General features: G+C 36.6%; 16 protein-coding genes across 24 annotated transcripts; 6 read left to right on the top strand and 10 right to left on the bottom strand.

The window, feature by feature from the left end:
• Nucleotides 1-11,181: 11,181 nt before the first annotated feature.
• Nucleotides 11,182-12,045, bottom strand: LOC120269046. Its single transcript, XM_039276334.1, has one exon. The coding sequence runs from the start codon at nt 12,043-12,045 to the stop codon at nt 11,182-11,184; it is 864 nt and encodes a 287-aa protein (XP_039132268.1).
• A 5,264-nt stretch (nt 12,046-17,309) lies between these two features.
• On the top strand, nt 17,310-19,022 carry LOC120268764 (E3 ubiquitin-protein ligase AIRP2-like). Of its 3 annotated transcripts, none has more exons than XM_039276042.1 (5): nt 17,310-17,596; nt 17,740-17,890; nt 18,059-18,125; nt 18,306-18,540; nt 18,692-19,022. In XM_039276042.1, exons 1-5 carry the CDS (start codon nt 17,529-17,531, stop codon nt 18,900-18,902), a joined length of 732 nt encoding a protein of 243 aa, XP_039131976.1. In that variant the 5' UTR covers nt 17,310-17,528; the 3' UTR covers nt 18,903-19,022. The 3 variants fall into 3 exon arrangements, with proteins under 3 accessions (XP_039131976.1, XP_039131977.1, XP_039131975.1); XM_039276043.1 differs by having other exon boundaries at nt 18,339-18,540; XM_039276041.1 differs by having other exon boundaries at nt 18,059-18,540.
• A 3,398-nt stretch (nt 19,023-22,420) lies between these two features.
• LOC120269387 (cytochrome P450 90A1) lies at nt 22,421-25,505 on the top strand. Its single transcript, XM_039276725.1, has 7 exons — nt 22,421-23,304; nt 23,485-23,766; nt 24,215-24,304; nt 24,432-24,510; nt 24,605-24,711; nt 24,819-24,958; nt 25,198-25,505. The coding sequence occupies exons 1-7, from the start codon at nt 22,519-22,521 to the stop codon at nt 25,295-25,297; spliced, it is 1,584 nt and encodes a 527-aa protein (XP_039132659.1). The 5' UTR covers nt 22,421-22,518; the 3' UTR covers nt 25,298-25,505.
• A 2,178-nt stretch (nt 25,506-27,683) lies between these two features.
• Nucleotides 27,684-30,847, top strand: LOC120269160 (protein yippee-like). The gene is made up of 5 exons (XM_039276481.1): nt 27,684-27,968; nt 28,490-28,533; nt 30,182-30,290; nt 30,407-30,462; nt 30,610-30,847. Exons 1-5 carry the CDS (start codon nt 27,873-27,875, stop codon nt 30,692-30,694), a joined length of 390 nt encoding a protein of 129 aa, XP_039132415.1. The 5' UTR covers nt 27,684-27,872; the 3' UTR covers nt 30,695-30,847.
• Nucleotides 30,848-31,410: 563 nt separating this feature from the next.
• Nucleotides 31,411-35,493, bottom strand: LOC120269032 (arginyl-tRNA--protein transferase 2-like). Of its 2 annotated transcripts, none has more exons than XM_039276323.1 (6): nt 35,298-35,493; nt 34,852-34,890; nt 34,277-34,427; nt 33,035-34,201; nt 31,992-32,325; nt 31,411-31,735 (listed from the first exon to the last, which is right to left on the bottom strand). In XM_039276323.1, exons 1-6 carry the CDS (start codon nt 35,434-35,436, stop codon nt 31,610-31,612), a joined length of 1,956 nt encoding a protein of 651 aa, XP_039132257.1. In that variant the 5' UTR covers nt 35,437-35,493; the 3' UTR covers nt 31,411-31,609. The 2 variants fall into 2 exon arrangements, with proteins under 2 accessions (XP_039132257.1, XP_039132258.1); XM_039276324.1 differs by having other exon boundaries at nt 31,597-31,735; nt 32,120-32,325.
• Nucleotides 35,494-36,409: 916 nt separating this feature from the next.
• LOC120269515 (ASC1-like protein 3) lies at nt 36,410-40,843 on the bottom strand. Its single transcript, XM_039276853.1, has 6 exons — nt 40,450-40,843; nt 38,839-39,047; nt 37,591-37,746; nt 36,960-37,145; nt 36,694-36,872; nt 36,410-36,558 (listed from the first exon to the last, which is right to left on the bottom strand). The coding sequence occupies exons 1-6, from the start codon at nt 40,564-40,566 to the stop codon at nt 36,539-36,541; spliced, it is 867 nt and encodes a 288-aa protein (XP_039132787.1). The 5' UTR covers nt 40,567-40,843; the 3' UTR covers nt 36,410-36,538.
• A 2,575-nt stretch (nt 40,844-43,418) lies between these two features.
• On the top strand, nt 43,419-48,845 carry LOC120269433 (mucin-12). Its single transcript, XM_039276766.1, has 5 exons — nt 43,419-43,746; nt 43,842-43,953; nt 44,869-44,983; nt 47,076-48,119; nt 48,239-48,845. The coding sequence occupies exons 1-5, from the start codon at nt 43,608-43,610 to the stop codon at nt 48,500-48,502; spliced, it is 1,674 nt and encodes a 557-aa protein (XP_039132700.1). The 5' UTR covers nt 43,419-43,607; the 3' UTR covers nt 48,503-48,845.
• Nucleotides 48,846-48,984: 139 nt separating this feature from the next.
• Nucleotides 48,985-49,748, bottom strand: LOC120269222 (30S ribosomal protein S31, chloroplastic). The gene is made up of 3 exons (XM_039276566.1): nt 49,543-49,748; nt 49,361-49,425; nt 48,985-49,266 (listed from the first exon to the last, which is right to left on the bottom strand). The coding sequence occupies exons 1-3, from the start codon at nt 49,679-49,681 to the stop codon at nt 49,132-49,134; spliced, it is 339 nt and encodes a 112-aa protein (XP_039132500.1). The 5' UTR covers nt 49,682-49,748; the 3' UTR covers nt 48,985-49,131.
• A 437-nt stretch (nt 49,749-50,185) lies between these two features.
• LOC120268961 (anthranilate synthase alpha subunit 1, chloroplastic-like) lies at nt 50,186-56,097 on the bottom strand. The gene is made up of 11 exons (XM_039276237.1): nt 55,438-56,097; nt 55,167-55,357; nt 54,905-55,094; nt 53,412-53,563; nt 52,793-52,908; nt 52,460-52,706; nt 52,240-52,296; nt 51,888-52,040; nt 51,311-51,391; nt 51,071-51,157; nt 50,186-50,683 (listed from the first exon to the last, which is right to left on the bottom strand). Exons 1-11 carry the CDS (start codon nt 55,610-55,612, stop codon nt 50,363-50,365), a joined length of 1,770 nt encoding a protein of 589 aa, XP_039132171.1. The 5' UTR covers nt 55,613-56,097; the 3' UTR covers nt 50,186-50,362.
• A 4,552-nt stretch (nt 56,098-60,649) lies between these two features.
• On the top strand, nt 60,650-66,842 carry LOC120268999 (nuclear pore complex protein NUP62). Its single transcript, XM_039276280.1, has 9 exons — nt 60,650-62,262; nt 62,909-62,999; nt 63,114-63,195; nt 63,392-63,514; nt 63,956-64,033; nt 64,614-64,717; nt 65,358-65,445; nt 65,539-65,637; nt 66,478-66,842. The coding sequence occupies exons 1-9, from the start codon at nt 60,726-60,728 to the stop codon at nt 66,568-66,570; spliced, it is 2,295 nt and encodes a 764-aa protein (XP_039132214.1). The 5' UTR covers nt 60,650-60,725; the 3' UTR covers nt 66,571-66,842.
• A 1,099-nt stretch (nt 66,843-67,941) lies between these two features.
• Nucleotides 67,942-72,315, bottom strand: LOC120268871 (auxin transporter-like protein 2). Of its 2 annotated transcripts, none has more exons than XM_039276131.1 (8): nt 71,653-72,315; nt 71,011-71,261; nt 70,674-70,859; nt 70,405-70,517; nt 70,091-70,274; nt 69,884-69,981; nt 68,888-69,353; nt 67,942-68,528 (listed from the first exon to the last, which is right to left on the bottom strand). In XM_039276131.1, the coding sequence occupies exons 2-8, from the start codon at nt 71,179-71,181 to the stop codon at nt 68,295-68,297; spliced, it is 1,452 nt and encodes a 483-aa protein (XP_039132065.1). In that variant the 5' UTR covers nt 71,182-71,261; nt 71,653-72,315; the 3' UTR covers nt 67,942-68,294. The 2 variants fall into 2 exon arrangements, with proteins under 2 accessions (XP_039132065.1, XP_039132066.1); XM_039276132.1 differs by having other exon boundaries at nt 71,616-72,315.
• Nucleotides 72,316-78,137: 5,822 nt separating this feature from the next.
• LOC120269368 (syntaxin-31) lies at nt 78,138-85,134 on the bottom strand. Of its 3 annotated transcripts, none has more exons than XM_039276709.1 (7): nt 84,692-85,133; nt 83,981-84,231; nt 83,767-83,903; nt 83,191-83,229; nt 81,894-82,091; nt 81,178-81,267; nt 78,138-78,235 (listed from the first exon to the last, which is right to left on the bottom strand). In XM_039276709.1, the coding sequence occupies exons 1-7, from the start codon at nt 84,918-84,920 to the stop codon at nt 78,220-78,222; spliced, it is 960 nt and encodes a 319-aa protein (XP_039132643.1). In that variant the 5' UTR covers nt 84,921-85,133; the 3' UTR covers nt 78,138-78,219. The 3 variants fall into 3 exon arrangements, with proteins under 3 accessions (XP_039132643.1, XP_039132641.1, XP_039132642.1); XM_039276707.1 differs by lacking the exon at nt 78,138-78,235 and adding an exon at nt 80,703-80,954 and having other exon boundaries at nt 84,692-85,134; XM_039276708.1 differs by lacking the exon at nt 78,138-78,235 and having other exon boundaries at nt 80,703-81,267; nt 84,692-85,131.
• A 537-nt stretch (nt 85,135-85,671) lies between these two features.
• Nucleotides 85,672-90,420, bottom strand: LOC120268374 (cell division control protein 6 homolog). Of its 3 annotated transcripts, none has more exons than XR_005538924.1 (17): nt 90,126-90,419; nt 89,889-90,018; nt 89,298-89,518; nt 89,140-89,214; nt 88,950-89,056; nt 88,423-88,529; nt 88,121-88,180; nt 87,795-87,868; nt 87,588-87,638; nt 87,339-87,388; nt 87,122-87,185; nt 86,782-86,871; nt 86,592-86,657; nt 86,407-86,502; nt 86,239-86,328; nt 85,989-86,151; nt 85,672-85,820 (listed from the first exon to the last, which is right to left on the bottom strand). XR_005538924.1 is itself a non-coding variant. In XM_039275803.1 (16 exons), the coding sequence occupies exons 1-16, from the start codon at nt 90,345-90,347 to the stop codon at nt 85,782-85,784; spliced, it is 1,542 nt and encodes a 513-aa protein (XP_039131737.1). In that variant the 5' UTR covers nt 90,348-90,420; the 3' UTR covers nt 85,672-85,781. The 3 variants fall into 3 exon arrangements, 1 of the variants encoding a protein (XP_039131737.1); XR_005538923.1 differs by having other exon boundaries at nt 85,923-86,151; XM_039275803.1 differs by lacking the exon at nt 85,989-86,151 and having other exon boundaries at nt 90,126-90,420.
• Nucleotides 90,421-97,300: 6,880 nt separating this feature from the next.
• On the top strand, nt 97,301-102,254 carry LOC120268718 (GDP-mannose transporter GONST2-like). The gene is made up of 9 exons (XM_039276008.1): nt 97,301-97,728; nt 97,852-98,052; nt 98,500-98,698; nt 98,996-99,265; nt 100,334-100,432; nt 100,722-100,876; nt 101,172-101,288; nt 101,655-101,752; nt 101,849-102,254. Exons 2-9 carry the CDS (start codon nt 97,862-97,864, stop codon nt 101,890-101,892), a joined length of 1,173 nt encoding a protein of 390 aa, XP_039131942.1. The 5' UTR covers nt 97,301-97,728; nt 97,852-97,861; the 3' UTR covers nt 101,893-102,254.
• Nucleotides 102,255-102,956: 702 nt separating this feature from the next.
• Nucleotides 102,957-104,669, bottom strand: LOC120269047 (transcription factor MYB119-like). The gene is made up of 3 exons (XM_039276335.1): nt 104,188-104,669; nt 103,949-104,075; nt 102,957-103,835 (listed from the first exon to the last, which is right to left on the bottom strand). The coding sequence occupies exons 1-3, from the start codon at nt 104,667-104,669 to the stop codon at nt 102,957-102,959; spliced, it is 1,488 nt and encodes a 495-aa protein (XP_039132269.1).
• Nucleotides 104,670-108,197: 3,528 nt separating this feature from the next.
• Nucleotides 108,198-110,681, bottom strand: LOC120269011. Its single transcript, XM_039276299.1, has 2 exons — nt 108,882-110,681; nt 108,198-108,795 (listed from the first exon to the last, which is right to left on the bottom strand). The coding sequence occupies exons 1-2, from the start codon at nt 110,219-110,221 to the stop codon at nt 108,564-108,566; spliced, it is 1,572 nt and encodes a 523-aa protein (XP_039132233.1). The 5' UTR covers nt 110,222-110,681; the 3' UTR covers nt 108,198-108,563.
• Nucleotides 110,682-111,241: the final 560 nt, after the last annotated feature.

Here is a 111,241-nt window from a genome sequence, read left to right on the forward strand (position 1 = left end):
GGGGTTCTTAGTATCTCAATCCATAGAATGAACCACCTCTTGAAGAGCAATGATGTTATCAAAGGGGCTGCGATTGGAGACAAAACCACATTGCTCACGACCAATAATTTTGGGAAGCACATTCTTAATCCGGTTGGCAAGGATTTTAGCAATAATTTTGTAGCAAACATTACATAGGGAGATAGGTCTAAAAATCGAAATGATGATTGAGGATTAGGTTTTTTGGGCACAAAAGTAATAAAGTCTGGCCCCAAGAATTCGGGATAACAGAGTTATTGAAAAATAAGAAATAGCCTCAAAAAAAGAGTCTCCCTAATTCATTCCGTAATAGCAATAAAAATTCGAATTTAACCCGTCTGCACTGTGGCTCTTACCAGAGGGGAGAGATTTGAGTGCATAGACAACTTCCTTTTTGGAAACCTCCGCAAGCAAAGACTCACCATCATCATGGGAGATAGCTCGAAGGTCATCGGGGAGCTTTGAACTAATTCAAAGACAGAGTTAACTAAAGTTTCAGACTAAAGGTTAGTAAAAAAAATTACTGAAAATATTTTCAATATCCTTGTGCTCAGAGTAATAATTCTCGTCGATATCAGAGATAAAAGAGATGGTATTTTGGTGATTACGACTACGAATAGAATTATGAAAAAAACTAGTGTTCAGATCACCGCATTGAACCCATTACGCGACGAGCTCAGCGAGCCCATTTAGAAGAGTTTTTGACGTCGAAGGGCAAGCAAGTTTATCAGTAAAGAGAAGAAAGGATGTTTACCAAGTCATGGCCATCATGAAAGACAGATGAATCCAAGGCTTCACCTCCTGACTTCCAACTCAACTCTGCTGATACTAGTCTCGATAGAGTTAAGGCCCCTGTGCTTCCAAGAAATAACATTAGACCGAACACGAGAAAGTAAATGCGCAAAAGCATGCATGGGGTTAGAGTGAGGCAAAAAAAGAAGAGCCTCTCTGTCACACCCACCCCTTCTACCGAGGTAAATGTGGACCCATCGCTTAAAAAAATTTCTTTTTAACCGGAAAACCGACACCTCTCGTAAAACCAAATCAGGCTTACAAATTACAATTTACAACTTTACACCAACTGCAGGATTCAAATACATAAATACAACAAATATAATAACTCAAATTTATGGGTACAACCGCTACAAGATCACGATACCAACAAATATAAAGAAAAGTATGGGACCCATCGCAGTCTTGGACTTAACCCCGACTAGCTCTAAACTTGAACAGTGCAATCTAGGGTCTTGCTCCCGCAGCTACAGAGACATCTCAGCTGGTCGATAGTGGCTTAATAATTTCAAATATTCAAATACAGTATATATAAAATATATAAATATCAACTTCTCAAATAATTTTTTTCAACTTTTCCAAAAATACCGTAATTCTAGCAAAATACATTTTTAAAGAACTTTTGAAACATAAATTCATCACAAATCAATATCAAATCAATTTTCTAAGAAAATCCAAATTGTCGGAGAGACTCGCCTCCCTAAGAGCGGCACACTGGGCTTCGCCCTCCTCACAACCCAAAATAACAAGTAATATAAAAACCATTCTCAATTCCACGTACTGAAAAACTCTCCCCACTTAGCCGCGGTCGTGACTAGGCTGGGAGCCGCCAAGGTCTTCATAACCTCGACGTTGGCCCACCGGTCCTGCAGGGCGACCCCGGATCCCGATGATCATCCAATCGTGGCTCTACGCTCCCACCGATCCCGACAAATCAACACTCGTGTCCACCACACCACCTCTAAAGGTCGGCCCGTAGGGGATCCACTCATCGCAGAAGTCGGGCCTTAGCCCGCCGTCACCATCCAAACCAACATGTAAATGTAGCAATAATACAATCTGTATAAATCAAATCACATGATCCTTGTCACACCCACCCCTTCTACCGAGGTAAATGTAGCACCCATCGCTTAAAAATTCCTTTTTAACCGGAAAACCCCGACACCTCTCGTAAAACCAAATCGACTTTCACAAATTACAATTTACAACTTTACACCAACCGCAGGATTCAAATACGTAAATACAACAAATATAATAACTCAAATTTGTGGGTACAACCGCTACAAGATCACGATACCAACAAATATAAAGAAAAGTATGGGACCCACTCGTAGCTTTTGACTTAACCCTCGACTAGCTCTAAACTCGAACAGTGCAATCTAGGGTCTTGCTCCCCGCAGCTACAAAGACATTCACTGGTCTCAGAGCGGCTTAATAATTTCAAATACTCAAATACAAGATATATAAAGTATATAAATATCAACTTTTTTTCAAATAATTTTCCAACTTTTCCAAAATACCGTAATTCTAGCAAAAATACATTTTTTAAAGAACTTTTGAAACATAAATTCATCACAAATCAATATCAAATCAATTTTCTAGGAAAATCCAAATTGCTGTGAGAGACCGCCTCCCTAAGAGCGACAAACTGGGCTCGCCTCATCACAAACCCAAAAATAACAAGTAATATAAAAACCATTCTCAATTCCCACGTACTGAAAAACTCTCCCCACTTAGCCGCCGTCGCGACTAGGTCGGGAGCCGCCAAGGTCTTCATAACCTCGACGCTGGCTCCACCCGGGTCCCCGTGGGCGACTCCCGGATCCCGACGTATCATCCAATCGTGGCTCTACGCTCCCACCCGATCCGACAAATCAACACTCGGTCCACCACGCCACCTCTAAAGGCTCGGCCCTGGGGACCCACTATCGCAGAGTCCGGCCCTAGCCCGCCGTCACCATCCAAAACCAATACGTAAACGTAGCAATAATACAATCTGATAAATCACATCACATGGTCCTTATCCGAGACAAGCATTCACATCACGAAAAATAAACATCATTTCCACAAAAGCCCAATGTCAAAAGTATAACAACGCATAAAACCAAGAAAAATCCAGATCCACGATACCATTCCTATTCCAGAATGAAAAACCAATTCCACAAATATCATGTCTGTAGAAACATTTTTAAAAACGCTCACATGATTTCACAAATCATTCCAAATCAAAGCATATATAACCATCAAAAAAATAAATACATGAATCGAATAATTAAATCACATATACATGTATTTTCACTATTCACAAATATATATAATTATACTAAACCCGATGTATCAATACGATTGTCGTGAACATCAACTGCAAGTAAATATACATATATTTTAACCTTATACTGCAAAATTAAACATGATAAAATGAAATACTTAAATAATTATTTCCAAAAATACTAGTTATTAAACAATTATTTCAAAAATAATAATAATTAATCAATTAAATAATAGCCACTACCAACTCACTCGGTGTCCTTGGGTTCCTTGCTAGACTCGAACTCCTTCCCAAGACCGAACAACACCTAACAAGTTAATAATAATATAAAAAAATAAATAACACATTTAAAACCCAAAATAAAATACTATAAACAATAATAGACTCTATTGGGCCCACTCACTCCAATCTGTTAAAATCCAACCTCGCACAAATCCAACCTGCCTTCAATCGCATTTAAACCAAATCTCAATTTAGATCGAAACACGCCTAAACCAATCGAACCAATCTCAATTCCATCGAACCAAGTTCTCAATTGCACTCGAACCAAGCTTTAATTCCACTGAACCAAACTCAATCAAACTGAACCAGCTTGAACCAACTCAATTCTTATTCAAAAATCCATTGAACCAACTTGGTTCAGTCCAAAACCCTTAACCCAAAAATCAACTGAACCAAACCTCAACTCCATCTCAACTCGATTTGATCAAGCCCAACTCAACCAAATCAACTCAACTCAACCAACCAAATCAATTCAACTTGGTTTGATCAAATCAAATCAATTGGACTAACTCAACCCATTTCAATCCAACAATCATCATTAACACCTTAATCATCATAATCATCAATTTAATTAACTAAACCAAATTTTAATCTCGGTGCTACAGTAACGCTACAGTAAAACCGAAAATCTCATCCTCCATTTTAAACAAAATTCAACTCAAATACAAGATTTTTTTCCAAACAACTTCAAAGATTCATCATCAATCAACAATAAACCATGCTTACCATTCAAAACCAAGCTTTAAACTCATAAAAACAAGCTAAGATTTAGCATGGTTGCTCAAGTTCATTTCAACCAAATATCATGCATTATTTCAACCAAATAAAAACTCTTACCAAGCAAAGCAAACACTCCCTACGAACTTTCTCCCAAGATTCTCCAAGCCTCCAAACTCCTTCAAGTCCTCCCATTTTTCCTTTTCATTTTCATTTTTTTCATTTTTTTAATCTCTCCCTAGTCATCGTAGCTGTATGAATGAGAAGGAGATGAAGAAGCACCATCAACTCTAGATTTTTTTCTCCAACTTATGATTCAGCTGAAATTCAATTTCAGTCCCTAGAAATATAATTTCTTACAAAAGAGTCCCCTGAAAAACTCACAAATAGTCCCTGAATTATGAAATAGTATTCTCAAAAAGGTCCTTTAAAATTATCCAATGGTCCCTGAAGTATAACACAATATTTCAAAAAAAGGTCCCTACCGCCTTACCTTTCAGTCCTTGGTTTCCGAAATATTTTATATCAATCCTTTTTTTCTATTACTCTTTAACCCAAAATCTTTTAAAAAAACTTTTACACTTAAGTCCCTTGTTCTCGTCCACTTGGGGTTTCTCAACAAGATTACTCAGAGAAAAATTCTTACCGCAACCTGTAGTAATACCCCTCAATATATTTTCCAACAGATATCTAAAGGTTCAGGGTATTACAATCCTTCTCTTAAGAAAAATTTCGTCCTCGAAATTTCCTTAGCATGTATAAACTCGATATCATCGAATTTCATTACTTGTTCCAAGACCTGCTCTCTTGTTCCAACTGCTCAACAAGAATAACAATACCGTATTAGGATGTCCAAGTATCTCACGATGATCAAAGTGAAGTTGATTCCTCTTATACGGTGTTATACACTGTGATACAAAGACTCTTTCCGTCAGGTTTCTCCGCTTCCTCACTTCCAAAACTCATACAATAAAAATAATCTTGTATTTTTCCACAATCCGTAAGAAAAAGCAACTTCTTATTCACAAGTAGGAATACATCATACTCGAAATACACGGTAGAATTCAAACATCTCAAGCACACAAACGATAATACAAAACAGATTATTCTACTATTCACAAGTCCTCATACGCTCATCGAACCCTCATCCTTGTCTCACGTTTGCTCGCGGTTCAACCTTTCCCTTGCCCATCGCTCAACCGCCGCACCATAGTTAAGGACCGCACGGGCATCATCATACGCCGCAAACTCCCTCGAAACCCATACCTCCTTCTCACTCGCATACGACTCGCCTAGGTGAAAAACGCTCCACGTAAATATTTTTTTCACTCAAGCAACTATAGAGCTAAAAATCTCGGTATTCATGGTTACCACATAACGAGCTCAGGGACATAAACATCACCATCGCTTGTTCTGGTCACTAGTGCAATAATAGAACGAGAAGATGCTCGAGGCAACAAGAGTAGAGCCAGAGGGTACTTGAGCAAAGAATATTGGTTTCCATCTCTTCTTCCCTCTTCGCTCCTCCTCTCTCCTTCTCTCGCTCCTCCACTTCTCTCCTGCTCTTCTTCCTCTCCTCAAGCTCTTCCAGAAATATCTCTACTCTTTCTCTATTATACCTGAGGAGGTCCTCGCCCCCACTGCCCTCAAACGCCTTGGTTCCATTACTCAAAAAAATCCTTAAGACACTCAAAAATTCCAATCGATGAAAAACTGCAAGTCCCGATCTTCCCTCTATTTAAACACAACTAAACTACACTTAGAGGAGTCAGCCATAATTCATCCAAAGTCCGACAAATCAAACTCGAATCAACGTCACATCATAACACACCTTTTAAGAATCAATGTAAAGGTGATAAAGAAGACCCGGTTACTCACGTGCTAATCTCCATATTCTTAAGCCATGTGACGTCCAAAGTATCTTTCAAATCAAACTCGCAAATCACTCGTGTGCCACCAACAAAGAGAATGCCAAATACCCTTCTTTGGCAACTTTAAGTTTACTTATTTTGGATAAAACCAATTCCAATAATTATCTCAACCAGTGATCATGATCACAAGCATCGCTCACTCGCCTCAAATATCAAAAACCTACTATCGCCTCTCATTCCAAATACGCAACTTAGGTTTTTAAACCAGATCGAGACTCTTAATACTCTATCGGGGCCCTTAACTTTCTCGCTCTAATCCCTACTAAACCTCTAAGTCTAGACACGACTTCTAAAGTTAGTCTCGTATCACAAACCCGCGACCTCTACCAACCGTGGATATCTCAACCCTACACCTCGATACCAAAAAGATGTCACACCCACCCCTTCTACCGAGGTAGAATGTAGCACCCATCGCTTAAAAAAATTCCTTTTAACCTGAAACCCCGACACCTCTCGTAAAACCAAATCGACTTACAAATTACAATTTACAACTTTACACCAATCGTAGGATTCAAATACGTAAATACAACAAATATAATAACTCAAATTTAGGGTACAACCGCTACAAGATCACGATACCAACAAATATAAAGAAAAAGTATGGGACCCATCGCAGTCTTTGGACTTAACCCCCGACTAGCTCTAAACTCTGAACAGTGCAATCTAGGGTCTTGCTCCCCGCAGCTACAAAGACATTCAAACTGGCTCAGAGTGGCTTAATAATTTCAAATACTCAAATACAAAGATATATAAAGTATATAAATACCAACTTTTTTTCAAATAATTTTCCAACTTTTCCAAAAATACCGTAATTCTAGCAAAATACATTTTTAAAGAACTTTTGAAACATAAATTCATCACAAATCAATATCAAATCAATTTTCTAGGAAAATCCAAATTGTCAGGAGAGACTCGCCTCCCTAAGAGCGGCTACAATGGGCTTCGCCCTCATCACAAACCCAAAAATAACAAGTAATATAAAAACCATTCTCAATTCCACTACTGAAAAACTCTCCCCACTTAGCCGTCCCGCGACTAGAGTCGGGAGCCGCCAAGGTCTTCATAACCTCGACGCTGGCCCACCGGTCCCCTGCAGGGGCGACTCCCGGATCCCGATGATCATCCAATCGTGGCTCTACGCCTCCCACCGATCCGGACAAATCAACACTCGTGTCCACCACGCCACCTCTAAAGGTCGGCCCGCTGGGGACCCACTATCGCAGAGTCGGGCCTCAGCCCGTCACCATCCAAAACCAACATGTAAATGTAGCAATAATACAATCAGATAAATCACATCACATGGTCCTTATCCGAGACAAGCATTCACATCACGTAAAAATAAACATCATTTCCACAAAGCCCAATGTCAAAAGTATAACAACGATAAAAACCAAGAAAATCCAGATCCACGATACCATTCCTATTCCGTGAATGAAAACCAATTCCACAAATATCGTTGGTAGAAACATTTTTAAAACGCTCACATGATTTCACAAATCATTCCAAATCAAAGCATATATAACCATCAAAAAAATAAATACATGAATTGAATAATTAAATCACATATACATGTATTTTTCACTATTCACAAATACGTATAATTATACGTAAACCGATGTATCAATACGATTGTCGTGAACATCAACTGCAAGTAAATATACATATATTTTAACCTTATACGCAAATTAAACATGATAAAATGAATACTTAAATAATTATTTCCAAAAATACTAGTTATTAAACAATTATTTCAAAAATAATAATAATTAATCAATTAAATAATAGCCACTACCAACTCACTCCCGTGTCCTTGGGTTCCTCACTAGACTCGAACTCCTTCCCAAGACCGAACAACACCCTAACAAGAATAATAATATAAAAAAATAAATAACACATTTAAACCCAAAAATAAAAATACTATAAACAATAATAGACTCTATCGCCCACTCACTCCAATCTGCTAAAAATCCAACCTCGCACAAATCCAACCTGCCTTCAATCGCATTTAAACCAAACTCAATTTAGATCTAAACACGCCTAAACCAATCTGAACCAATCTCAATTCCATCGAACCAAGCTCAATTGCACTGAACCAAGCTTAATTCCACTGAACCAAACTCAATCAAACTGAACCAGCTTGAACCAACTCAATTCTTTATTCAAAAATCCATTGAACCAACTTGGTTCAGTCCAAAAACCCTTAACCCAAAAATCAACTGAACCAAACCCAACCCATCTCAACTCGATTTCGATCATGCTCCAACTCAACCAAATCAACTCAACTCAACCAACCAAATCAATTCAACTTGGTTTGATCAAATCAAATCAATTGACTAACTCAACCCATTTCAATCCAACAATCATCATTAACACCTTAATCATCATAATCATCAATTTAATTAACTAAACCAAATTTTTAATCTCGTGCCACAAAGAACGCCTACAAAGAAACCGAAAAATCTCATCCTCCATTTTTAAACAAAAATTCAACTCAAATACAAGATTTTTTTCCAAACAACTTCAAGATTCATCATCAATCAACAATAAACCATGCTTTTACCATTCAAAACCAAGTCTAAACTCATAAAAACAAGTCTAAGATTTAAGTATGGTTGCTCAAGTTCATTTCAACCAAATATCATGCATTATTTCAACCAAATAAAACTCTTACCAAGTAAAGTAAAACACTCCTGCGAACTTTCTCCCAAGATTCTCCAAGCCTCCAAACTCCTTCAAGCCTCCCATTTTTCCTTTTTCATTTTTCATTTTTTTCATTTTTTTAATCTCTCCCGAGTTATCAGAAGCGGTATGAATGAGAAGGAGATGAAGAAGACCATCAACTCTAGATTTTTTTCTCCAACTTATGATTCAGCTGAAATTCAATTTCAGTCCCTAGAAATATAATTTCTTACAAAAGAGTCCCTGAAAAAAACTCACAAATAGTCCCTGAATTATGAAATAGTATTCTCAAAAAGGTCCTTTAAAATTATCCAATGGTCCCTGAAGTATAACACAATATTTCAAAAAGGTTCCCTACCGCCTTACCTTTCAGTCCTTGGTTTCCGTAAATATTTTTATATCAATCCTTTTTCTATTACTCTTTAACCCAAAAATCTTTTTAAAAACTTTTTACACTTAAGTCCCTTGTTCGGTCCCACTTGGGGTTTCTCAACAAGATTACTTCGTAGAAAATTCTTATCAGAATCGTAGTAATACCCTGAATATATTTTCCAACAGATATCTAAAGGTTCAGGGTATTACAATCCTTATCCAGGACAAGCATTCACATCACGAAAATAAACATCATTTCCACAAAGCCAATGTCAAAAGTATAACAATGCATAAAACCAAGAAAAATCCAGATCCACGATACCATTCCTATTCCAGAATGAAAACCAATTCCACAAATATTGTTGGTAAAACATTTTAAAATGCTCACATGATTTCACAAATCATTCCAAATCAAAAGCATATATAACCATCAAAAAAATAAATACATGAATTGAATAATTAAATCACATATACATGTATTTTCACTATTCACAAATACGTATAATTATACGAACTTGATGTATCAATACGATTGTCGTGAACATCAACTAAGAAATAAATATACGTGATACCCTCAACATTATACGCCAATTAAACATGATAAAAAGAAATACTTAAACAATTATTTTTCAAAATACTAGCCCATTAAATAATTATTTCAAAATAATAATAATTAATCAATTATTTAAAAATAATAGCCACTACCAACTCACACTCAGTGTCCTTGGGTTCCTCGCTAGACCCTGAACTCCTTCCCCAAGACCGAACAACACCTAACAAGTTAATAATAATATAAAAATAAATAACACATTTAAACCCAAAAATAAAAATACTATAAACAATAATAGACTCTATTGGGTCCACTCACTCCAATCTGTTAAAATCCCGACCTCGACAGTCCAACCTGCCTTCAATTGCATTTAAAACCACCAATTTAGACTTTAAAACACGCCTAAAACCAATCTGAACCAATCTCAATTCCATCGAACCAAGCTCAATCTGCACCGAACCAAGCTTTAATTGCACTGAACCAAACTCAATCAAACTGAACCAGCTTGAACCAACTCAATTTTTATTCAAAATCCATTGAACCAACTTGGTTCAGCCCAAAACCCTTAACCCAAATCAACTGAACCAAACCCAAACCATCTCAACTTGATTTGATCAAGCCCAACTCAACCAAATTAATTCAACTCAACCCAATCAATTCAATCCAACTTGGTTTGATCCAACCAATTCAATTGGACTAACTCAACCCATTTCAATCCAACAATCATCATTAACACCTTAATCATCATCATCAATTTAATTAATCAAACCAAACCCTAATCTCGGTGCTACAGTAATTGCTACAATAATTTCAGCAATCTCATCCCCATTTCAAGCAATTTCCATCACAAATACAAGGTTTTCAACACAAAAATAATTTCACAACAACACCCTCATCAACTCCATCATGATTTCCTCAAAACAAATTCATTATTTCCTCCAAAATCACCCAAAATACATACATGCATACATACATGAAAATACAACACCAAGAAATCTTTACCAAGCAAACAAACACTCCCGTGAACTTTTCTCCCAGATTCTCCAAGCTCCAAACTCCTTCAAGTCCTCCCATTTTCCTTTTTCAATTTCATTTTTTTATTTTTATTTTTTTCTCACTGGGTCATCAGAAGCAAAAATGGTGGAGAAGAAGATTTAACAACACTCAAGCTCTAGATTTTTTTCTCTAACTTAAACTTTCAAATGAAATTCACTTTTAGTCACTCAAAACATAATTTCTTACAAAAACAGCCTCCGAAAAACTCATCAATGGTCCCTCGAATTATGAAATAGTATTCTCAAAAGGTCCTTGAAACTATCCAACGGTCCCTCAAGTATAACACAATATTTCAAAAAGGTCCCCATCGCCTTACCTTTCAGTCCTTGGTTTTCAAAAACATTTCATATCAATCCTTTTTCTATTACTCTTTAACCAAAAATCTTTTATAAACTTTCACACTTAGGTCCTTGTTCTTTCCACTTGGGGTTTCTCCACAAGGTTACTCTGTAGAAAAATTCTTACTGCAACTGTAGTAATACCCTGAATATATTTTTCAACAGGTATCCAAAGGTTCAGGGTATTACACTCTCTAACAGCAGTATGACATCCAAAATAATCAGCCAGTAATTATCGAACCGAAAAACTTTCTTTTTAAAGGGGAAACGAGGAGTAAGTGTAAGAATAAGAGGAGCGTGATCAGAATAAAGCCTCGAGAGATGCTTGATATGATAGGTACTTAGGAGGCCAGCGCCGCAAGGATTGAGCAAGCAGCGGTCTAACCGGGCCCATTTCCTCGAAGCTCCCCTCTGATTATTATACCAAGTGAACCTGGAACCATTAAAATTAACATCTAGAAGGTTATTAAGATTAATGAAATCAGAAAAAATCCGAGCTTTGCGACGGTAGTAGATATGGGAGCCACCCTGAAACTCATTCAAAGAGACAACAGTGTTAAAGTCACCAATGAGTATCCAAGGAATGCTGAAAGAAGCAATACCAGAGAGTTCAAGCCAAACAATGGATTGATCTTGAATACGAGATGGATTATAGATAGTCGATAGAATCCAGGTCTCCAGCTTGGCATTAGTGACAACCAAATACAGAACATACCTGGACTTGACAAGAGGAGTGACTTTTCCCAAGTGCTTTTGCCAAGAGACGATAATCCCTCCTGAGTAGCCATCGGCTTCGATGGCAGCCCACGCCCAATTGCGACCCAACTTGGAGCAGAAAATGTCTAATCGACGATGATCGGCCCGAGTTTCTACCAAGCAGAAGATGAGAGGATTATGATGCTTCATTAAGTACTTGACACGAGTTGATGTATCCCTCCCTGAGATTCCTCTGCAGTTCCAACACACAAACTTAACTTTGTTCTCAATCATATCAAACATGTAAAGGAGAAGAGGACTGAAAAGAAATAGAGCAGCAGACATAGTAAAGATAATGAAGAGAAAACTCCCTTGGGAGATGAACAGAACCCTAGATAGCCTCTGAACCGCAATATAACCTCCCTCTCTTATGCGAAGAAGAGGAGGGATGCGGGTCGCGTCAGACAAGAGACTCCTTGCGAAGTCCGGTCTGGTATTGGTCTAAAGTCATCAAGTCATTCGGTTCCTCCGGGTCACCGTAATCAGACATCACACTGTCTCCATCGTCGTCCTCTGACTCCTCGTCGTCGGATTCTCCCATCAAGTGATCAGAGTTTCCAGACGGAGGAGACGGATTCAGAGCTTCAAAGACCTGTGCGACAATCAGAGAATGAGAAGAGATACTGGGATCAACACTAGGCCTATTATCCTGTCCATCAGTTATACAAAGGATAGGATTAAGGGTCTTATTTTGATAAAGAGGCAAAGACTATTTCTTGGGACTCAGAGAATCATGGGAACTAGGGCCAGGGTCGGGTGTAGTTTTGAGAACGTTGTGCATAGGAACAAGAGAAGTCACATCAGCCGAAGTCTCCACACCAATAGAAGGGGAAGGGGTCAGATCCGTGTCAGCACCGGCCGAGTACGCAGAAGAAGAAGCAGGTCCTCGAGAACGTCTCCCAAAATGACCACCCCTGTCACGAAAGGAGGAAGCGCCACGTGGAGGATGACCATCATCTGTCAGAGTCAGAGTATTGGGAGAGACGTTGGGAGGCATAGTGGGGCTCGCATGCGCCGCACGTGATGGTGGTCTCCCAACACCACCACCGGCAGCACCACCGCGACCACCACCACTCCCCTTCCGACGAGAAACAATCATCCATAGACCAAAGTTAGACTCATCATGGTCGGCACCGGCAGTCTCTGAGGTGGGAAGTGAGCAGTCAGACCTTGCCTCCAAGCCTTCCTTCTGGGGATCCATTGCTGCCCTTACCTCCGACCCTCTCAGTTCACTAAGAACTTGAAAAGGGGGCTGCAAGGAGCGGCTCTGGCCCACAGAAGGCCGACGGCTGCAATGGTTCGAACCATGCCTAACCATTCCGCAAAGGTAGCAAAAAGTGGGAAGTTTTTCATACAGGACAACTACAAACACCCTATGAACATCGTCGCCAATCCAAAATCCTTGTTTGAGGAGTTTAGATAGGTCGATTTCCACACAAATGCGAGCGAATTTTGACCTGGAAAGAGATGAAGTAAAATCATCAATCTTGAGCATACGTCCAAGGGAGGTTGAGATGGACTCGAGAGACTCTCCATCCCAAAATTCAACCGGGAGATTATGTAACTGAACCCAAACTACAGCAGTGGAGAGTTTGGCGAAAGCCGGTTCAAAAAAGGGTTTCCAGGGAGCGAGTTGGAGCGTGGCTCCATTGACTGACCATGGGCCTTCGATCATGAGTTTTTGAGACAAATCAAAAGAGTCACATCTAAAAAGAAGGTAGCCATTTGGAAGATCCGAGATGAAAATTTCACCCAGATCACTCCAGCGAGTCTGAAGCACAGTTTTGATCTGCTCGAAGGGAGGAGGTTTTCCAAAAAATTTGCCGATTAACGAATGTTGAAATCAAAGCCTATCCCTTGCCATTGCATCTCCATAAAAGCGAATGAACTCAGAAGTGGAAGCCTTCAGCTTGCGTAGCACTGGACCGTCAACAAGGGGAGAAGAGTTAGCTGGGCGATTCGTGACAGCAGCTGCGATGTCCGCCCAAGAGGGAGGGGACTGCGGGGGAAGCCCCCCGCTTGCCATGGCAAAGGGGAAGGAAGGAGGGAGACAAGCAGGCAGATGGAGGAACAGAGGAGAGAAGAGGCTCAGATGGAGGAGCAAAGATGAATATTTAGATTAATTTATTATGTTAATCAATATATATATGTTATAATAATTTAAATTTTTAATTTAAATTATTATAATTAATTATTTAAAGTAAAAAATTTAAATTATTATAATTAATTATTTAAAGTAATAATTTTTATTAACATATAATTAATTAATAAAAATAAAAAAATCACTTATAAAAAATAATTTAAATATGATTATTTTTAATAATTATTTATTTAAATTGTTATAATTAAATCTATTAATTAATTATATTAATTTTAAATATTAATTAAATATAAATAGATGGGTAATATAGACATTTCCATGCTAAGGAGAGCCAAACCTCTCATTTTTTCAAGTAGTGCCACTCATCCACTTGTATTAATCCCATTAGCATGAAAAAACACTATTTATGCCTTTCTTGATTACCAAACATGGGTTAAGAATTCATGGGTGCAAATGATTCCCACTCCCAAAGAGACAATCCATGATCCAAATGGGTCCTGAATTAAGAAATATACTAAGCTTGATATGTTTGAAGTGCATGAGAATGAAGAAAGGAACGGTATCCAATCACATGGCACTGTTTAAGTTTTGATGTAACCCATATTTGCAGGTTTTCTTAAATTTATCTGGCATATTTTTTGTCTATTTTTTTTATTCTGATTTAATACAAGTGGTATCTTTGGTGCTGTGAAATTTGAAGTTGCATAAGTAACTTCTGATTTATTGTTTGTTGGTGGCAATTTGTTTTAAACTTTTGGTATCATGTGTTCTTTAGACACAAGTTGGTCATGGAGTCAGTAAAATACATAGGAATCTTATTACTTTGTACTTCTATATGTTAAGGCTTTGTTCTCTGTTTGATTCTGAATAATAAGTCTTTTGATTGTATCTTCTGATATTTTAATTTTAGCTTCTCTATACAGTTTTACTTGATTCTTACTTAAATGTAGGTGTTTTCATACTGTTTTGGTACGACAACAGTATTAAACACATTGCTAAATACTTTTTCCCTCTTCAAATGCAGCCCTGGTTTTGATTTAGAAGAAAAATCCTGGTTTTGGTATTCTCTCCACTGAACTGGTGTCTATTCCCAGCCATCAAGCAAAAATGTATTAGTAATAACTTTTGAACTTAGATGCTAATTTTTTGGTATTCTCTCTACTGAACTAGTTTTTTTATATAGATAATGTGATACAACTACATAAATATAAGTATTGAAATGGTTTTTTCTTCTCATATAAAAATTGAAATCATCTGGTCAAATATGTCCTTAACTATGAATAGTATAGACGATAAGGGCTCAAAGGGTGAAATGGCATTAACAGAAATAGATTTCAAGACCTTGCTGATCTTAACTTTCTCCTTCATCCTTCTTTTGTTCTCAGTGTCTCTCCAGTAACCATGTTTCATTTGGTGAGATCCCTGGGACGTATACAACCCTATGGCCAATGCCAAAAGGCTCATCGTATTGGAGACTTTGAGGCGATGAACCCGCCGGAGAATGAGTGGTCTTCGACCTCCAATCCGAGTCCGTGGATTGTAGGGACAAAGGAGCGGTCACTCCTATAAAGAGACAAGGCGGATGTGGTATTAAAATTTCTTTTAATTTTTCTAGTACATCCTTAACTGATTTTATTTTATGTGTATAGGTTCCTATTGGGCCTTTGCTGTGTTAACTGATGTGGAGGGAGCCCTTAAGATCAGCACGGGCCGCTTGGTTTCTCTGTCTGCACAACAACTTATAGATTGTGACAAGATGAGCCGTGGATGTTGTGGGGGCAATATGATTAATGCATTCAAGTATATTATAAGGAATGATGGCATGACATCAGAAGATAACTATCCCTATATAGGAACTCAGTGTTGCTTCCAGGAAAGGAAAGCAAGGACACACGTAGCATATATCAGTGATTATTAGCATGTGTTTGCAAACGAGGAGGCTTTGCTTAAAGCTGTCAAATATTAAAATAAAGGGGCATTCTAGGGATAAATCATATTAGAGGGACTAAAGGGGCAAACTGACTATATTAGAGGGACTAAATGGGGTATTCTACCATAAAAAAAATCATGGGTAAAAAATTGGGGGAAAAGGACTGCATGAAGATGGCGAGGGAGAGGGATATTGGATTACACTACAGTATTTCCAGTATCGCGAGGTGTGCATCATTCCCTATTGTTTAAAGGTAGTAAATACATTCTTTTTTATTTTATATATGTTGGATATTATAAAATGGTAAGAAATATCTCAAGTCTTTTTTGTATTTGTTTGACCTACAGAACTACCAACTGCAAGGAGGAATTCACTCCAACGTTTCGGTCAGACCTGCTTGTAGGGATATAGGGGACTTAGTGGTGAAGTCGATTGTGTGGAACATATGGCTGGCTAGAAATGATTGCATGTTTAATGCTACTGTTGTGTCTGCACTTACTCTAATCCTAAAGATTGATCGAAGTTTATTATCTTGGATTTCTACAGTTGCTGAGGGTCCTAAAGCAAAATTGGAGGTGCATACTTCCGCTATTAGGTGGAGCTTGGAGTTCCTTGGTACTTCGATGGAGGGCTCAGGGGAAGTGCCGATACCGGAGGGTGGACGTGATTCGCACACTGGCTAGTGGGTAGCGGTTGGGGGGAGTGTTGGAGGCAGTTTTGTTGCCTCGTTTTGCTGTGTTTTGTTGTGTTTCCCTTGTTGTTCCACTTCTTGTGGTTCTTGGTTTTGTTGTTGCTTCCCCTTGCCCTATTTAACGGTTGTGTCTTGGGGGCTATCTGTATCTTTTATTTTTATCTTATTCAAATTGGTTTAAAAAGGTGCTTGAGTGAAGAAAGGTAGAAAGGTTCGTTCTAGGTTAATCAACCCTATATTTGAGTAATATCAGTGAGATAAGTTTGATCTGGTAAAGATCTGGCTGTATATGCTCAAACGGAGCATTTAACGGGCCTGGTCGCCTTCACTAATGAGTCCACAAGCAGTAGGCGGACTATTCCAATGGTCCATTGAGGCCTCATAACGAATTCCAGTATTATAAGAAACAGATTATATTGAAAGTAATGATAAAGATGGCATGTCATGGCATATATCTTTTGATTGCGTTCAGGCCATGGAAACCTTGAAAATGTTTCTGCCTTCTGGCCTCTTCCACCACAGCACAGCTGGACTCTGTTCCGAAACAAGCCATCAGAGTCACCACTTCCGTATATCCCACTAATACTACTATGCAAAATATTTGAAATTTTTAGCTCACCTGACTTGACCCGCCTCATTTAACTTATTGATTATTTTAAAAAAAAATTGGATAACCACTTCAATTAAAACGAGAAAGAACTTATTAATTAATTGATCAGTAAATTATATGGGTGGGATTGGCATTTTATTTATTATTATTATTTTAAATATATATATATATATATATGATATTTTATATTATTTTATTCTTGTATAGCCATGCAATATCCAATAATATCCAAGAAGAAAGTACAATGCGAAGAAGAGAAGTGCAATCAGAGTGGTAGGGATGGATACGGATACTTCAATCGGACTCCTCTCTCTCTCTCTCTCTTCACTTTTTCAGTAATTCGCAAGGAACCCGCGCTTAATTAAAGAAAGGGAAGCCCGAAGAGCAGAGAGATTCAGATTCCAGGAAAAGGAGGGATTTTTATCAGCTTGTCGTGATGCGCAAGAGCAAGTTCAAGACCTCCCTGAAATCTCTGGAGGCCGACATCCGGAGAGCCAACACCCTGTAATCCAATTTGTTCTTTATATATAATTGCTTTTTAAAACTCAAACCTAGCTAGCACATCATCATATGCAGGGAAGAAGAAGAAGAAATTTCAAGGATTTTTGGTAACGAATTGAATTAGGGGATCGGTTTTTGATTTGCAGGGCTTCGGGTTACCCGAGAGAAGAGGATGGTGCATATATTCAAATGAGATTGTCATATAATCTGGTTGCAGGTTTATTCCCTTCCTTTGTGCAAAAGACGGATACTCAACTGACCGGTGCACTTGGTCTGATTAGAGTGCTTATTTACAAGGTCAAACAATCCATCCAATTTTATTATTCCTATTCCTATTCCTATTTCTATTTCTATTTCTATTCCTATTCCTATTCCTATTCCGTTCAGCAGCTAGCTAGCTAGCTAGCTAGAGTGTACAAGCAATGATAGTGTTAATGCTGCGCTGCTGGCCAATTATTGTTGCAGGTGTTTGTTGATGGCAAAACTACAGTGTACGTTCACGAGAGGAAAGCCAGTATCAAGCAATTTTATGGTATGTATGTATGTTTTAGCTACTATTCCATGTCAATGCCAATATCTACACAGTTGTGTAAATATTTGTCGGTTTATTTGGTTCATTATATATATATATATATATATATCTTAAAATTCGCTGTCCAAGTGGGCATTCCTAATCTTAGTTATTACCTCGGTTCCTGCCAAATGGCTAAAGGCATTATCTTCCCCTCTCTAATGCAACTCCAAGGAGGTCTCACTACTTCGGAACAAAGAAAACAGAGGGAAATGTATTTAAAGAAATATAGGAAAGTTGATGAAACAGAGGAAAATAAACTTTCTGAAGTTGATATGAAGCGTGAGAAAGAGTGTGGGATTTGCATGGAGCCAAAAGCTAAGATTGCCTTGCCCACATGCATGCACACAATGTGTATGAAATGCTACCAAGACTGGTATGCTCTTTGCTTTCCTGTGTTTTAAATCATTTTTATGCCATTGCTGGTTCTTTTAATTTTCAAATAAAACGTTCTTATTTTGCAGCCAATTATCATAGAAACATTTTATTATTAAATTTCCTTGACTTTGATTGTTTACATGCTTCAGGCAGTCCCGATCTCGATCTTGCCCATTCTGTCGGATTGACTTACAGATAGTGAGGCCATCTGATCTGTGGATATACATTGACAAGCATGATGCTGTTGACATGGCAATGATCACCAAACAGAACACAAACAGATTGTTTGTGTTTACAGACAAGTTGCCTCTCATTGTTCCTGATCCTATTCTGTTATCACACAATTCTCATGCCAGATGATCATTTTCATAGGGGTTTTTTTTTTTTTTTAATTATATGATTGATTACTTCTTGTGAAGGCTTGATAATGGATGTGTCAAACTATTCAAGCAAGTCAGCTATTTTACGGTGGGCCTCAAATCACTGAATTTGTAATTCTGATACATCAGTTTGCCATTTGATGGTCCTGTGCGCTTGTCATTCTTGAATATCAATGACAACTGCAATTGATTTTTTCAAGAATTGTTTGCAGATTAGTATTCTTGCTCATATGTGTTCACGGAAGTATTGCTTTTTTAATACCTTGACATTGTTCAACATCAAAATATTTGCTATGTTTCATGGTTAATGAACTTCTTTATGTGCTATTCACAAATATTGGTTAGCAGGAAATCCTATCATTTACTGATATCCAATTTTCATTTTTTGATCAGACACATGATTTATTTCGTCATTGATTGAATGGCACATGGAAGTCAACTCGTTCTTTTATTCTGCAGATAATATTGCTTCCGTTGGGATGGGTTATAGTTTGTGTCTATTGGAAAGGTTTATTTAATTCTTTGCTTCTAAACTGATGCTAAGAGGGGAAGCTATTACTTCTACCCTTTATCACCAACCCTTCATCCTCCTGCCATAAATCCTTTCAGAAACTTCAATTATGAGACCATTGGTATTTATTAATCTGTTTTTTGCTTGCATAAATTTATGCCTTACATAAAGGTTTAGTCCTAGCTCGTGTTTGTACTTCTAAATTTTAGTTGTTCCTATCCCTTCTTGGGTTAGTGATTCTGAACTTATTAATGTATGTGCTCAATACAATTCTGAATATGTTTTGCAAAGAAGGATTGCAAATAGGGTGGGAATGTAATATTTATAGGCGTGACTAAGTAGTGTTGGAGGATATTTTGGGTTACTGAAACTCTAGTGAAAAAATAACTGAGGTTTACAATGGCGAAAAAAAATCTTGGGACCACAGCATGGCAGTTAAGGAGGATGCAGGAGTTAACCGCAAAGATATATAAGTAGAGCATACTAACATATGTGATGAGGAGCATGCTATTTGTTCAACAGAAATCATTTAAATGCTGTAGCATGACAATATCGCTACTTCATTAGTTGGTATCATCCTCTCTGCTTCGGTAGTTTTACTGAATTTGAATAATTGACTATGTCTTTGTCAGGATTTATGAGGTGTTGTGGTTGTTGTATGGATGCTTTTGATTTATTTCTGTGTATTTGTGTGGATGAGGGAGGATTTTGAAGTAAAGTAACATGGTTAGGAATGAAGATGGTGATTTTGATTAGAGATTAGAAAAAGTTCACTCGGTAGAGACTCGTCCGACAAAAGATTAGATGGAATCAAAAGGAAAAAAAAACATAAACAGAGAAGACAAGTGAATAGAGAGTTGTGTGTGCATTGCACTGATATAGTTTGGGGAGGTTTGAATCTTTGAGTTAGATCTTGTGCACATTGTGGCATATCTTGCTAGGATCTTCCCATACTATCTTATTTGGGAATTTGGTGTTTGGCTCCAATATGTCAGTGCATGTGACTTCCCTTAAAGACACAGAAAAGAGTGTGCTCTGCTGTATCCTTCACCGACATATTTTTATTTGTGCACAAGTTGTTAGATGTTATGTGATGTGTAGAGGAAAGTTGAAGGGGCCGCATCCCGCATTTGCAAAGGGGAGAGATGAGATCAAGGAGGATATTCATATTGGTATTGCCATGATCCATATGGTGTCAATAGAGGTAGATAGTGAGATGAGCTTGTCCTGGGGTCCTCTTTCCATGAAGATTTGATTGTAGCTAGGGACCGTTTTTGATGTTATTACAATGAAAGTCCATCTCGAGCCCCACACACAACAGCAGCAGCAGCGGCTGGACCATCTCTCATCCATAGCTAGCCACAGTCCATGGAAACACGAGTGCAGCTCAAGAGTTGTCATGAAAGCTGCCCTTCATACCAAGATTTGGTGGGCGATTCTCCTCTGATTTAGCTTTATCTCTCTACCAGCAACACTGCAGCAGCAAGTGTCTAATTATATTATATTTCAGTCAGAAGCTATTCATTCATCTATTGACCATTCACTCATGTACTGCACTTGTGGTGTTATTTTTTATTTTACTTTTTTTTGTTTTTAATGAATCTGCCGTTTGTTTGTTGGTCAAGGGAACTCGATCTTGTTGTACCAGTTATATATATATATATAGTCGGCAGAAGAAGCGTAGAAGCACAATCTAGCTAGCCTACTTTCCAGGGATGAGAGATTAGTGAATTACATTAATGACAAGTGGCCACGTTTGTCTGTCCTTGGTAAAAAAAAAAAAATGTGTCGTTGAATCTGAATAGGTGAGGAGGTTGATCCGGGATGAGGGGGTGAGCACTGGATTGGTTAAACTTGATATGAATGATGCATGTCAAGATGCTGTGCTCTTTGTTTAGGAAAACCGAAAACCATCATTATTAAAACACCAAAGCAAAGGAGCAAAAGGTGGCTGAGAATCTCTGATCACATCCTATTCCACTATTGCTTTTGTGATAAAACTTAAAGTTGTTCTAATGATTGATGAGTTGTTAGGATGTTTTATGAGAGATATCATGTGGGAAAGATGATCCCTTCTCATCTATCATCAGATCTCACCATCTTCTTATAAATTATAATAAAATTAAAATTCTCCTTATATATAATTCAATGTTTTTACATGCAGCCCCCCTGCTTTTCTTCTTGTATGGGGTTCTTCTTCTTCTTTGCATGGGAGAGTGTGCGACGAAATCAATTATGCGTGTGCGTGCATGCGCTTAATCCCGATCCATTTGGACGGACAATGAATCACAATTTATGTATGTGCCGTAACAAGAGACGAGGGATTCGATCGGGACCATCTATCCAGTATCCACTGGGTGATCCACTCAAACTCAAACCCAATTAATTTTTATTTTTAAAAATTCAACCCCTGGATGGAAGGGGAATGAATTATAAATTAAAATATAAACTACACTACTGTAGCCTGTAGGGATGGCTCAATTATTTAAAAATAAAAAATACATTTATAAAATAATTGTACATTGATGATAGTATCCTATATATCATAAACATAATTTAATAAATTTTTCAATATAAAAATCTATAATATATTAGCAAGTCTTTTTAGTAATAAATGATAGATTGGCCAAAAATTTATGATTCGATTACGATGGATTCACTAATTTATTTTTACTAGTTAGTACCCTAAATTTTAATATTCAAACAAGTGTAAGTGTGAGCATGTAAAAAAGTAAAAAGTAAAAACTTGCGAGTATGACCCACTGAACATAGATGGAGAGGAGAGGGGCCCATGAAGACCACCAGCATGGAGCATTCGACCGCATAAGGAAAGGGTATCCACACTCCACAGAGAGACATTCATTCTTTCTCACCTCTGCCTTTAATTTGCTCTTCTAAATCGAAACGCCTTTCCAAGATCAAGATATATATATATATATATATATATATATATATATATACATATACATAGAGATTAATAAATCTAAAACTTCCATATATCTCACTCTCTCATATCAATACATATCATAGGGTGAGGGTGAGGGTGAGGGTGGGGGTGGAGCTCATATTGCCTGGAACCACCGCCATGGCACTCTCCTCTTCTTTTGCTTTCCTTTTCCTATTCTTCACTCATGATCAACATTCTTCCTCTCCCACTGCTCCAGTTGGTTCAATACTGCTTCTTCTCATCCTCCTCTCCATCATCATCATCATACTTTCGTCTTTGATCGCTGTGGCACGCAAGGACAAAGGCCAAGCACTTCCTCCTGGCTTCTTGTGCCTCCCCCTCGTCGGAGAAACGCTCAAGCTGGTGGCCGCTTACAAAACAGAGGATCCAGAACCCTTTATCGACGAGAGAGTCAGCCGCCATGGCAGAGTCTTCACCACCCACGTCTTCGGCGAGCGCACCATCTTCTCCGCCGACCCGGAGTTCAACCGCCAGGTTCTCACTGGGGAAGGCCGCTCCTTCGAGTGCAGCTATCCATCCTCCATCTCCACCCTCCTCGGCCGCCATTCTCTCCTCCTCATGAAGGGACCTCTCCACAAGCGCATGCACTCCCTCATCCTCTGTCGCTTCTCATCCCCCTCCGCACTCCGTGAATCTCTTCTACCGGACATCGACCGCCTGATCCGTCTCACGCTTGATTCCTGGGTTCCTGACGGACAAGAAGCAATCACTGTCCGGCTTCTGGAGCAGGCCAAGAAGATCACCTTCGACCTTACTGTTAAACAGCTTTTGAGCTTCGACCCTGGTGTTTGGACGGAAAGTCTCCGGCGAGAATATCTCCTCGTGATCGAGGGCTTCTTCTCTATTCCTCTGGCTCTTCCTTGTTTCCTCTCCTCTTCCACCACTTATGGCAGGGCTCTCCGGGTAATTAGTAGTAGTAGTAGTAGTAGATGATAATGATGATGAGAGTTAATTAATTGGCTCTCTCTATCTGATCTTCATAAATAAATAAATATATATATATATATATATATATATATATATATATATATATATATATATGTCGATGCTTTTTTCCTTGATCCAATGATGAAATGAATGCAGGCGCGAAACAAGGTAGCAGAGGCACTGAGGGAGGTGCTGAGAAAGAGAAGAGATGAGAAACAGATGAGAGACAGATCAGATGATGAAAGTGATCAGCAGAGACAAAAGAAGAGGGACATGGTGGAGGAGCTCCTTGAAGCCGAAGCTGGTGGCCTCTCCGAAGATGAGATGGTCGACTTCATACTTGCTCTCCTCGTTGCCGGTTACGAGACCACTTCCACCATCATGACTCTTGCTGTCAAGTTCCTCACTGAGAACCCTCCTGCTCTCGCCCTCCTCCTGGTAATTAATACATCTAACTTTATTATTATTATTATTAATCTAAAAGCTCAAAACCCCTCTTTCTTTTGATTCCCTTATCTATTTAAATAATTAATCATAATTAAAATCTGCTTTTATGTTTGACCTGGTCTGTAGTGCCACCATATAACCTTTTCGGTGCAACTCTTTCTCCTCTTTTCTTTTTTCTTGCTTTTCTTTTTTGTTTATACCTTTTTCTTTTGGTGCTGTCTTGGTGATGTTGCCGTGGGATTAGATCCCATCATCCCAACTGGTTTTTATATAATTTAGTGATGGGATAAGAAAAAGAGGAGGGGGGAGTGGGGCTCATTCCCTGTGACCCGCTTTTATTAATATCACTCCCATGTCCCATCTAAAATAATACTAGTTTGTGCAAGGTTTAGACACTAGGTTTTTATACATGTGCTTTCTTGTACTCAATCTCTCACAGGAGGAGCATGATAGCATCAGGGCCAAGAAGCTGCACGAGTCAGAGACACTGGACTGGACCGACTATAAGTCAATGCCTTTCACTCAATGCGTAATGATCATGCATGCAATTTTTAAAACTTAATTCTGTGGGATTTTTTTTTTTAAAAAAAAAAATATATATATATATATATATATAGTAATATTTTTCTCCATCTTTCTGTGTGTGCTTGTTCCAGGTGATCAATGAGACACTTCGTGTGGCTAATATCATTAGCGGAGTATTCAGGCGAGCTGTCACTGATGTCCATTTCAAAGGTCCGTGTGTGTGTGTGTGTCTTTATTTACTTATCTGAACCAGTCAGTGTTACTAACAATACTGAATTGGAATTGACACTTTGTGACTTGGCAGGGTACACAATCCCAAAAGGGTGCATGGTGTTCTCATCATTCAGGGCCGTCCATCTTGATCAAAATCACTACGAGGATGCAAGGACCTTCAACCCGTGGAGATGGCAGGTTGTTTAATCTCTTTAACTCTTAATATGTTAAATTACCATATGACATTTCTTCTTCTAAGTCAAAAGGTTAATTATGCATGCACATGTACATCTCACTGATCTCAGGATAAGGATGTGCCCCTGCAAACGAGTGCTGGTGCTGGTATCTTCACTCCCTTTGGCGGTGGCCCACGACTCTGTCCTGGCTATGAACTTGCCCGTGTTGAGATCTCCGTCTTTCTTCATCACCTACTCACTCGTTTCAGGTATAATCTATGTATCAATTCTTGTTTTATTTTATTTTTTTTTTTATTTGTTCTGTTGCCTTTCTTTCTTGTTGTCCATTGAATATTGATTACAAACTTACTGCATAATTAGAAATTAGGCATCTTATAAGGGTGGATACTTTCTCTGTTTGTTGTGGCCTGTGTATGTTCTATGGTGCCACCCATTCTTGTTGATCCATCTAAATTAACCAATGGCTTAATTGGAAACATCACTGTAGGTGGGAAGCGGCGGAGAAAGACAGGCTGGTTTTCTTCCCAACTACGAGGACTCTCAAAGGTTATCCAATCAACGTACGGCATCGGAGACCTGTCATCTAGCCTATGTTTCTTCTCTCTGTTTATATATATATATATATATATTTTCCCTCATGAGGGAAATAATTTGTTCCTTTTCATATTAAAATAATAACTTAAAGAAAGAAAGAGGGGGGAGGATGATGAGGCGAAGAATGGTTGTATTATTGATAAGATTTTTGTGTACCAACAAAATCTACTAGTTGGATGGTCACGACCCGCAACTAAAATATACGCAGACTCGTGTCCCTTTGTGCCGTATTTACTCTTCTCATTGCCTTTTTGGTAAGGTCCCTGCCAATGATACAAGTAAAGACTAATTAACAAGGTTGTCTTTTTGCACTCAAAGCCTAACCAATGAATCTTCAGCATTTATATCATATAACGTGGCGGGGCATATATTTCCACATCAATAGACATATATATATATATATATATATATCAACATTAATTTATGTTTCACTTACTTCCTACTTTCATAACCTTACTTCCTACTTTACTCTAGCCCCAAAAGAACAGTAAATGACAATGACATTACCGAAGAAGGTAAGTTTATCATTCATTTAATATTTCTCGAATTTTATAGGAATAGGATAAAATAGCAACTTAAGCGAGTGGGAGCCACAGCAAGCAGAGCACGCAAGCACGCAAGCACTAAGCAGTGATCTGATGCGCCCAGTGATCAATTCCATCCATGCATCTCTCGAGGTCGATGTGAAAAGAGCACTCCTTTTTTGGTAATCGGGCTCTGAGTTCTGATTTCTCTGGCACCACGCACGCGTGTGACCCTGAATGGCTCCTGCCCACCTTCACGTGTGCCACCAAAAGAAACTGTATTTTAAGTACACGAGAAACAAGAATGAGGCCACCCGTGCGTGCCCAATATGGAGCCATTAAACATATCACAAAATAATAGTAATAATAATAATATTAATATTAATAGAATATTAAATTATAGTTCTTTTTTTTTTTAAATGTCACTTGTCTAGTCCCATCACATTCACACAATGCATTCCTGGAAGGCTGCAAATCCATTAGCTTCCACACGTGTGTTCACACATCTTCTATACTTCAATCTGACTAATGTTAATTAGGGGTGATGCAAGATGGGTCCATCACTGAGCGGCCCAATCCTTAAACCCAACGTCCAATAGGCTCCTCGGCTTCCGTTTGCTACATGGCACCAAGCCCAAGTAATCAATAATACACTTTATTATATAATAGTTCCGTGGGAATATAAAAGATAATTATGTCGACGCAGGAGTAGTCTTGACCCTCTGTTTTTGGTTTGAGAAGGTCTTTACTATCAGACATTAGTCTTCGCTGACCCGGTCTTTTTCTTATCTAGCTCCCGTTGTTTTTTTCTATTTTTTTTATTTTTTTTCCTCTTCATTTCTGATGAAAGATTGTTGCTTTCTATTTGTATGTCTTTTAGTTTATTCTGTATTTTTTAATAAATAAATTAGTGCCATTTTTATAAAATAAAAAATAAAAAATAATATATGTCGACCAATTAAAACACGTCAATTGGACTAAGACCTGCCACCCATCACCTCTTTTTATCACACCAAACACTCCAAAACCCATATGGTATCACCCACGTTTTATATGACTACATCAAAGCAACCATACCACACATTGGTCAGGTTAGAAGAGATTACTTAATCAATTGAAGATTTATAGTTTCTCTGCTATGACAGCGTACGAATTATACATATTCGGTTTTTTTTATTTCTTTTAAAAAAATATTTCACTCCAAGAAATATCTTTTCTTTGGTTTTTTTGAAAAAAAACTGTTCTACAAATCTTCATATAATATTTCTTTAAAATAACTTATGTCTTTTTAAGTAACGATATTTAGGCCGAATTGATAATCCGAATATAATAAAACAAAAAATTAATTGAATTATTATTTATTTTTTTTTAAAAAAGTGAATAAACCACTGCAATTAAAACAAAAACAACTTACAAATCCCAACCACAAGAAGTGGAACAAAATAGTTACAAACCAACGAAAATTGAATTATTTTTTGTTGAAACATATAAAATTTTTAATTTTTTTTATATAAAAATACAATATTATTATTAAATTCTAATAAAATTACAATAAACGGTTCAAATTTGAAGCAAAACAATTCAATCAGCGTCTTATCTCATTATCAATTGTGCTGTGTCATAACATGCAGCGTTTGAAATTGATATTAAAAAATAAAATTAAAAAAAATATTTATTATTATTATTTTTTTTTTTTAAAAAAAAAAAGGTAAACGTAACTCTATGGAGAGGGCGAGAGCGAGAGCGAGAGAGAGAGAGATGTATCAAAATAAAACAGGGCAAATTTATTTAAAAAATAAATAAATAAAAATGGATTTCGTGCGGTGCGGTGTGTAATAAAGAGAATAAAAGAAAGAAAGAGAGAGAAAAGGTTGCTTTGTTGTCGCGGTTCCCCAAACCCTGAGAAAGTCTCGAGAGTGAAGAAAGGAACTGCTGCTGGTCATCTCCTCTCGAAGATCTCCCTCTCTAATCTCATATTACATAGCTTTTGGATCGGAGGAGATCAAGAGAGCAGCAAGATCAAAATCGAGATCGTGAGAGGAAGATGGGGAGGCTCTTTCTCGTGAATCTGGAGGGCAAGATGTATAGCTGCAAGCACTGCTCCACCCATCTCGCTCTACCTGAAGACATCATTTCTAGGGTATTACACTCCTTTCTCTCTCTTTTATCTACTTGTAGATCTCATCATTATCATTCTCAGTAATCTCATACCATTTCGATCTCTCAAATCTTTGGCCCCTTTCCCCTTTAAGATTTCAAAAAAATGTTTTTTTTTTAAAAAAAAAAATTTATAAAAATTATGATCATTGACCTTCTTGTTGCCGTCATATACATCATAATTTTTGTTGCATAATCTCTGTAAGTTAGCCATTCGGTGAACTGGATTTTTGATGTATTCGCCCGATGTTTACTATGAATCAAGATTCGCATCATCAATTGTCCTTTGTTTTATGTCACTGAATTCACACCTGCATTATTCATTTACATTTGTGGTTTCTTGTTTGTAAAATTTTTGTGATCATGCAATTCCAACTTACAAATACCTTACCATATGCTCTCTGTTTAAAGAAAACACTCTGGTGGAATTCTTGATACATATTAAATTTGTTTGGGGTATAATTATATTAACCATTTTTGCCTTCTTTTTGTTCTTGTATCCAGTCCTTCCATTGCAAGCATGGGAAGGCTTATCTCTTCAATAAGGTGTAAGTTACTTGATCCTTTTTGCTGTCTCTATGGTTTGTTTCCCACAATGTTCTTCCATTTTGTTTGATTTCCATTTTCTTAGCTGCAATTTAGGGGTAAAAAGATTTGCAGGTGTTCTAGTTTCTTCATTTTGAGTTTAAAGTCCAAGAGTGGAAATTTAGTGACATACACAATGTGTATATTAGCTCATGCATGTTTAGATGTGATCACCATGCAGCGGTAGGTTATTATTATATCACGGTATGCACATTTTTCAAGTTACTAAGTTTATGTGATTTATGGTCGACAAATTAGATCAGTCAATATTTCCTTCTGTAGAATGCTAACTGTGTTGCGTCAATAATTTGTAGTGTTTCAAATGTTTGAAAAATCACTGAAACACCTGTCTGTTAACCTGAGTGAAGTGTCACTTATGTGTGTTTTGGTGCTTATAAAAAATTTCCCTTTTTTTGTTGGAATTCTAATGTGATGAAACAAATTTGTCTTTGCTCAACAAGCAAACTCTCATCTTGTTTGTTGCATCGTAGTTATCTGTATTGGAGCTTTGAACCAAAAATTTTGGGTTAAGTTGAGATACTAAAGAAGGATGGAGGAACTATTGTGAGCTCATGACATGCTGTTCAACAACATACAATGTGAATGATCTCATCATTTCTTTTGAAGGGGAAGATGTAGAATTTTATAAATAAAGAGGTCATGAGTGAGGCTTTAAGGAGTGAGGATGAATATCAGAAAAACTATCAGGCTTAGTGCTAGCTCCATTCAGGTTTATTATAGATGTTTGCATGAAGTAGTTATACAGTGTGTAGATGAGTAAAATTTTGAACGCCAATTACTTGTTTTATGATTAGTTAAAATACTTTGATCACTATCTATTGAAACAAAAGAGCGGTATAAAATGCTGAACTGATTCTTTTGGGGGTCAAAACTCACTTCGGCTACAGCACTATTGAAGAAAGTGATTTAATATTGAATAAGATGGGGTAGATGTTTTTAGAGATTGATTTTTTAAGTGATAAATCTAGTTTTTGCTTCGATCTATTATGGGTGTCAAGAGCAAAGTCTGCATCTCATCTTGTGTTTGCTTATTTAGGAAAGGTGCGAGATAAAATTATCTAAGGAAGTGATGTGCTGTGATCTGCGATAAAAGCACGTTAGAAATCATTTAGGTTAATCAATGTCATCATTGTCATGTATGGACTGGTAGCTTTTACTAGTACGAATATGAACTAAGAGAGAAAGTAAATAATAAATGCTGCTTGGGTTTTGTGTGGTCATATTGTGATTTTGAAAATGAAGCGCTAGTTGTGCTCAATTGTTGTTAGATGTGCTATACTTTACAGGTCTTATTGTATGATGCCTAAATGATATCATAGCGTCTGGAGCTGTGGTTAATAATCCTTGGCTGATTGTACAGGGAAATCACCACGAGCCTATCGCAGTTTGTATGTTGGTCTGTGATTTACTTGTTAAGAAATAATCTGTCATTTATATGTTATTGTTATTTTCACTGAATATAATTGATCATAATCTTCAACAAATTGTGTGTTGGTATGCCATTTACTTGTTAAGAAAAAAATCTTTAATTTACATGTTATTGTTATTTTTCACTGAACATAATTGATCATAATCTTCAACAAATTGTAGCGTGAACGTGACAGTTGGAGCAAAAGAGGACAGGATGATGATGACCGGGTTGCACACTGTTGTTGACATATTCTGTGTTGGGTGTGGATCCATTCTTGGATGGAAATATGTGAGACTATGTGCATCATTTTTGTTGTTGTTGTTGTCGTCGTCGTCGCCGTCCTGCTGTTCTTGTATTTATTCATGTTCATGGGAGCTATATGTTAATCTAATGCTACTTTGCAGGAGGCTGCTCATGAGAAGAACCAGAAATACAAGGAAGGAAAATTCATTCTCGAGAGGTAGGTGCTAAGAAAATTTTCTCCATTTCATTCGGATGAGATGAGCCAACCAAATATTAAATGTTAAGAGTTTAGGTTCCTCACAATTTATTTATTCCCCTTACAACATGGTCTTATCTAAAATATATTGCACTTATGTTGGAGCAGGTTTAAGGTGGCTGGTCCAAATGGGAACTATTACTGGACGAGCACTGATGCTCATGTGGCTGGAAGTGATCCTGATGATGCTTAATTTCATTTAGGATGTTGCATAGTTGTACATTCTCTTTTCTGTTTGTTGGCTGCGCTTTGACTGTCAGAAATACTCTGTGACCAATTGCTCAGCACATAATTGGCAGAGACATTGACTAGGTTAAATAAAGCGCTATCATGCTTTCTTCATCAAGTAGCAAATATGAATCATTTTAGATCACTTATATTTTACCATGAGGTAATGCGATTGAACACATATCATTGATATGCTGCAGGTTTGCTCATGGTGTATCAGACTTTCGCAGTTGTTAGGAGTCTATTATTTCGCCTACCACATAATCAAATATAATAATGCTCAATGCTTAGCGCTATCAAGCGGGCATGCACACCAGTGTAACCGCACAATATTTATATTTAATTTTTTAAAATGAGTAATTAATTAAAAAGGGTCTCTATTATAAACTTAAAAATATTATCATAAATTTTGTATCGATAGGGGCGATTAAGAAACTTTCCAGTTAATATTTTATCAAATCCCTTCTTTCACCTCTTATCTTAGAAGTACCATCCTGTCACTGGTTGCAAACCAGCTATCTTAAAATCATATATATATATATATATATATATATATATATATATATTCCCGTTAACTCGCACCTGGTTCCTGGATGAACAACACGGAAAAATCTTTGATTCAACATAACAAATGGTAGCCTCACAGTATGGCCACAGATATAGTGCTGAATGCATGGAATAAATATTACGAGTTTAGGCTCCATTGTCAATAAAAAAATATATAAGTAAAACAAAAGTCATATTTTAGGTAATGGCAGAATGATGGATGAGATATCAAGCCTTCCAATTACAGTACAAAACATCAATACTGTGACTTAAGCCCCCGAATATGAAGAAAATTGGTTTTGATCAATGGATTACAGCACCAAGTCATTCAAAATCAACCAAGAGTATAAACCACATAGTTTGCTAGCTTCTCGCCAACTACCTTCACATATCTGTGCAACTGCCTTTCCAATAAATTTAGGTGCATCTTGTCAATAGGCCCAACCACATGCTCAAGTTCCTAAAATGAATGAAACGAAAATTTATTAGACGAAATCAAGCATGGAATTGGACAGCGAAAACTAACACCACCAATGCATATTTTGACTTGATTGATTATCCATAAATAAAATACAGGGATAAGATCATAATAATTGGCCAATGTATACTCAGCCAAGGTAGCTAGACTACTCAAAAGAAAATATTGACTGCAAGTCGGCATATCTAAGGATGGGCATTCATAACTAGCTGACAGAAAACAACCAAGATAAACACACCTTGTATTTGATACGCAAGCCATTAACATCTATCATGATGTTGCTAAGATCAACAGGTCCTAAATCATCAGAGGCTAATGTAGTGCCAGTTTCTACAACTAACTCAGCTTCTGTCCCGACAGTAATACCTTCAAAACCAGGCTCATTGTCATCCGAATCATCCTCTTCACTAGAGGCTTCATTCAGGTCATCATCTTCAGAACGCAACTCTGATAGTGAGGACAAACCATCGGTGAATTTATTGGTGAAACCATCTGACTGGGCTGTAAAATCTGATAGGATAACATATGGCTTTTCATCGAGTAAAGGCCTTGCAATATGAAAAGGCACCCACCTGCAGATTTATGAAAGGCATATTGAATTTCAGCATCCAATAAAAATCTCCAAACAGATGAAGCTCTGTTTGCTACCACTGGATCAATTGTTAACTTGAGGAAGAACATGTAAGTACAATCTGAGATTGACACAAGACAAATAACTACTTGGTACTCCCTCCGTTCCTTTTTATCTGTCGTGAATAACCAAATCTCACGTACCAAGAAAGTTGGTTATTTCACAAAATTTAATAAAAAATTAGTTATCTTTCCAAAATTACCTCTAATTTTTATCTTCACATTTCTCTCTCATATTAAATTCCAAGAAGAGAATTAAAATTAAGTGTTAGGGTAATTTTGAAAAAAAATAATAATAAATACTTCTTGATGTTTAAAAATGACAGATAAAAAAGAACATGGGTTTATGACAGATAAAAAAGAACGGAGGGCGTAAATTCTAAAATATATCCAACAACCGCAAGTTAAATCTACAAGCAAAAGTGCATAGGATGTACTATTTTCTAACAGAAAAAAACTCGAACCTATGCCTTAACAGGTCACACGATGTCTGACAGTTTCCTACTTCTAGCTCTCCTACTGTTATTAGTTATTGTCCCCAGTTTCAGCTTTATATTGAACATCATCATCCAAGCTATTCATGCCATTGTGCTCAGGTTGAATTTTAAATTAAGGACACACTTTCAATTGTGAAGATGCGTGAAGACTTACTTGTAACGTAGAGGACAGAGAAGTTCAGAAGGGTGGTATGCTGCTTTGTATCTCATTTTGCTGCAAGAGTGAATATAGTAGCCAAGATAGTAATACTGAAGGCGAGGACAATGGATTCCAGCCTCCTTAACCCAATTTATCTCCTGCAGAGCAGAATATTTTCCAAGTGATAAAAAGGATAATTCAGGGTCCCAAAACAAATACTTGCTTGACAGACATCTTGGAAGTATATCCACTACACCAACAGCGACTAGTTTCCCATCAATCAGATACTGCTGATGGAAAGAACCAAACCCGCAATGTGGAACAGTTTCGTTACCACTACTTGGTGGAACAAATACCAGAGGAGTATCAACCAAAAACCTTCTGTATGAGCTTTCTGAAACTTTCTCTGGCTTGTCATTATGCACTTTGATTTGGTATCTCTTGTACAATGCAAATTCCTCTGGGTCAAAACTAGACCGCTTCATTCGAATTTCTAATCTCCGCCTTTTATGATGTTGACCAATACCTCCTCCAGACACGCAGCCGCGTTTGGGATTCACTCTCTTTCCATCAGAATGTGCACATGCCTCACTGGAGAGAAAATCTGTGCCTGGCAGTTTGGTGGTGGAGTAGAAATTAAGATGCCCACTGCAAGCTTTTATTGACAAGCCATGTATATCTCCTTGCCCATTAATAAAAACTGCTAGTTTGTCTGCAACACTATTGGGTGAGAAGTTTAGAAGGTTTCCATGTTGGCTCGCACTGCTCCTTGACAATCCTGACTGGCCGTCATCCTCTGTCAACAGTGAGCGCCTTAATGCTGCAGCAACCTGAAAAGAGATGTTGGAAGTATACAACAGATCCTCTGATACATTTGATATCTTCCTCTTAGCTTGAGAAGTAACCCTTTTCACAATAGCTTTAGGGGCATGGATTATAGGAAACTCAGCCAGTAAAGCAGGTGTACTCAAAGCATCATCAATTTTCTTTTCTAAATAATGGAGATAAGGGTCTGCAGAACTAATTTTGTCAGATGAAGAAGAAGAAGACGAAGATTCACTGACTGGTGCATTGGGAACTGTGGTTGGAGATGCATCATCATGCATACATCGACTTTTTGAAGAATCCTGTGTAAGTTTTACTTGCTCAGGTTTCTTCACATCAAGTGTACCATCTAAAAACCTGTGTACAGACTATGACTTGATGGAGGAGTATCAGAAGCATGTGTTACAAGAAAGGGAAGTGTAGTAAAAATACCTCTGCATTTTTTTCTGCACACGGACTTGCTCTTTCGAAGGACTGAAATCTTCAACCTTCAATCGAATGGTATAGGAAGGACAGCAGGTCCTTTCCATCTCCGGTTTGTATAGAAAACAACCAGATCTCCTCCAACCCCGATCGAGAAGCTCTGCAAGCAGGTGTGCCATTCAGTTCAATATGAAAATGCAGAGGATGACGCTTCTTCTTTAAGAAAATAACTTTAGAAATTAATTTCTGCCGTGTGATGTGTGTAAATGTGATGGTATTTGATTTCAAAACAAATATTTTGCTAGAGAAAAAGGCAAGAGAAAGGAGAATACTAAAGCAACAGTTGTTATTGTTAAATAAGTGGCACTTGAATTCTTTTGGTGAAATAAACAACACCTCAACCTTGTAAATTATCTTCCCAGTTCATGATGGCCTTTCTTATGACTTCCAATTACTTGTGTAAAAGAACATGAAAACTTCTTGATTTAGATGAAAACACAAACATTTTTCTTTTAATCTTTGGAAGCGTTTGCCAAATAAATTGATATGCAAGTCATGCAAAGAAATGTGTGTATATTGTATACCTTGGTAGTTATCGACCGTGATGCTGTACGCCCATAGACCTGAAGGTTGATCAGAAATAAAAACAATTCGTCAAAACAAGGAAACAAGAGGCAAGAAATCACTTATAACCTAAATCTCCATTTGATTGAGAAACAAAATATTTCGGATGTCTGAATTACTAGGAGTGAACAAGCAATTCATTCATTCATAGCGAACTGAAGTGCTCTAATAGCAATATCGGAGGATCTCCAAAGAATACGTTTCATAAGCAAGGCAAAACATGAGAAAATCAATACTAGAGTAAAGCTGAATCCGCCAAAAATCGTAAAAAAGAGAAATTGGGGTCTGGGCAAGCACTAATATAAGGAAAAGGGGATTAGATGATCGGGATCGGAGTCCAGGGGATCTTAGGGATCATTCCAAGGGGAAAAAGAGAAACAGAGAGAGAGGCAATGGTTCTTCAAACCGTGAGAGATGCAGGAATGACTGGTGGATCTACAGTATCCGCAGGAGCTCCTCCGGCGACCGTGGTCGACGACCACCGTCTCTCCTCCCTCCGCCACTCCGCCGCCGCCGCTGCTGCTGCTGCTTGCCCCATCCCCCATAACTCCTCCCACAGCAAGACCACAACTTTCTCAGTTCCTATATTCCAAAGTTCATATCGAACAACCAAGGTCATCTCTCAATAAATAACTCTTGATAGATAAATAAATAAATAAATAAATAACCAAATAAATAATTTTAAAAAAATTATACACACACACACATATATATATATATATTCCCAAAGAATTGAGTAGTAGAAGTTGAACTGATTTTTCACTGTTATTTAATTAACATTAACTGCTATCTTTCGGCCGAATATTTTTCATTCTTTTAGTAATATATATATATATTCCTCATTCTCGTTAAAAAGTAATCCGGTTTGATCATATAAATTGAGCGAAAAAATTTTGTGTTAGCATAAAATTTTTTAACTTCATCATGTTTGCCTTCATATAACACACACATCTTATGAAAAATAAAAAAATTTTAAAAAAGCTTAGTTGTACTTTTGTTTTTTTCCTTAATTTTTAATAGAAGTGGTTTTATCCATCTTTTTCAAAATTAAAAATATCTTATTTTATATTTATAAATTTTTTCACATATTTTCTTCATCTTCTTCTTATATTTATAAATTTTCTCAAATATCTTCCTATTATTGTTATAATTGTCGTTATTGTTGTAGTCATTTTAATAACAAAAATTAGTGCAAGAAAAAAAAAAGTTCATCGTGTGCGCAAGGTTGTGAATGCTAGGTACTACGGTCAAGAATCAAGATGGATTAAAGAAAGACTGTATACAAGAGAAATCAAAGGCTGCAGGTCATAAATACCCAGAAATGTAAAAGCACTTGCTAGTTGGTTGTAATTTTGGGTGAAAGAAGCCAAAGAGTAAAAAAAAACTAAAAATGAACAGCATATGATCATCAGTCTGACGGCACGGGCTTCCTAAACCATGATCAACCATGAAAGATATCTTCGGATCTCTCGGTGTGGCTTGTGAGGTCATCTTTAACATTGTTTGTGCAGCAAAATCGTAGACTCGTAAAATTTCTAAAACCACTTTCCATGTCTGTTAGTAATATCAAGTTATTGCAAAAATGGAAGCGCAGATGTGCAGACAAAGACTTCATTCTCCAACGCCATAATTATGAGTAGTGCTGGATCAATCATCACCTTCAGAATCTGTATGCAAAGCATGATGCAGCAGTTACTAAAGCAGTTACAAGAACAAGGATAGCTTCTCAAGCATGCACATTTCTACATGATTTTTAGTTGCAGAAAAGGCAAGAATATATATATAAAAGGCAATTGAATTACCTGATCGAATATCCTCTCCCACCTGTCCTTTGTTACTCAACTGCCTCTTGATCATTGAGCAGATCAAAACCCACCAGTAAATGTGAAATATGAGCAGGCTTAGAAGCATTGTATTGACACCATAGTACAAAGTTCTTGGGAAACCCTCAGGTGACTTCAAGTACTGAAAAGAATGATAGCTGAAAAGCACAATGAAGACAACTATAAGCAAATAAATTTAGAAGAATGATTCACCAAGATAAGCAGTATCTAATCAAACCTTCTACCTTGATGTCTTGATTATCCAGAATGGGAAGAATATTAACCGCAATAACAACCATGAAATAGCAAAAAGCCCAAAGCAAACACTAGCTGCTAACTCCTTCTCTGAGTATTTGAACACTTTGGCAGTTTCCATGAAGACATCACTCGCATCGTGCAATGCAAGGATCACAGATCCAATTCGGAAAAAACTGCATCACTTAATATATTAGTTGTTTTTCTCACTACACGGAAATAATTCTCATACTGACAGACAACCGGCCAATACATTGCTAGCAGACTTACTGATGATTATGACAGATGTATCAATATTTTTGTCACTACTAGCACAGAACAGTTATGAATTTTTAAATGTGTGAAAAAGAAGTGTCAGACTCAACTATAAGCTTCACCATGAGAATGTTCTCTTGGTTTGTTTCTATGTAATAATGAGCAGTTTTATGAAAGTTCTGCTAAAATGATATCAGACTAGAGTTTATGCTAGCATGGCCAGTGCTGAAACTAATGTTTCTAGAATCAATTGCTCTGCACTCCAAAACAAAAAAAAAAAAAATATATATATATATATATATTGAAAACATGCACACACAGAGAGCAAAGGAAAGGAAGGAAAAGCACAGGTCTGTAGACCATTACCTGGTCAAGAAAGAGTACCCAATCAAGAGAGAGGTTATAATATGATGAGACATCATGATGCCAAAATCTTTCCTTCGAGTTTCCCATATAAGTAGAGCCCCAATGCTATAGAGATAAAATCCACACTGACACATGTAGAAAAGCTTCACGGAAACCCTAGAAAAGGAATAAGAGTAGAATGCAGAAGTTAGAGCAAGTAAATAACTTCAAAACAATGAATCAAACATAAAAATGAATTTTCAACTAAAAATGGAGCCACTAAATCCAGATTCTAGCAGATATGTCTTAGAAACCACAACATCAAAGGAAGCAAAAGAAGCTAACTTAAATTGCATATCCTGTCTAAACATTAATTTCTTTGACGATTTAAATATGGATCATCATAACCAGATTATCACTATAGATTCAAAACACCAAGAGATATTTTTTTATCAAATGTTTGATAGAATATTTACCACAAATTAGATTAAACAATATATTAAAAAAAAATGTAGCAAGAGAATTATGATGTACAGGGAATAGGTTACGTTTGCAATCACTTCTTGGAAATACATGTACATATATATTTTAACTTGCTGAAGGTATCAGAAAAATATGTAAAAGAACTGGCTGAAGGTATCAGAAAAATATGTGTTCTTTAATGGCCATTAGGTGTTCTTCAGAAGAATTGCTAATGTGGTAATTTTAACTTGCCTCATCTTGGTGAGAAATGTATTGTATCAGGCATGAAATTCAAAGGATCTTAATACACAATATCTGGGTATACAAATTTTCACTTGAGAATTTAAAAATATATCACACACATAAATATGAATCATTAGGGAGACAGCTAAGCACCAAATGATGCTTATGAAGCTATCTGGCCAAGTAAATGGGCAGACCATTAGTGATAGAATTTGATGTTTGGGCAAGATTAATAAATAATAAAATCTACAAAACAAATGAACAATGAGGGAGGAATTTTTGGAGCATAATGTCAAATTGATATTGCTAGAAGAGTTTCCAGGATTTTGATCACAAGCCAGAATATTTTTCCAATCCCGTCTGCCAATATTATTTACTTAGAAAAATATAGATCTAGAAAAATAAAATAAAACCCTGCTTTTAACTAATTTAATGTTGCAATTTTTTTTAACCCATACATCCTTGACAAACTGATAAATTACCAAAATTGCATGCATAATTCAGTTGCCTGTAAAGAAGCCCAAACAATCAAAAGATTCCAAATCAACATTCTCTGATACTCACTTCAGTTCTTGATTTGGCCAACCATCAAGGTATGCCTTTGTATTCAGTGGCGAAGGCCCCTCTTTCATAATGGAAAAAACCCATAATTGGACAGAAATATAATACGTCAACTTCCATAGCGACTCACAACACTTAATAATCTTTGCCCGTTTTGCTTCATCAATCTTTGCAGGAATAAATCTGCCACAAACAAATTGAACAGACAGCGGCTGGGGAAAAACAAATAAATATCCTTAAGAAAATGGGTAAAAGAGAACTGATAAACAAAGTGAGATTAGAGCCTGTGTCAAAACCAGTGGTAAAATTGCTTCTCCATAAAGAACAAACTAACATCAGATGCAATATTGACCAAAAAACTTGAAAATCCTATATGAGAATTCTTGTGGAAAAATTAAAGGCATGGTTATTGGAAGTATATCATCTACAAGAAACATTACCCATAAGGCATGGGATAATAGTATCTGTTAAGATACCAATAATGGTAAAAAAAAAAAAATGGTAGTGGTGAGAGTATTATATACAGTTTGCAAAAATAAAATTAAATCCCTTTGGGCCAGGGCTGCAGTTTGGGGTAATTGTCATGAGGATGTGCTAAAAAATATTATCAATTAAAAAAAGGTATGGCCAACTGCATTTTTAAAGCTTCATGTCCATTCCTGCAACAAAGAGCTTTTGCAATCAAGAAAAAAGGAAAGGAAACATGGGGTGTTTGTGTGATGAATATAAGTGTTTGGAAATAACAAAGAAGCCTCATATCCCAGCCTTTCAGGAACTAAAATAACATATCTAGCTTGTCAAAAAATATAAGGAAGAAATACAATGAAATTGCCATTAGGAGAGATAATTTGGAATGTGTTAACATGATGATCCATGGTCAGACCATTGCAGAATATTCTAGGAATCAAGTAGCATGCCCAAGAAATCAGGAACTACAATTATAGTACATGACATGAAAAATATAAGAAGCACCACCAATATGACTGCATGTTCTAGAAGATTTCCATCTTCTTTTGCCAGTATAACTAAGATAAACAAGGACTCTCCAAATGTGATATTGGCCAAAGATCATAATCAAGATGTATGCTTGAAATAAGGATAAATAAAATAAAATTAAAAAAACACGTTATTAAGTTAGCTTGAAAATGAGGATTCTCTAAATCTTGTCTTTCATCAAACCCAGGAATGTCTTGCTTAATTTCATGCTCAATGTCATCTAGAAGTGCAGGATATAAAGAGAAATAAGAATAAAATTAAAAAGAGACAACTTTATAGAGATACATTCTCTTTGATTTTGTTCTCTTCTTCTCTTTACATAAAAATCTTTTCTGATCTAAATCCCAAAGAGACCATTTTTTTTTAGCACCATCTTTAGTCCAACCACTTCACCACTTGGAAAAACAAAGATTTGGATCCGGCATGCCAACAATGCGAATCAAAATTTCAGTCAATTCAACACTGTTTCATTAAGCAACAAAATATGACGCTAACTACGAAACAAAACCAAAATAAAATAAAATAAAATAAAAGGCAGACGCTGGAAGACAGAAAACACTTGAAGATCCAGAGACTTGGATGTGGAGTTGAGATTATTTAAAGGAAAGGCAAACATACCTGGTAAATAAAGGTGTCAAGGATGAACCGAGCGCAGAATAAAACAAGGGCGAAGAAGACAGCAATCAAGAAATCGGCAGTCTCTGGGCGACTGCCCTCAGCCAAGATGGAGCCCATGGGAGCAGATTCACGAAAGGGAAATAGAGAAAAATAAATAAATAAATAAATAAATAGAGAGATAAAAAGGAACAATCAATTAGAAATCCAGAAACAGCGACGGCGTAGGATCATCACAAGATCCTATTCTGGTTGGCATTCTCAGGAGGATAAAGAGAAAACGAAGACCATGGTCCACGGTTTACGAATTTTGGTTGGAGCGGAGAGAGATGAGGAGACCGTGAGAGGAGTGTTTGGTTTCTAAGAAGAGAGAGAGAGAGGGGGGTGTTGATGTTAATTGTTAAACTAGGGGGGAATAATTGAAATATTGGGAATATTGGTAGCAAAAGCACGTGGTTTAGGGCTTTTATTATTATATATAAATTTATGGATCGTCGATTTGCGGTATAAAATATTTTTTTAAAAACATAGCATTAGTAGTAGTAGTCCCGACAGTGCTTGGTTGGATCACTTGAAATGATCCGCGTGGTTCGAAACTAGAATCGCCAACGTGGCTTCTTTCCTTCTTTCTTAATCGACTGAACCAACCAGCCAATCATTCCCACCATGACCAAATGACTTTCATCTTACTTATTAACACTGGTTCGAAGTTTAACAGATTTATTTTTTTATATGGTTTTTAGTAATGCCGATTGCTTATACTCAAATATCTCTCTTCTTTTTAAAAAAAAATTTGTAGACAATTGCAAGCCATTGAACCTCCACACTTTTAATGAGATGATGTAAATGTTATAATGTTATATACTAAATTATTTGTTTTATCGAATTGTTTAATAATATGTGATTTTGAATTCATTAACATTAGTGTGGAGGTTCATTAATAATATGGAATGAATTCATTAAAACACATATTATTAATGAATTCAAAATCACATATTATTAAACAATTCATTAATAACACTATAATTGTAATATAAAAATGGTTGATTTTTTTTTCCTTATATTGATAATGTATATCCTTTTTCATTATAAAGAAAAAATAGTATTCTAGTTCTATTTATTTTATTAGTTATTATTATTTTATACTATTTGATTAACAATTTATTTCTATTAATATTTTTTTAAAAACAAGTAAAATGAAATAAAATAAATGAGTTTTTAAACAAAACATGCCACATAATAAACAAACCTTAAATTGTGTGGTTTGATTCAATCAAAATCAACTATTCTTTCAATTAAGAACTTTTTTATAAATCAGTTAATAACCCAAATTTGAATCAAATAATTCAATATATTCCATATTAATATTAATAGAAGTGCATTTATGTTATTGTTTCACAAATATGATTGTTTTGACATTTCTAATAATATCAATCATCATTATTATCTTTGTATTTTTAATTTCCAAGGTATTACTTCCAATTAGAAAAGGATTGGAGGAACTCTTTAGTTTTAAATTGGGAATGTTTTGTTATGAATCCACTATAACTCTCTAGTTTTTATTGTATTTTTATTGAAATATTGTTTTACCATGAATAATAAGTATATTTATATTTATAAAAGCTTTCATTTTCTTGCTTATCCGTATGTTCAGAAAAATAAATTTTTGTTTTTTTTAAAATATAGATAATTATATATAATTAAATATGTATGAAAAAACGGGAGTAATGTTGTTGTTAAAAAAAGTTACCAAATAAATTATTTAACCCATTGGTCATTCTAGTGGTTTGGAACTTTGGAGGAAAGATGGTCTCGATCAAAGGAGTCAACAAACTCATTTAATAAACTTAATTGATAAAAATAGTTTTTTTTTTAATAATATTACACAATTAGTCACCATTCTACAATAAAGGAGTTGGTATTGTTATTTAATTTTCAAATCAAAGCGCACTAAATATTAACATCATTTATAAAAATTATATATATATATATATATATAGCTAAAATAACAAAAGTCCCTTTCGAGTTTCGACTATAAACAATCCAACACTATCTAGTGCAGTGAAAAAGAGACAGCGAGTCAAATTCTTTTTGTGTAGCACTATAGAAATGTTATAAAACACTAAATCATGTTATTTTTTATGTCCTCATGTGGGAAGGAGTCGTAATCTACACGGCTAAAGTTGTAGGCAGGCAGACAAGATCGGAGCATAGACAGTCAAAACCTATGCTTAGAGTCCCATAATTTATATATTTATTTTAAAAACTATATTGAAAATATTTATTTACTATTATCTCATCCCTATAACTATTATCTTGAAAATTTTAAATTTTTAAAAAATTTTAAAACTTAATTTATGATAATATAAATGTAATAAGGCCACACAATATTGTCATTTTCCCCAAGACCAACCATGATTGTAATACATGGAGAATTACCATTATAGGGTTATAGTCCCTAATACATCATTTTAGGTGTATATAACAAGTCATTATTGGTCTGTATGTTAGCCTTCATTACATGGTAAACTTTTAGAGAGTCCTTAAACCACTATAATTGGTGTTGTACATTAATCATCTCTCCGTGGAGTGGTGCATGTGGCCTTTATATATATATATATATATATATATATATAAGAAAAAACTATAAACATAATAATAAATCAAAGATGATACGTGCATGAGAAGCAAATTAGGAAGTCGCGTTATATAAAAAAAAAGATTTGGAAACAAAGAGTAATAAAGAAAAGTAGGCTTCACGTGAGGTATAAAGTGAATAGCAGTATGCGCGGTAGTTAGTACTCTCTCAGTGGTAGTGTGCTGCAGTCTCAAGTATACATCAATCGGGCCCAATACACATACACACATACACATACACATACACATACACATACACATATACACACACGCACAGAGAGAGAAACAAAGAAAGATTGATATTCGAGTTATATACTCTCTCACTCTCACTGACCCCGTCCAAGCCTCCTCGAAATCAAATCCAAAAGCTCCCTCTTTTTGAATTTCTACAGCTCCTCTCTCTCTCTCTCTCACTATATACCTCGCATTCGCCACTTCCCAGCGCCGGATCCCCCACCTCGGAGGCTTGCCTGTCTGGCATTCCCGATCTCTCGGCTTGGACTTTCCTAGGGCGACAAGGATCGATGATGAACCGGAGCCCGATTGGGGGTAGAACCCTCAAGGGGGCCATGGCCAAGGACAAGGAAGAGGACCTCGCCCTCTTCCTTGAGATGCGGAAGCGTGAGACACTTCTTCTTCTCCACAACACCGACGAAGTTGAGCGTATGTTTGTCTATTCTCCGTTTCTCCCCAATTTTTACTTGTTTGCTTTTTTAATGCTTGTTTTTTTAGCTGATCCTGGTCTTGGGTTGCCGCAGGGTCTGAACCTGGTGCTTCCCACTTCTTCAAGATCCCGCCTTCTGCTCCCCCGCGCAAGGCTGGCATTGAGGATTTTCTCAACTCTGATAATGATAAGAATGATTACAACTGGTAATTATAACTTAATCTAAAAAAGGAAATATATATATATATATATATTACATCGTAAAGTGTTGTCATTATAAGATGAAGATGCGCGCATGAAAATAAAGGGAAGAAATGAGGGAGATTGTTCGTACAAATGTTTGTTTGCTGGATATTATGCATTTGTTCTGTGCAAATCTTGGTCTTGCTCAACGCAATGTAGAATGCATAAATGGAGTCCTCTCTGATTCTTTCCTAGTATAACTCAAAACCCATAATCCACCTCGCCCAATCTAATGCCTATCTACATTTTGTCTATTGTTGATGCATCTTATGTTGCCGAAAGAACTGGTGTTTAGGGCTATCACTTCATGCATTTATTGCACTCAATGAACTCAAGTGAACCAGTTGAATGTGTGTAGTTTCTTTTAAAGTCAAAAAATTTAATCTCATGATATGAATGCTAGGTAAGTCGCAATATCTACCCAAGCACCTCATTCTTTTTTAGATTTATCCATACTTCAAATCCTCAATCAGCTATTGGCAAACTCCTTTTCGAAGTTGTTCTAGTGTAACCTTTTCCACTAAAATTGGAAAAGGCGTCATAAATATCATTGTGTTGACTCTTAAAACTTGCCGTCTTTTTTGAGCTTATTTTTTGCAAGTGTCTTCCTACCATGATGACTGTTTATTTGTGGGCGTATTGAGTTTTTTTGTGAATCACTGATACATTCCTACAACATGCTCTAAAGAAACAATCACTTAAAATTACATTCTAGGATGAGTTGTATGTTTGTGATTTTTAGTTTTCCTTCTTTATATGGCTACTTGTAGCTGCATGGTTTGTTCACATCTAGACTTGGATATACCTCGCATTATTTTGATAGATATTAGTTTACGATTTCAGTTTTGATGGGGCCTCTGTGTGATCTTTATTTTCAGGCTTCTCACACCACCAGGAACGCCACTTTTTCCATCATTAGAAAAGGAGTCCCCGAGATCTCCTGTGGGGCAAGTTGGAAATCCAAAAGCACGTCCCACTGTATTGAAATCTCGAGTGAGTGGTTTCTCCTCCCTGTGACATCCTTGTTAATTTCGCATTGCCAATGCTAAATTAATTATCACACTTTCAATGTTATGTAGTTTCTTGTTTATTAGGTCTTCTTTTAAAAAAAAAATTTTATTCATGAGGACTTAACTTATTAATAGCAAAGATAGTTTCATAAAGTAATAGCAGAGCTGATTTTGGATGGCTTGTTGTATGCTATGGAGGATGATTAGTTGCCTTTTTTTGTTTCATTTGCAATTCCGTGAATCTTAATATCTTATGGCATAGTAATTTATAATTTTCACCTGGTCTAGTATGTAAATTAAAAGTATACTTACTTTCAAGTTTTTAAAGAAGCCATTGTAAATTGGCTTTAGAAGGGAAACTTGCTACAGAAATTTTCTCATTTAAGATTCTTGCATATTTCTGTCTTTCGTTAAGTTGGAACTCAGGAGGGAAGATCAAGCATTATTTTTATAAGAAAAATGTAATTATGTAAACCAAAATCATGCCTTTTCTGTACCAAGCAAATAAAACTGAATGTAAATAAAAGCTCCAAATTTGTATGGGAAATCTTAAATTAGGGTAATCCTTGTGAAAAAACAACGCATTAAGAATCAACGGAGAAGGATCAGAGTAATGTTAACTTGTCCCAAGTTGATCAATCTAGCTGTGCCATACAACTAGTTGGACAATCATGAAAGCCAGATCATGGTGCCAGTGCTGATCCTTATTGCTTATCTGTTCCATTATTTCCTTCCTTTTCTGTCTCTTTGCCACTCATATCTTAAACTTCCCTCTTGACCAATTCCATGTTTTTCCCCTTGCTTTTTTTCTCTGGTTTTCAAAGTAACTTGTTTTAGAGGCTATGCTGTTGATTGGTGGGGCCTGATGAGCTGGAGCACATCCCAAAATATAATTAGAAAAAACACTAACAAAGACAAATGAATTAGGGTGGGGAACGTTAGTTGAGCTCATGTTCCTTTCCAGTACGTGATTGCTATGAAGATGGCAGGTCCTGGTGCATTTGTAAGATCAATCATTCTCTGCTTGGGCATTACAGGTTAAATTTAGAAACTTCTGTTTTGCCATCTAGGAAGATTGACCATGTACTTGACTCCTTGTGCTACTAATTGGTGAAAGCTTAATGCTCTAGATTGTTCTTTTTGTACTCTGTTTCTGATGAATGGTTTGTTAACCACATATTTTGTATTGTTCATTGATATCTATAATTTTAACAAATGCTAGCATATCATCTTGTTCTGAGAATGTATATGACAAGAAAGAGCTGATACTAAATGAATCAGCCTAAGCGTTCATGTTGTTTACTGATGAGAACAATAGTTATGTCTAATCAATAAATATGCATGTTTAATGGCTATTTGATGATCTACTGTAATTGTGACACTGATTTCTCCTTTATATTCATAATTTTTTTTTATTGTAATTATCTTATGATCTTATAAGCCAACTGAATAGATCATTTGACCTGCCGCTTCTTGGGAATTTTTTATTCTCACTCCAATGTGACTATTTGTCTAGTGTTGGTGAGATTAACTCCATGCATCCTATTATCTATGCATTCTGTGTAGCGCCAATTGGCCAAACATCAATAAGGATGTTAGTGGAAAATGCTACCATTTGAATTAACCATGGTTGGGAGCAAGCATGCCTTTTAGGAGATGGGTGGGTGTGTGGGGGAGGATTTCACTTTCAATAACATGGTATTATTACCTTTTTCGTTAGCAATGAGAGCCCTTATCAGTCACTGTCAGTGAGACTCTGCTTGTTCTCACAGCATCAAGGTCAATATATATCCTATAAATGTTATGATTTTCCTGCAAACTACGGTATTTGCTTTTTTTCTCAGCATGAGGCGGGGTCGTAAGTAAGAAATGATTGAATTTAATTGAGTTCATAGCCTCCATTGAAGAATATACTGATACACAGAATTCACCGGATGGAATTCTCTAACAAAAGAAAACGAGATGTTTATTGATTGATGATAGTAGAGTGCTATGTCAGTCAATTGCTAAAAACCTTAAATTTCTTGCGTTTTTTTTTTGAGTTGATTAATTCTTCTTTTATTTTGCGGTTGCAGTTGGCACATCCTCATGATCCTTCATCCACTAGAGTCTTGGCTTCTGCAAGACCAACCTCATCCTCTGGCTTGAACTCTTCAGGTATGGCAAGTCGTAGACCATCATCATCCGGTGGCCGTAGTACCACTTCATCAAGACCTGCGACCCCAACTGGACGTCCTACTATTGCCACTACTAAACCTTCTAGACCTTCCACTCCCACTTCACGACCTACATTACCTTCAAAGCCAGTGGCACCGCCTCCTAGATCATCAACACCTTCTAGATCTTCTACTCCAACGCCCAGACCTGCACCAACTGCCAGTAGGCCTGCACCTGCATCAAGGGCATCCACTCCAACAAGAAGAGCTTCAACCCCGAGTGCTACCCCATCACACGCTCCTACAAGTTCTACCATTCCTGGTCGGTCAGCAAGTTCCACCGTTCCTGGTCGGTCAGCAAGTTCCACCGTTCCTGGTCGGTCAGCAAGTTCTACCGTTCCTGGTCGATCAGCAAATTCTACCGTTCCTGGTCGGTCCGCTGCTGTCATGAAGTCTGGTCAGACAGTGCCGAAAACTTCGGCCCCACCTTCACGGGGAACCTCACCTACAGTGAAATCAAGACCATGGAAACCTTCAGAAATGCCTGGTTTTTCACTTGAGGCACCTGTAAATTTGAGGACTTCAATGCCAGAGAGGCCCTCCTCTGCTTCCCGGGGTAGACCTGGAGTACCCAGCTCCAGGTCTGCTGAGACTGGACCTGCTACTAGACCAAGAAGGCAGTCCTGCTCCCCCGCTAGAGGTAGAGCTCCAAATGGGACTGTTCAGAGTGGGACTTCTGTGCCTGCAGTAAATCGATCACGGCTAAATGGTGGTGATAATGTAAGCCCTGTTATGATCGGGAGCAAGATGGTTGAACGGGTTGTGAATTTGAGAAGATTGGTGCCTCCCAAGCAAGATGACTTGCGATCTGAGAATAACCCCAGATCATCCTCATCTCCAGATAGTGCAGGCTTTGGGAGGACATTGTCTAAGAAATCACTGGATATGGCTTTGAGGCACATGGTCTGTGTTGCCCTCTTCTCTTTTCAATGTTGATCGCTTTGCTCACAATTCTAATGCTGTTGTTTTTGGTATTCCATGTTGATCTCTCTGCATCTAAGAGGTGATTTCCTTTGAAACAGGATATTCGGCGGAGCATTCCGAACAATTTGAGGCCGTTAATGACCAACATTCCAGCATCTTCTATGTACAGTGTGAGGTCTGGGCCAACAAAGAGTCGCACAGTGAGTGTTTCAGATTCACCCTTGGCAACAAGCAGCAATGCCAGTTCGGAACCGAGTGTGAGCAATGTAATCCACTCTTTGGATGGAATCGAATTTGGAAATGATGATATTGGAAGTGAGAAAGGAAGCAGGTTTTCTCCAGGTGGTTCACTTACCAGATGAAGTAGCAGAAATAGATTGTTCTCGCTTCTTCTCCGTAATACTACTGACATGTGCTTGTTAGGCATAAAAGAAAAAAAAAAATTCCATTCTCTTTGCTATTCGGCTGCAGCTTGGAGAGAAAGCTGAGAAGACCAGTGATGATGACAGAATGGAGTTACTTTAACATTTTCTCTGTTCTGGCTAGTTTTATCTTGATAGACTTGTGATGTTGTACTACCATCTAATACCGATCTGATTATGTATCTTTCATGGTTTCTTAAACAGTCCTATGTGTACAATGTCAGGTAATTTATTTGCTTATATACCGCGCTATCTAGGCCATTATTCCTCCCCAATCTCTATGGGTGGGCTCCGTGGACGCATTACATATCTAAAATATATTACATGATACGCATGAATTACTTTGTAAAATTAGTTTGTAATAATATAATATAAAAATGGGAAAATAATAAAAATGATGTTGATGATCAAAGATTTGATAATTGATAGCAGAAAAGAAAATAGTAAATTAGCAAAAGCGCGTAAATAGGAAGTTAAGTTGCAGGAGTAGTAGCAGAGCAGCAGCAGCTCATTTTACAACAACTCAAGAAAGAGAAAGAGAAAGAGAAAGAGAAGGAAAAAGAAGAAGACTAAGAGAAGAGGGACTCGTCTATGTCGATCTTGACAACCTCGTCATCATCAAAACGGTCCTTTCTGGGTGGTGCCGGCGGCATCGGTGCACGCGGAGGACCTCTCCCCTTCTTCTTCTTGTCGCGAGGTCTCGCCTATGAATCAATGACTCCATGAATATAAATAATACTTTAAGATAAATAAATCAAGAAACAAAAGAAATGAAATTTATCTAATCTAATCTCTTACATTCCCAAAGGAATGATTGAAGCGCTTTCCTTTGGCGGTCTTCCTATCTCCTCTGCCGCAGTACACTGAGAAAAAAGAAATATAAAACACAAGAAATGAGGCACTCTAATAATAATAATAATAATAATAATAATAATAAAGCGAAGAGAGAAGAAGCAAAAAAGAAAGACTCATTCCTCAACCTAAATGGGAAGGAGGCGGCTGCAGAGCAGAAAAGCAAATGGAAAGGGAGGAGGCTTCAGATAAGGTACGGGAGAAGGAAAGCGAAGCTATGGAGGAGTTTGGGAGAAGAGTGCCAGCCCCCAGCACCAGTAGCGCCATGGATAGGAATAGGATAGGCCGAGCTCGCTCGTGAGAAAGGGATAAGGGCTCTGAACACCAATGTTTCTGGTATATACTACTACATAGTTAGTGAATGCCGTTATTTTACATCCAGCACCCTCAATTCTTCCCTATTTATTCCTTCTTCTAATCCGGAAAATGAATGACTCCCCTGACTCTTGCTCCGAGATATTTACATACATATATGAATGTAACTCTTCTTGTAAAATTATTGAACAAGCACCGCAAAATCAAATAAACCAACATTTTAAATCTATCTATCTATCTATATATATATATATGATTCAACATTGTAAAAGACTAAAACTCAAGGGAAACACACACACACACACACACAACTCATGGAAGTTCACTCCCAAAAACACATTCAACAAACACACACTCTAAAAGTAAGAAGACCCACATTTCTCAGGAAACCACAAGTTCTTATTTGAAAAAACATTCACAGCATCACAATTTGGTCAACAGAAGAAGAAAGCAGTCTACTCTTAATCCGAATAACCAAATTGTATTATTTAGTCTTTTATTGTTAGGCAAGTAACTTGTCACTGAGATAATTTACCAGAGAACAAGAGCAGATGCTGGAAGCATAAGCATTAAACAAGGACAAAGAAGAATAGCCAAATTAAGCTATCCTTGGTTTAAGGTCTGGAGCAGAGACTACTCAAGGAAAGTAGATTCTGCAAGATCGATAGCACGGGCAAGACCAGCAGCCTTGTTTTCACACTCCCTCTGCTCCAATTCTGGATTACTGTCAGCAACAATCCCTGCACCGGCCTGGAGATGTGCCACCCATTCCTGCCGGCGGTTCATGTCTTTGTATGAATACATTGTGTTGTACCGGGTTCCAGTCGGGAAAACCATGGTTCTTAAGGCCAGTGCGATGTCCATATCTCCTGAAAACGATATCCCGCCAAATCCACCGCTGTATGGCCCTCGCCTGGTTACCTCCATCTGATCTATTAACTCCATGGCCTTTACCTGTGAATGGATGATATAATACACAAACAAGGGGTAATCAAAAGGGGGAAAAAAATAGTACAGGAAATGGCATGGTGACAGTTAAGGATGTTAGGAGGTTGACCAGATCGATAGTCAATAACCTAAGAACAGCAGCAACACAGACATGAAGTAGTATGGATAAAAAAAAGATCAAAAAAGTAGTATCCAAAATAAAATAAAATAATAAATAAAATTTTAGTCAATAATTCCTGATAATTGTTCATATACTTCAATTGCTAGTACCCAAAGAAAGATGGTACAAGGAAATGTCTACACAAGGTTGGAAATTGGAGACTATGAATATGGTGTTTGTGTGTCAAGAGATAGAGAACAATTTCAATTACAATAAAGGGTAGCAGAACAAACCTTTGGAGCTCCACTGACTGTGCCAACAGGCAATGCAGCACGAAGAGCATCCCAGCATGTCAGGTGATCAAATAACTCGCCTGTCACCTGTTAAAGGTGTTTCAACCAGCCAAAACTAGCTTATTGGAAGAAAGTTAAGAAAACAATATGCTGATGTCCATTTATATTTATTCAGCATTATTTCGTGAATTAATCAATAATCAAAGATATGGCATTAAGTTGGCAAGTGAAAACTTTTACCGTGGAACTGATGTGCATCACATGAGAGTATCTTTCAATTTCCATTAGCCTTTCAACCTTCACAGAACCAGGCTTTGAGACCTGTAGCAATGACGCCCACCCTTCAGATTGAGTACCACAGATAAATGCAGCCAACTCACCCCACAAGGGTAATATAAAACAATACCCATATGAAAAAGAAACAAGCATTCCCCCATACTTCACAATGCATTACAGAAGTAATGAGAATTAATAATCTCATGCTGCTAAGTACTATATTCTAAGCAGCAACCTACTATCAGGGAATAGTTCAGATCTTATTAACAATTAAGGATTTTTTTTTTTTTAATATATAACAATAAAAGAAAATCTACATGTCATACATGGGCATTCATTTTCTATCTCTATTAATCAAATTTAAAAGTAAATAGATCAAGCAAGCCATAAGTAGACAATGATGAAGATACAAGTAATTGGATCGAAGGCAGAATTGCTATGGGACAGTTCAATTAAACATTTTAAACTAATCCCTAAAATATATAATATCTATGTAAAGGATAGGAAAGATTAGGAATGCATAAAAGAAAAGAACACAAACCCTTCCGACATCATTGCGTCCCAAATCTACAAGCATGACATGCTCAGCACATTGCTTCTCATCATTTAGTAGCTTCTTTTCTAGCATCTGATCTTCCTCCTTTGTCTTACCCCTCCTTTCTGTTCCAGCTAGTGGCCTGTTGACAATCTTCCTCTGTTAACAATACAAAGACATCAAAGATGACAAAGTCAATGGAAGTTTTACACGAAAGTAAAATGCATATAGGATAAAAAAACAAGCAAATTTTTAGCTACTCAACAAAAAAGGAACCATAGAACATGAGACTACTAAATGTTTTAAGGCAACAATTTTGAAGCCCTCAAACACTAGTAAAAAGGTCATGCCAATTTACCTGCTTTACACGAGTAAGAATTTCAGGACTAGATGCCACAAGAATGCATCCTCTAGCCTGGTCAAGAAAATATCCATGAGAGAATTCAGAACTACAAGATCGATACACACAACGTGCACAATATACAATTTGTCCGGCATCTACATGCAGCAGATCATGGTGTCTAGACAACAAAAAAAAATGACTTGAAAGAAAAAGTTATCAGAAGGAAATGCCAAACCTGCAAATAAGCCATATAAGGACTAGGATTCACAATTCTTAGAGCTCTATACACTTCAAATGGATCTGCGAAAGTACGACGTTCAAAACGCTGGCTCAAGACAATCTGGAAAATATCTCCTGCTAGAATGTGTTCTTTTGCCTGCAAAACAGCCTTCTGATATGCTTCACTTGTCATTGTTGACATTTTCAATGAACTACCAAAGAGTTGAGTTCGCAATTTCACTGATCCAGCAGAAAGTCTTGGACTGTGATATGATCATATCCATCATTACTGAAGCACAAGCAAAAACATAGTAGTTTCTATGGAGAGAGAGGAGATTTTTTCACTCACACATCAACATTGTGTACCCTTGACAGAAACTTGTCCAATCGATTCCGCCCATCAACATAGGCTTCCTCAATAGAGGAATACTGACTTAGACGCACCCAATGAATGACATATGCTTTCTACGGCAAAGTGAAAATATTATAAAAAATCAGATCCACAGAAAGCTTAAAGATACCTTTAACCTGGCTAAAGAGAACAGTAAGGGTTAACTACTAAAATTAACATAGTTACCAAAGATAAATATTAAAATAAATGGACAGCGCACAATCAAAATATTGACGGAAATAAGAAAAACATGGAAATTTTGTTTTCCTTTTTTAAGAAAAGGTCCTCTAAGGGATTTCATTAGGCGGTGAGAAAACAACACAATGCCGTTCCCTTTACTTGCAAAGGACGATAGTTATGACAAGACGAGACAGAATCAGAGAGCAGCTTATTGACACCTGTTGCTAGTTTGTTTGGATGAAGGAAAGGTCCAGTATGGTTCTTTTACCATTACTATCGTGTGCACAAACATGTCCGTTATACACTTTCAACAAATGAGTTTATATGTAACCATCTACATTTGTCAACCACATAAGGTGGATATACCCCACAAATGTGTGTAGCAAGAGATACAGACCTTTTCCACGTGATCAAACACTACAACGTCATTGTACAGACCTAGGTGAACATCTGGGAGGTTCCTATCATCCACAGGTGTACTGGAGAAAGGAAGCTTCTTTTTTTCTACATATCGCACAGTATCATATGAGAAGTAGCCCACCCATCCACCTGCACAGAACATAGTCATGTATAGCATTTGCGATTCAGAGCTAGTCCTCATTATCCATATGCACATATACACATGAGCCACAAATGACTATTCACATCATTATAATATTCTACCATGGTAAATTGAAACAATGAATGTTCAATGAAAACACACTATTAAAAAAATGAGATAATGGAGCTATTTTGGTTTTCAAGTTGACGAAGAAAGTGAAGTGGCATGTATACACATATTAAGGGGAGCCAGCACAGTGGCTTCTACATGGTTGACATAAGAAGTTGGTGATGCAGATTATAAAATCTCAGATATACAAAGATCACTGTGTTATTTTGCAATAGCATGCTCTCTTCTTGACCAATGATCATGTATTACACATAAAAAAATTAATAAAAGAAGCAATGCTATCTTCCATCTGTTATCAATAATAATTGCACAAGTGGTACACACAAATAGTATTTTCCCCTGAATCATGAGCTACGACTAAGGAACAAATTTGAAAGGAATCTGGCAAAAACCAAGTGTTTTATATCATGCCATAATTTCATCAGAAATAACTATAAAACCTTTTACACAACCTAAAAAGTTAAATTTTGCTCTATAGAAACACCGTTTCTGAAGGAAAACTGGACGATGATGACTTTGAGAATGAGAAATGGTTTCTGATTAGTAAGTAATTTTTACCTGGCTGCTCAATATTCCTTTTCTTGTTCTTTTCTCTTTTCCAAAACTTAAAAAGGGATAAACTACTTCAAGTATAGGTTGATTAATCCACCAAACTGGTTATTTACCAAATAAAATGAAACATTGCAGCAAAAACAAGGGGAAAGGTGTTGAGTTCATCTTAAATGTTCAAAAGTGAGTACAGCCAATTGATTGATGAAATAATAGATTTGAAAACAGGGTATCATTGTCTCAGAAAGGATTTCGAAAAACAAGCTGTGAACAAATGCCGGCTTGTCCCTGTGACTAGCACACAAGCATTGACAACAACATGGTGATAAAATTAACCGCATTAGCAAACCTAGAAAAATTACATGGTGGTGAATTTAGCCTTCCAGATCATTAATGAAAGAGTTACAATACAACTCAAACAGTTAGCCAGTCCATGAGGGCAACAATCATCCCACAACCTTCTATGATATTTCATAAACTTCCTAATGCTCATTTTAAACAAAAGAAACCAGGAAGGGAAAAACATCCAGCTAGTTTTAATACACACAGAAAGTTTCCGCTTTTATATGGTTTAACTTTGTTTGATAATCATTCACAGAAACCATAAGAAGAGATCTTTAAAACATTTCATCATTCTCTGGCAAAGAGGAACGGATAAACAAAAGAATTACCACAAAATGCATCAGGAAGGCTGTCAATTATCTGCGGGCTCCAGCCCTCCATGATCCTCCGAGGCACCTGCATTGGGTCCTCCACAATCTCCTCTGACATTTTTCCCTCTTCATGATCCATGATCACTACCGCATTCTCCTTTGCCACAATCTCCATCGCTGGCTGAGCTCCCACAACACTATATCGACCCTAATATCACCATTTATTTTACATTACTGGGGGGAAAAACTTACAAATACTACATAAAGAAAATCAGCGCACCACATTGGTTCTCCTGGAACCTTGCTCTACAGATTCAAAGAGGAAACTTGGGGCCTCCCGATCGTCCTCCTTCACCAAGCAGCGGTAGGCCAGCACCGGCGTCAGGTGATCACAGAATATGCAGCGATGAAGGGGCACCAAGTTCCCAATTTTAGCCGCCTCCTTGAACTTAGCCATCTCGTCCATATCAGCTATCCATTAAAACAAACACCTGTCAGGCAAAACACAAAACCCACTTCCAATCAAAAGCAATCAAGCTCTCCAGTATTACCGACGGCGGCCGAGATTGATGACTCGGCGCAACACTTGAAGGAAGGCAGATATGAAAGACGGCAACGTTGGGGAACTCGCAGGGACGAGCGGGCGCAGCTAAAGGCGGAGGGGGCGGCGACAGAGCGGCGGAGCCTTAACGGCCTGAACGAACCGGACACCGCTAAGGCTTCCATTGTGCTCGGGTCTCAGAACTTCAGTGCAGAATAAAAAAAAAAGAATTTTTTTTTTTTTTGGCTTCTCTTGACCAGGAAATGGAATAGGGGAGTGAATGGATTAAATAGTTATAAATGCAAATATTACCGGTGTACTAACAAAGGAATAAGGTTTCCATTTCAGAGAGATATGCATGCAATGAGACTGTCATAAGAGGAAAAATAAAATTAAAAAAAAAAGTAAAAAAGGTGGCGCCTTTGGAGATTGGGAAGAGTATCTTCAAAGACCGAAGAGCTTTATTTAAGGGCTCGCGTCAATGATTCTTGCGACTTTGACAAGGGAAGCATGATTCTCTGGAGCTTAGTGGGATTATCTCACATATGCGTTTCACGGTGATGTCTTTCGGAATCTGCCGAAGAAGAAGAAGAAGAAGAAGAAGAAGATTGTTTGGGGGTTTTGATTTGGTCCCTTGATAAATAGAGCTTTGAGTGCGAGTTTTGCATCCAAAACTGGCGGACCAGAACCGGTTAAATGTTGGGCTCAGACGTTTAAATTAATGGTGTGAGTCTCTTGAGTCTGACATTTATGGCACTCACGACTCACAGCCCTTGTGTTAAATGTTCTTCAACTACCGCCAATATATTTATATTTTTACCATCTTTTTCTTATCATGTTTAATGCTGCTTTTGTCTAATGTATTATGTATATATATATATATATATATAATAATATATTTATCTAAAAGTTTTAGCGATCAATGGCTCAGGGATTAAACAAGCCTATGTAATTTAAGGAATGATGGAAATTTTTTTGGGAAAACTCCATCTATTTTAGTGTTCATGATTGGGGGGACCGATTTCCGATATGTTTTGATTTTTAATAAGACCTCATACGTTTAGTCAACACTCGTGACAAATTGATAGGTGTGAAATGTCTGATGTTTCTTTGACATCGTTTTCATTCATGAAAATTATGAATCACATGTACTGAGTTAGTTATCATATCAATGTGAGTATTATATAAGTGATTTTTGTTGTAGTGTGGACAAACAAAAAAAAAATTGAATACAAGGTGGTGAGGCATAGCTCTTGCCTTAAGATGGATGTGGATAAGAAGATTTTGAATTTTCAAATATAAATATGTTTATCTTAGTTTTTGGCTCTCTGGCTAAAAAGCAACATTTTGGTTCATTTGACTAGTTCAAGTTACCAAAATGTTAAAAACCTAACTCTTAACAAATACAGTCTAAATCAAGTAAAACGGCAATCACTCGTCTAGGGCCCTCGGTCAGACGACATACATAAAATTTTAGTTGTCCCTTGCTAAATAATTTGATTGGCTAGGAGTTTAAGAGAATTCATGGGATTGTCGAATTCCTATATATAGCAATGGTGTGTTTAATATGCAAAAAAATTATAGACAAGCAACACAATATCTCATGTTCCACATAAAAGGTTGCCTAAATGTTATACAAAATTGTTAAAAATCTTTTTCCATTACAACTATGCTATAGATTTTTAAATAAGAAACATCAAAACCAAATAACAATTTTGCTCATAGTTTAAAAAAATCATAACACCTAATAATTTTTTGGGAAAATTACTGTTCACCGTTCAAGAATTTCAAAACTTCCCAAACATCCCCTGTGAGTTTTGAATACCTCAGACAACCCTTCCTTTATTGTTTCATTTCTTTTTTGCCCCATGCATTATGAAATTTCATCATTGCCCTTAAACCTTTTTGCATACATTTTTTCATTCTTTTTACATTCTTTTTTACATATACTCATTTTTTAAACAGAGAGTTCATTTTTTAAAGAGATAGCTCATTTTTTTAAACAGAAACCTTATTTTTTAAACAGAAAACTCATTTTTTTAAACAGAAACATTAATATTTAAACAGAAAAACTAATATTTACATGACAAATTAATCCTGGGTATAAAAACCAATTAATCGTGGCCACTTGTACATATTTAAATAGAAAAAAGATATTTAAGCATTTTTTTAAACGTAAACGCAATATATTAAACAGAAACATCGATAGTTAAACAAAGACAACCAAGCATAAAGATGGTCGTTTTTTATTATATGGAGATAACGATATTTACATTAAAAATCTAATAAGTTTGTGGGAAAAATTTTAGGTTAGCATGATTACATTATAACTACAAACAAGCTTATAACTACAAATAAAAGAATTTAGGTTAGCATGAAGAGTAATGCATGTACTCATTTCTAAAATAGAGAATTCATTTCTTAAACAAAGAACTCATTTCTTAAACAGAGAGCTCATTTCTTAAACAGAAGCCTCATTTTTTTAAACAGAAAACTCATTTTTTTTAAACAGAAACATTGATATTTAAACAGAAAAATCAATATTTACATGACAAATTAATTATTGGTATAAAAACCAATTAATCTTGGCCACTCGTACATATTTAAATAGAAACAACGATATTTAAAAACTTTTTTAAACATAAACGCAATATATTAAACAGAAACATCAATAGTTAAACAAAGACAAATAAGCATAAAGATGACCGTTCTTTATTATATGGAGATAACGATATTTACATTAAAAATTTAATAAGTTTGTGGGAAAAAATTTAGGTTAGCATGATTACATTATAACTACAAGCAAACTTATAACTACAAACAAAAGAATTTAGGTTATCATAAAGAGTAACGCATGTACTCATTTCTTAAACAGAAAACTTATTTTTTAAACAGAACCTCATATTTTAAATAGAAACCTCATATTTTAAACAGAAGACTCATGTTTTAAATAGAAACTCATTGCACCAAAGGGCATTATAGTCAAATCTTGTCACACTTGCCACAACTTCCCACGCAAGGGATAATTTTGTCAAAAAAATTCCAAATTAATTCTATCAATCACTGTTAGATGCTTGGTGTTTAAAAAATCATTGTATTCAAAAGGAATGGGTTTTTATGGATATTCAAATTTAGGGGGAGAATCTGTGCATATTGCAAACTTTGGGGGTGTTTTTAGCAATTTCCACTATTTTTTTTAAAGGACACAAACATAATTCTAAATTATTTTTAATAGATAATAATGGAAAAATATTTTAAACATCATCAACAAAATTCATGCTATTTTTTTAATAAATATAGTTTGAAATTTTATTAATTAATAAACCATATTAAATACTATTTTGTGAAATCAATTTAAAGCGTTGTCCATTGTGAGAATTGTGAACCATCCACTATTTTTATAAATTAGTTAAATTCCCTCAGTCCACATTAGATTTTTTAAAAAAATATTTTGAATGTTTTAAAACAAAATTAATATTATATATAAACACGCAATGAAAATTTTAATACTATAATAATTAAATAATTTTTGTTAGTATTGAAAAGTTTTATGGATATTTATTAAGCAACAAATAAATATAATTATATTTAATATAAAAAAATTACATATAATAAAAAATATCTATATTTGTTTTTTTAAAATATTCTGGACATAGTAAATCAAGGTTTTTTTTTTGAAAAAAAAAAGTGGACGATAGATAATCAAGTTAAATTTTCCTATGGTTATATATAGGTTTTTTTTAAAATATTACAAAAAAAAATATTTACTAAATTACGCATGTTTGGGATTATTTACCAAAATACACAGGTCGGTGGAAAACGGTAAAATTTTCCCCATTTTTAGCATTTTTTTAATTTTTTTTATTTTAAAATATAGAAAACGGGAGAGTTTCATTTTTTTAATTAAAAAATTATGAAAACGGGAGAAACTCTCCAGTTTTCAAAATTTTTTAAATTTTTTTAATAAAAAAAAGGAAACCGGGAGAGACGGGAGTTACTCTCCTGTTTTCTTTTTTTTTTTATTAAAAAAACTGATGTAGTTACTGGCTGTTATCTTAAAAGAATTCTTTGTATATAATTAATTTTTTAATTAAAAAATAATGGTTGATATATATATATGTATATATATATTAACCTTTTATTTAAAAAAAAACTATGAATATCGAAAAATATTAGAAATAAAATGGTCAAAGTTGCACCGGTAATTAATTAATACAAAATAGGATGATTAAATCTACAACAGTAAGTAGTTAGTATAAAGTAAGACGGTCAAACCTACACCGTTAGTAATTAGCACAAAGTAGGACTGTCAAACCTGCACTGGTTAATAATTACCACAAAGTATGACAATGAAAAGTGCAATGGTCAGTACTAAGCACCGGTCAGTATTTAGCACAAAGTAAGTCGGTTAAACCCTCGCCGATCGATGAATGGTATAAAAGTAGTTTGAGTCAAACTTTGTGCTAAGATCTTGACCGGGTCTTAGATCTTGACCGATCTGCACTTTTCATTGTCCTACTTTTGTGGTAATTATTAACCGGTCAGGAGTTTAATGATCCCTAGTTTGTGCTAATTACTAACGGTGTAGGTTTGACTGTCCTATTTTATACTAACTACTTATCGTTGTAGATTTAACCATCATATTTTGTATTAATTAATTACCGGTGCAACTTTGACCATTTTATTTCTATGAGATTCATAGTTTTTTTTAAAATAAAAGGTTAATATATATATATCAACCATTATTTTTTAATTAAAAAATTAATTATATAAAAAGAATTCTTTTAAGATAACAACCAGCAACTATATCAGTTTTTTTTTTTAAAAAAAAAAAGGAAAACAGGAGAGTATTAAAAAATTTTAAAAAATTATGAAAACGGGAGAAACTTTCCTCTTTTTTATATTTTAAAATAAAAAAATAAAAAAAAATTGAAAAGGGGAAATTTTACCGTTTTCCACCAACCAAACATGGGTAATTTAGTAAAAAAAAAATTTTAATATATTTTTTAAAAAAACCTTATATATATAATAATTTTTTAAATGGGGGGCGCTGGCGCGCCAATGGCAATCCATGAATAATAATAATAATAATAATAATTCATTATTAAATTTATTACTTTTCCAATTTGAAATGGTCGAACCCTAAAAATGAAAAGGGATCCGAAACGAAATTGATCCCACCCTGAATTGAATTGAATTGAATTGAATCGAATCATCCCGACTCAAAAGAAGCAGGCAACTTCGAAGGGTCCCCAAAACCCCAGCAAAGCCTCTTCTTCCTCCTCGCGAGTGGCGACCATGGCGTCGTCCTTCTCATTCAACCCCTCCTCCTCTTCATCCTCTTCCTCGTCCCAGTCCCAGCAATCATCCTTCTCATTCTCCTTTGGCTCCTCTTCCTCTATCACCACATCATCCTCTTCTCCATTCTCCTTCGGATCCACAAACTCCTCATCTCCTTCCTTCTCCTTCGGATCCACTGCTTCACTGCCCTCATCATCCTCCGCTCCATTCGCCTCGCCATCTCCTTTGACCACCACCGGCTTATCCTTTGGGGCTCCTTCTCCTCCTCTCTTTGGCGCATCAACAAACCCTAGTTCTTCTGCTCCCAAACCCTTCCCCTTCTCCCTCGCAGGTACCTCGTCCTCCACCACCATGGCCGTCTCAACATTATCGACCGCACCTTCATCCACTCCCATCCCGCCTTTTGGTTCAACACCGTCTCCAGCTCCGTTCGGATTCGGAGCAGGGTCTTCGGGCACTGCGTCTTCATCTCCACTATTTGGAACATCGGGGTTCTCCTCCTCATCTGCCGCAGCTTCATTATTCTCTGGTTCAACATTGTTCACCGGAAGCGCCGCCTCGTCGGTTTCCGCGACTACGGCAACAACTACTCCACCACTCCCCTCCTTCTCTTCATTTCAAGCTTCTTCTTCATCGGCCAATACCACCACGCCTGCGTTCCCTTCCTTTTCGACTCCGAGTTCTCCTGGATTCCCATCACTGTTCTCAGCTTCTTCTTCTTCTTCTTCCGCTTCTTCTCTATCCTCTTCATCTGCTTCCGCTGCGCCATCCTTCGCCTTTGGAACTGGCTTCTCCCTCTCAAAGAGCACCGCTTCATCATCACCCCCAACATTCGCTACGTCCTCTTCGTCTTCGGCCACAACCTCCGTCTCTTTGTCAGCAACACCTATATTTGCCACCACGGCTACCCCTTCGCCAGCATCAGCCCCAAGCGGCATAACATCGGTAGCTCCGCCTTCTGATGGACAGTCCGCTGCCAGACCGTCATCCACTTTAGCGTCTGGAACCTCAGAATCTTCCGCCCCCAACTTCTCATTCGCGTTTGGTTTTGCTCCCTCCTCCGCTACCACAGCATTGTCTAGCACCGGAGCAGCGAAATCGTCTTCTTCATTCGCTTTCGCTGACGCTACTGGTGTTGCGGCCTCCTCCGCCGCTGCAGGATTGTCTAGCACTGGAACAGCAAGACCGTTTTCCTTTTCATTTGCCGGTTCTTCTTCAACACAGTCTGTTTCCACAGCACCGGCAGCTGCTGCTTCTAGTGTTCCTGCATCAGGAACAACTGCTGCCCCAACGGGTTCACCCCTTACCGTGACAACTTCACAAGCCGCCCCTACTTCTAGTAGTGCATCCACCATGTCAACGGCTGCCCTGTCATTCCCGGCTTTTGGGGTGGGTTTATCACCATCGACAACAGCACCACCTGCAATCCCTGCTGCTAGTGCCGTTCCAAGTTTTTCAACGCCTGCATTGGCTGCCTCAACAGTGTCGCCTCTTTTTTCATCTGCAGCACAATCAACATCTGCTCCGACATTTGGTGAGTTTACTGATGCTTAGCAACTTCTGAGATTCATGATGTTAAGCAATTTGGTGTTCCTCTGTGAAAATATTGTTAATAAATGACCTTAACATTAACTATCTTTCAGCAAATTTTTTCAAATGGTTCTTGTTTTTTTTTCAATAACTGCCCTTTTTCTGTTTGATTGGCAAACACATGATTGGGGGCACAAAAACATTTCAAAAATTTATGTTCTCTAGAATTCTTCATTAACAGTTGGTTGCTATATGACATCCTTCATTTGCAATAGCTCATGTGGGATTGTGCTTATTTCATGCCATGATATGTTTTTCAATTAACATGACGTACCCCACTGTTCAATTCCATTCTAGTAGAGAAAAGTTCATCGATTGTTGAAGATCACAAATCTTGATAATTTTAGATATACTCTGATAAGAATCTTGATGCATTGTCTTTACTATAATTTACATCGCATAGCTTGGAGCCTTGGGCTGAAGTTGTCTTTGAGAAGAATAGATATGATATTAGAACTCCCTTCATTTTGCCAGTATTATCACCTGGAGGTTGAGAATATATTATCGTTTGAATTAATTACAGTTAATCGAATATTTCTAATTTATCAAGTAGCTGTTTTTGACTTTGACAAATGTGTTTTTTGATATAGGTGTAACTCCTGCTGCATCTGTGGGTTTGTCAGCTTCTGCTTCCACCACAAGTCAGACATTATCTTCTGCAATTGGAGCTAGTACTAGCGGGTTCGTCAAGCTTCTCATGAACTATCTGCATTCAAAATTTTGCTGATTGTAAAATATCAGTTCCAAATTTGACATCTGATGGACTTTATGTTTTTACCAATTTTCTTAACCTAGAACTAGTACAACTTCAAGCAGTTTCGTGGCATCGCAAGGTCCTAAATTACCATCAGAAATCGCAGGGAAAACTGTTGAGGAGGTAACTGTCTGCGTGGAAGTCCATAATGATGAAAATTTTTGCCTAGAGTGTACTTGTTTCTAAAGTGTTTTAGATGGTGCATCATTTACTATTCTTTGTTATACATTGTTTGCAGGAACCGCTTCTCAAACTTCCATCAAACTTCCATCAATTCAGTTAGTTAACTCTATTCATTTCTTATTATTTTGAATTACAGATTATCAAAGACTGGAATGCTGAATTGCAGGATCGTGCTGCTAAGTTTCGGAAGCAGGCTACTGCAATAGCCGAATGGGATAGAAGGATCTTACAAAATCGTGACATTCTTATCAGGCTTGAGGTTTTCTTCTCATGTCATTTCTTTATTAAACAAGAGCAGAAATCACATTATGGTTGCTAATATGAAAGAAGTTTGTTTGATTCTTTGTATATAATTAGGGAAGTGAAACTCTTAGTATCTTGGTTTTCTCATTGTGGTTGCAGACTTAGAAACTCAAAAAATTTCATGTTGCATCTGTACTTCTAGTATGTTGAACCCTTCTAACACTTATGTCATCAATGTGGATAGCAAATTTGTTAAGTTATACGATAAATCTGCTTCATTATTGCAAACTTCTTTTTTATTTGTTATTGTTATTTATTTTTTTGAGGCTTATATTTTTGCATCTTAGCTTCCATTATGATAATTTTGTTGTAGTTTCTTCTAGTTCATGCCTTTTTAATGCTTTGCTTCCATCTTGTCATTTTGATTTTCTCCAATGTTTATGTTGTCACTTTCTAGGCTGAGGTAGCAAAAGTTGTTGAGTCACAGACTATCTTGGAGCGACAGCTTGAGCTAATCGAAACTCATCAAAAAGAGGTATACCTCAAAGCTTGCTATTTTCTTCCGGTGAAATTCAGAACAGATGTAAGTATTGTCACGTGATTGCGTTCATGTTAAAGAGTTCGATTTTATCTATGGTCAAAAACCCTAGATAGTAAATTAAAAGTGGGTACGTTAGACTTGGTTAGAAGTTCCAAATATTACTTTTCACATAATTTTTTGTCTCTTTTCATCATAATAATGAACAATTGATCTTGCTTGATAGGCAGCATATATCAGAGTGAAATATGTTTTAGCATTCATCTGAATTAGTCATGTATACCATATAGGTGGTTGATGCGATGTGTGTAAGCACCGCTAGTTCTTTTTCTTTGAATCAAAACACGAAAATTGTATTTTCTGATGTTCAGGATACCCTATCATTGTCTGGCTCCAGGAATTATGCTTTCAATAGTTCTCCGATGCCTATGAGCTACAATGAAGTAGTAATTGGTTATTAAAAACATTATAGATTGGGGCCGTCTTCCATGCGGTGATTCTCACTTCTATGAGTTAATTTCATGTAATGGCAACAATGATTTTTAAGAACTCTACTGTTGTTGACACTTTTTGGCAGGTTGATAAGGCTTTGAAGAGTATGGAGGAAGAAGCCGAGCGTATTTACAAGGAGGAGCGCGGCTTACTTCTTGCAGATGAGGCAGTGGCTGTAAGAGACAAAATGTTAGTGCCTCAAGATTCCTCTAACGCAATCTCAACTATTCCATTTCCTTTCTTTTATTTCTCTTGTTTCTTTTTTCTTTTGGTCGGGATACCGGAAATAGATGATGTCATTTTACCTTCACATGTGCATATATCTAATAGAACAACCGCAATCTACGTGAGAAACTGTGCAAGTCAAGTTGAATTGAGCAACTATAGTTTATCTCCTGTACTTCTTGCTCTTAACTAGCCATATATGATGTTGTTATATGTGTTAGTTTTTACTCATGGTAATTGTTAAAATTCTGACTCTGCATTAAGTTTCTAAAGTTTGGCTTCTAATTTTTTGTGTTTTCATAGTGTGTATCTTTTTACTAATAAATGTATGAGAAAGAATTTCAGTACTCAGGATTATTAAAACACTATGAAGTTATAGGGAGAAATGTAAATGACATGAAAATTAAGTCATCCATGTTTTTCTGGTATGTTTGTCCTATTATTTTTATGAAAATGATGTGACATTCCTATCCGGTCTCCTGTCAAGTGAAATTAACTTCAATCCTGTAGTGGTTTTGGACATTTTGTCGATCTTAACTTATATGCTTAAGCTTTGTAAATTGTGTAACAATGTTTTGTAATCATTGGATATGCTGGCAATCAGGTATGAACAGGCAGAGTACATTGAGCAGGAAATGGAAAAGATGGTTGAGCAGATAAAATCAATTATACAAACTCTAAATGCTAATCAGGTACCACTATGCATAGTTTCTTTTTGTGGGAGTAGAATGTTTTCTTTAATTTCTACAGCTCATTGTGTTCAGCTAAATCTGTGTTCTAAACAGGGAGGTGATCTTGCTTTGGTCGAGAGTATGACTCCAATCGATGTTGCTGTCCGGATACTTAATAATCAGCTCAGCTCACTGATGTGGTTAGATGAAAAGGTCAGTACTACAAATTTTTCTTTTATCTTTTTGGTTTGTGTTTTGCTTTTACTTTCCATTGCCATATTTGCCTCATCCTTATTCTTATTATGCAAGGGTTAACTATATATGGCCTGTGATTTTTAATAATCAGCTTAGTTTTTAATGTGGTTAGATGAAAGGGACAGGGTTGCCAAATTCTTATTGGGTTATTTGTTGTATTTGTTTTCTAATCTGTATGATCATTCCTCATAATATGCAAGTGCTAAATATCTATTGCCCTTCCTAAAAGGCCAGCCATTCTTTACAATGTCATTCCTGTGGTGTGCACATGTCTAAACCATTTTGTCAAGATTTATTGGTTGGAAGCCAATTCCCACACCAGTACAGAGGGAAGTTTTTTTGTGATTTCACGACTAGTTGTAAATCTGCTCGCCGATTTGCTATATTCGGTTTTTAACAGCCTGCCATTTTTTTGGGTTTGTTGATTGTGGGAATCGCATTAGCTCTTGCATGTTGTTTGTGTTATTTATGAAACAGTCTTTGTTGTTTTTCATGTTCTGTATGATGGAGCAGTATTGATTAATATTGATTATTATTGATTATAACTACCTTGCAGAAGAAATCTTGTCATTGACTAATTTAATATTATCCTTTTAGCATTTAGTCCCCTGGCCTTGCTTTGATGCTCGTTGCTCTCTTGTTTTGCATCAAGGGCTCTGCTATCTTTGACTTTCCCTTGATTACTGATTAGCAAACTTAATCACTGAAGCTGAATAGTTTTCTTGGTCATATAACTGGCCTTGACGTCATTATGTGTGTTTCCAGTGTACTTATGTCAAAGCTTTTGGTGTCTTTCAGGCTAATGAATTCTCAAACCGTATCCAAGAATTGGCCAACCGCGGCACCCCATTAAGTCAGAACACACAAGGAACCAAGTTCTGGTTGCATTGATGGATTCAAGTGGCACAAGTGAATCAAACTTTGTGCTAGCAAGTGTGGAAAATTTTGGTACAAGTTGAGATAGAGATGAACTAGGGGTTCTCTGGTCCCAGCTAACTGGGGTAATGAAACTGATTGCAGTGCCAAGTATTTGTGTTACTATGACTAGTGATAAAAAAATGTCTGCTTGCAAGCTTATGCACCAGCTATTTGACCGTAATATGAAATATTACTTGGGGAAGCATTGCTTTAATGTTTCTTTAATTTTTATTTTCAGCTGCTCAGTATCATTTTTTTAAAAAAAAAAAAAATGAATGAACCACAAATATATTAAGCTGCTCAGGATCATTTTTGAACCTCACAATCTGCTGTTTTTGTGTTGTTTTTAATTCTATCATAAAAAACTCTTATCCCTTGTAACAGCAGAAACTTTTCAACTTGCCATTTTTGTCCAATGGATTCCCTGTTTGATTCAATCATCCATTGCAACAGTGAATTCTGTGTTCTTTTCCAAACATTCTCTCTCCTGTTTTGTACATAGATCCTCTTATTATAAACTGATTTTGTTTGTGTGTGGGATTCACAGTATGTTTGTTCTACATACTTGTCTAAAGCAGTGTACAACCTAACCTAGTAAAGTTTCACCATTTTTCAGCAGCTTCAGATCATCTTGATGAATATCACTGCACAGGGCCCCTTCTGCGGCCACTCGTTGTATGGTAATTCACACTTTTCAAGCTGTTTTAAATGCTATGCCACATGACCTGTACTAAGGTGCGCAGTTAAACAATGCTATCCAACCTGGATGGATTAAGAATGTGTAATTAATACTGCAAAATCTCTTCACTGTTTCTACAATAAATGAATTTTTTTAAAAAAAAACACAATCTTCACTTCCGAAGGGAATCTGTAATTAAATCTTAGCAAGGACAAATTTATTATGTATCTATATATAAATATATATGATTTATGATGATACAGAAGGAAAACTTAAAGATATGAGCTAGGTGTGGAAGAGTTGAAAGAAAAGACTTGATTCATGTGTACCATTGCTTCATGTCACGTGATGGTTAGTACTGAGCAGTGCAGCGCGAGGAAGGAAGAGGGGAAAAAAAGCACAAGAAACTGAAAGAATGCTTTTGCTACACTTGCAACAACATGGAGGCCATGTGCACAAGAGAATCTAATCACAAGGGAATCAAATTGATCCACGTCGTCGCGCCGACAAAGCAAAGCTTGCTCGCTCGTTCGTTCGTTTTCATTCAAACTCATTAAAGAGAAAGCATGCTCGCACTTATGACAACCATGTTAATTATAATGATAAGTTTTTTTTTAATCATGGTTCATGCATTAACTAATTGAGCAAAGGACATGGTGGTAATATATAGTAAACAGCTAGCATTAGCAAACAATATTTCAGGAAAACCCTATATATACTTTTTTGACAAGCATTAAGGAATTACAGTACACAATCAAAGCTTAAATAAAATAGTTTTTTTTTTAAAAAAAAAAAGATATCTCAAAAGAACCCAAAATGCAAGCAATAAGCAGATGATAAGCTTTTTTTCCCTTTTCTGATGAAGCTCTCCCCCTTTTCAGTTTCTTTAACTTGTGACGGAAGGGCAGCAACATACATTCCTTGTAGTTGTCCTTGTTATCTTAGCGGTTGAGATGATGATGATGATAACGAAGAAGAAGATAATGGTTGATGATCGGAATCATGATTGATTAATTAATCAGTGATGCTGGATGGGCGGTGCGGCGACGACGGTGGCCGGAGGTGTTGGGGGCTTACATTGGTAGCACTTGGCAAAGAGGCCAAAGGTGTCAACCTGCCTGACAAAGTTGGTGACACTGGCCCAGCCACCGAACCCAAATCCAACAACAAATACCCAGGCCACCACAAACGCGTTTAGAACGTACATTGCAGTCCAGCTGGGCATGAAGAAGGGTGGCTTCTCTGCAGCGTTCTGCAACCAAACAAACGAGTCTGATCAAATACTATTTAAAATAATGAAACCAAATGGGCCACTGAGCCCACTGCTCTCATTCAATGCTTGTTCCATCACCATCACTCTTTTAATTAAATCCCCGCCCCTTTTGCAGTCAGTCTCCTCTGCACCAATGTGAAAGAACCACTGACTCACTGACTGACTACTCACTGGATTTTCTACCATTTTACTAGTATTAACTAACTTACTGCCAATCCAAATTCACATTATAAATTAACTCAGGCTCACGCTCACGCTCACGCTCATGCATGCATGAATGAGAGAGAAAGAGCACATAGGAAGGAGAAATAAGTAGTAATAGTATGACATAATAATACCTGGCGTGCAGAGGCAGTACGGTAAGTGAGCATATGAGCAAGAGCAGGGATGATATAGACTGTGAAACTAACAAGAAGGGCACCAACAGCGGAATTAATAGGACCAAAGAAAGGGAAGATGATGGCAAGAAACCAGATAGGAATAACAACAGGGAGACGAGCCAATGCACGAAGGCAAATGCTCTTAGTGTCATGCATTCCAATCACCTTCTCCCAAACAAAATAAAGAGGTGTGCAAGCGAACCCAAAAGTGATGAACTGGTGAATAAGCATCAGTATCACAGCCGTGTCCCTGAACCCATTCTTGGGTAGCAATGAGAAGGCATTGGAATGAGTCAAGAGTTGGTCACCAAAAGCCCAGTACATGGCCGACGCTGATGGTAGTGTCAACGTGAACACGTATAGAGTTGCGAGTAGATATATGTATTTGAACTTTTGTGGTTTCCACATAGCGTGCATGATTTCCCTGCATTTAAAAATTTTAAAAATAAACATAATAATAATTATAGTCCTTTAAAAGGTTATTTGTTTGTTTGGTTGGTGAGTTGTTTGTGCATTAAAAAGATGGGACTGATAAGAATATGAAACAAGGGAAAGCAGCTAGACGCCGCCCTACAGCTCCGGCAGTACTGCAGAATTATTATTAAAGAAAAGCAGTGAATGCTGGTAATTATTGAGGAGGTGGGGGTGGGATTGGTACTAGGGCATTTTAAGGGGAAGAGAAATAAAGTGACTGGCTAGTATATATATATATAAGACTACAACTAAAAAGTATAGTGGGATGGGAAAGCTATTGCATCATTTCCTCATCCGGCTTTTGTCCACCCCACTCCCTACCAAAAGCTGCCTTAGAAGTCGCTCAAACGGTGTTAACGTCTAAGTTTTTCCTTTTTTTATTCATTCACTTCATTAACATATATATATATATAATGGCTTAGTTAATAATTACAAAAATAAAAAATAATAATAAGAAGATGGTTTGTCAAGTCCACTTACACAGTGACGGCGTGGCCGCCGAACGTGTAGAGGATGTTAGTGGCGCCGGTGAAGTAGAGCACCAGCTTTGTAGGTCCTGCGTGTGTCACGCCTTCAGCCTGACAACCCAAAGAAGATGAATTAGTAATTAGTTATATATATATATATATAAAAAAATTAAAAAAAATGTTATAATAGTATAGTTAAGATATGAAGTGTATATTATACCTGGCCTTGGACAAAGGCACCGATTGCAAGGTACCAGGCAGTATAGGTGGTCATGCCAAGACCAAGAAAGGACCATATTCGGTAGTTGTGGAAAGAGGGAATGAAGACGGTGGTGGCGCAGCATGCTCCAAAGATGTATGTCCAGGTCCTCTTGTCCAACCGGTCATTTATGTAGTATATGTTACTGCTCCAATTATTGTACATTTCCAATCAAACTTTAGATACTCAAAACCAAAAAAATCATAGTACTATGTCTTTCTATTAATTTTTTTTAAGAATTAAATGATGAACTTTGTTTGGTTTGGTTTGGTCACCTGGCACAAGCAATGAGCTGGATAACGGATCCAAAGAGGAGGAAGGTACAGTTGAAAGCCAGGCCGATAGCCTTCCAGCAGGGCCCCAGCAACCCATCCAGTACCTCAAACCACTGTCATTACAAATCACACTTACTATTATACACAATTACTATTACTATTACTATTACTATTACACACCAATGAACTGAATTCAACTGAATTGAATTGAATCTCAATCTTGAAGGTAACACATTGAATAAAAAAAGAGATTAAAAAAAAAAAAGAACCTGAATGACATGGTTCTTGAAGCTGACGTTCTCCTTCTCTTTGCGAGTTCGGTACTCAACGTAAAGGACACTGATAAGGTAAGCAGTCCAGCTTCCCATAATTCCATAAAAGACCTGAAGCAGCACTCCGGACAACATGCCTAGTTGGGAGAAGGAGTACGGAAGTGTCAACAACACTTGAGCCACCTACAAAAAATAATAATAATAATAATAATAATAATAACAATAATATCAAATATGACAATACATTACTGTATACAATACAATACAATACTGTGTAGAATACAAGCAAAGAATGAAAAGAAAAATAAGTAAGGATGTAGAGGGGGTAGTATACTTGGTTGGAAGCACAGCTGAACCAGGCGTCCCAAACGGAGCCACCGTGCCAGAGAATGTTTTTCATGCTGAAGCCGCCATGATGTTCTTCCTCTTCCCTTTGGTTGGACTCATGATCACCATCGGCCTGGCTTACCACGATGGCCTCCTCCGCTTGCTTTTGGGGCACCATCTCTTTCCCTTCAACACACCCCTTTCCTCTCTCTCTCTCTTTCTACCTATCTATTTATCTATCAATCTCTCTCTATCTCTCTGCAACAACAAATTACAACAGCAACAAAGAAAAAAAAAAGGTAAATAATAATAATAATAATAAAAATAATAATAAAGAAGAAAGAAGAGAGCAAACTTCTCTTTCAGAAGGAACGGAGGCCGAGAACCGTACAGATCTATGGATCTAAACAAACAGCAACAATAACAACAACAACAACAAGAGAAACAAGACAAACAGAGCCGTGAAAACGATATGCATAAAAGAGGTCAAGACTAGGAAGAGAAAAACAACACAACTGAACTAAGGTTTCTCAAGAAATTTAAAAAGGGAAAACCATTGATTAAATTAATTAATTAACTAATATTTAATCAAAAGGAAAAACAAAAGGCCACCTTCTCCTCCTCCTCCTCCTCCTCCTCTTTATCTCACCTTGCTCAATGTAACCAGGATGAGACGGCGGCGGCGGTGGTGGTGGTAGTGTGAGATGTTTGTCTTGATCTTATAAGGAAGGAGCGATGGTGAGGAGCCGATGGACAGAAATAGCAAGGAAGGAGTTGCCAGGTGTAAGAAATCTACGGTGTGGTGACGTGACGCACACAGCCAGCACACTGAGTGTGTCTGAAAGCCAACACACTGAACCCCAATCCCCCCCCGCTTTCCCTTCTCTTCCCTTTGTCTTGCTCCTTCTTCTCTTAAATGACTCTCTTTTATTATCACCTCAAGAGAAATAACTCCACAGCACTCAAAAAGGAAGGCTCTTTCTAATTGAATGCTCACTTCCCAACCTTCCTAACCTCTGTTATCTCTCTCTCTCCCTCTGTTCGCCGCCTGCCAAAGCAGCCAAAATACGCGTGTCAGAGTCTTTAAAGACTCCTCTGTGTTTTCCCTGCTATAGCTATGCTTTGCTTTGCTTCACTTTCTCCTCCTCCTCCTCCTTCTTCTGCTTCTTGTTCTTCTCCTTGTTAATTAAAAAAACAGAGTGAATAAAGAAGAGTGAAGTGGTTTATATAACTGGTTGCTCTTCCTCAAAACTGGAAAGAAGAACTAGTGTTGAGAGTGTGATATAAAGAAGAGGAAAACCAGGATCAGTTTGATGGATCCATTATGTGATTTATAGACTGCTTTTAATAATAATAATAATAATAATAATAAGTGGTAGACCCCTCAGTACACTCCCACATCTCTCTCTCTCTCTCACACACACACTTCATTTCTGTATTTATCTCCCTTTGCCCTTCTAACCCATCAACAAATGAAACATTACCAGTGGGGTACACTGCTTGTATTTAGTGCACTATTACCTACTACCATCTTCATCCATCCTTCACTCCTGCACAACCTGTACAGTACTTAATTAATCTTTCTCCATTTAGCATTGTAAAAATCTATGTATTTTGTATTACTGTTTCTACGTTTGACGCACTAGATAAAGTTTCTGATTGGCAAATCAATCAAATGAAAAGACTGTGTCTAAATTGTGTATACTGTTAGGCAATTTCCAACAAATATATATATATACTTCTTAAAGTGTATGTGTGTGTGTTTGTTTTCTTTTTTAATTTATTGCGTTGATGTCTCTTCAAAAACCGGTGTTTTAATTTGGGCAGTCAATTCCTCCACCCACTAATAAAAAGCCCATGCGAGAGAGATTTGCATATATCCATTCGTTATTATTATTATCAGATCAAGAGAGATCAGAGAGTTGTGGATTTGCACGCATTTCTTATGTCTCTCATGATAAGTTGGATGATAAACAGTGAAATATAATCTCTTGATACTTTCTTTTTAACTTTATAAATCTTATCCTTAATTCCTCTTCCTCTTCCTCTTTCTTTCTCTCTTGTTATTATTCCCAAACTTCCCAAAAGATTCTACTGTCACAATGGCTTTTCTCATGAGCATCACGCAGTTTGCCAATGCTTATTATTAAATGACGTCCTTATTATGTCACATATATATCACCAATTAATTCACAGTTTATGTTCCTTTCAAACTAACTAAAATTAACTCATAATAATTAAGTAATAAGAACAAAAAAATATGTGATTAACATGTGATTGTAAATTTGTAATTGAGGAGCGCGTGGAGCGCTAGCGCTGACTGAGAAACACAGTTAATGAATGATAGTGGTGAATAAAAAAGCACAAGTTAATTGGTTGCTTTTGTTACCAATCATCCAATTCACAGCCAGTAAATATCAATAATAAAAATTATGTGATATATATATAATATAATAGAAATGAAAAAGAAAGACACTGATTCTTGAACCATGCTAAATGGATGTCAAAAATTGGTCATTCCTAAGATAGCCACAATAGATATAGATAGACTATATATTCCTCTTTTCACCAACAAATACCCACCCATTATTTCCTTTGCTTTTGCTTCTTGTCATAATTTAAACAAAACCCCTTTTTTTTCCCTTGTTAAACTAAGAATATTCGCATAATGCATACCTTCAATCATGAGAATCAAACGGAAAAAAAAACAAATCATCAACATAAAAAGGATAATTAAAAATACTATATATATATTAAAGTTATACACAAATATACATACATATATATATATAGGTGATTAAGTCTCTCTGCTTCTCTAGTTCCTTACAGAACCCCACGGTCTGCCGTTAGAACGGGATTGTGCCGGGTTGGTGCGCTCTACCCACCACCCCACTCACTCACTCACTAACTCAAATACTTATCTTTCTTTTTAATCAATTTTTTTTGTTACTTTATAAATTAATTACTAGTTAATTATGTTCTAATAATCTCTATTCTCCCCCTCTTCCCCACATGAATATATACTGATTAAATAACTTTAGACTTAGTGGCTTGTAATCATTGGCATCTAAAATGTCTTCAAACCTAACATGGCTCTTGCCAACCTCTGACTGACTCCTACCACACCTATTAGTATTACTACTACTAGTCTCTACCACTATTAATCTACTACTACACTATTAATTACTAAAACCAAACAACACTAGTCACACTGCATAATAGATGTATCTGATACATCTGTTTTTTTCTCATATAATAAATAACATGGTTGTTTATTTATTAAATAAGTAAATTAGTACAACAAGAACCATTTGCTTTTGAATTAAAATATACAAGTTAATTACCGACTAAGTGAGTAGTAATAAAGAAGGGAAACTTATTATATATATATATATATATGATTTAAGTAAAGTATAAATAAATAGGGAATCCATGAGTGATGGGAGTTGGGACCCAGCGTCATGCTAACAAGACGGGAAATGCCTTTGCTTTGCGTGGGGGCCTCATGCCCCACGCACGTGCTTTTCTCTCTCTCTCTTTCCTCTCTTATCCCACCGATTCCGCTTCTCCACGTGTCCTCCTCCCCCCCTTCACTTTACTTTAACTTTTACTTTCACACATAATAATATAAAAATACTCAGATTACTACTACTCAACTCTTTTTAAGTCTTAACAATTGTATTAATTTTTAATCCACATCATCATAATCATGATGGATTGTTAATTAAGGATTTCACCATGATGGAATTTGTTGAATTTATAGAGGAATGAATGGAGATGAAGAAATCAAATCAGAGATGAAAGATTAGAATTAATAAGATTGATAATATTCGGTTGGATGGAGTGTTGACAATGAGAAGGGATAAGAGAAGTTAATGCTCAGCGTGGGAGTAGCTATCACTGGAGCCTGTCTATGTGTTGGACTCATATGCTTAGATGGTTTTACATTACACTGTGTCTCTCCAGGACACTCTTAATCATTCTTTGATTTTCAATGGACCCCAACTCCTACGCCTAATTTGATCATCTAATGTGCTCATTTATTTATTTATTTATTTATTCATTCATTTTTATTGTTAGTCTTTATATATATATAATTATATATCATTGTCTCTTGCTCTATTATTGGTCTATTAGCTTAAATCAGCATTAAACACTGTGATTAGTAATTTAGTACTACTAGTTGCTGGTGATGGATGTTAATGTGATTGGAAATGCATGCCAATTCCCTGACAAACATATTGTCCCCTCCCTGACTTAGTCTAATGTTAATTGATTGCTACTTTTTATTACTCCTATATTCCGTACCAATTTTTATAGTGAAAGAGCAGTAATTAATGAATAAAGAGATTTGGGTTGGTTTAATTTTCCAAGAGATCTATAGTTGATTGCCATTTCCCAAAACTAATAAACAGAGAGGAGCAGCAACAGTTTTTGATGTTTGCCATTTGGCTTCTCTCACCCATCCCCATGTGTTTTCTTTATTTATTTATTTATTTATTAATTATTATTATTATTATTATTACTTATGGTTTACAAATGGAGTAACAAGAACAAGAAGAAGGAAAGCAAAGCAAACCGCACGGACACTTGAGAGACTCAAGATCCAATGAAGAAAGAGCAGTGATTAGCAACTCCCCATAATCTTTATTTTTTTATTTTATTGTAGTACTCCATTTCTTATTTGTTACCTTTTGACCCGGTTTAACCGCATGACATGCATCACATTAAATAATAATAATAATAATAATAATAATAATAACAATGGAGTAATAAATAAAATAAATGACTTTTATTTCTCACCAACCAAATAAAAACATGACATATTAAAGAATTGAATGAGTTGAATGATGAGTGAGAGAGGAGGATGAAGAGGAGAAGGGAAAGGGGCAGAATAAATAAGTCATGCGAGCATAATTCTTTCTCAATGATTATTCATCAAACCGACATGTTAAATGGGATTGAGGCACATCCATGGCCATGGGTCCTCTTTCCTCTCATTTCATTAAATTGTTGATGTGGACTATCCAACCAGCCTCTTCTTCTTCTTCTTCTTCTTCAAAAGTTAATTATAATTATTATTATCATCATTGTCATCATTATTCATTACTGTAATTACTAAGTTAATACGGACATAAGATATAGTAATGAGACCCAACTCAACTCAACCGACCGACATATCTCAATTAGTTAATAAACAACTGCACCACATTGACCAACTTGTGGATTTTAAAAGTCAGTAAATTCAAATCTCTTAACCTTTAAGTTAATCTAATTTAATCTAATCCTTTCCTTTTTTTTAAATTTTATTTTTTTATGTAAAAACATATGAAGCTTCAAAGCAAGTTGACTTTTTCAAATGGCAAGGTTGACAAATCTGGCTGGTGTTTTGGGGTTTGCAATTGAAGCAAGAAAAGAGGTACATGGTGTACAGACAGGAAATCTCCTCTCTTGATTAGAGAAAACCTCTAGTGTCAGTCAGTTCACAGATGTCTTGGTTTCTGAGTAATTAGTGTGTGTTCATAACTTCATACAATGTGTGAGAGACAAGAGAGTGATAATATATTTTGAGATTCACATACAACAATAAACAAAAGAAAGAGAGCAGCAACATGAATAAGAAGTTAAGAACATGCATGCATGGGAGGGGCATATGGTAGAGTGATAGAGATGCATTGACCGGTAAGATGTACTCTAGTTGTAATGCATATGCATATTATTAATGTAAATAGAAACAGAAGACAGGACTAGTAGTGTGGAGGACCAGATAGATAGATAGATGCAAAGGAAATACGGTGGAGAAGAAGATCAAAAGAAAACAAAGAAAAGGATTATTATTATCATTATTGATATTGAAGACAATACAATGGAATGGCACAGAGTTACATCCTTCCAAGCCAACAGGACAATGCCCATTAAGAGGGCACCATGCTCCTCATTACTGCTCCTCTGCTCCACCACCTCCCTCTTGTCTCTCTCTTGTCTTTCCCTTCTCCCAATTCTCACTTGCTATTTTTATTTTTCTAACTTACCATTACTTCTCAATGTTCTCATTCACCTCACTGCCACATTTAAATAAGTATAGCATTTTCAATTTTTTTTATTTTAATTTTTATCTTTATGCTTAAAAAGAAACTCCTTCTATCTCTCTGTGTCCTGTCAGCACCCAGTCAAACAAGAGTTTAGAGAGAGAGAGAGAGAGATGGAGAGATGGAGGGACCCATGGATGTATTGAAGTAAGGCACCCCAAAAAGTGCAAAAATATAGAATAGGGTGGGGGCCAAATGAAGATATGGGGGTAGGATTAGACCAATTTGGAGGTTAATGCATCCCTCCCATCAAAATGACTAGCCCTCTTCCTCATGTCCCCATCCCACTAGAATTTGATCAATGCTTAGCTGTAGTGAAAGTTAACTTTTAGTTTGCTCACAATCACTTCACTTGGTCCACCATCTCGCAAACACACACAACACACATATAACACATAACACATTATCTTCCTCTTTCCCTTCTATACTTCTATCTATCTATCCAATATAATTAATTTAGACTTAATTAATTCCATCCATTCTAATTGATACGCTTCACCAAACACGGAATTCTTAATTTTTGAGGAATCAACCCAGAAAATGAGGCTATGAGTGTTTCTTTGACTAGGTTTTGCATAAGAAAGTAATGAAGAGGAGGAAGAAGAACATGGGATGGGATCAATGTCATGACTCATGTGAGGTGGGAAAAATTGGGACCCAACAAGTCTTGGACGACACTGTTTGGAATGACTATGACCATGCAATGTTAATAGTGACCGCGTGCATACGACGCCAACGCCAACGCCAACAGTCATCCCCAATACATTTGGTGCTTCCTCTTCTCACGTCCAACATCCTATCTATCTATCTATCTATCATTCATGATAATTTATACTTAATAATAATAATATAATAATACTAAATTTGATAGTGTACCTAATATATATGCTCTCTTATTTCATGATGCTTTTGTAATTAGTGCTCCAAGTTCCAACATCCGAGGAAAGTATGCAATTTGAGATTATTTCAAGGGGTTATGTGAAAGAAGGATGAACAGCTGGCAAAGGAAGGCGCCCGCCTCGGCGTTCCCGCCGCGCGTGGACCAGCTCAGAGTGGGTCCCAGGCCTAATCTGGACAACCACGAAGCGACGGCGGATGATTTGATGCTTTCCTGGATATCAATCTTTTCAAGTTCCCACCTTCCTAATAAACAAACCATTAATAAATGATGTATATATATATATTTATATTTTCTGGTTTGAAAAAAAAAAAATTTATATTATTGTTGTGATTAGTACTGCTACTACTAATTTGTGATTCTTAATGAACAGTGTTGAGTAGTAGGCAGTACAAAGCCACCCATTTTTGTGATTTGATGTGCCAACATACTGGCAACCATCTATATAGCCTTTTAAGCCTCAAAGAACTTCATCCAACCAAGCCATATTCATAGACGCACCAACCCTTGACCAGGTGGTCCTTTTTGGAGCAGCCATTGAAACCTATCAATTCAGTCCAACTAGACTAAAAAAGAGGAGTGGGCAAAAAAGAAATAAAAACAGTTGCTGGTGGGCATGCAACACCACAGTCCACAGAGACCATTTTATTTTTGCACATTGATTCATAGAGAGCAGCAGCTGCAGTGCTTCACACACAATTAAATATGGTTCAGCACATTAGATTAGACTGGCTCTACCACAAGAAGAGGTCTCTTTACTTACTTCCATTGATTCCTGGGCCACTTTTGCAGCCACTGGTTGGAAACTATGATCAATTTCACTTCATCATCTGTTATTCCTATAGTTCAACTCATTTCAACTCAAAAGAAAGAAAGAAAGAAAGAAAGAAAGAAAGAAAGAAAAAGGAAGACAAGAAAGAAAGCAAGATACATTGGGAGATGAAGAGGGACCCCAACATCACTCTCCACTCACACACGGACACACACACATAGTCTACAGCCCTTTTTGAGAACCTTGGTGGGCATGAAGATTCCAACTTCCAAGTGCCATTAGATTAGACTGTGAGTTCCACGCTTCCACTAAAACCAGTCCCCCACCCCTCTATCATTGTATCAGTGTCCAGTGCACACGTGCAGCCCATTTTGTATTTTTCCTCTTCATCTTTTTATGGAAGACTTGGATTTGAATGAGAGAAGCCAACAACTGATGGTAGACAAATGGAGGTGGCTTTTTATTCACAAGAGAAATGAATGAATAAATTTTTAGAGAGAATCAAAGACAGGAGAGAGGACTCTTTCTCCTCTTCTTTCAACAATTAGGTGCTGGTGATATAATCATGGCAGACACTAAGCAATACAATGAGTGGGAGATTAGAATTTAGAATCACAAAGTCAAGAACCATAATTTGTTTAGCCTCCAAGGGACCCAACCACCCAACTCGGTAGACCAGCAAGATTTCCTCTATCCATGTATCTCTCTCTATCTGAAAGGGACTCTTCCTGGCCCTTGTTTTACATTGCTTGTTTACACTCAACAGCCTCCACCTTCTATCTTTGGGGCCACTAGAGATATTTCAAAGACATCCATTATTCTTATGGAGAACAGCTTTTTCATACAGCCACTAGATAATAACCAACATTTATTGTTCAATAATCACTAGAATGAATGAAAACCATCAGTGAATCAAATGTCCCAACACCCCCTGCTCAACGGCAATCTTATACTATACTAACTCTCAAAGCTAATAAAGCTAAAATAAATCACAAGATTGTGTCCTAGTATATCATTAGAAACTAATCCCCATGTTCATAAGCAACAAAGTAGGTAGGATGATGAAATATGGCGCCTTTATCTTATTCATATCCTCAAAGTCTATGGTGTTAGGAAAAAATAGTTGTCATTCTTGATAAAAGCATAATGAACGGCAGGAATGCGGTGAAGCAGCAAATGCAATTATAAATGTGACGTAAACCAATAATATATCCTCACACTGCCGAACCGAGACCATTTTATTGGTCCATCTGGAACTTGGAGTCCATAAGGATCAATAGAATAGTGAATTGTTGCATGCTGATTATCATTCTCAAGGCAACAGGTGGTAAGTTCTTAGAAAATGGTAGTGCCGTAATATTAACAAGTACAACAGTATTGATACTTTTTTTTTTAGCAAAAAGAAAGAAATGTGATGCTCATGCACGGTGAAGCTAAAGTAATTAGGCAAAAGAAACTTATATAGTCTACAACAGCGTAAAGGTTAGATAGCTGTAATCTTCATCTTAATGGAAACCAGATTCTCCGGGATTTTTTTGCCTGGAAATACGCTTTTGGGATGTGGAAACACACCTAATAAGTGATGGCAGTATGTCACACCAGTCACAATGTCAAAACTAAAACGAGACAACTTTAATGGCAACTGGTGCAGGTCACAAGGGACGATGGATTTGGCTCAAGAAATGAGTATATGGCTTAATCTTAAAGCACTAAATAAACTTGTGTAAACTCCCATGCTATTTTCTATCATATGATGATCTACATGTGTGTATGTGCATGCCAATTACAGGGAAAGTGAGGTATCTTCTTATGCGAAAAAAACAATAATCTTACAACAAATTTGAGTCCAATTATTTTAAGCACCAAGTAGTAGAAGTGACTATGGTGATATCGAATCTTATCTGTGAATTATGTCTACAATAACTGTCATCTCATGCATCTCCTTTCTCAATGAAAAAACTTGTTCCATTTTCTAGCCAAAGTTAAGCATCAGAGAATTAAAAAGATGACAAAAAAAGCTCAACATGAACTGTGAACTAGTACAAAGTTTTCAGGGGAATCAAATACAATGATATTCTCCACCCAGTGCCCATACTTATATACAGAAACCCAATCGTGTACCAGCTTCAAGAATTTCTTTTGACCGGTGTAGATTCAAAAGTAGTGAAGCTCCAAATGCAAGTACAGAGTAACTCAAAATATGGAAGGAAGACAAAAGTTAAAAATACAAAATGAATGGGTCAAACAGCAAAAAAAAATACGGGCAGAATCAAGTAACAGAAAATAAAAATTTTCTGTTACTCTGTACATGAGTAATAGCAAAGAAAAAAAATTATGCCTATATATCACAGCACAAAAAAGACAAAAACCAAGAGGAAGAGTATCAGAATAGCAAATATTTTAATTAAAAGCCACCTGTTTGATGATATCTGAGTCAGATGCTTTAGCAAAGCACTGCGGGCACCCTCTACATTAGTCAATGAATCATCCATGTTATCATCAATCCTGCATGTAGTATATGTTAAATTGCTATTTCAGGTATATGTGCAACCTAAGAAAAGAAAATGACACTGTAAAATTGATGGCTCACAGAAACTTTTTTCTTTTTAACAAAGCTCACATAACTTTCAAAATGAGAGTACATAATGATGATATTGACAAAAATTGCATATAGGTCCCAACTCCAAAGCAGGTAAGATTTAACTTTTATAATGAAGTATGGTGTAAGAAACCTACAAAGATTTATGAAATTATAAAACAAAATATGACAAGTAGCAAGTTTATTGAACTTAAATAACAGAATCCATAGCAGAATAGAGAAATATAATTATCCTACTAATAGTGGAACATAGTTTTGTGGCTATGAATGTTCGGATTCCTCCTTTCTATTCATTGACCATCAATGCTGTTGCAGAGATAAGATGTTCATACGCTCAAAAACAGATGCATTTAAGAAACATCCAAAATTAAACACGTCGATTTGTCTAACTTTAACCTGAAAAAATTTGACCACCTTATTGAGTGATGTTTTAACTATAATGATTAGAAAATATAAAAAAACATATGTGGCTGAATAAGAATAAATGTGATCAGATAAAACATGCCATGGTATAACTGAAGGGAATGATGACCTGATAGCCAACTCGCCCTGTTGAGCAACCATTGTCGCCAACTGGGTAAATATGCCGCCTAGTTCAGATATTGTTGATTCTACATTTTGAAGAGCAACTGCACGACTTTGTGTATAGTTCTCCTGACGAGGAACCACTTGCTGCATCATGGACATTTCAGGGTGATGCAATGATGTGCTTTCTGCAGCTAATCGTCGCCTAATCCGGCACAAACTTGAAAGTCAGTTATATCATACAGATAAACTTATTGGAATATATAAATAACTTCATGCTCTGAAAACAAAAATTTGAACAGCATCACACGTGGCATTCTGACACATGAGAAATCAAAAGGCAAAGATAATCAATGAGATGAGAGTAGGTAAAGTTAAGACAATCATGAAACATTTGAATGGATTTTTGAAATGCTGATCACATGTTCTAGTCTCATGCTTCATTTCTTGTAAATTGATTTTGATTGTTCTTGACCATATCTAGCAGCTAATTGCATGTATATCAAAAGAACTCATTAATGTCAAACAACTAGTTAATGAATCGAGAATTATATCTAAACATAGGCTGTTTGCTGCTTTCATTCTTTCAAGTTACCTCAGAAATGTTCTTTTCCCTATAAGCTCGACAGAACAGGCAACAATTAACATGGGGAGAAGCAAAGCAAAAGGGGCAGAAGCAAGTCATCAAACAGTGTACACTTGTTAATTAAAGGTCCAACTTTGGTTTTGCATCCTGATTCCAACTTATAAATCTTCGCTCACACAACGAAACACATCTTGAAGGAGGCAAGCCGGGGCCAACTTGCAACAGACACCCAAAAAAGTTTACAAGTAAAAGCGATGAACAAAGTGACCAGGCTGCCGTTTTCACAAGGCAAATGCTTGAATATTTAAAAGGTCTGGATTTGTTTGTGCATGATACTATGATCTGATCAGTGGTACATAGACATAGGTCATGCCATGGTCAACTAATTAAAAAGAGTTGAAGTAATGGGAGTAGCTTAAAAAATTTTGAGATGTGAGAGAATGACAATTGATTCTAGGACAATATGATGTTCACTGTTGAAGGGTAGTACTGTCATTTGCTTTTCATTCACACACTTGCATTTTTCTATAAAAGATTATCTATGAGAGATTATAGCAAATGATCCCATACCTCCGGCCATTTCAAAAAAAACACATTCAAGATCCTTAAACTTAAATCTCAAACAATATCCTTTAATCAAGGGCAATCATTCAAAGGTTATCTCTGCCCCGCAATATTTAAAACAAGAGATGGCACAAAAGCAATGGTAGGAGCATACCTCAGCTGGTTTCCTTGCTGAAGACCATTCACGGGTGCGCTGTAGAGAAAAGAAAATACGGTTACTTAGATAATATTTGCTATCAACTAACAAAAACATCTATCATTCAAAAACCTAAAAGAATACATATAAAAAAAATAAAAAAAAAATGAAACTTCCTTCAAATATCATAATCAAATGGTCTTAAGATCCACACTGCATGGTCAACATTATAGTATCAAAATAACAAAAACATCATAAAATCCATGATAAAAAGGTAAGTACAAAGCATAGAGAAATTAAAATTTTTATAATTTAAATGCATGCTACCTTGAATAGAAGTTGAAAATCAGGCAAGGGTCATTCAAATATAAGCTAATTATTCAATAATTAATCAGGAAAGAGTCATTCAAATTTATCCAGAGATTAACCGGATCACATAACACATAAAACAACAAACAGAGCTTGTCATATTTGCATAAAAGCAGATAACCATACCAAAAAGAAGACAGCAAAGGGAAACATACAACTATTGACTTCTGATACATATATGCCCAGGTTTATGAACTAAAGATCAATTTACAGTTGTAAACATACACTGAGGATGGCAGGGGAGTTGCCGCATTTGACCAAGGAGGTGGCTCACTGACAGTTTTGGGTTGATGCATGAGTGGGTTCTCTCTTGATGCATTTGTAGAGAAAATTTGCTTCCTGTTTTCATGAGCTTTGAGGTTCTGCAAAGCAATAAGTTGGACAGCATATTAAAAAGAAAGTCTGATATTGAAAGGTAGAAAATTTCAGAATGGACAACCTCTGTCCTTGCCGTTAAGACATCCTTAAACTGCTTTGTAGCTCCCATTAGTCTGCTCTTCAAGTCATCACATATAGTTGTGGCATGGACCACTCTGTCCTTTGAGCTATTCATATCAGCTAATTCTGTGCTCTGGAGGACTTGCAAATCTGATATCGAAATATTGAGTGCAGTGATGTCATTCTTTATTATGGCTGAAAGTTCTTGTATTTCCACGGTTGGGTCATCAAACATGGATGACCTTTTGGCAACTGCAAGTGAAGCCGTATAAAATTATTCTTCTTATTCTTTTGAATTAGGTGATGATTAATAGTTATCAGTTATACAAGATGCAATGCTAACAATCACTTGACAAACTTAGAGAAAAACAAACTGAGAAACAACTTATATTTCAATCACATCTACGACCATACTGGAATGAAATCTAGTGAAACACAGCGAAGTGAATCATCAAATTCATCTGTTAACAAAAGAGCATGAAGCTTAAATACACTAGATTTGATCTCAAAGTGAGATCTCACAGTATGCAGCCAAAATTTCCAGCATTTGTTTTTCGAAAACAAAATTCTAGATCTCGTCCTCGAATGATTACAGGAATGTCCTCAAACATTGGATGTCAATCGCCATCGAATTTAGGGGAAAAATGAGCAGGATGTTATCTACGATCGGACAAGTGTCGGAAAAAAAGAAAGCAATGGAGAAAAGGATTACATTTGGACAGTTTGGCGATCTTCTGGGAAGTTTCATGGATCCCCAGCCCGATTCTCGACGCCTTGCGGTTGAATTCGGATCGTGATGCGATGGGATCCGTCTCCAAGGACAGAGTTGCATCCTTCACCGGCAGCGGATCGGCGGCGAGCCCATGCGCCTTCTTCAACGTCTCCGAGAAGGATCTGAACTCCGTGGTGCGATCCCGGTAGGAGGAGAGCGAGGACGCCATGAGAGAACAAGAAGAAGAGCTCGAGTGTTTGCAAATGGAATTCCAGTTCCTTCAGTTCGATCTCTGATCAAAGGGACGGGCGCGAAAGCAATGCGTTGCCCGCGCACGGGCCCATGAGGAATATTATTAGGCCCAGCCCATTTCTACGGCCCATTTGACAATGAACGGTGAAGATCGAGAGATCGAAGCATGTGTCCTCCTCCATCAACCGTTCAATCTATTCTAGGAAGTTACTGCAAGTAGCTTCACTTGCGTCACAGCTACTAAGGTGAATTTAGCTTAAAATGTAACAATTAATTAAAATAATCTTAAAAAAATTATTTGATATAATTCCCTCAAAATATTTTTTTTTATTCATTTTAAACTTTTTAAAACAAAAATTAATAAATTTTGGGAGTTACAAGTGATTATATACTCGGATTACAACAAACCAAATAAACAGAATCATATACATCATTCATACTTTTGGGAACCACAGAAGCACTACTATAATTTAAAATGCAATATTGTCATTTATATATTATTTCCCTTACAATGCAATTAAAATATGGAAAAAACAAACCACCTTGTAATATTATAAGTCCAAATTTGTTCAATTACATATAAAAACTCTCTTCACATGATTCTAGACTTCCAAACTTTAGCCCATTTTCTATTGAAACCAATCACTGCCATGGTTGTTTCATCCATCCATCTTAAACTTATGTAGAAACAATTAGAAAATGTAGAAATTGTCAAGTATTTATGCCAATTGACAGATAAATAATGCTTTGTATTATGATATTTCAATGTCTAAAAAAAAGAATACACTAACGTTACACTTTACCACTCTCAAGTCTATAATAGCACTCCCGCTTGAACCTACCCGTTTGCATTGCAAGCAAACAACATAGAAATTTTCTGCAAAAATGTTGACAAATTGGATGTCATTAGCATATAAATTTTCAATGGAAAATACATTAGTAGATTTTTTTTAAGAGAAAAGGCATCAAGTGTCATTACTTTGTACATTTTCCATGGAAACACATTACTAGGTTTGCTCAAAAGAATAAGCATTGAGTCACTTACAGCAAAGCAGCTATGCCATCTTCATTAACAATTCATAAAGTTTTTTCTGTAGAAAGCCATCCATAATGCAGACCATGATCCCAACATCAACAAACTTTTCATCATGTTCATCTTTCATTTATTTGTTATAGGATTCCAAGCAATTATTAAAGAATCGTATTTCCTGATGCAATTGAAATATCATGAATTATGAGAACTTCACAGGAATGAATATGAGCAGATTTGTAACCAAATATGCATTAGTGAGCACCTTAAGAGCAAATCTGACATCTGAACCATCTATCTGTAGGGTCACTCTCTTCTGTTTAATTTCTTTAGATTGGCCAACATTTAAAAGCCCCTGAACATTCATGCAAGTATTGTTACGTACTGAATAATGAATAACTTGAATATAGCAAATCCCAAGTATAGGCTTAACCTGATCACTCAATGCTCTACACATATTTGTAAATTCAAGCATTCCTACCGGAGGGATATGGCTGTCCTTACAAATTTCTGAATAAGAACGGTTGAGCTGTTGTGGAAACAAAAAACATCATTTGTTAGCAGTATAGAGACTTGTACTCTGTGTGTTAATAATTTCAGCAATTGAAGCAAACTTGCCTCTCCAAGCGTCGTAGCATTTTTCTTGCATTGCCAGAAGAATTTCACTACAGAGCACAATATAATCTGCATATGGAACATGGTTGGAAAGATATGATTACTGCTTTGTGAAGTGTTTTCCTTTTTATTCAACTGGAGGAAAGACATGGGATGCTTGTCTAATTTGAATGTAAGATTTATCTTATTTTACCTGTTGGTGTTGAGGAAGAGATTGTATTGTATCCACTATCAATGGCTTGAAAGCCCTGGACAACGCAATGTCCATATGATCAAATCTTACCTGCAATCAAGCAAATCATTTCCCTTGTATTGGAAAAATTACCAATGCATATGCACATGATGGAAATTCTTAGTCAGCAGTACATTATTTTATTCAGACAGCTAGGTCAGAAACTTGTGTATGCTAAATATCAAGGAAGAGGAATTATCAGAAGAGGAATCTACAGATAGTAAAAGAACAGAGGAATTGCCTTAGGTATTTCTACTTGTGAGCATCAAAATCTAAAACAAGTAAAACTTATGTCACTTACAATTTTAAGCTCTTCCTTGTTGGTAGCAAGCCTCAGTTCTGCCTCAAAAACTTCAATTGCACTTCTGCATTAAAATGGAAGACCATGAATTCTAGCCTCAACAAGAAATGCAGGAACTAAAATTACAAACACACATCTAAGGAACACCAGTCACATACTTGATTAAATTCTCTATAACAAGACAATCAACAAAATGCAAGAGGATGCTCGAGTTTACCTGCAAACATCAAGAGCTTTTCTCATGTCCCCAGAAGCAGCCGCTACTTTCTGAGCCAATTTTAACCATTATTAAGCATGTTCAATAGAGAAATAAATAATGTGTCTGATGTTATAGTACCATAATCAAAGGATGAACAGTTGCTAGAAACAGAATAATTTCAAATTTATCATACAAAATACAAAATTGGTATCAAAATAACTCATATATAGGAAATGAAAAAAAAATGAAAGAAAACGCTAGGCTTACTCTTGCACAAAATTCAAGTGCTATTGGTTCAAAGATGTCATATCCAAGAGCCTGAAATTATAAGAGGAAAACAATGCAACATTAGTTCATCTGCATGAGGAAAAACAGCGAAAGCATCATCCACAAGCGACTGAAGGAAGATAAGAATAAGAACAACAATGAAAGCAGCTTCAATGGATAGTAGCTGCAACAGAGCATAAGACTTACAATCAGCCTCTGCTGGATAATCTTGAGGATCTGATCTTTAGAATATGCACAGTATGCCACAACATTAGGCTTACCTGACTCAAAGAAAAACACACAGGAACTCAGTAACAAATGTCAACCTTATTTTCAGAGTGTATTGTAATGAGTTTTCAGGCAGAGTCCATACTGGAAACATTGTTACATCATTGTTGTCTTATTGCAAAGGCTTTCAAGTTATACTTGTTTCAAAGGGTTATACACCATGAAAGAAATGTAATTCACTTGCTAATGCACTCATATAGTGACTGAAATGAAGTTAGAAATAAGAAACAAGTCATTAAACTCACAATTCAGAGATTCAAGCCTTGGAAGAAACCGATCTGCTAGGTCTATTGCATTTGCTATTCCTGGAGCAAAGATATCAAAAGGAAAAGTTAATTCTCAAATTCAATACCTTTCTTCTACAAGTAGATATATAAATGAATTGAATATCCATTTACATTTAATTACAACACCAAAAAGAAATCTCTTGCAGTAAAGGAAATTTTCTGAGGTTTGCTCATCTATTATCATGATATCCTTGTGCCCATAGACTTCTGGTGCCCTTTGTGATAATGAATAAGGAAATATGTAAGTTAAAGAAACATACCTATTAGTATACATTGAGAGTAAGGAAGAGTTGAGAGCATGAAAAGATCATGAAGCACTTGATGATCTCTTGTTCTCAAGTAGTCCATCTCATCAACGATGATCATCCTGCCAAATTAACAAGTTACATTGATGAGTTAAAAAGAATTAGAGATTTCTTACTTCAAAGTCATTGATTCTATGAACATAGTGAGAAAGACCGCTCTACATAGAATGATTTATAGAATTCTAGTACAACTCAGAAGTTGCACAAAGTGAACACAATGTTCTTTTGAAAAAATAGAACCAAAAAATCTGCAATATTATCTAAATAAATAACTAAAAGAAACCAGGGTCTTCTGGGAAATAAAAAAAAACTAGCAGATAAGGAATAAAACAAATTCTGAACAGTTATACAGTGAAAATTTGAAGAAAAAAAATGTTATGCACTGCATAAGGATGCAAAATATAAAATCTATCTGATACAAACATGGATAATTCACAAAAACTAAGCAAATTCTATGTGGAAACACTGTTTTTATTCCTTACATCATTTTCCCAGAAGACAATTGTCTCTTTTGAGAATAGAGTTTCTGGAGGTCTTGAAGAGGTGAGCAACTATTATTCCTCAAGTGAGGATGGAATTTTTCAATCACCTACATAAAGACCATTCAAGAAAAAAGAAGTCACAATAATCACAACCAAGTTACAGAATTCTTCCAACAATTTGATCAGGTACCTTGCTGAAAATTTCAGATGCCTTTGTGAGCAAGGTACAGTTAATGGATAATACTTCTGGTGTCTGAAATCCGGCCTGGTGGCTTGAAAATAGTTAGATTTTTTTCCCCAATGAGGATGTTGAATAATATGCCATACAATAAAGCAAAGACAGCATACCTCTTTTGCCCACAGCACAAGAAGCTCTTTCACTTTTTTAACAGACAATGACTTTCCAGTTCCAGGGCATCCACACACATACAAGCTTCCTGATTTATCTTGTTCGATGCAAGTTTTACAAAAATCAAGAATACTTTTTTGTTCATCTTCACGGCATACAATGTTATATGGGGCCGAGGCCACATGGAGTGCTTCCTTCACAGCTTGGATCTGTGTAGGATCTGCATAGTTTGGAAGAGAAGAAAAGGAACAGTTCAACACATGAGATCACATAGACAAGAGCCTATAGCCGAGGAGATTGGGGCTATAGCGGGATAACAAAAACAACAATATTAAGGTTCCAGTAAGAATCTAAAATCTATTAATAATCCCAACTTTCCTCGTCTGAACAAGTTGCCCGGAGTTGCAAAATTGAAAGAACATTAGAAAGAAGAAGAATAATGACTATAATTTCAAGGTGGTCAATGCTATACTGACATGGGAAATCCAATCTAAAAATACTCGAGATCAATAGCTATGTCTAAAAGGAAACCAATTGCACGAATTTATAAGACCTGGAATATAGAGCACTCAAAAGACAGAGTTAAGGACCTCTTGGGTTCCATGTGGACCTCTGAAAGCAGGGATCAGAGGATCTCTCCTCCCTCAAAATTTTCGGAGAGGACACCACCATGGGTTCTCCATTGGAATCATCACAGCACTGCTGCAGATCCAATTTTATCTGAAAAGAGTTCAATCCCTCCATTACTCTTCAAATCAATGCAAACCACCATGAGGGTAAGAATTATTAAAAAAGAAAAAAGATGAACAAATCTAAAAATAACTCACTTCTCCTTTAGAATCCACTATAGCATTGCTGGATCTACGAGGAGGTATCCTTTTAGCAGGAGAGGGAACGTTCTTGATCGAGCTCCTCAGCGCTGATTGAGATCTAGATCGCTTCCGGCTGGTGGATGAACCCTGGCACCTCCCAGCAATCTCTAGATCATCGACGACGGCAGATCCAAGCTCGGAGGCCGATGAAAAGCTCGGAATTTTGCTCCCTGGCATCGTCGGGGATTCTCTCTGCTCGTCGACTCGAATTCAGATCTGAGAACAGTGATGAGAGGGTTGATAGAATACAATGAACATGGCCGCTGTTTGGGCGGGAAATAACGTGAAGATTTTTTTTTTTCCCGCCATCTATTCGCGCTAAATATGTAAAATTATTATTTAATCCTTACTAATAAATAATAATAATATTAATTAGGTTGCATTTTTTAGAAAAGACCTTCACTGAAATAACAAATTAAAAATGGATACTATCTTGGAGTTATTAATTTTGACAACTGGGGGTTTGGAGGATCTCCGAATTATTAAGCTCATTCTGTTCCTATTCGAAAGTATGACCGGGTTGGCGACTAATTTTGCAAAAACTTGCCTTTATTCTAGCAAGATGGGGGAGCTCCCGCAGGTAGGAGCTGCTGCTACTCTCAATTGTGATGTTAGCTATCTTCCAGTGACTTATCTTGGAGTTCCTATTGCGGGGAGAAGGCCTCGTAGACAGGATTGGGAGGAGTTGATACAAAGAGTGCGGAGGCGGCTTTCATCCTGGAAGGTTAGGCACCTGTCTTTGGGGGGCAGATTGACGTTGGTTAACTCTGTCATGTCTGCAATTCCAACGTATTGAATGCCCATATTTAGACTTCCGGAATGGGTTATCAAAAAGTTGGATTATTTTAGGCGAGAGTTCCTGTGGTCTGGGCAGGATATTGAGCACCCTAAATGTCTTTTGGTTGGTTGGAAGAATCTGTGCCGGCCGCATGAGCAGGGGGGTTGGGGTGTATTGGACTTGCGAGTCTTTAATTCGGCTTTACTGGGGAAGTGGTGGTGGAAGTTTTTGATGGACAATAACTGGTGCGGGGCGACGGTTATACAATTCAACTATGGGTTAGTCAGATGGCATCTTTTCCCTAGGATATCGGGTAGGATGTCTTTCTTCTGGAAAGGGGTTACTGGCTGTCTACAGGCGTTTAGAGGATGCATCGGGCACTTCATCAATTCGGATGAGACAACTCTTTTTTGGAAGGATCGTTGGCTTAATGGAGTTACTCCTAGTTATTTGTGGCCGGAGGAATTTCGTCGAAGTAATTTTCCTAATGGTACAGTTTGGGAGTTGTCTTTCCTACTTGAGGGCTTGCCATTTTCTGCTAACGCCTGTGTGTCACAAGTTTTGGAACGCTCACAAGTGCATAGGGGGATAGGTGTGATAAGAAAAGTTGGGCGCTTACAGGTAATGGTCTTTTCTCATCTAAATCCTTCTATTGTTTTCTTAGTGACGGCGGCGTCAGATGTCCAGCTGCGGGTTTCTTTTGGCGCAAGCCTTGCCCCCAAAAAATTACTTTGCTTAATTGGCTTGTGTGGAAGAATAGGGTCCTCACTTTGGAGAATTTAGCGCGGAGAAAATGTAACAAACTGCCAACCGCTACTTGTGTCTTTTGTCATTCAGCGATTGAAACGGTGGATCATCTCTTCCTGAGTTGTCCTTATGTTCGTAGAATTTGGGATTACTTTGTTTTATTGTTTAAGTTGCCTGAACCTTCCTCCTCGGTGGACGATCTTTGGGTCGCGTGGAGGTGAACGGTGCAACCCTCGCTCAGTTTTTTGGGTATTTATTAGTGAAAGCACTTGTGTGGACTGTTTGGCTGGCCAGAAATGATATTGTCTTTAATGTCAATGTTGTGCCTGATCATACCCTTATCATCAAAATTGATCGCTTGTTATTGTCCTGGTATTTTAACTATGCATAGGGAAACAAGCGGAAACTTGAGGAGGCCATGGGGAACGTCCGCCGTAGCCTGGACTTTCTGGGTTCATGATCTGATGCGGGTCCTGAGGAGCCGCCGGCCGAGGAGGCGCCAGAGCTGTAGATGATCTTGAGTACTATCTTGGTTGGTGGGTGGCTGGGTGCGAGGAGGCCTTCTTTTTTTCCTTTTTCCCTGTGTTGTTTATGTTTTCTTGTTGTTGGTTTGTTTGCTTTTTGTACCACCTCTAGTGGTCGGTCTCATCTGTTGGTGAAGACTTGTATCATGTTTTCGCTTTGGTTTTATTGAAGTGGTTTATCCATCTTTTCAAAAAAAAAAAAGAAGAACTATTCATGCACAAGATGTCTTGATCTTAATAGCATCCCAAACTTTCTAGCGAAGCCTTATCAAGAAAATTCTTAGTCACAAACAATTAAAAATTCATGTGAGGTAAATATGTAAGTTTGATCTTTCTAGAATCGACACACAAAGCTCTATTAAAAAAATACATCATACCATAAACCATTAAACATCAAAAGAGAAAAATAGAGAAAAAAATAATTTCTCAAAACATAAAAAAAACAAAAATAATCAAAAGGCATATGTTTCTTTCACTTAGTGAGTACCTAATTTCCTTAAAAACAAAGAAAAAAAATTTTGACTTCAAGGTTTGAAAAATTTTTTGATTAAAACCCAAAACCTTTAATTTTAGAACTTTATCAAAGATAGAAATTAACTTTTCCTTCATAATAATCAACAATTCACTAGATTATTGTTTTATCCAAACCAAACCCTAGCCACAATAAGATACTAATCCCCTTACCCCAAACCCTAAGAAAACCTCAGGGTCCGTTTGATAAGGTACAGCACAGCACAACTTCTCTTGTTCTTTATTTGGTTTGTTAAAAAGTTGAAAGTACAGCACAAGCGGATGTCAGAGTACAACACAAAATAGTTAAAAATTTTGCACCACCAAAACCTCGGTACAAAAGTTTTATCGTGGTACAACACAACTAAAGACTAAATTACCCTTAATAAAGAATAAAAAATATAATCATGTATATCACATCCCAAGACGCTCATCAGGTCTAATCAAGTCTAATCAATTTTAATAATATAATATTTTTTTAAATGTAAGATCGATATTTTAAAATTAAAATTTTAAATCATAAAAATTAACATAAATTTTTTAAAATTTTTCGATTTAAAAATTAAAATTTTAAATTGTATAAAAAATAAATATAAATCTCTTTATATCTTATATTCCTGAATCATAGATATGATTTTCATAGATATATCAAACATATTAGCAATCTCATATAAAAAATAATATTATTTAACTGATTGATATATTAACATGAATTTATCTGTATTTTTTAACAAAAAATTAATTTTGCATATATTTTGAAAATTTTAAAAAAATATAATTATGATTTACTAAATTGATTAATTATAAAAAATTAATTAAAATATTGAAAACGATATATTGTTGTGAAGTTGTTTATGGTAAAACAAACATAAGATAATATAAAGGGTATTATAAGTAATTTTATAATATTTTTGTCTAATACTCGAGAAGTTATCCATAGAATATTGGTACAAGACAAATAGTTGTGTTGTACCACAACTACTTGTTCTGTTCTATATTGCTTGTGCTGCCAAATGTTCCCAAACAAACCCCAAGCAACCATCAAAAACAAAAATAGGACAAGACCCCAAAAATAATTTTAAAAAAAAACTAAATCAACAAACACAAGTAAATGAAAAACACTACAAATTAAAATTCGGAAACAAACAACATAAAAGGGGAAAACCCCAGAAAAAATTTGGCAAATTCGGTCATTAGACATCCTTTCAATTGGGAACTCACAAACCTGATCAGCTTCAATGTGAGAAAAACCTAGAAGAAGATAGTGACAGAAGAGGAGGGGGGAAGGGAGTCGGTGATATATACTAATTAATATATATATATATATATATATATATATATATATATATATATATATATATATATATTATTTTCTTAAAGTAAAGGGGTCGGCGATATATACTAATTAATACTCTTTAGATTGGAACTTTACCCTTTAAATTCCTGTTGCTAGAGGTTTTGGACTTAAATGGCTTTCTTGGGTCCATGCTATTCTTAGCACCGCAAAAACTCAATTCATCATTAATGGAAGTACCCAGGGTTATATCAGATGCATAAGGGGTCTGAGGCAAGGCGATCCCTTATCTTCTCTGCTCTTTGCCTTTGCTGCTGATGTTCTGAGTGCTATGTTCTCTCATGCGCTTAGATCCAAAGTTCTTGTGGGCGTTCCACTGAATCAGTCGGGTAACATCTGTCGTTTTGAATATGCTGATGACCTTCTAAACTTTTTTGTTGGAGGACAAGATGACCTTCATATCATCAAACTTATCATTTACCTTTTTGAGGGGTCATCTGGTTTATCCATTAATTATTCAAAAAGCTGTTTGTACTATACAAACTTTGGCTTCCAACCACATAATTCCTCTGCTAGAATCCTAAATTGTTGTAGAAATTGTCTTCGTATTACTTACTTAGGGATTCTACTCTCTGGCTGGAGACCAAGACGATTAGACTGGGCTAAGCTCACTAGTATGGTTCGCTCTAGACTCACACCTTGAAAATCAAATTATCTATCCCTTAGAGGCCATCTTACTCTCATCAACTATGTTCTCTCTACCGTCCCATTCTACTGGATGTCAGTTTTCAAACTTCCTATTTGGGTGATCAAAGAAATTGATAAAATTCAAAGAGACTTCCTTTGGAAAGGCCCTGACTTGGGTCCCAAAGGAATCAGATTAATTGGTTGTAATATGATTTCTAGACCTCGTGACATGAGAGGCTGGGGAATTCTCAAACTCCAGGAATTCAACAAAGCTTTGTTAAGGAAGTGGTGGTGGAAATTATCCTGTTTCCCAAACAGTTGCTTGGCTAAAATCATTCATTCTAACTACTCTACCAGTGATCCATATGGACTCTTGTTTCACTCTCCTCCTATAAATAAATCTTTTTTTTTTTTGCTGGAGTGACCTCCATCTTACGTGCATTCTGCTCCTGCCTAAACAAAACTATTAGAAGTGGCTCTAACACCTCTCTTTGATTTGATCGTTGGCACGCTGGGCTTCTACTCAAAGATCTCTGCCCGTCCCTCTTTTCCCAATGCACCATTCCTTGGATAACTATCAGACAATTTTCCCAACATTTAAACAACCCTGAAATTTTATTCTCCACATACTCTCTTGATATGTTATCTTCACTCTTTGAAATTAGCCCTGATTGTTCTTTTAATCAGGACGACATTACCTTATGGGCTCCAGAAAAAGTAGAAATTTCACAGTCAAATCATTATACAAATTTCTTATCGATGGTGGATTGTGAAGTTCGCATTACCCTTTTTTCTAGAATATCCGTTGCCATAGTAAAATTACCCTTTTCTGTTGGCTTGTTGGGGAGGACAAAATCCTTACTCTTGCAAATCTGTTCAAGAAAGGTTGTATCACTCATAACATCTCTAATACTTGTGTCCTCTGTCACAATGCTTCTGAAAGTATGAATAACCTTTTCCTCAATTGTGAATTCTTTAAATGTATATGGGCTTTTTTCTTTCAAGCTTTAGATCTTAATTCTCTTCCACAATCAATCTCCTCACTTTGGAACACCTGATTATCATCTCTTACTTCTCGGTACCGAATACTTTGGGATCTCATTTCCCGATCTATTATGTGGAATATCTGGATTGAAAGAAATTCTCAAATGCTTTACCGCATTACAATATTTTATTTAAATTTGTTAATATACTTCTTTCTTAGTTTTCTACAGCTACTGATATACATCAAATCACTTAATGAAGCTTCTCAGAAAATTAAACGCTCACTCAACTTCCTTAACGCTAGAGAATCTAGTTCAGCTGGCGATCATGACCTCGGTGCTGCTCAGGAGTAGGTGATCCTGACGTCTGTCCAAGTAGGCCTGAGATGCCAGACGACATCTTCCATCTTCTTAGCTTATTCTCCCTGTTTGTTCTTTTTCTCCCTTTTGTTTTTTTTTGTACTTCCTCACCTCTGGTGAGAGATGACTCTATCCTTGTATTTCTGTTTTAACCTTTGTACTTCTGTTTTTTATTGGTTTATCCATATTTAATTAAAAAAAAATTAACACATTTTTAATTTGTTATTAAGTAATGGGCATTCTAGCAAAAAGCCACGAAACTAACTTTTTTTTATATGCGAATTTTGTGTGAAATCCCTCCAAACTAAAATTAATAATAAATTACCGGCGTTTATCCGCTAAATATTTTTTCAATTCAACTCCACTAAAAAAAAATTTCCCGGCGCCTTGTAAACAAACACAGCTAATGAAAATATTTTCTTGCGCTTTAATCCCTCAAAGCCCACAAAATAACAAGCCGACGTTTACGGAAACAAAAACACTGCACAATAAAAAATATTAGCGGGGTTTATATAAAATGGCACTAAAATAACGCCGCGAAAAGCTTAATTTGGTATAGTGCTTGTATCTCTTCTGCACATGTTATGTGTACTGTTTTAATAAATCGTGGTTAATTCATTTTAATTAAAAAAATAAAAATTGGACTCACTTCACACACACACGTCATATCTTAACCGTATATTTAAAAAAAGTCGAGCTCACTGCCCCTCACATGAGGAAGCTCTTGTTATTTTAAAATATTTGTCCTTCGTCATAAGCTAGCACTATCTGGGCGGCCCTGCAATATTTACATATATACACATAATTTTTAATTTGATATTTTATTATATAGTAAATAATAATTTTCAAAGATTAAAAGACATTCATTATGAATTTCCAACCACTCAAGGGGTTAAACGAAAAAAAAAAAAACTATTTATCTCTTGATTCAATAGAAGATAATTTTTTTCAAGTTTAAATTAAATATGAAAAATATCTTAATAATGTCTGTATCTTAATAATATAAAAACGAAAGAAGATAAATGTTTAAATCAAGATAAAATAACTGATTTTTTTAATTAATCAATTAATTAATTATATATATAACTCCAAGGGCATTTTAGTTTTAAATATAATTAAAAAAAGCAAATTAAATCTCAAATATGTCTCAAACTTTAATATGGTTTTATAAAACAGTTATTATTAGAATTAATAAATGGGATTCTCGCGACAGTATCACCGTCAAAATCATGGATGAATCCCGAGGGTGGAGCTCGAGCTTCCCGCGTCTCTCGCGCATCTCTCGCTCTTTCCATGCTTCGCGGTTGGGGCATTTTGTCGAAAACCTCGTCAGCATTCCGTCCTACTGCTCCAAAATGTTTCTTTTTTTCTCATTTCCGCGTATCGGGAATAGCTCCGTCGACTTCGCTGGTAGCGTGGCTACCACCTGGAATCACGGCCCTCTATGCCCTTCTGATGTCGTGGCGTCTCGGGTTCAGAGAGTTGAAAAGTTTCCATCCCTCTTTTGCCCGCTTTGCTCATTTTCTACTCGTCCTTGTTCCCCTTTGAGTGCTCTGGAATCGCATCCTCTTTGCTTCGTCAACTGATTTCCAGCCAATCTCTTTATTTGAATCAATCGGTTATTTATCGTGTGCGTCGCTCTCAGTTCGTTGCTTGCGAGGAAATCGGCGCAAGGGTAATCTTTTAGAAGGTTTTTTTTACTTATTTTTGGATTGAACTAGCGAACGTCTATGTCTTGCTTGATTGAAGCAGATTTCTTATTTTTATTTGAATTAATCTAAATCTAGGTGCCTTGCAGGTGAATTGTCATGAATTCTAATATCAAATTCAATTCTTTTATTGATATTGAGGAACTAAACTCCAGGGATCAAAATGAATCTCAATTTTTCATTAAGCGAAGTAGCACGTTCTATAATATTCTTCATAGATTTCTGAAAGAAGGAAACAAGTCGATTACCAACATTGCTGAAAATCTGGCAAGAAGAGCCACTGATAACAGGTTATTACTGCTCTTGTGGTTCCTCTAAAGTTGCAGCTTCATGCTATCATGGTGTTGTGGTTCTTTTTTAAAAAAAGTATTGACTTTTTTGTATTTTTAACCATGAAAAGCAAGGCTCATTTAATTTAATTTAATTTAATTTAATTTTTTTTTGAAAAAGTGGATCAAGGCTCATTTAATTGCAAAGGTTTTTTTATCAGTAAGGGTGGATAGGATACTGTCCAACAACAACAACTTAAGGAATGTTCACAAGTGAACTGTAAATTTGAGCCTATGTTAATGTGATTATGTGTCTGTTTACAAGTTGACAGATTGCTCAAACAACCAAATGGCAATTATATGCATTGTATTTTTCTGAAAGTAATTGTGTGAGTCTAATTGCCAGTCTAGACAAATATTCATTCTTTTGTCAAATCAAACTTAGTTTTGCACCCTATACTTGTGCAGGATATTGCATGAACCTCAAACAAGAATCAGTGATGCCATTGATGAAAATGGAAAGCTTCACAACGGAAGTAAAACAAAATCTGGACCCCTTTTCTCTGGATTAGCGTACTGCATTTCTTCCTGTAGCATGATCTTGCTGAATAAACTCGTTCTGTCTGGCTATGGTTTTGATGCAGGAGTATCACTGATGCTCTACCAGGTAATAATACTCATCATGGCACACTGTGCACCTTTATGTCTTGGGTAGATTGCCACTATCACGACCTAATTTCTCATACTGAATATTGATAAACGTAACTTGTGGGGATTTGATTTTCAAATATACTGATGTATTCCATTGAGGGTGGAAAGAAAAAATTCAATTAACTACTCTCCGCATCTGCGGGCATAGATAGATACTTTATCTAAACTTGGATTTTTGGGGTAGCAAAGTGAATAACATGCATTGCATCCGTTAAGTTTGTTGCTTATCTTCTGAGGGTGGTTAATAATGCAGAATTTTGTAAGTGTCATGATCGTTCTAGCACTGGAGTTCCTTGGAGCAGTCTCCACAGAAAAGCTGACATGGAAGCTGGTCCGAGTTTGGATTCCTGTGAATCTTATATTTGTCGGCATGCTGGTGACGGGCATGTATAGCTTGAAGCACATAAATGTTGCAATGGTGACAATATTAAAGAACATGACAAATATTTTAACCGCCTTTGGTGAAATCTATCTTTTCAAGAAGCGCCAGAATGGAAAAGTTTGGGTTGCTCTTTTTCTAATGGTATGCTCTTTCTTCTTGGTTGCGTTACATGAATCAATCAAGCTATGTCTGTAAAGAAATTTTAGTTTTTTTTTTATTTTTAATAAATGTGGACAAGCTGTGAACCCTCAAACTTCGAGTCGGAAGAGAACCCCGAGTCAAATCTTTGACTTATGAGGGTTCCAAGTACCACTCTCCTATTGTAAGGTAGTTGGCTTCTATGTCTTTTATAGCATTTTTAAATGTATATGAAGAAATGGTTGATTTTAGTCAAGTTATATAAGTAGGGTCTTGCAAGCAATTTTTTATGAAAAGAAATATTGGTGCTGAAAATTTGATTGTGCATTCGGTTTAGACATGTTGTAGGTTATAAGAATTGAAATCCGGAATGTTTCCAGGATTTTTCTTGTGGTTCTTGTAATAATGATTTAGGGATTTAAAAGAAGAGATAAAAGGTCTGCTTTCATTCTCAGAGATCATCCTCTTTTAAGTCTTACAGTCTTACAAAACAGATAGTTCAAAAATATTGAAACATTAGTAATAAAAAATAACTAGTTCCAAAGCATGTAACTCATGACCTCTTACAACCAAAACGTGCACAGCACGCCCTGCCTTTAATGCACTTCCGTGCATACAGTTGTAAAGGAACGCCATCCATACTCCATGCAATAGTTGACCCAGCTGCAGTACTATACTTCTCCTCTGCACCATGATCGCCTCACCTAGGAGCAGGCTTCAATCAGCTTCAACAGTTCTGAGCCTTTACTTCAGCGGAGATGCATTTCGTATGAATTTACTGATATGGTTTTTTGGACTTCAATGATGATGCTGGAACACACCTTTTTGGGTGTCAGACTGTCAGTACTGATGTACTGGGATAGTAATATTGTGTGTCAGGAGGCTTGACCTGATAAAACAGTTTTAATTTCTCTTTTTCTATTCTGCTGTCTAGAGAGTGCCAACTACCTATTGAGCCAGATAACATCAACTTTGTCTACATCATCATCATCATTTCAGCTCAGGCAAACAACATGAATAATGTAGCATACTAGCATCGATCAAGTTCTTACAGGTTCTCTGTTTTTCCAGATCGTATCAGCTGTTAGTGGCGGCATTACAGATCTATCCTTTGATGCGATGGGTTACACATGGCAAATTATGAACTGCGTTCTTACAGCTAGCTATTCAGTGAGTACATCAGGCACATTTATTTTGGTTTGTACTTTGCTATTCTTTCTAGCGAGTCAACTAGTTCATGTAGCTCTGTTATGTGTGTTTGCGCGCTTGCACGTCCATCTCAAGCCTGACTTGCTAAGGGCAGTGAATCTCGACCGTTTAAAATATTGGAATATTTGTGTACGAGATACCTCTTGAGTTCATTTATTACCCTGTTCATTTCTTGTTTTTACAGCCTGCAAGTTGTTCTTTTGTTTTTCTATGTTACATCAACTAATCTCAAGCATTTTTGTAATGACAGCTGACACTCCGAAAAGTCATGGACACAGCGAAGCAGTCAACCAAGTCCGGTTCATTGAATGAAGTTTCAATGGTGCTACTGAACAATTCACTATCTGTACCATTTGCCATAGTCTTGATCATTCTCTCAGATGAATGGGGATATGTCTCTAAGTCGTAAGGACTCACTCAAATATTAAATTTTTATTTCTTGTGCACCTCAGCTATTTAGGAAACTGTGAATGTTCTATTTCCAACCGGTATTTTGGCCTACGTTTGGTTTTCTACTCATTTGTTGTAGGACACGTGTCCTACCGATTAGCTCTGTTGGTTTGTCTTGGATTTGGATGACGCATGCAATAACATGCTTTTCACTTGCAAGGAACATAAATACTTGATCTTACACATCACCTATCTTTCCCATTTACTCTTGTAATTTGTTTCTCACTTTTCTACTGGTGCTCATTTGCAGAGACGTTATCCAGCTACCTATGTTTTGGGTTGCTGCTACAGTAAGTGGATTGCTTGGACTGGCCATTAGTTTTACATCATTGTGGTTTCTAAACCAAACAAGCCCCACTACTTACAGGTAAAGTAAAGTGTGTGCAATCTTTAATTACACGTCCACTGATTATGGAGGAAGCTTTTCTTGTCTATGTCTAGGCAGTCCCTGTATATATAATCCCATGGAATTTATGCTTGCTATATGCAGATACTAGTATGCCATCACCAAGAGGACTGTGTGAAAGCATGAAGATGTTTATTCCATCGCTTTAATTTCTCCTTGCTTAACTAGAAACCTGCTAGCTAACTTAGTTACATTCTTAACACTCTGAAACAAATTTTCCTTTACACTAATGCGAAAAAAATCAATGGTTTCTCTTTTCCTCCAGTTGTTTGTTGTCTGTCGCTGCCTGTTACTTTGTTTGCCGAATGATTTATGTTGTCTTTGCAGTTTGGTGGGATCATTAAACAAGATTCCAATATCAATCTGTGGTATTTTGCTCTTCAAGGTCCCTGTGAGCTTGCCAAACTTGTTTAGTATACTGTTCGGTAAAGCACCTCCAATTTGCATCATTACCTGCTTTATATTTTCATCACATCAACTTAATTTCCTAAGCAAATTCTCCTCTGCTGGATATTCACCAGGTTTATTTGCTGGTGTATTCTTCGCTAAGGCCAAAATGTCCTGATTACTTGTGAAGCCGAAAAAGCCGATAATGTAAAGAAGTTTTTAACTATGTGAAAGAACACATACTGCTCATCAGGAGTTGATCACACTGCTGTTCAATACTCTATTTGCCGTTCTCCGAACTGAAGCAGAGCGGTGTGATGGCTAAGTTATCAAACTAGTTTTGCAGTTCATATTTCTTGGGTATTCTTTTGAATTTGTCATTACTCCAGCATATATTAAAGAAAAAAGAGCTTATATATACATATACACATATACAGTCTCCTACTATACCCTGCATATATATATATATATATATATATGTTTTTCCGAGGCAGGATTATGTATCTTAGGGCTTGCAAAAATTCAAATAGGATGTATAAGTTGCACCATATTTTTATGGAGCCAAATTAATAACCATTGAAGTTTGTGTTTAAGCAATACTATGAGTATATGAATTTTTTTTTTTTTTTCAAACCTATATATTTATTTGTTGGTCATGACTTTATTGCTTCCCTTAATGCTGGTGGCGTAATTAACTCGTATGAACTTCAATACTAGAATTGCCATTCAATTCAATGTAGTAATTAAACAAATTGGAATATATTGAAGATATTGGTATATAACTGCATGACCTCCTCCATTAATCGAGTAATTATAAACATCTTTAAGTTCTCTTTCTAATGCCCATTTATTATTATTATTATTATTATTTTTATTTTTATTTTTAATTTAATGGAGGAGTTAAGATCGAAGATTCGAATAACGACGTGTAGAATTTTGGTTGGTCGTCCACAAACTCTCATGCAAATCACGTAGTCCTGTTATCGTTCCGCTTTAAGACAAGACGGAAGCTCTAACGGTCTTTGTCATATCCTTTGCGCAAAATCATAATATATATTTATAAAGAGAACAAATTACATGACCTTTCACTGAAAACGAAACAACAAATGATTTAAAATACTAGCTTATATTCTTTACAACACACAAATTTGATATAAATATTAAAAAGACCATAAGACTTGGACCTCCTGCTTTCTTGACTCTATTTTAAAAAAAAAAAAAAAGGGCAATGCTAGCTGCTAATTAACCAGTGCCACTTTCCTGAGAGTGAGAGAATTTAGCAGTGATCATCTCAATCAAATCCATATCCTTCTTTGAATTCGAGAAGCTCACATCTTCATGGATCTCTGGACAAGTTATGTTCTCGAAGGTATTAACAGAAGGCCAGTGTGCGCCTTCTAGAAGACTTGAGATGTAGATATCTGATAACAAATAGCCACTACTAGTAGTTGTAGTAGTTGTTGTTGTAGTAGTAGTAGTAGTGCTAGTACTACCAGTGTTATTAGTAAGGCAATGTTCAGAAGAAGCATTTGGTAGGACCAAAGCATTAGCATTAGCTTCAGCAATAACATTATCAGGAGTACTCTTGAATGTGCTCTCATTCATCCACATGAACTTTTGATAATCTTGATCATCTTCAAAGCTTGGAACTTGTAATGAATCAACCATCCATGGCTCTTGCATCATTTGGGAACCAAATTGAAGTCCTTCAAACCCTCCATAGTTGTAGAGCATGGCATCTTCTCCGAGGGTTGTGGTTGAGTTAGAGGAGCCATGAACAGACATGGGCATGGATTCTGGTGCCTGTTGGAGTACTAAGTGGAGTTGGCTTGACGGAAGGGTGGTGGTGGTGGCGGTGGTGGTTGTGGATATAATAAGCTCCTCTGCGGTCTTGGCTTTGATGTATTCTTGTAAGATTGAAGGGCGAGGTCTCTCTCCTTGGGCAGCCTTCTTCTTGCACTTCCTTTTGGAATTCTGCCTTCTTTTTGTTGCATTCCAGTGGTTCTTTATGGAGTTTTCTGTTCTTCCAGGGATATGCTTTGCTATTTCAGCCCATCTGTTTCCTACCTTCTTATGTGCTTCAACCATCAACCTCTCTTCTTCTTCATTCCATGTCTCCTTCTACATATATATAAAACAACACACACACACGTAAAAACTTATTGTTCATGTTATGTTGCAGTAGCATTAGAAGATGAACACAAAAAAAAGATGAAAGTATAAGGAAGAGAAACCTTGATGTCAGGGCGAAGATGGTTATGCCATCTTTCCCTGCACTGTTTCCCAATCCTGCCAACCAGCTTCTTTGCAATCTGAGACCATTTCCTCACACCATGTTGCTTCACCAATTTACGCAATAAACTGCACCAAAAAACAAGCATATAAAGAATCAATCAAGGGACTGAAAATTAATAAAAATGATAAAGTTAATCTCATGATTGTATTAGTATATATATATGTGTGTTTCTTCTACCTGTCTTCTTCCGCTGTCCACTGTCCCTTAACAACATATGTAGCACCATGACTAGTGTTAGAAGATGAGTATGGGTTGCAATAAACTTCCTTTTCACTTTGGCTTTTGTCTTCCTCATTTGCATTTCCATTGTCTCCAACTTCATCAACAAGCACAGCATCAAGCTCACCAAACCCAACATCTCCATCAACAAGAAACTCATCACAGAAACTAGCTTCATCCAAGAGATGATCAACATCCATTGCAGCAAAGGAAGCACAAGAAGGAAACTTACTCCCATTATCTCCAACATAAATAACCTGTTTCTCATGGTTAGCAATATTTGTAGCTCTCTTTCCTGATGGATGATCTCCTCCTCCTTCTCCTCCTCCATTTGAAGAGGATAAGAACCTTTCCAATGGAGTCAGTGATGATCCTGGCCTATGGAAACCTCCACCAACCTTTTCCAAAAGTTGCCTTCCAACCCCAGCTCCTCCTTCCATATTTAGAGAAGGAGAGAGATGGCCGGATAGAGAGCCCTGAGAAAAGAGATTGATAGATAGATTGATAGATAGATAGAGAGGGAGGGAGAGAAGATGGAAATGGTGATGAAGAAGGAAGAGAAGAGGCAACAGTTATGAGTGAAGGAGGAGGAGAAGGCCTGATTAGCTCCTCTCTTATTGTTATCATTGAAGCTCTATTAATGAGCTTTAAATTTTTAGCCGTTGATGATGCAACCATCCAACGGCTAGGATTGGCCAGCACCTTGTAACCCCTCAACTCCCTCTTGTAGTAAAAGGAAAGGAAGACAAGGCTTGATGCCATGTCATCTTGCCATTTGGCTTGTTGATTTGTGATAATCTCTGATGAAAACCTATTTTTAGTTATCCTCTTAAAAGCCCCCCTTTTTTTCAAAAACTTTGTCTTATCATCATTTCTTAATATGAATATAAAAATTATAAATTCTAAGATAGTTAACACTGTTTAAGAGCAAATAAATATTTAAAATTTTAAAAAAAAAACTTTCATGTCATTTTATGTTTTCCAATTATGAGTTTGATACGCGGCCGTCACCTTTTTAATTAACTAATGTATGAGATCAGTTGTTTCTACCACAAATCACTTGTTCTATATATACTTTGATATATATGATAATTTATTATTAGTCATGGAGCAACTTCAATTAAAAAACAACTTCATGTTAAAATTATTAATATCTTATCCAAAAAACAATGTATTAAATCTTCATTACAAGCAAATGTGACTGTTATCTTAATTTATTCAGTACTGAGGTTGTTTGAATCAAAGCAATAATACATAATAATTTTCAAGACATGTTAATGATAAGATTAATAATGAAATATTTTAAAAGAAAACATCTTGCAGATCAAACAAGAATTAGTTAAGAGATCCAGTTAGATAATAAGTTATAACCCTAAAGAAATAAAATAATAGGGTTGAATTTGGTATCATTTGTAGTTCATCTGAAGATGATATGTAAGATATATAGGAAAAATAATGTGATGATTATTAAAGTTTCGACGTTACGTAAAAGACAATAAAATAGGGAAGAGTATATGCATGCATGCATGAGAATGAATGCAACGGTGAAGGAAAAAAACAATCCTAGCTAGTGATCCATAAGATCTAAGAGTGCCATTGTACCCAACTAATATATATATATATATATATATATATATATGCATGGGAAAATTTAAAATGGGTCAAAATGAGGATAATTAAATGACTTCAGGGTTTGAAACATGTCGTACAACCAAATAGTCTTTTAAAGAAGTGAGCCGCCACTAGGCCAATTCATATATATATATATATATGCTCCTGTAACTAATCTAAGAAGACCCAAAAGAGATGTGATCAGATGTAAGAAAAGGAGGTAATTCACTATGTAATTAGGGTTTAAGTTAACTATAACTAAATTTGATCCAATAAGGTTGGACAAATCGAACTTACCTACAAATTGTAAAATATATATAAAGTTGTACGTACGCCTCTACTGTCCTTTGTTAGTTTAATTAAATTCCAAATGGTTGTTGATTTTGCCGTGTAAATATGGGAGATGTTTTTGACAGGGTTTACCCATTGATGAATAACTTTTTTTGTAACTTCAATTATTATTCATATTGTATGTATAGTTTTTATATATATATATAAATAAAATGAATAAATCACAAATTTATTAAAAATTATAACTATTATATGAAAAAATTCAAAAAATAGCAAGTATAAAGGGGTAATAGGAGATGCAAATAAAATCTATCGGAGGTGGTTATAACCAAAAAACATAAATAGACATCTAGACGTAGAGAAGATCTCCTCCCATGGTACGACAAATAAGAATAGACAAAATGCTACCCGGTGATAGCATTAGCATCATCGTCATGGTTAAACTCATCAAACATGACAAGCTTTGAATACTAAATACTCTTCTTAACCGCAGCAGACGAATCCTCCAACTTCTGCCTTTCTGACTAAGGAGCACCGAAAAAAAAAAAGCCTTCAATTTTTTTATAATCAAGAAAGATAATAAGAGTGTTAAAAAAATTAAAATTGCATTCACCCGAGTCAAATTTGTAAAACAATTGCTTTGGTAAGCAGAGACCATGACGGTTTGTGCAAGGGACCAAGGCCCATGTACCAACCATCCCAAACATCGCCTATTGTCTTTCTTTGATCGAGGTAAAGAGGAGATCATTTGGGGTTAATTGCAATAAATTTCATTGTGAAAATCAAGAGCTACCGTTTGGTGATTCTTCTAAGCTAGAATGCCATGCGTGGTAGACCTGGAATATGAGTCCCTGTGCCATGTGTGTTTGTTGATGGGGAACAAGGTTCACCGCTTTTATAGTCCTTGCATGGACAACCATGCCTTTTGAAGATTGCAATTTTTATATATGACGCCAACAATGAGATTCTTGTTAATAATTAATTAAATGACCTTCGTAAATATGAACGTGAGGGATACCTTAACCACGAGTAGTTTGCTTATGCTCAATTTAATTGCGCCGAGACAAATTAACTATCTTTAATTTTATTTGTTTTCTTATGATACTTAACTTTGATATTTTAATCTTCATTAATGAATTTGATAGACATCACAGTGATCACACACACGCAATATTATTTGTCCTCTTGGACCTCCTTCATATCAAATCATTTTGATCAACAAGGCAGTTTTCTTTTTAATCTTACTAACTAGTATTTAAAATATTTACAATGATATAATATTCAAGATGAAGGACATATTAATCTTACTAACTAGTATTTTAACTATTTACAATGATATAATATTCAAGATGAAGGACATATTAATTGAAGTTTAAGCATAGATCTGAAACCTAAATACTAAACAGTAGTGCTTGCTTGCATTTCCAATTTTCCAAGAAGGTGCAAGGACAAGTGGACAACCCTTTAATTATTCTCATGCACAGGCATTGATTTGGATTGGTTTCATTAATTGTTTGGTTTTTGTTTGTTTTATATCAGTCCATGAAAATGATCAGAACCAGTACAAGGCTACAAGCATGAGTGTGCTAGACTTTAAAAGGGCATTGGACAAACTCACATGGTTTAGGAACAAAGGACTCACAGAGCCCACACCTGTCCCATTGCATCAACTTGTTTAAATCAAAACCAAGTTCTTCTTCTCCTTCTTCTTGTGGTTATTTTCTTTCTGTCAGAAAAATATGATGGCAATCCCTTATCAGTCTTCAAAATCATGCAGTTTTTATCTTCATGTAATTCTGCTTTATGTTTAGCTCCTCTCATTAACATAATTACATTAACAATAGAACCATGAAGGGGTTAGTCAAGCATTGATAGTTTTGATCAGAAGCAGAGTGTTTAAAGGGGCAAGTCTGCATCAGAGCAGCTGAGGAAGCAAGAGCTAGTCACAAGGCCATGATTGTGGTTTAAAATAGTACCAGCTCTAAATTGTCATGGTCTTCAGATTTCTAACCAATCAAAATTTAATGTGCCAATACTAGAATGCAAGAAAACATAGAAGAAGCCAATTTAAACTCAACCTCTATATTCATAAATTTAAAAAAAAAAAAAGGACCAGAAGGATTCCAGAAGTACATTTCTTGAACAGGGGGGAGGAACCCCTTGCAAGTTTCAGAGCAACATTATAATCATATATACAAAGAGAACAGAACAAAACTTGAAAAAAAAGGAAAAAAAGGGAAAGGAAGAGGGTGAACTTTCCTATTATTTCAAGCTTTTTACTTACAAAGAGTTTGTTTTCATGAGGTTGTTGTTACTGGAATCCCCGGCCAATTCGCTCGAGATTACATCTCAGTAATTCAAAGCAGAACAAAACCATTACCAACAAAAAAAGAAAACCAGTAAAATAAAAAAAGAAGGGGAAAATTTGAAGCTCAAGAATCATCAAGTGGATAGCAAGTGTCTTCACCACCAGTGTTCCATAAAAAATGAGCGTAATGAGATGCATATAATGCATTCCCAGGATCAGCAGCAATGGCTTCCAAATAAGTCTCTTCAGCAGCAGTTAAATCCTTGCGCACCAACCACAAGAAACTTGCGTATTTATCCAACGCCTCTGCATCTGCTGGTTGGACTTTAACTGCTCGTTTGAAGTAATACTCAGCTCTGCATCAACAAATGCAAGATTTTTAAAACAAAAATTACAAGTTAAAATAACAATTTTAAAAGTGAATCATGGGTTGGTTTAGTACCTATCATGGTCTTGGAGAACAAAGTAGAGGAATTGAGCAAAGTTGCAGAGGAGAAGAGTGTTCTCAGGGTCATGAGAAAGAGCTTTCTGGTACATAAGCTCGGCCTGGAAATGGCTCGAATGGTCGTCTGGCTCAAGCTCAACAGTCACAGGAGAGACCAAGCTTTGCAATAAATCAGAGTCCATGAGTGCCTCATCTCTCAAACTCGCTTGCATTCTTGATGCCTCTTCAACCACTCTGTTCCACACTACCTGCTCATCCTCCACCTCCACCTCCTCCTCTACAACCAATTGCTCTGGAGTTGAAGCTGGAGTGGAACTCCTTGGGTTGTAGATTGAGGAAGACGATGGGATACCATCCGGTCGGCCATCATCAGTGGCGCCAGCCACTGGTCTGACTTTTCCTCCACCTCCACCGCCGCCGCCGACTGAGGCTGTCTTCCCGGCAGAAAAAGTTGTTATTTTGATCGTAGACGATGATTCAAAACCAGGTCTTTGCTTCTGCTGCTGCTGCTGCTGCTGCTGTAAATGGTGATGGCTGGCCGAGAGAGTGGAAGAAGTGCAGGTTTGAGGAGGAGTAGCGGCGATGGCCGGGTTGTGTCCCATGGAGTAAACACTGTAGTTTGCGAGGAGGATCATTAGGGAGAGCATGAGAGTTGGGGTACAAGAGAAGACTTTCTGGAAGAGCCAGACGAAGGAGGCGTGCATCTCTCCCCGAACACGATCCAGGATCCGTTCCAGGTCTTGGTAAGAGAGGAGCTGCCGCATCTGGAGCGCGTAGCTCTGGAGCTCGTGAACGATGAACACCATTGACGAGAAGGCCTTCTTCACCGAAGAACACGCTGATTCGCTGGCGTCCATGAACTCCTCCTCCCACTTCTTTCCCTTTATGATTCGCAGTGAGAGTGGAATCCCCACACTGTTCGCATTCCGTTCTACGCTCGCTGGGACTATCTGGTCACGCTCCGGCCAGTCGGGTGGCTCCGGCTGAATGCCTAGCCACTGAGAAACCTCGTCCTCTTGTTCATTTCCATTGTCAATGAGCTTGATCTCTGGAGTGAGTTCTTGGAGTCTTCGGATGAAGACCTCCTCCTCATCATCATCATCATCATCGTCATCCGGCATGGCAGTGTCCAAGCTCGCGCTGAAAGCTCTCCGGAGACCATGCTCCTTTCTCCTCCTTCTCCGGCGACTACACAAGGCTCCGGCGCCGTAGTGGTCCGGCCGGAGCATGAGATGGTAAGCGAGAGCGCAGGAGCCAGAGAGCGCTCGCGGTGACGACACCGGCCGAGGGATAATAAAGGACTGCAAGCACGCAGCTTGAACAACCTTGACACCCATTTGCCAACGGAGAAGAAGAAGAAGCAAGAAAGAGGAAGTGGACTTCCGGGAAAAGGCTAACAAATCGGAAAAGGAAAAGGAAAAAGAGAAAAAGAAGGGTCAAACTCCCGGAAAGCTCGTGATCTAGGAAGTGAGAAACTCTCTAGAGAGTTTTTCTCGTTCTAGCCCAAGAAACACTCGACCACTTCCACCACTTCCATCACCGATCTAACCATTAAAAAAACACGGAATCCACCCCGAAAGTCTTGGATTTCCGTGGAACTAAATCCTCCTCCTCGGAAGTATATTCAGAGATCTCCAAAATCAGAAACAAATTTATATATAAATTAAATTTTAAAGAAAAGAAAAAGTAGAGGAACTCACTTCCAAGTAATTTCCTACTACTTCCTCCAATACTAAAGCCCCTCTTTCTCCTTCTTATATATATATATATATATATTCAGTGTTGGCCTTCTACTCTTTGATTTTTTTTTTAATATATATAATATAAAAATAAAGAAGGCAAAAAATATTAAACAGTGAAATTATCTTCGGAAAGATATTAAAACAGAGAGGAAAAGTGGGTGGAAGTGAAGCTGGAACGAACGACTAGTATACACATGAAAATTAGTGAGAAAAACGTCGGGGAATGGAATCTAAGAGATTGACACGTGTACGTTGGGCAGTGTTTCAGAGGTGATGAGCAAGGTGAGGTGGTGGACACCTCTCTCATCTTCTTTGCCTCGTGATGTCAATTATCAGTTACAAAACCCATGATTATTATTACTTTAATTAATATTAAATTTGTTAAAATACAAAATTGAATCTAATTATTTGGTATAATGACAAGGAAAAATATCAAGGAGAATGGACGGTCATGGTTGGAGATGAGGTAAAGATAAGGGCCAAAAAAGTCACATTCTCCAACAAGTTGCCAGCATGCTAAACTTGATTAAAATTTTTTACTTTAAAAAGAAAAAATAATAATAATCTGGGAATTGGACAGACTCCAATTGGTATTTGAAAATAAGGAAATCAAAA

Source organism: Dioscorea cayenensis, chromosome 9 (assembly GCF_009730915.1).
Source record: "Dioscorea cayenensis subsp. rotundata cultivar TDr96_F1 chromosome 9, TDr96_F1_v2_PseudoChromosome.rev07_lg8_w22 25.fasta, whole genome shotgun sequence".
In the NCBI taxonomy this organism is placed as follows: Eukaryota; Viridiplantae; Streptophyta; class Magnoliopsida; order Dioscoreales; family Dioscoreaceae; genus Dioscorea; species Dioscorea cayenensis.

What these genes read in the sequence shown, in the direction of transcription:
- LOC120269046 (XM_039276334.1), bottom strand. Translation starts at nt 12,045, where the DNA reads ATGTCTGCTGCTCTATTTCTTTTCAGTCCTCTTCTCCTTTACATGTTT.
- LOC120268999 (XM_039276280.1), top strand. Translation starts at nt 60,726, where the DNA reads ATGGCGTCGTCCTTCTCATTCAACCCCTCCTCCTCTTCATCCTCTTCC. An exon ending in CAGGGAAAACTGTTGAGGAG is followed by an intron (nt 63,196 to 63,391) that starts GTAACTGTCTGC and finishes TTTGAATTACAG; the next exon opens with ATTATCAAAGACTGGAATGC. An exon ending in AAACTCTAAATGCTAATCAG is followed by an intron (nt 65,446 to 65,538) that starts GTACCACTATGC and finishes TGTTCTAAACAG; the next exon opens with GGAGGTGATCTTGCTTTGGT.
- LOC120269222 (XM_039276566.1), bottom strand. Translation starts at nt 49,681, where the DNA reads ATGGCGCTACTGGTGCTGGGGGCTGGCACTCTTCTCCCAAACTCCTCC. An exon ending in GCCGCCTCCTTCCCATTTAG is followed by an intron (nt 49,426 to 49,542) that starts GTTGAGGAATGA and finishes CTTTTTTCTCAG; the next exon opens with TGTACTGCGGCAGAGGAGAT. An exon ending in TCAATCATTCCTTTGGGAAT is followed by an intron (nt 49,267 to 49,360) that starts GTAAGAGATTAG and finishes ATTGATTCATAG; the next exon opens with GCGAGACCTCGCGACAAGAA.
- LOC120269387 (XM_039276725.1), top strand. Translation starts at nt 22,519, where the DNA reads ATGGCACTCTCCTCTTCTTTTGCTTTCCTTTTCCTATTCTTCACTCAT. An exon ending in CAATGCCTTTCACTCAATGC is followed by an intron (nt 24,305 to 24,431) that starts GTAATGATCATG and finishes TGCTTGTTCCAG; the next exon opens with GTGATCAATGAGACACTTCG. An exon ending in CACTGATGTCCATTTCAAAG is followed by an intron (nt 24,511 to 24,604) that starts GTCCGTGTGTGT and finishes GTGACTTGGCAG; the next exon opens with GGTACACAATCCCAAAAGGG.
- LOC120268871 (XM_039276131.1), bottom strand. Translation starts at nt 71,181, where the DNA reads ATGGTGCCCCAAAAGCAAGCGGAGGAGGCCATCGTGGTAAGCCAGGCC. An exon ending in TCAGCTGTGCTTCCAACCAA is followed by an intron (nt 70,860 to 71,010) that starts GTATACTACCCC and finishes TATTTTTTGTAG; the next exon opens with GTGGCTCAAGTGTTGTTGAC. An exon ending in GGCGGCCACGCCGTCACTGT is followed by an intron (nt 69,354 to 69,883) that starts GTAAGTGGACTT and finishes TTTTAAATGCAG; the next exon opens with GGAAATCATGCACGCTATGT.
- LOC120269047 (XM_039276335.1), bottom strand. Translation starts at nt 104,669, where the DNA reads ATGGAAGGAGGAGCTGGGGTTGGAAGGCAACTTTTGGAAAAGGTTGGT. An exon ending in TGGACAGCGGAAGAAGACAG is followed by an intron (nt 104,076 to 104,187) that starts GTAGAAGAAACA and finishes TTTTTGGTGCAG; the next exon opens with TTTATTGCGTAAATTGGTGA. An exon ending in ATCTTCGCCCTGACATCAAG is followed by an intron (nt 103,836 to 103,948) that starts GTTTCTCTTCCT and finishes ATATATATGTAG; the next exon opens with AAGGAGACATGGAATGAAGA.
- LOC120269368 (XM_039276707.1), bottom strand. Translation starts at nt 84,920, where the DNA reads ATGGCGTCCTCGCTCTCCTCCTACCGGGATCGCACCACGGAGTTCAGA. An exon ending in GATCGCCAAACTGTCCAAAT is followed by an intron (nt 84,232 to 84,691) that starts GTAATCCTTTTC and finishes CTTCACTTGCAG; the next exon opens with TTGCCAAAAGGTCATCCATG. An exon ending in CAGGGCGAGTTGGCTATCAG is followed by an intron (nt 81,268 to 81,893) that starts GTCATCATTCCC and finishes TACTACATGCAG; the next exon opens with GATTGATGATAACATGGATG.
- LOC120268718 (XM_039276008.1), top strand. Translation starts at nt 97,862, where the DNA reads ATGAATTCTAATATCAAATTCAATTCTTTTATTGATATTGAGGAACTA. An exon ending in TATCACTGATGCTCTACCAG is followed by an intron (nt 98,699 to 98,995) that starts GTAATAATACTC and finishes TTAATAATGCAG; the next exon opens with AATTTTGTAAGTGTCATGAT. An exon ending in TTCTTACAGCTAGCTATTCA is followed by an intron (nt 100,433 to 100,721) that starts GTGAGTACATCA and finishes TTGTAATGACAG; the next exon opens with CTGACACTCCGAAAAGTCAT.
- LOC120268764 (XM_039276041.1), top strand. Translation starts at nt 17,529, where the DNA reads ATGCGCAAGAGCAAGTTCAAGACCTCCCTGAAATCTCTGGAGGCCGAC. An exon ending in ATCCGGAGAGCCAACACCCT is followed by an intron (nt 17,597 to 17,739) that starts GTAATCCAATTT and finishes TTTGATTTGCAG; the next exon opens with GGCTTCGGGTTACCCGAGAG. An exon ending in ATGAAATGCTACCAAGACTG is followed by an intron (nt 18,541 to 18,691) that starts GTATGCTCTTTG and finishes TACATGCTTCAG; the next exon opens with GCAGTCCCGATCTCGATCTT.
- LOC120269433 (XM_039276766.1), top strand. Translation starts at nt 43,608, where the DNA reads ATGATGAACCGGAGCCCGATTGGGGGTAGAACCCTCAAGGGGGCCATG. An exon ending in CCACTGTATTGAAATCTCGA is followed by an intron (nt 44,984 to 47,075) that starts GTGAGTGGTTTC and finishes TTGCGGTTGCAG; the next exon opens with TTGGCACATCCTCATGATCC. An exon ending in ATATGGCTTTGAGGCACATG is followed by an intron (nt 48,120 to 48,238) that starts GTCTGTGTTGCC and finishes CCTTTGAAACAG; the next exon opens with GATATTCGGCGGAGCATTCC.
- LOC120268374 (XM_039275803.1), bottom strand. Translation starts at nt 90,347, where the DNA reads ATGCCAGGGAGCAAAATTCCGAGCTTTTCATCGGCCTCCGAGCTTGGA. An exon ending in CTCTCAATGTATACTAATAG is followed by an intron (nt 88,181 to 88,422) that starts GTATGTTTCTTT and finishes TCTTTGCTCCAG; the next exon opens with GAATAGCAAATGCAATAGAC. An exon ending in GTAGAGCATTGAGTGATCAG is followed by an intron (nt 86,329 to 86,406) that starts GTTAAGCCTATA and finishes ATGAATGTTCAG; the next exon opens with GGGCTTTTAAATGTTGGCCA.
- LOC120268961 (XM_039276237.1), bottom strand. Translation starts at nt 55,612, where the DNA reads ATGGAAGCCTTAGCGGTGTCCGGTTCGTTCAGGCCGTTAAGGCTCCGC. An exon ending in CTTATATGGCTTATTTGCAG is followed by an intron (nt 52,297 to 52,459) that starts GTTTGGCATTTC and finishes TTTCTTGACCAG; the next exon opens with GCTAGAGGATGCATTCTTGT. An exon ending in CAGTCAGTGGAGCTCCAAAG is followed by an intron (nt 50,684 to 51,070) that starts GTTTGTTCTGCT and finishes ATCCATTCACAG; the next exon opens with GTAAAGGCCATGGAGTTAAT.
- LOC120269515 (XM_039276853.1), bottom strand. Translation starts at nt 40,566, where the DNA reads ATGGGCTCCATCTTGGCTGAGGGCAGTCGCCCAGAGACTGCCGATTTC. An exon ending in TTGACACCTTTATTTACCAG is followed by an intron (nt 39,048 to 40,449) that starts GTATGTTTGCCT and finishes GTTTTTCCCCAG; the next exon opens with CCGCTGTCTGTTCAATTTGT. An exon ending in GGGTACTCTTTCTTGACCAG is followed by an intron (nt 37,146 to 37,590) that starts GTAATGGTCTAC and finishes TAAGTGATGCAG; the next exon opens with TTTTTTCCGAATTGGATCTG.
- LOC120269032 (XM_039276323.1), bottom strand. Translation starts at nt 35,436, where the DNA reads ATGGGGGATGGGGCAAGCAGCAGCAGCAGCGGCGGCGGCGGAGTGGCG. An exon ending in TCATTCCTGCATCTCTCACG is followed by an intron (nt 34,891 to 35,297) that starts GTTTGAAGAACC and finishes ATCAACCTTCAG; the next exon opens with GTCTATGGGCGTACAGCATC. An exon ending in GTGCAGAAAAAAATGCAGAG is followed by an intron (nt 34,202 to 34,276) that starts GTATTTTTACTA and finishes GTCTGTACACAG; the next exon opens with GTTTTTAGATGGTACACTTG.
- LOC120269160 (XM_039276481.1), top strand. Translation starts at nt 27,873, where the DNA reads ATGGGGAGGCTCTTTCTCGTGAATCTGGAGGGCAAGATGTATAGCTGC. An exon ending in CTGAAGACATCATTTCTAGG is followed by an intron (nt 27,969 to 28,489) that starts GTATTACACTCC and finishes TCTTGTATCCAG; the next exon opens with TCCTTCCATTGCAAGCATGG. An exon ending in GCTTATCTCTTCAATAAGGT is followed by an intron (nt 28,534 to 30,181) that starts GTAAGTTACTTG and finishes AACAAATTGTAG; the next exon opens with CGTGAACGTGACAGTTGGAG.
- LOC120269011 (XM_039276299.1), bottom strand. Translation starts at nt 110,221, where the DNA reads ATGGGTGTCAAGGTTGTTCAAGCTGCGTGCTTGCAGTCCTTTATTATC. An exon ending in GTTCTCCAAGACCATGATAG is followed by an intron (nt 108,796 to 108,881) that starts GTACTAAACCAA and finishes TTGTTGATGCAG; the next exon opens with AGCTGAGTATTACTTCAAAC.